Source organism: Spermophilus citellus (genome assembly GCF_964194105.1).
Source record: "Spermophilus citellus genome assembly, chromosome: 17".
Taxonomy (NCBI): Eukaryota; Metazoa; Chordata; class Mammalia; order Rodentia; family Sciuridae; genus Spermophilus; species Spermophilus citellus.
In genome coordinates, this window is record NC_138199.1 from 23,350,168 (window position 1) to 23,487,948 (window position 137,781).

General features: G+C 46.2%; 10 protein-coding genes and 1 long non-coding RNA gene across 26 annotated transcripts in view; 5 read left to right on the forward strand and 6 right to left on the reverse strand.

The window, feature by feature from the left end:
- Positions 1 to 12,172: 12,172 nt before the first annotated feature.
- Positions 12,173 to 16,246, forward strand: GP1BA (glycoprotein Ib platelet subunit alpha). Its single transcript, XM_081270574.1, has one exon. It carries the CDS (start codon positions 12,311 to 12,313, stop codon positions 14,345 to 14,347), a length of 2,037 nt encoding a protein of 678 aa, XP_081126700.1. The 5' UTR covers positions 12,173 to 12,310; the 3' UTR covers positions 14,348 to 16,246.
- On the reverse strand, positions 16,069 to 18,959 carry SLC25A11 (solute carrier family 25 member 11). Its single transcript, XM_081270580.1, has 8 exons — positions 18,721 to 18,959; positions 17,974 to 18,126; positions 17,685 to 17,891; positions 17,420 to 17,510; positions 17,246 to 17,336; positions 17,064 to 17,163; positions 16,813 to 16,864; positions 16,069 to 16,676 (listed from the first exon to the last, which is right to left on the reverse strand). Exons 1-8 carry the CDS (start codon positions 18,813 to 18,815, stop codon positions 16,521 to 16,523), a joined length of 945 nt encoding a protein of 314 aa, XP_081126706.1. The 5' UTR covers positions 18,816 to 18,959; the 3' UTR covers positions 16,069 to 16,520.
- Positions 18,960 to 19,041: 82 nt separating this feature from the next.
- RNF167 (ring finger protein 167) lies at positions 19,042 to 24,439 on the forward strand. 2 transcript variants are annotated; one of them, XM_081270577.1, is made up of 10 exons: positions 19,042 to 19,266; positions 19,404 to 19,901; positions 19,983 to 20,063; positions 20,978 to 21,103; positions 21,212 to 21,299; positions 21,494 to 21,584; positions 21,789 to 21,894; positions 22,107 to 22,200; positions 22,813 to 22,893; positions 22,980 to 24,439. In XM_081270577.1, exons 2-10 carry the CDS (start codon positions 19,818 to 19,820, stop codon positions 23,288 to 23,290), a joined length of 1,062 nt encoding a protein of 353 aa, XP_081126703.1. In that variant the 5' UTR covers positions 19,042 to 19,266; positions 19,404 to 19,817; the 3' UTR covers positions 23,291 to 24,439. The 2 variants fall into 2 exon arrangements, with proteins under 2 accessions (XP_081126703.1, XP_081126704.1); XM_081270578.1 differs by lacking the exon at positions 19,042 to 19,266 and having other exon boundaries at positions 19,739 to 19,901; positions 20,978 to 21,051.
- Positions 24,112 to 27,211, reverse strand: PFN1 (profilin 1). Its single transcript, XM_081270584.1, has 3 exons — positions 26,845 to 27,211; positions 25,256 to 25,448; positions 24,112 to 24,466 (listed from the first exon to the last, which is right to left on the reverse strand). Exons 1-3 carry the CDS (start codon positions 26,974 to 26,976, stop codon positions 24,369 to 24,371), a joined length of 423 nt encoding a protein of 140 aa, XP_081126710.1. The 5' UTR covers positions 26,977 to 27,211; the 3' UTR covers positions 24,112 to 24,368.
- Positions 27,212 to 29,790: 2,579 nt separating this feature from the next.
- On the forward strand, positions 29,791 to 36,050 carry ENO3 (enolase 3). Its single transcript, XM_081270576.1, has 12 exons — positions 29,791 to 29,870; positions 30,489 to 30,575; positions 30,851 to 30,946; positions 31,096 to 31,154; positions 31,320 to 31,389; positions 31,787 to 31,920; positions 33,656 to 33,878; positions 33,992 to 34,189; positions 34,560 to 34,761; positions 35,511 to 35,619; positions 35,757 to 35,815; positions 35,899 to 36,050. The coding sequence occupies exons 2-12, from the start codon at positions 30,491 to 30,493 to the stop codon at positions 35,966 to 35,968; spliced, it is 1,305 nt and encodes a 434-aa protein (XP_081126702.1). The 5' UTR covers positions 29,791 to 29,870; positions 30,489 to 30,490; the 3' UTR covers positions 35,969 to 36,050.
- A 932-nt stretch (positions 36,051 to 36,982) lies between these two features.
- SPAG7 (sperm associated antigen 7) lies at positions 36,983 to 42,690 on the reverse strand. The gene is made up of 7 exons (XM_081270983.1): positions 42,465 to 42,690; positions 38,639 to 38,706; positions 38,220 to 38,308; positions 38,009 to 38,093; positions 37,794 to 37,883; positions 37,506 to 37,662; positions 36,983 to 37,406 (listed from the first exon to the last, which is right to left on the reverse strand). Exons 1-7 carry the CDS (start codon positions 42,547 to 42,549, stop codon positions 37,297 to 37,299), a joined length of 684 nt encoding a protein of 227 aa, XP_081127109.1. The 5' UTR covers positions 42,550 to 42,690; the 3' UTR covers positions 36,983 to 37,296.
- Positions 42,691 to 42,745: 55 nt separating this feature from the next.
- Positions 42,746 to 59,345, reverse strand: CAMTA2 (calmodulin binding transcription activator 2). Of its 6 annotated transcripts, none has more exons than XM_081270980.1 (22): positions 59,245 to 59,345; positions 57,844 to 57,938; positions 57,544 to 57,647; positions 56,425 to 56,492; positions 56,207 to 56,342; positions 55,547 to 55,633; positions 55,148 to 55,301; positions 54,486 to 54,620; positions 52,870 to 53,810; positions 51,943 to 52,069; positions 50,259 to 50,393; positions 48,391 to 48,506; positions 47,516 to 47,700; positions 47,113 to 47,191; positions 46,729 to 46,951; positions 46,220 to 46,524; positions 44,988 to 45,175; positions 44,553 to 44,736; positions 44,301 to 44,372; positions 43,848 to 44,017; positions 43,623 to 43,697; positions 42,746 to 43,535 (listed from the first exon to the last, which is right to left on the reverse strand). In XM_081270980.1, the coding sequence occupies exons 2-22, from the start codon at positions 57,872 to 57,874 to the stop codon at positions 43,472 to 43,474; spliced, it is 3,579 nt and encodes a 1,192-aa protein (XP_081127106.1). In that variant the 5' UTR covers positions 57,875 to 57,938; positions 59,245 to 59,345; the 3' UTR covers positions 42,746 to 43,471. The 6 variants fall into 6 exon arrangements, with proteins under 6 accessions (XP_081127106.1, XP_081127104.1, XP_081127103.1 ...); XM_081270978.1 differs by having other exon boundaries at positions 55,547 to 55,618; positions 57,844 to 57,933; positions 59,245 to 59,306; XM_081270977.1 differs by having other exon boundaries at positions 57,844 to 57,933; positions 59,245 to 59,306.
- A 412-nt stretch (positions 59,346 to 59,757) lies between these two features.
- INCA1 (inhibitor of CDK, cyclin A1 interacting protein 1) lies at positions 59,758 to 70,081 on the reverse strand. Of its 7 annotated transcripts, none has more exons than XM_081271216.1 (8): positions 69,891 to 70,035; positions 68,175 to 68,257; positions 66,696 to 66,763; positions 61,856 to 61,969; positions 61,596 to 61,635; positions 61,146 to 61,339; positions 60,524 to 60,689; positions 59,758 to 60,190 (listed from the first exon to the last, which is right to left on the reverse strand). In XM_081271216.1, exons 3-8 carry the CDS (start codon positions 66,737 to 66,739, stop codon positions 60,047 to 60,049), a joined length of 702 nt encoding a protein of 233 aa, XP_081127342.1. In that variant the 5' UTR covers positions 66,740 to 66,763; positions 68,175 to 68,257; positions 69,891 to 70,035; the 3' UTR covers positions 59,758 to 60,046. The 7 variants fall into 7 exon arrangements, with proteins under 7 accessions (XP_081127342.1, XP_081127343.1, XP_081127341.1 ...); XM_081271217.1 differs by having other exon boundaries at positions 69,906 to 70,034; XM_081271215.1 differs by lacking the exon at positions 69,891 to 70,035 and adding an exon at positions 69,094 to 69,230.
- Positions 69,308 to 94,725, forward strand: KIF1C (kinesin family member 1C). Its single transcript, XM_081271213.1, has 23 exons — positions 69,308 to 69,514; positions 71,220 to 71,339; positions 71,574 to 71,706; positions 72,126 to 72,202; positions 72,574 to 72,753; positions 73,390 to 73,455; positions 73,818 to 73,996; positions 74,085 to 74,196; positions 74,605 to 74,682; positions 74,840 to 74,905; positions 74,992 to 75,067; positions 75,526 to 75,604; positions 75,804 to 75,949; positions 77,446 to 77,615; positions 77,767 to 77,846; positions 77,972 to 78,047; positions 84,253 to 84,332; positions 85,718 to 85,812; positions 88,857 to 88,940; positions 89,347 to 89,533; positions 89,661 to 89,733; positions 90,896 to 91,510; positions 93,506 to 94,725. Exons 3-23 carry the CDS (start codon positions 71,601 to 71,603, stop codon positions 94,190 to 94,192), a joined length of 3,312 nt encoding a protein of 1,103 aa, XP_081127339.1. The 5' UTR covers positions 69,308 to 69,514; positions 71,220 to 71,339; positions 71,574 to 71,600; the 3' UTR covers positions 94,193 to 94,725.
- Positions 94,726 to 104,549: 9,824 nt separating this feature from the next.
- ZFP3 (ZFP3 zinc finger protein) overlaps positions 104,550 to 137,781 on the forward strand; it is a 35,234-nt gene continuing 2,002 nt past the window's right edge. Inside the window, exons 1-3 of one of the 4 annotated variants that reach the window (XM_081272880.1) lie at positions 129,004 to 129,131; positions 132,094 to 132,199; positions 137,244 to 137,781. The exon at positions 137,244 to 137,781 is cut by the window's right edge and continues 2,002 nt beyond it. In XM_081272880.1, coding sequence (XP_081129006.1) covers positions 137,252 to 137,781 — 530 coding nt within the window. In that variant the 5' untranslated portion in view covers positions 129,004 to 129,131; positions 132,094 to 132,199; positions 137,244 to 137,251. Of the gene's footprint in view, positions 104,721 to 128,740; positions 128,871 to 128,993; positions 129,132 to 132,093; positions 132,200 to 137,243 lie in introns of those variants that run through there. The other 3 variants (XM_081272881.1, XM_081272878.1, XM_081272879.1) reach the window with 3 other exon arrangements.
- LOC308636977 lies at positions 106,427 to 115,598 on the reverse strand. Its single transcript, XR_014019529.1, has 3 exons — positions 115,458 to 115,598; positions 107,988 to 108,108; positions 106,427 to 106,669 (listed from the first exon to the last, which is right to left on the reverse strand). It is a non-coding gene; the product is annotated as an uncharacterized lncRNA (long non-coding RNA).

Below are 137,781 nucleotides of genomic sequence, written 5' to 3' on the forward strand. Positions count from 1 at the left end.
GGTTGAAAGTAAGAGGATTGAAAAAAGACATAGCTGAGCACAGTGGCACACACCTGTAATCCTAAAGGCTCGAGAGGCTGAGGCAAGTAAATCGTGAGTTCAAAGCCAGCCTCAGCAACTGAGCAAGGCCCTGAGCAACTCAGCAAGACCCTGTCTCTAGATAAAATACTTTTTAAAAGGGTTGGGGATGTGGCTCAGTGGTTAGGGGCTCCTGGGTTCAATCCCTGATGAAAGGAAGGAAGGAAGGAAGGAAGGAAGGAAGGAAGGAACGAAGGAACGAAGGAACGAAGGCAGGCAGGCATCTGGGTTGGTTCCATAATTTAGCTATTGTGAATTGTGCTGCTATAAACATTGATGTGGTTGTGTCCCTGTAGTATGCTGTTTTTAAGTCCTTTGGGTATAAACCGAGGAGTGGGATAGCTGGGTCAACCACCCTCATACTGATGGTTCCATTCCCAGTTTTCCAAGGAATCTCCTTACTGCTTTGCATATTGGCTGCACCAATTTGCAGTCCCACCAGCAATGTATGAGTGTACCTTTTCCCCCACATCCTCGCCAACACTTATTGTTATTTGTCTTCATAATAGCTGCCATTCTGACTGGAGTGAGATGAAATCTTAGAGTAGTTTTTTTTTTTTTTTTAATAATAATGTTCCATTTCTTTAATTTACAAAGTTGTAAACCTAGTTCTTGCACAGTTTTTAAGAACAGTTTGCAACATATCATTTCTATCTAGCAGCCTGGCAATCTGACAATGTTAAGTGTCTGACAATCACTTTCACAGGCCTTCGTTTGGTGCTGGCTGTGTTCTCAAGCAGCTGACAAGCTCACGGTAGAGGGGGATCTATCTGTTGGAAGCCCCGGGACCAAAGAGGCACTTGGGAAGACCAAGTCCAGCGTAGGTGAAATTGACTCTGACTCCATTTCTCAGCTCCATTTAAACTGGAGTCACAAGTCTGCACTCCTACAAGCCAAATCCTCCGCAGCATTCAAATATGCCAAATGGTTTTTGTTCCTGTTGTTGTTTGTTAGTTTTTATGCTAGAGGCTGAGCCCAGGGGTGCTTCTACCACTGAGCTGCACCCACAGTCCTTTTATTTTATTTAGAGACAGGGCCCCACTAAGTCAGCCTTAAACTTGTGATCCTCCTGCCTCAGCCTGAGTCCTGGGTACAGGAGTGTGCCACTACATCTACATACAGAGCCTTTTAAAAGACTCCATTCACAACTGAAATCTTAGAGTAGTTTTGATTTGCATTTCTCTGATTACTAGAAATGTTGAACATTTTTTCATATGTTTATTGATTGATTATATATATCCTCTTCTGATAAGTGTCTGTTCAGGTCCTTGGCCCATTTGTTGATTGGGTTATTTGGGTTTTTTTGGTGTTATGACTTTTGAGTGCTTTATATATCCTAGAGATTAGTGCTCTATCTGATGTGCTTGTGAAAAAGATTTGCTCCCATTCTATAGTCTCTCTATTCACCTCACTGATTGTTTCTTTTACTGAGAAGAAGCTTTTTAGTTTGAATCCATTCATTTATTGATTCTTGGTTTTAATTCTTGCGCTATAGCAGTCTTATTAAGGAAGTTGGGGCCTAATCCAACATGATGGAGATTTGGGCCTACTTTTTTTTCCATTAGGCACAAGGTCTCTGGTTTAATTCCTAGGTCATTGATCCACTTTGAGTTAAGTTTTGTGCATGATGAGAGAGACACACAATGGAACATTACTCAGCATTAAAAGAAAATAAAATCATGGCATTTGCAGGTAAATGGATGGAGTTGGAGAATTTACTTAATGCTAAGTAAAGTAAGCTAATCCCAAAAAACCAAAGGCCGAATGTTTTCTTTGATATGAGGATGCTGACTCATAATGGTGATGGGTGGGGGAGCATGGGAGGAATGGAGGAACTTTAGATAGGGAAAGAGGAGGGAGGGTAAGGAAGAGGGCAAGGGGGTAGGAATGATGGTGGAATGAGTGAGACATCATTACCCTAAGTACATGTATGAAAACACGAATGGTGTGAAAATACTTTGTGAACAATCAGTGACTTGAAAATTGTGCTCTATATATGTAATATGAAATGAGTTGCATTCTGCCATCATGTATAAAAATTAGAATAAATAAGTAATTTAAGAAAAATTTAAAAAGAAATAAAGACATAATAAGGGGCTAAGGGTGTGGCTTGGTGCTAGAGCACTTGCTTAGCATGTGCAAGGCCCTGGGTTTGAACCACAGCACCAAAAATAAAAGTAAGATATAGCCAGCAACTATTAATCAAAGGGAAGGAAAAGGAGCTAGGCTAATATCACATTAAGTGAACTTCAAAGAAAATTACCAAATTATCAGAGAGAGACATTATATAATAAAAGGGTCAATCTGCTAAGAAGATAATAATCCTAAATATGTAAGCACCAGACAGAGATGTAAACATGCAAAGGTCAAATTCATAGATCTGAAACACACAAGTATAGTTGGAAACTTCAACACCATTCCATCAAAAATTGGTAGAAAAATTAGAAGAAAGTCAAGAAGGATATATAAGAACTCAATAATATCATCAACATCAACCAACAGGACCTAAGTGACATATATAGAACACTGCACTCTACAACAGCAGAATGCTCTTTTCATGTGCCTACAGAAAAACAAGAATATAGTGGAACTTGCTCAACTTGATAAAGAATATCTACAAAACTCCTACAAGCTAATATACTTAATGATGAAAGACAGAATGCTTTCCCCATAAGATCAGGAACCAGGCATGAGTGTCTGCTCTCACCATTCTTATGCAGCTTAAAAGTCTTAGCCTGCACAAGAAGCAAGAAAAGTATATGTACATTGGAAAGGAAAAAAGTAAAACAGTTCTTATTTGCAAATTAATAATTATCTACATAATATACCCCAAGGAATCTACAAGAAACTCCTAGAACTAATAAGTGAGTTCAGCAAGGATGCAAGTACAAGGTAAACATATAAAAATCAATTATATTTTTTGTATACCAGCAATGAATATATGGACACCAAAATTTAAAAAATGTAATATCATTTACAATAGTTAAAAAGACAGAAGGAAAGAGGGGCTAAGGGTGTACCTCTTCTAGGATGCTTGCCAAGCAGGCACAAGGCCTTGGATCCGATCCCCAATACAAAAAAAAAGAAAGAGGGGCAGGGGAGGGAGAGAGGAAAAGGAAGGAAGGAAGGAGAGAAGGAGGGAAGGAAGGAAGGAAGAAAGGAAGAAGGAGAAGAAAAAGAAAAATAGGCTTAGGTATAAATTTAAAAATACATGTATAAGGCCTATATGCTGAAAATTATACAATATTAATGAAAGAAATCAAAGAAGACTTTGATGGATAAAACAAACCATGTTCATAAATCATAAAACTCAATAGAAGCTAAGTGCAGTGGCACTTATCTGTAATTACAGCAACTTAGGAGACTGAGACAAAAGGATTGCAAATTTGAGGCCAACTTCTTGCTAAAAATTGGCAAGAGCTTGACTCAAAATAAAAAATAAAAATGGCTTGGGATGTAGCTCAATAGTAAAGTGTCCCTGGGTTCAATCTCCAGTTAAAAAACCAACAAACAAACAATAAAAAACCAATTCTCTTCAAGTTGACATACTAAGATTTAACACAATTTCTATCAAAATTCTAATAAAATTTTTTTGGTAGTGTGGATTGAAACTGAGCTACTTGCCTCTCCCTTTTTAAAGTTTTATTTTGAGACAAGATCTCACTAAATTGAAAAGGCCTCAACTTGGCCTCAGATTGCAATCTTCCTGCCTTAACTTCCTGAATTGCTAAGATTACAGGAGTGCACCACAGCATTAAGCCCTAAGACTTTTATAGATTCAGACAAGATTATTTTAATTTTGATATGAAAAAAGCAGACACTAGAATAACTAGAACATTTTTTTTTTTGGTTTTTTGGGGGTACTGGGGATTGAACACAGGGGCACTCGACCACTGTGCCACATCCCCAGCCCTATTTTTTAATATTTTATTTAGAGAAAAGGGTCTACTCTATGAGTTGTCGCTTTTTGCTGAGGCTGGCTTTGAACTCACAATCTTCCTGTCTCAGCCTCCTGAGTTGCTAGAATTACAGGCATGAGCCACAGAACCTGGTACTAGAACAGTTTTTTGTTGTTGTTGTTTTGTTTTTTTAAGTTGTATATGTACTCAATGCCTTTATTTGTTTTTATGTGGTGCTAGGATCGAACTCAGTGCCTCACACTTGTGAAGAAAAAGAAGAAAATGGTAGAAATCAGTTGACCCAATTTTAAAACTTTTAATACAGCTAGAGTAATCAAGACTGTGTAGAATTAGAGGAATAGATCAATAGATCATAGATCAATAGAACTAGATGGAAACCCAGAAATAGACCCAACTGACTTTTTTTTTTTTCTCCAAATACTGGGGAGTGAATCCAGTAGCATTCTACTACTGACCCACATCTCCAGCTCTTTTTATTTTTTATTTTGACATAGGGTCTAAATTGCCAAGGCTGGCTTTGAACTTGTGATCCATCTGCCTCAACCTCCCAAATAGCTGAAATTATACCTGTACACCACACCTATTTCTTTTCTTTCTTTCTTTTGGTTTTTTTTTTTTTTTTTAGACTGAGTCTCACTATGTCGCCCAGAGCTCGAATGATCCTCTTGCCTCAGCCTCCAGGTGCCTGGGATATGTGTGCCACAAGAGCCTGGAATCAACTGACATTATTTTCAGGGAGGTACTAGGGATTGAACCCATATGCACTCTACCACTGAGCTACATCCCCAGTCCTTTTTAAATTTTGAGATAGGTGTTAGGTCGGTGGTGGTGACTTGGTGGCAACTTAGAACAAAGCAGCCCGCTCAGGAAAGGAACATCAATCAGGTGCTGGCGGAAACGCCTGTCAATCAGCGAGATCTCCTGACCAATGCCTGTCAATCAGCAGGACCCCCTGGCCAATCCTGGAGTTCGGCCAATGATAGACCCAACATGATCTTTCTTAAAATTGGGAGCCATCTCACCACAAAGCCATGAAAAGATAATTTCGGCTTTACTATAAATTACTGCAAATTCTGAACCTGCTTGGAAGGCTTGCCCATGCCTTGAACTCACCCATGCCTGGCTCTCTGACCAGATAGCAGCCCTCTCTGAAACTTTAGTGACACCTCATAAATATTGGCCTTCCCTGGCCAGACAATGACCCTCTCTGAGGCTCTAATGGTCCTCATAAATTCTGATGTTGGGGACAGCAAAAAATGTAAACTACCAATGGTGTGATGCTTGTCAGAGTTCTGTTATCTGTAACCCCCCTTTGTGTAACTTTCTGGGCAATAAAGCTGGGCTGCAGGAAAGCTGGGGCTGCTCTCTTGTTCCCGCGGTTTTGAGAGGGAGAGGCAGCCCGGCCAGTCGAAATAATAAGCTTGCTTTAATTTGATTTTAATTGGAGTCAGTGGTCTTTTCTTGCATCCTGGTCTAACACCAACTCCCCTGACCAACTCCAACGGGACAAGGGACCCTAAAAAAACCTTTTTCTTTCCCAAGCCCTTCCTTTCCTGCTGTAAGCCCCATAAAAGTCCAGTCCGGTCAAGTTTCTCCTCAGATCCTTCTCCTGTCTACTCTGTCCGTCTGATCAAGTTCCACCTGGGAGTGACATCTCAATAAAGCTTCGTTTGGCAGCATTTTAAAATCTGCCTCCTTTGATCGCTGCCTGCCTCGCCTGATCTGACAATAGGGTTTTATTAAATTGCTTATTCTGGCCCCAAACTTAAGATCCTCCTGTCTCAGTCTCCTGAGTCACTGGGATTATAGGAATGCACCACTGTGCCCAGCATTTTTTGTTTGTTTTCACAGTTCTGATGATTGAACTCAGGGCCTACCACATTCTAGGCAGATGCTGTACCCCTGAGCTAAATCCCCAACCCTTTTAATTTTATTTTGGGAAAGGAACTTGCTAAATTGCTCTGACTGGCCTCAAATTTGTGATCCTCCTGCCTTACCCTCCCAAGTAGCTGGTATTCCAAGTTGTGTAACACCAGGCCAAGCTCAAGTCAACTGTTTATTGATGAAAGTACAGAAGCAATTCAACGGGGAAAAGGTAGTCTTTGTAACAAGTGGTATACCAATTGAACAAAATTTTAAAAAGCAAAATTAAAAAATAAATTGGGGAGTACCAGGGATTGAACTCAATGCTGCTTAACCATTGAGCCACATTCCTACCCCCACCTTTTTAAACATTTTTTTACTCGTTAATGGACACAATACCTTTATTTATTTGTTTTTATTTTTATGTGGTGCTGGAGATCGAACCCAGTGCCTCATGTACATTAGGCAAGCGCTCAACCACTGAGTCACAACCCTGGTCCCCCACCCCTCTTTTTTATGTTTTATTTTGAGACAGGATCTCACTAGGTTGCTTAGGGCCCTGCTAAGTTTCTGAGACTGGCCTTGAACTTGCAATCTTGCTGCCTCAGCCTCCTGAGCCACTGGGATTATAGGTATATGCCATCACACCCAGCAAAAATTTTTTTTAAAAAACTTGATTTTAAAAGTAATATATAAAATGATAAAATTAAGAGCTGGGCTCACTAGCGCATGCTATAATCCAAGCAGCTTGGGAGGCTGAGACAGGAGGATTGAAGTTTGAGGCCAGCCTCAGCAACTCAGCAAGGCCTAAGCAAATCAGTGAGACCCTGTCTCAAAAAAATAAATAAATAAATAAAATGGCTGGAGATGTGGCTCAGTGGTAAAGCCACTGTTAAATCAGGGGCACTTTACTACTGAGTCACATCTGCAGCCCTTTTTATTTTATTTTATTTTATTTTATTTTATTTTATTTATAGACAGGATCTAACTGAGTTATTTAGGATCTTGCTGAGTTGCTGAAGCTGGTTTTGAACTTGCGCGCGCGTGCGCGCGCACACACACACACACACACACACACACACCCCTAAAGAAAAACAGTGAAGAAAATTTAGGTAGAGTTCTTAGAGTTTACACCAAAAACAAACCCAATACATAAAAGAAAAATTGATAAATTTGATTCAGTCAAAATGTAAGACTTTTGCTCTACAAAATAATGGTAAGAAGATGAAAAGATAAATTACAGGACTGGGAGAAAATAATTCACAAAACCACACACCCAGTAAAGAAATAGTATCTAGAGTATATAAAGAATACCCAGGATGTGAGGACCACCTGGCTGCAACATCTGTCACTCCATTGATAGCCAGGGTTGATTCAACTGATCTGCCTGGCAAGGTGAGTGTCACCTCCTTCACCACTCAACGTATGTCCCTCCTGACATTTCATCCTTCCTCAAAGAGGACAACCTTCCCCAATAGAGGAGGACAATTTGGTCAAGAGTATATAAGTAGCTGCACTCCCCTGCTAGAACCTCCAAACAAGCTTTCAAGAATGTCCAAAATGCTGGGCACAGTGGTGCATGCATGTAATCCCAGTAACTCAGGAGGCTGAGGCAGAAGGATTACAAGTTCAAAACCAGCCTCAGCAACTTACCAAGGCCCTAAGAAACTTAGTGAGGCTCTATCTCTATAAATAAAATATTTTAAAAAGGGTTGGGGATGTGGTTCAGTGGTTAGGCACCCCTAGGTTCAATCTCCAGTACAAAAAAAAAAAAATGTTCAAAGTAACAGTAAAAATAACAAGCCAACCAGAATATGGGCAAAAGACATGAAGACACAGTGTACTGATGAAAATATACAGAGAACAATATGTAGGTGAAAAATATTCAACATCATTATCCATTATCCGGCAAGGATACAGAGAAACTGGATCACCCATATGTTGCTATGAGATTGTAAAATGTTACATCCACTCTGGGAAACAGTTGGCCAGTTTCTTAAAGTGAACATGCAATGAAAATGACCCAGCAATTGTGGCCAGCCAGGTAGAAGTGAGCTGTGATAACTGGAATCTGACAGTGCTGCCGGCAGTCCTGCCAGCAGACGTGGTCTACCCTTGCCTGACAAGAAAAGATGAAAATTTTGAAAACGTGTAACATAATTTAAGACATTGACATCTGAAGAAAGTAAAACATAGGATCAGTGTAGTAGGTGCCAAAGCACTTGAATCTCCCTTTGATGTTTGAAAAATTCTTCAACTTTAGAATCTTTGGAAAGCAGAGCATGTTTCCTATTTCAGAAACTAAAAATGCCAGATATCTGCCTTCCCAGACTCCCTTGCAACATGGAGTCTGCAAAGTCACATGGAGTGCAACATGGAGTTAACAGGCACATGACCAATCAAATTCACACCCAGACTTGAATTAGAAGCTATTGTCACAAAGAAATAGGGATTGTGTGAGACTCTCTCTCTGCAGCAGGGAAGGTAGTGATGACTGAGTTTCTGGCTCAGCAGCTGGGGCAACACAAGCTTCAGTGGCCTGGTCTTGCAGCAGAAGCAGAGTTATGCTCACCAGACTGGTTCTGCAGCCTGGTTCTGGGCACTATTCTTGGCGGCATAGCTTCATGTCTGGTCTCCAGCTCAGAAGTCTGTGAATGTTTTTTGTTGTTGATTATTTTTGTTTTTGAGACAGGGTCTCACTATATTGCCCAAGCTAACCTAGAACTCCTTGGCTCAAGCAATTCTGCAGCCTCAGTCACCCAAGTAGCTGGGATTATAGGTGTGTGCCACCACATCTGGATTAACCAATGTATTTTTTGTTCTTATTTACCTGTCTGTTTGTTTGTTTACTTATTTCCTATTTTAGAAGCTAAAAATGCCAGATATTTGCCTTCCCAGACTCCCTTGCAACATGGAGTCTTCAAAGTCACAAGGAGTGCAACATGGAGTTAACAGGCACATGACTGTGTGTATGCTTTACTACCAGGAGTGTTTTATCACCAAGCCACATACCCAGCCCTTTTTCATTTTGAAATAGAGTCTTGCTAAGTTACTTAGGACCTCACTGAATTGCTCAGGCTGACTTCTAACTTATGATCCTTCTGCCTCAGCCTCCTGAGTCACTGGGATTACAGGCATGTGCCTCAGTGCTCCAGTTCTAATGTGTGTGTGTGGGTTTTTTTTTTTTTTTTTTTTTTGTGGTGCTAGGGATTGAATCCAGGGCCTTGTGCATGCAAGGCAAGCACTCTACCAACTGAGCTATATCCCCAGCCTCCAATGTGTTTTTAACTCCAATTCATTTTCAGTCTAAATTAGCTAGAATGTTTTCTGTTGCTTACAATGGAAAATTCTGATACCAACGCAGTAAAAATCACCAGCCTCAGGGTTCTTAGTCAAGTTTCTTTCTATATGATCTTCCACTTCACTTCCTGATACTAATCTGATATTAACTGCATCATTTTCTCCACATTTCCAAACCTTTCTTGGCAGGGTACCAGGGACTAAACCCACGGGCACTTAACCACTGAGCTATATTCTTAGCACTTTTTATATTTTGAGACAGGGTCTTGCTAAGTTGTTTAGGGCATCACTAAGTTGCTGAGGCTGGCCTCAAACTTGTGATCCTCCTGCTCAGCCTCCCGAGTCACTGTACTACCACACCTAGCTTCCCAATAATTTTTGCAGTTGAAAAACTATATAAATAGTAAATCTATGAATGAATTGAATCTTGCTTAAGTGCCTCCTCCTTGTCCAGTAACCAGTGGTAAGCAAATAGGGGGCAAATTCATGTGGGTTTTGCATGGAATTCCTTCTGGGAATCAGTCAATAAGGTATTTCTTAGAAGTGTCAGTGGCCCAGCAGACTTGGTACTGGCTCTTTGAAACAGACACCTAACCTGGTCTTGGAAATCAGAGAAGACTTTCCAAAGGAAAAAATTCTAAGTTGAAACTTTTGAAAAAGTAAGACTTAGGCAGAAGGGGGTAAAGAGTAAGGGGAAATTCAGGCCCACAGGAAAGAGAATAATCAAGAGAGTGTACAGGGGCCTGGGTTGTGGCTCAGTGGTAGAGTACTTGCCTAGCATGTGTAGAGCACTTCCCAAAATTATTGGGAAGCTGGGCATGGTGGTGCAGCAACTCAGAAGGCTGAGCAAGAGGATCACTCTGGGTTTGATTCTCAGCACCACATATAAATAAATAAATGAAATAAAGGTCCATCAACAACTAAAAAAACAATATTAAAAAAAAGAGAGCGTGTACAGCCAGGTGCAGTGGTACATGCCTGTAATCCCAGCAATTTAGGAGGCTGAGGCAGGAGGATTGCAAGTTTGAGGCCATCTTCAGTAACTTAATAAGGCCCTAAGCAATTTAGCAAGACCCTGTCTCTAAATCACAAATAAAAAGGGTTGGGGATGTGGTACAGTGGTTAAGCACCAGTAGGGTCAATCCCCAGTACAGAGAGAGAGAGAAAGAGAGAGGGGGGGGGAGGTAGTAAAAGATGAGTCCAGACAGGTAGGCAAAGTACAGATCTTGCAGGATTCTGAAGGCCATGTAAGGGGCTTTAGATTTCTCCTAAAAGCAATAAGGAGCCATTGGTGAGTTTAAGCAATGGGAGGAGATGAGCAGACTGCAGTTCAGAAAGACCACTCTGGTGGAGAATGGAGAGAAGGGAAATTAAAAAATTGGGAGACCAAGTAGGAGGCTACTGCAGGGAAGCAATTAGAGAGAAGACAGTGCTTTGGAGTTGAGGGGATAGAGAGTAGATTTGAAAGAGACTAGAGATAGATCAGAAGGAATTGGTGATAGGTTGACATAAGGATTAAGGAAGGGAAGAAGTAGGGATGGGCATCAGGGATTTTGTTTTTCAAAACTGATTGAATGGCTAGGTGAATGAATGGATGTTGGTATGGTTTGCCAGGTTGAACAACATAGAAGAAGCTTTTTGGAAGATATGAGCTCAATTTAGAACATATTATTTTTGTGCTTGTGGTACACCCAAGGAGAGAAGTCCAAAAGGCATTGGGAAACTGGGCACAGTGGCACACACCTGTTATCCCAGCAACTCAGGAAGGTGAGACAGGAGGATTGCAAGTTCAAGTATAGCCTCAGCAATTTAACAAGGCCCTCAGCATCTTAGACCCTGTCTCAAAAATTTAAAAGGGAAGTGGATGTAGCTCAGTGGCAAAGCACCCTGGTATTACATTCCCAGTATATTAATGAAAGCCCCAAAGGCATTAAGATATATATGTTTGGATCTCAGATGAGGGGTCTGGACTAGAGATATAGATTTGAGAGTCACTGAAGGTGGAGGTGGTAGTTGCAGGCAAGGAAATTAGGAAGATGACCCCAGTTACTTATGGAGTGTAAGAAATGAAAAGAGCCTAAGAAAAAATTCTGGGGATAGGTTCACTGTTCAGGAAAGGCAGAAGAAGAGGAATCCACAAAAGAGAACAAAAAGGACCAACCAGGTAGGTAAGAGGAAAACCAAGAAAATTGGTATCACTTGCATGTAGGCCAATGGAGAGTCCTAAGCATGGAGTAGCCATGGGCATATAGGCTACAAAAATCAAATAAGATCATAATGAAGCCAGGAATAGTAGCTCACACCTATAATCCCAGCAATCTGGGAAGTTGAGGCAGGAGGATCACAAGTTTGAGGTCATCCTGGACAACATTGAGATTCTGTCTCAAAAAAATTATACTGGAGAAGTTTCCAATGAATGTAGAGGAAGGAGGGCACTAGTGACCTTGGCAAGAACCAAGTCAATGGAGTAAGTTGGGGGAGAAGTAGTTTGGGGAGAGAGAAGGCAGAGGGAGGCGAGGAAGGAAAGAATTAAAATTAGGCAACTCTAAAAAAAGTCACACAACTCTAATCATGTAGCTGTGAACGGAAGGAAAGAGTGGTATCTGGAGAGGTTTTTAAAAGCTGGACAAGGGTAGTGGTTAGAAGAGTCTACCCCAGATCTTCCCGGTGTGGAATGAAAGAGGGAGAGAGTAGATCCTAAAGAAGGGCTTGGGGAGTTGTGGAGGGAGGCGATAAGGACTTGTGTTCAGAAGGGAGATTGTTCCCTGGGTCACAGGAGACCCTATCAGTCTGGCATTTCCTCCCCATCCTCATCCCTTTCCTGCCCCTGGCCTGACTCTCACTGGAGCTGGAAGACAGAAGGACGGAGTCACACCCTGGAAGAAGCTCTGTGTCTTTGGAGGTGTTTCTGTGTGACTGTAAGTTGGGGTTTGGGGAGAAGGAGGGTCTATCAAATGGGTAAGAGCCAAGGACATGAAGCTAGTAGTTTAGGCTTTAGGGGCAAGATTAGGAGAAGGGAGTGGAAGGTATGGAAACTGGGTTTCAGGAAGGGATTCTGGGAGCTACAAGTGTGAAGGTCCAGGACCTGAGTATATGATGCCAGAGGCTGGTGAGATGTTCCCTCAAACTCCCATTGTCTACAGGTCCCCATGTCTCTCCTCCTCTTGTTGCTCCTGCTGCCAAGCCCCTTATACTCCCATTCCATCTGTGACATCTCCAAACCGGCCAGCCAACTGGAAGTGAACTGTGAAAAACGGAACCTGACAGTGCTGCCTGCAGACTTGCCAGCAGACACAGCCATCCTTCACCTAAGTGAGAACCTCCTGGTTACCTTCTCCACGGCATTCCTGGTGCCTCTCACTCACCTTACTCAGCTGTATCTGGATACAAATCAGCTGAGCAGCCTGCAGACAGATGGAATGTTGCCACTTCTGGAGACACTGGATATATCTCACAATAAATTGAAAAGCCTGCCATTCCTAGGGCAGGCACTGCCTGCACTCACTACCCTGGACGTTTCCTTCAACCAGTTGGCCTCATTGTCTCCTGGTGCACTGAATGGCCTTAGCAAACTTCAGGAACTCTACCTGCAACACAACAAGCTGAAGACTCTGCCCCCTGGGCTCCTGGAAACCACCACCCAGCTACAGAAACTCAATCTTGCCAACAATAAGCTCAGTGAGCTACCCCCTGGGCTCCTGAATGGGTTGGAGGAGCTTGACACCCTCTACCTCCAAGCAAACTGGCTATACAGGATACCAAAGGGCTTCTTTGGGAAACTCCTCCTTTCTTTTGTTTTTCTCCATAGCAATATCTGGTATTGTGACTGTGAGATTCTCTATTTCCGTCACTGGCTGGAGAAAAACCCCAACAACGTCTACGTATGGAAGGAAGGTATGGATGTCAAAGCCATGACCTCCAATGTGACCAGTGTGCAATGTAGCAATTTGAACAAAATACCTATCTATAACTATGCAGGGGAAAATTGCCCCTCTATTGGTGATGTGGATGAGTATGATGACTATTATGAGACTGACATGGTAGAAACCACAAGGACTATGGCCAAATTCTCTACCAACACCAAAGCCCATACAACCCACTGGGACCTACTCTACTCCAAATCTACCGCTTCTCTGACTCAAATGCCCTCTTTGCCTCCAACTGAAGAATTCACCAAGAGACAGACCATATTCCTACACAGACAGATCCCAGATTCCTCCACATTCCCAACAGCCATAGAATCTACCACATTATCCAAAAGTCTAAAACCTACTAGTGAACCCATCACAACCCTGACCACACCAAAGTCAATCAAGCCAGAACCCCCAACTACCCCAGAGCCTACCACAACCCAGACCTCCCTGGAGGTCACCACAATCCTGACCTCCACAGAGCCCACCACAGCGCTGACCTCCCCAGAGCCTACTACAGCCTTGACCTCCCCGGAGACCACCACAACCCTAATTATGTCAATACCCCCAATCTCAATCACCCCAGAGCCTATCATAGCCCTGACCTCCCTAGAGGCCACCACAAACCTGACTTCCCCAGTGGCCACTACAGCCCTGACCTCTCCAGAGCCTACCACAGCCTTGACTTCCCCAGAGGCTACCATAACCCTAACCATGTCAGTACCCCCAACCTCAATCACTGCAGAGCCCACCACAATCTTGACCACCACAGAATACACCTCATTCCCTACTAATTCAGGCTCCCTCACAATCTCTCCTGAATCTGAAATGGTCTTAGCAGCTCAAGGGAATTTTGATAGCGCCAGAAATTACCCTTTTCTCAACCCTGACATTTGCTGCTTTCTCCCCTTGGGCTTCTACATCTTGGGTCTCCTCTGGCTCCTGATTGCCTCTGTGGTCCTTATCCTACTGCTGACCTGGGTCTGGCATATGAAACCACATGCCCTGGACTCTGACCAGTCTGCTGCCCTGGCCACAGCCATAGAAACCACATATCTGGAGGTGCAGAGGGGAAGGCAAGTGACTGTGCCTCGGGCCTGGCTGCTCTTCCTTCAAGGATCACTCCCCACTTTCCGTTCTAGCCTCTTTCTGTGGGTACGGGCTAATGGTCGAATAGGGCCTCTGATAGGACGGCGGCCCTCAGCCTTGAGTCAGGGTCGTGGTCAGGACTTGCTGGGAACAGTGAGCATTAGGTATGCGGGCCACAGCCTCTGAAGGTGGGTGGTTCGGGGGACCTTGAGTGTCTGATGGTCTCTCCTATTGGAATTTGGCTGAGGGTGAGGCCCACAGCATCACAGGGAGGACTTAATTACTGTTCCTTTATTTGAAGCCTCCTCTTCATATCCAGACACTCAACTCCAGACTGTACAAATCAAGAGGGGTAGTGAGATGATGGGGTAGTGAGATGATGGAGTTGTGAGGGTCACAGAACCAAGCTCCCTGGGCTAATGGGGTGTTGTCAGGCCACATGGTTAGCTTGGGGAAATTTAAGGAAAAGCAGATAAACAGAATACTGCATGGCTCCTACAGGCATCCTTACATAGAAGAAAATTTGTGAAGTGATTTATCAAGATGAGAGCACTGATTATCTCTGAGTATCATAAATATGGATCCCCCCCTCTGCTTAGTGTTTTATACTTCTCAACCATCATTGTACGTTATTTGTAGAATAAAAAAATAAAATAAAAAAAGAAAATGTAGTTTCTTTTGGAACCAAAGTGGTTGAGGGGCTTGTTAAAATAATTCCCAAGGTCTCAACTTCCCCCACCCTGGTCCCAACTACTTATCCAACAAACCTTCAGTCACAGCTGGCACTTTCTCTACTGCAGGAGTGGCCACCCAGCAGCCACCTCAAGCAGAAACTCCAGAACAGAATAGTCAAGTCGCCCTGGAATTGAGGGACACTGCTGAAGCCTAGCCACTGGTAGCCTGCAACCCTCAGGGCAAAAGGGGTTATCTGCTTACTACTGCAACCTCAGAAATAGTTGGTAGGGAGGGTGCTTAACCATTGGGCCACATCCCCCACATCCCCAGCTTTATTTATATATTTATTTATTTATTGAGACAGGACCTCGCTAAGTTGCAAACTTGGCAATCCTTCATCAGCCCCTGGAACTGCTGGGGTAACAGATGCAGCAGCACACTACTGTACCCGGTTCCTGTCATTTCCTTGCTGGACTTGAAGTGCCTCAAGGACAAGATCCAGTCTTTAAGTGTCTCAAAGCAGCCACAATGCTCCAGGACACGGTGTGCATGGTGGGTAAGAAGGGAGGCAGCAGCTAAGGTGTCAGGATGCTGAGCTTCATTTCTTGTTCCATTGGCAAGGCTCTGCAAAGGGGACAGCTCCCACCTGCTGTCTGCCCATCCCAAGGCCTGGCACACAGCCTAGCACTCCTCCCAGTATGACCTTCCCATGCCCCTTTATGTTCCAAGAGATTTGTAGGCTCCTTGAAAGCAAGGCCTAGCAACCACAATTCTCAATAAGTGGATGAGGCAGTCACTCTCCTCAGCCAGAGCTGGTCTCTGGCCAAAATCCTTTTTAAACTTTGGATCAGCTCTATTGTCCAACCCCACAATCCCTGCCCCCCAGCCCTCACCCCAATTCACAAAAATATGATTTTTTAGCCCCTCCCTCTTAAGGCTACAAAAGCAGTCACCAGATCCCAGAGGCTTTTCCTAGGGATTAATGTGAGATGATTTGTGCATCTGCTGCATTCCTGAGCAAGCAGCTGGGAAGCAACATACAAGGCCTGGAGTTTGGGTTTCTGCCCTATGTTACCATACCATAACTGACCTACACAGCATTTGCATAAAACCAGCAGATGCCTTGTCTTTAATAATTTTTCTTAAAAACTCCAGTTCCTGTTCTCCAGGGTATCAACTTCTTTGTCCAGACTCCTCCCCTGTTCATCCCCACAACTCTCCAGATTTGGGGGTGGTGTCATCAATCCAATTTATTAATTAAGTCCTCAGTGAGGGGAGGAAGGGCCACAGCCTCCCACTGCAGACCTTTCCACCATCTTGATAGCTTCTGGTTTCTTCTGTCTCCTCTGCTCTGCCTTGGTTTCCCTACAGAAGGGGGATTTTCTGCTGTCCTCTGTGTCCTAAAACTAATACCTAAGGGAAATCTAGAAATCCTCGAGTTTCCCAGCTCCCCCAAGGAACAGCCACTGATAGAGTGGTCATAAGAATTAGGCCAAGCAGGGCAAACTGGAGCAGAGGGTAGAACAGATCAAAGTCCTTTAACACAAGGAGGAAACCAAACTGTGGAGGGGAAATAAATAGAGGGGCCCAGAGCAGCAGAGTCCAGGCTCCCTGGGGTGCAGTGACTGTAAGAGCAATGGATGACTGGGAGCCCCAGCACATTGGCTCCAGGTATCCTGCCCCCTCAGCCACTGAGGAAGAGACGTTTGTAGGCCTTGTTCATCTGCTCCAAGAAGATGAAGGTGAGGACAGTGTGGGGACCCAGGCGGGCATAGTATGGTGTGAAGCCCTTCCATAGGCTGAAGAATCCCTCATAGCGAACAACCTTTATCAGCACATCCTAGACAGACAGACAGACACGCAGGGTAACAGAGCTAGGACGTGGACTTTGGGACCCTGTCCCCTACCCAGCTACTGTCATAACCCTCCCAGGGCATCTGACACTATGACTCAAGCCCCCAGCCCTCCTTTCTCACCAGCCCATTCTTGTATTCTGGCTTCCCATCAATCATTCTCATGTTCTGGATCCTGAAAGAAAGGAAGCAGAGATGGGGGATGTAACTCGGTGGTAGAGCACTTGTCTAGCATGCACGAGGCCCTGGGTTAAAACCCCAGTACTGTGGGGGTGGGGAGAGAGAGAGAGAGAGAGACAGAGGAGAGAAGCAAGGGCATAAGAGACAGAAAGGGGGGTCTCCAACATCTATCCAAGCCAGGCCTGCACACTTACCGGGTCTTGACAATGTCCACGGGCATAGAGGCGGCAGTGGTAACAAGGCCACTGATCATACTGGCACAAAAGTGGCATAGGATATTGTCAGAGAAGTAGCCTGGAGAGTAAAGCAGGAGGTGACAGTCAGTTTGGAGCAATCTGGCCAGGCTGGGAGTTAAGGGCCCAGTTCTGGGTCTTACCTGAGTCCAGTAAGAACTGCTTAGATTGTGAATAGGAGGCAAGCTGGGCAGCATTGACAACAACAGCCCGAGCCATGGTAGGAATACAGCCCTGAAAGTGGGAGAGTGAAGGAAGAGTCAGAAATACTAGGGACCAGAACCTACAAGCCCTAAGTCTCCAGAGACTTTCCTCACCCGCCACAGTGTGGGGACTCCCTCTTCCCGGGCAATTCGAATCAGGGCATTAAACACGTTTTTATAGCCACGACGTTGATCAGCCGGAAGTCTGGAGAGAGAGTAGGGAGAGCCCAAGATCAGGACAGTCCACACTGCCCACAGGAGCAAAAAATGGGAGCAAGAGTAAGTAGACATTCTGCTCTAGGTCTGGGTTTAAAAAACTGGTACTTTCATTCCAGATTCCAAGAATGGGACTTGAGTTGGGTTCAGTCCTGTAACTCACCGACCATCAGCAGTCATACGGATAAGAGCCACCTCAGCTGGTGTTCCCACAAAGGCACCAGTTGCACCTGCAGTCATGCCAATCAGGGCCTTCAGCAGAAAACCAGGGGGTGTACCATCGGCCCCAGTCAGGCGCTCAAAAAGCACGGTATAAATGCCAAGGCGAGTAGTGGTGTAGGTGGCCTGTCGCAGGAGACCAGCTGACAGACTGAGGAGCAAAGGGGTCAGCGCATCAGGAAAAGATCTAGACCTGCCAACCCATACCCTTCTCCCCAATCTGAGGCCAGTACCCAGTGTAAATGCCCTTCAACCCTTCTGCCTTCAGGATGCTGGTGAGAGCATGGAAGCTGGTTTTGTACTCTCTTGTTTTGGCCCCTTCTCCGCTCAGTTGCATCCGGTTCTTCACTAGGTCCAGGGGTTGAACAAAAACTGTAGCTCCCATCCTGGGGGAAGGCAGGAGTGTAATTAAGGGTCAGGAGTTCCAGATCTACTAATGCCTACTGGAGCCTGGTGGCAAGAAGTTACAAAGGTCAGGGCCTGTCATGTGAGTAAGGACTCAGGAGGCTGTTGGACATGTTGGGCATGTAAGAGCAATGTGTCTGGAAATTATAGGTGTCCAGCAGGAGCCATGCAATGAAAGTGGTCCAGGCAGCTCCATGGGAGTCAAGCAATGAGGGGACGAAATGCAGTTCGACCCAGGAAAGGGAGGAGGGGGACATCCATGATCTGGGACTCCAACCAGTCCTTCAGGGAATCACTTAATGACCTGGAACCCCATTCAGCTAGGCAGAGTCAAGCAGTAAGCTAGGAAACTCAGGTGGCTTGGCAAAGATCATGCAATGACCCCGCATGCAGTCCATTAGGGGTCCTGCAATGGGTGAAAAGATCTTGGCAGCCCATAAAAGACCTCAAACCACTGGTGAGCACACTGACCCCGTGCTGGCTCAGTTCACTGTAAAAGACCCTGAGAGAAACCGGGCCCAGTCCTTGCGCCCGTCCCTTCCTCCTCCTTTCCCATCCGTGGGGCCTGAGCTTACCCGGCCAGGCCCCCAAACAGGAACTTGACGGACTTAGGGGAGGTACGGGGCTTCCCGTCCATCCCGCCGGCCCCGGGGCTCGCCGTCGCCGCCATCGCCACTGAATGGCCCTCAGCTCCGGGTCCCGTGCGCGCGCGCGGCCCCGCTCGCGCCCAAGGTGACACCGAGCGCGCAACAGGGCGAGGGCGCGCGCACGCCCCTCTGGCTCTCAGGTCCAGCACCAGCACCAGCTGGAAGCCGGCGCTGGCGCAGACGTTCAGCGCAAAGGCGGCCGGGAGTAAGGCGGAGATGAAGGGGGAGCTTGAGGGATGCGTGCGGGAAGGGGTGTGGCTGTTTTAGGAAACCAGATTATAGGCGCAGTTTTTACCGAATTAGAATCGCGGGAAACTGGAGAGGAATTTGTTTGGAAGTCTCGCGAGAGCGAGTCAGGCTAGCCAGAGTACGGAGGTCTCTCGCGATAGAGAAAGATTTCAGTGGCGGGGCGGAGGTGGGTGGTCACTCTCGCGAGACTTGCAGGTACGTCGGCGGCTGTCCGAGGGATGAGAGGTTTGTAAACAGGGCAACACAAGGGGGGATCACGGGCACTAAAAGGAACCGATTAGATCGTCTTCTAGGATTTGGTGTTCCCTGTATCTACTCAGGCATTCTTTCCATCCCTAACTTTTCCTTTAACTGGCCTTTAGGACCGGAAGTCCTTCATCTTGAGCATCCAGTGTTGGAAGCGGCCTGACTTTCTTTACCGGAAGCCCTTTTCCGAGGGACAGGAAGAAGGCCCACCTGGCCGGAAGTTTCACCTCCTTGAGCTCCCCCGCCCTTCTAGAAGTGTTTCTGTCACCTGTGCTTATCTCTGGTCCCTTTATCCGTTTTATCTCTATACCAAAAAAGGATACATTTTGTGTCTTCCTTAACTCCACTAAACGAGTTGGATAGCTCACTCCCCGAGTCGGGGTTCTTTCCCCGGCGCCCCCATGTAGCTGAGAAGTGGGACCTGGGGGTGGTTGGACCCCTGGGATCCTGAAGGGGTCAGGAGGGCGCAGAAATACGCTCTGCCCCTTCTACAAGGACGCGACTTCCTCAACCTTTCTTCGCCCGCTGTCATGCACTCTGTGGCCTTCCCGCTTCCTGTGGTTGTGGCTACTGTGTTGTGGGGAGCGACCCCCATTCGGGGGCTCATTCGAGCGGTGAGTCCGAGGGTCGGGTAGGGGAAGGGCGCTGAGGGGACAGATTGCAGGCTGAGGAACATGGGCTTTTTTTGTCCACAGACTTCGGAGCACAATGCCAGCATGGACTTTGCAGACCTCCCAGCTCTGTTTGGGGCCACTCTGAGTCAAGAGGGACTCCAGGTGACTTTCTTTCCATTTTTCTATATTCCCATATCTTGTCCTGGGTGGGGGTTGAGGAACCATGCCCTGGGTGAAGCTGGAGGTAGGAAGAGTCAGGAACTAATTTCATGTATACATCTGGTGTGGAATCCAGAATCTGGAGGTTGAAGGCTGAGTGCCCATCCATGGAACTCCAAGCTTATGAGGGAGACTGAAAGTGAACTAAGATGAAAAACAGGAGGAAGTGGCACTTATCAATAGGATCTCTGGAGCCAGCTATTGGTTGTATAGACATGGACAAGCTAATCATCTGAGATTTAATTTATTTTAAGGTAAAATAGGATAATAGAAGTTAGAAATAGAAAGCAGTTCTGTGGTACTTCATGGCAAGACTGCAACACTGCAAAAACTTAGGCAATAGATATCAGTAGAGTTGTGTGAAATGCATAATTGGAAATTTGTAGGCAGGCAAATGTGTTATGTGTACATAAAGTTTAATTAGTGGGGAACTGGAAGGCCGAATTTAATTAGGTTGCAGAATGGGGTACAGGCTAGCCCATCTAAGAAAGGAAGAGGGAAAATAAGGTCTAGAGGGGCTGGGGATGTGGCTCAAGCGGTAGCGCGCTTGCCTGGCATGCGTGCGGCCCGGGTTCGATCCTCAGCACCACATACCAACAAAGATATTGTGTCCGCCGAGAACTAAAAAATAAATATTAAAAAAAAAATAAGGTCTAGAAAAGAGATGTGGTTTGTTTTAATTGCATCTTTTGAAGGATAAAAAGATGTAGGCTTCTGGCTTGGGTGGGATGCTCAGACCCCAGGGATGAGAAGGAAGTGAGAGAGAACATGTAGCATGCCAGGGCCAATCTACTTGGGGGCTCTGTGGGAAGCAGAACCTAGGGAGAAGTCCAACTGTTTTTGCTTCTGTGTCCCAGGGGTTCCTTGTGGAGGCTCACCCAGAAAATGCCTGCAGCCCCATAGCCCCACCACCCTCAGCCCCGGTCAACGGGTCAGTCTTTATTGCACTGCTTCGAAGATTCGACTGCAACTTTGACCTCAAGGTTGCTGAATGTGGAGTGGGAGCTGGGAAGCTGAGGGTAAAAAACAAGAGAGCCAGGAACAATGGCAAGGTCCGTGATGCTTTCTTATCTTCTGCCTTGTCTTCGTAGGTCCTAAATGCTCAGAAGGCTGGGTATGGTGCAGCTGTGGTACACAATGTGAATTCCAATGAACTTTTGAACATGGTGTGGAATAGTGGTAAGTTTGGAGAATGTGGAGAACTAAATTTTCAATAGAACGCAGACTGAAGAGATAATGGGAAGGCTGAAGGCTTAGGAAAAAGAAGCCAATCCTTTGGGTGGGATGGGGCAAAGGTACCAAATGCCAAGGCTCCCAAAGTATTTATTAGAGTGGAAGGTCGAATTCCCAGTGTAACACCCTGATCCCTGCAGAGGAAATCCAGCAGCAGATATGGATCCCATCTGTGTTTATTGGGGAGAGGAGCGCCAAGTACCTGCGTGCCCTCTTTGTCTACGAGAAAGGGTAGGACATGTGCCTCCTTCCTTCAGCAGTTCCATGTCAACCTGGAGCCCAGTCCAGGTCTCACTCCCCCAACCACTCACCCTTAGGTCCTTTCTCCCCTGCCCATTCCTTTCCCCAATTTGGGTATAGTTCAGAACCAGTTACCCAGTCTATCCTTTGTTCATTTGCTTTTCTTGCTTCTGAGACTGATCTTCCTTTCCTCAGGGCTCAGGTGCTTCTTGTTCCAGATAATAGCTTCCCCTTGGGCTATTACCTTATTCCTTTCACTGGGATTGTAGGACTGCTGGTTTTGGCCATGGGAGCACTAATGGTGAGTACCTCAGAACCTGATAGGAATAGCTGTGTTTTTTTTGTTTGTATAGTTGTAGGTGAACATAATACCTACCTATTTTTATGTGGTGCTGAGGATCAAACCCAGTGCCTCCCACATGCTAGCAAGCTCTCTACCACTGAGCTACAACCCCAGCCCCCACTGTTCAGTTTGTGCCATAAGCCTGATCCATCCACTCCCCTTTCCCCCAGATAGTTCGTTGTATCCAGCACCGGAAAAGGCTCCAGCGGAATCGACTTACCAAAGAGCAACTGAAACAGATTCCTACCCATGACTATCAGAAGGGTGAGGATATAGGGGAGGGAAGGGCCTTGCCCATAGCTTACTTGGTTTCTGAAGGAGTTAGATACTACTAGATAAGGGGTACAAAGATGGCAGTAAGGAGTCAACCTGAGATATTATCCTCTTTACTCCCAAATATGATGAAGACAGGAGAGGGAAGTAAGAGCATGAAATGGAAACCATAGAGGACTAAAGTGGAATAGGTGGAAACATGGAATGACACACCTTAACAAGTAAGAGGAAGTGAGGGCAGAAAATGTAAAGTGGTGAGGATTCAGTCAGAAGAAACTGGTAGGGTTGAGTATTAAGGCCTTAGAGCCCTCAGTGCCCATATAAGGCTATAGCAGAAGTCCTGCCCGTTTCTACTCCTCCCACTCCATCTCTCCACCCTCACATCACCTCCCCCTAAACCCACTTCCCTTCTCTGTGCTTGTCCCCTCCACCCCAAAATCTTTCATGTTTTACCTGGCCTTTATTCTGCTTAGCTCTTCCACTGTCTGTAGAATTAGGAAACACTTTTTTGAAGGGCTTAGATCTACCACAGGCCTTCTAGAGTTCTTGTGAGCCCAGTTCAGAATGGCTTAGTTAAGGACTAGATTCCTTTTTCTACTTCAGGAGACCAGTATGATGTCTGTGCCATTTGCCTGGATGAATATGAAGATGGGGACAAGCTTCGGGTACTCCCCTGTGCCCATGGTAAGGCCCTCAATGCCTGTGTGCAAAGCCCCCACCACTACCACCAAGGCACCAGGTAGGGTACCTCAACTCATTCCTCTCCATAGCCTATCACAGCCGCTGTGTGGACCCCTGGCTCACTCAGACCCGCAAGACCTGCCCCATCTGCAAGCAGCCTGTTCATCGGGGTCCTGGGGACGAGGATGAGGAAGAGACTCGGCGGCATGAAGAAGGCGATGAGGAGGGGGAGCCAAGGGACCACCCTGCCTCAGAACGGACCCCACTTCTGGGTTCTAGCCCCACTCTTCCTACTTCTTTTGGCTCCCTAGCTCCAGCCCCCCTTGTTTTTCCTGGACCCTCAACAGATCCCCCACCTTCTCCTTCCTCCTCCTCCTCTTCCTCCGCCATACTTGTCTAATACTCCCCCAACACTTGGCATTTCTGGTGACCTATTTGCACAGGCCCTCTTCCTCCAGTCTTCTAAATTCTGATAAGGGAGAAACCTAGGCTGGAAATGGCCCCATCCTTCGGAGGGGTTGTATATTGGGGAGGGTCAAAGGGGATTTGGGTCTTCACACGGGTTAATAAAATTGTTTTTGTGGACTAAGAAATGGGAGGGTCATTTTCACTCAGGTTAATCTTTTTTTTCCACCCTGAGGTGCTAGGGATTGAATCCAGGGCTTTGTGCTTGCTAGGTAAGCACTCTATCACTGATCTACACCCACAGCCCCCACACAGGTTAATTTCTTATGCTTTTTGTCTGCTATAAAGGGACAGGGGAACATTGGAACAGACTAACCTGTAGTCATGGGGACAGCCCCAACAAGCATTTGCTGTGACTCAGAGAGGGGGAGCCCCACCTACAAAAGAGGATGACTCAACTAACTGGCCTTGCCTTGCCCCGCAGGCTTGGACCCTTTCTCTGGTCTGAATGGCTTTATTCCATTATCTACTAATTCAACTAGCATGCACTTGAGGACCTAGGCCTGGAAATACCACTGTGAAGAAGGCAGGCCACCTGGACAGGTATACCTGAGGCAGGTAGATAGGCCTGGACATGGGGGTATAAAGAGCAGAAAGCTCAAATACCTGGACTTAGTAGTGCCTCAATCCTGTTCCCAACCCTGAGCAAGGTTCAAGTAGGCAGGTCACATTGCTTGTCCCCTCTTCTGATACCTAAGCTCAAATCATACAGCATCTTGTTAGTAGAATCTTTTTTATTCAGAAAAAAAAAAAAAACAAAACCAAAAAAAAAAAAATCCAAAACACAAAAAAAAAAAATGAGAAAAAAATTTCCAACCACACACAGGAGGAGTATGGGTAAGGGGGAGGTATCTTTCCATCCAGCCCCGGCCCCAGCCCCAGCCCCAGCCCGTGGTTTTGGCAGCAATAAGGGATATGGGGTAATGGCCCAAAAAATAAAAAAATGGTGTCTGTGTATGGGAAGGAGGGGGTGCAAAAGCTGTGGGGAGTGGTAAGGGAAGGGACAGAAGAGGTCAGTACTGGGCACGCCGCAGGTGGGAAGCCATTTCATAACATTTCTTGTTGATCAAACCACCGTGGACACCTTCTTTGCCCATCAGCAGGACTAGCGCTGGAGGAAAGAGAAAGGAGGCTAGGACCCAGGTGTCACAATTCCACCCCCTCTGCCAGCTGTTCAGCAGCTGTCCAGCCCTGGGGGCTGTAACCCAACCTCATCCCTCCCAACCCCCCCCACACAGGCAGGCTGTCAGTCAACCTGAAACAATAGGGCTTTTCAAAGGAGAAAAATCAAGCTTAAAGGCTAGAGAGGAACAAACTAAAATTTAGGGGTCAAAGCTCAGACTCTAGACTCCTGTGTTCAGGCCAGAAGTGATTAAGGAAGAGCTGAAAAGATCAGAACTAAATGCTGGCTTAGGATCCAAACAATCTACCTACTCTAATAAAACGAGTTTCTACTTTAAAAAAGCTCAAGGCAAGAAAGAACTAAAAAGGTAATATAGGGGTCAGTGGCAGTGGCATATGCCTGTGATCCCAGCAATTTGGGAGGCTGAGGCAGGAGGATTGCAAGTTTGAGGCCAGCCTGGGCAACTCAGCAACACTGTCTCAAAGTCAAGAGAACTTGGGATGCAACTGAGTGGTAAAGCACCCCAGGGTCCAATCCTCAGTACTGAAAGAAAAAAAAAAAAAGGCAATGCAGTTCAACTTCTTCATAAGATGAGGAACTGAGACAGAACTGGAACTAGAGGGACTATCCAGGCTTCTAGCAGACAGGGAGTATAACACTGGTTGGACCCTCTTCAAAACAAAACAAAGTCACACAGAAAAAGTCCCCAAGATGAATGGAAAGAGGTACATTAGGTATATCTCAGATGTAGAGGAAGGATAAAATAGAGAAACTCACTCTTGGCAGTCATGGTGACAGTGACATTGAAGGTGGGGGCTCCACCGGTGCTCTTGGTACGAAGATCCATGGTAAATTCCCCATCCTGCAGCAGTGAGTCCCGGATCACAGAACATTTCTGGCCCCCAAGTGTCAGCCCATTCACGAAAAAACTTGACCGGTCTTTGCCAACCAGGACACCAACCTCAGCTGGCTAGAAGAGGAATCAAGCACCCATGAAGATAATGCACCAAGTTCTTCACTTTGTTCTCTAGAAGCCTACCTCCTCCTACTGCTTTGGGAGCTATATCTTGGTCAATGAAATCAGAAATTCAGTACTGTGGAAAGTTGTTTCAGAAAAAGAGCATGATCCTCAAACCCTCTAAATGGGACCAGGGATGAAGGGATAACATATTTCTCTGGAGAAGCAGATCTCAGTGTTTTCATATGGAAAGTAAATTCAGGAAATATAAGGGGGCCAAAAGCCAGTAAGGAAAGTGGGGAACCTTTGGATGCTCAGAACTCTCCTTCAGGAAAAGCAGAAGCGGAGAGGGGAAGGGAAGGGGCGGGCAAAGCAAGAGAAAGCAACTTTGCCCTTATTTGGTCAAAGGTTCTGCAGATGTTAGGAACCCGGACGCCTGGGTCTCCAAATAACCTAAGAGTTTAGATCCAGGTATCTATGTCTCAAGATGAGGAAACAGACCCTGGGGGCTTTCCAGGAAGTAGGAAAAGTTTTGAAGGGGGTGGTTAAACAGAACTGGCAAGCTCAACTCTCGGGTCTAGATACCCCAAGGAACCTTTCTCCTCCTCCCCCTTAAACCCCAAACCCCTATATCCGGTCCCCTCCCGCCCGGAAATCCCCTTCCCCCCCTTTCCGCTACCCCTCCCCACTTCCGGGCAGTGTGGCCAAGAGGTAGTGATGGTGGATACAGCAGTAGTCATCCCTTATTCCTTGACTTATACCATCTCAGAACTTCTCATAAAGTTCCCCTGCCATAGGCCCCGCCGGATGGCGGGAAGGGAGGGCGAGGGGACTTCCGGGATTGGCCTCATAGGAAGGTTGAGGCCAACATGCCGAATTGGGGGTGTGTGTGGCGGCCTCGCCCTCTCTAACGGGATTGGGAGGGGCAAGGAACCCAAGGAGGACAAGCATGGGCCCAAGGCCATGCGCCGGGTCTCCCACCCGCATAATGGGAAACAATAGTAAAGGAGACAGGAGTTCACAGCCTCAAAAAGTCAGGGGGGCTCCAAGTCCCGTCTCAATCACAATCCCCGGTTAAAATTGCAGCGCGTGCCCGCCCCGCCCTATAAGAGGCGGAAGTGGGCCGCCGCACCGGGCGGCGCGCCCCTCCCCGCCCTGTGTGCCCCGGATGTAACGCCCCGTCGCATAAAACGGGGCGCCGAACGGGATGGGCGCCGCCGCCAGGGGCGTAGGACTGGGGGGCACTGAGGGACCTGCTCACGTGCAGCCGCCATTCGCGCCGCTTCCAGGGAAGGCACCCGGTCACGGCCTTTCGCTGCTCTTCCTAGACCGCGCCCGCCCCCACCCAAGTCCCTTCCTCAGGATCCAAGGCCAGTCAGTGCCCAGAACCGCGCAAGCCTCGCAGTACCGTAATGTTGACGAAGGTTTTCCCGGGGACGGCGGCCCAGACGGAGGGCGAGTCCTTGTAGCCCACGATGGCCGCGTCCTGACAGGTCCCGTCCGCCATGAGGTTGTCGATGTAGGCGTTCCACCCGGCCATGGCGCTGCTGCTGGGACTGCTCTCGGCGATGCTGCTGGGGCCGCGGGCTGGGCTCGGGCTGCCTCGGACTGGCGGGCGGGGGAAGGCGGAGAGCTCGGGGCACGCGCTACCGTCCGGACCGCGGCTCTGCTAGCTGTGCAGCAGCCCTCGCACCGCCACTTCCTGCTCCTCCCCCCCCCTCTGGATTTTTATTTGCAAAGGGCGGTAGGGGCGGGGCCTGCTCCCCATTCTCTCCCTCCCCCCGTCTGCCCAGATACCGAACTTTGCAAATGCAATTTTAAAAATCCCTCCCCCTATTGCAAAATTTGCAGAGTTCGATGGAAAGCTATGAAAATGGCTGGGGGTCGGTGGTGGCGGGGGAAAGGATAAGATTAGGTCTTGCCCCAGTCGGCATTGAATACAAACCAGACTTTGGTATAGGGGAAAGGGGTGAGCCAGAGAACGTAAAAGAGAAAGGAGGAAGAATTAGCAAAATGCAAATTGAGCAAATTAAAGAGAGTTCGGGGAACCCAGGGTTAAACAGAACGACTCCTCCTTCCCCCACCTCCGCCGGAGGGAAGGAACGGCGGGCGGCGGCGGCGGCGCGTGCGCCCGCGCCTGCGCCGGGGCTGGGAGGAATGGCGCGTGGGGCGGTTGGGGCTGGCGGCCGGCTGCGCGGGCGCGCGCCGGGCCAGACGGATAGGGACCTTCTTGGGAAGGAAGGCGGGCTGGCGGGGTACGTGTCTCCCGCCAGGCGGAAGGGGCGGGAGCGCAGGCGTACGCGCTGCCACCTCTCCACTCTTAATTAAATTACTTATTTAAGCAATATGCGAGCTAGAAGGAATTTGACAAAATACCAGGCCGTTTTCAGAAGGGCTAAAGGTGGCCACCTGGGGCACTTGTCCCCAGCACAGGTTGGTCTCATTCGAGAGCATCCCACTCCAGGGGATTATCCCTTCCCTGGATCGGCTCAGCCCAGGGCCTCGCCCCAAGTCCCAGCCCTGCCCGTCCCTGAGCCAGCGGTTCAGGTCACTGGCCGTGCCCCTTGGTCCGTCTCTGTCTAGGTCACTGAGTGCGGGTGCCCGCGGGACCAGACGGTGGGGACTAATTTTTCAAAGCGGAAGAATACTAAAGTTCCAAGGTTGGCAACTTTTTTCAATAAGATGAAAATCCCTTCTACTTGGTGCTTATTGGGTTATTCTTTTACAATAAAACTTATGCCAAAAAGTACTTGTGTGCGATCAGTTGCTCGCCGCCAAACGTGAAGGAGATGCTGATGGCTTCGGCGACTTAGCCCATCCAAACCCTCGCTGCTGAGGGGCTTGGCCCTTTCGGCGACTTAGTCCATCCAAAACCCTCGCTGCTGAGGGGCTTGGCCGCTTCCGGTCCCTTGGGGAGGGGCGCCGAGGACACTCGGCGCGCCTCCGAAGCGGGACAAGGGCCCGTTTCTCTCTGGTCTTTCAGGGCGGACTGCGGTCCCCTAGCATCCATCTCGAATCTCTGGATTCTGACGACCCCCGAACTTGTGTTCCTCGACAGCCGCGTGGCTGAGTCACTGACGGGCTCGGGCGGGGCCGCGCTCCGGCACGTGGCGGCCCTCCCCGCCCGCCATCTCCTGAACTCTGACCCGCGCACCTTCCACCCCAGGGTGGAAAAATCCCGGAGGGAGTGGCCCGAGATAAGCGGGGAGGGACAAGATGGGAGATGGGGGGTAGGTAAGGTTCCTGGGGTGGGGGCGGGGAGGCTGACCCCCGCGGGGCAGGCAGGGCAGGGAGGAGAGCTCTGGAGAGGGCTGCCGAGGTGAGTCACCCGGCCCCAGCCGATCGGGCGCCGGCGGGTGTGGCCTCTCAGTTGGAGCGAGGCGCCCAGTGATTCGCGCACGCCGACCAGCCCGGGCTGCTGGAAAACTTGGGGCAGACCCCACATTCCCCCGATACCCGGCAAGGCGGAGTTACCAAGTGCAGAGACTAACTTCCTGCAGTGCTGCAAGCAGTCAGTAGGACCGGCCCCAGGCGTCCAGATGCTTACAAAGAGCCACCCCCTTTTCCCGTTCATTCATTTCTTTCACTCCTGATTTAACACCATTCATTGATGGGAAGGGGCCGCGCGTTGAAGCACGCATAGTCTATATGAAAAGGGGTTCCTGACCGACAAGATCCGCACTGGACAACAAATGCTGTCCCAGCACTATCAGTCGGGCGTCGGGCCAGCTCTCAGGGCCAGTCTAAATTCGTCTACCGGCCTCCTTCCTTACCCCCCCGCCCCCCACCCCCCCGCCTTCGCTGGCCAGGAGAGAGTTAGGATGGGGTGGCGCCTTATGAGGACCCTAAAAGGTGAGGCGTTCTCGCCTTGTGGGTGAGTGGGGGGTTTCCACTTAAGACCTTGCCCACCATCTCCAGTCCCTTCCCCTGCTGTGGGCGGAGTCCCGCTGATTGAGCTGAGCTCCTGTGAATGTCAATCCTGCAGCCCCTCATCCAGGCCCCCTCCCCAGCCCTGCAGGGTTCAGGTTACCCCTGGCCTTTCGTAAAGGGCACTAGTTCCTCTTTAACCTTTGCAAAAGGGGAATATAATCCTGGGGATGAGAGAGACCCCCCAGTCTGAACCCCCTCCTTTGCACCCCTCAAGGGGTGGAATTAAAAATAGGAACTTTATTGGGGGACACAGAGAACGGGAAGGGTAGTCATTAATCTTTGGGAAGGGGGCAGGTCCCGAGGGCCAAAGGCTGCTTTAGGCAGTAGTGGGCACTTGGCTGCCAGCCCAGTGTGGAGGAGGGAGGATGGAGTGAGAGAGGCGGGGCTGGCTGGGGGACAGGGTGGCAGGGGATAAATGCCCAGCCTGAGAGGGGGTGAGCTGACACTGTCCCAGCTGCCATCTAACTTGGAGCTCCATCCAAAGCCCCAAGGAAGACATCCCAGGTCTGGTGAAACTTACAGCTCCAGGGTGTGGAGATGCGGGTGGTTCCCCTTTAGAGAAAGTGGGGGAAATTTCATCTCTTTTTCTCTTGGGACTGGGGAGAGGTTGAAAGAGAGTGGTGGGGCAGTATGGCACAAACACTGGAGTATCCAAGGATATGGAGAAAGGAAGCTGTGAAGAGAGTAGGGATGAATAGAGAAGTGTGTTTAAGAGTTGGAGCCAGGTAGAGAATTTGGGGCCTGCCAGGATTTGGGAGCAGAAAAATAAGAATAATAGAGGAAAACTCCAGTTTCACTAGGAAGTCATGGAGAACAGATTACTTTAGAAGAAGAAGGAAGGAGAGGCGCAAGTGCAGCTTTGGGGGGAGGTGAGGGCTCAGGGAGTGGTGCAATCTGAGGAGTTACAAGGCACAGGCCCCTGAATTCTTAGGATGGGAAGGTGCAATAGGAGCTGTTCTGAGTGGGGGAGGGGGCTGTGCCTGTCTCTCTGGTCTGTGACCTTTTTATGGGGTATTTTTAGCTCCAGCACCTGCCTTCTTGGGGTGGGGAAGACTCTTAAAGGGCAAGGGATTTCTGGTTCCCCAAGGGATCAACTGCCCACACTCACCTCTTGTTGCACAGCCATGGCCATGCAGAAAATCTTTGCCCGGGAAATCCTGGACTCCAGGGGAAACCCCACGGTGGAGGTGGACCTGTACACTGCCAAGGGTAACACAGGCCCATCGAATTGATTTGCTTCTGAAGATTCCAACCTCATGTGCCCTTTGTCCCCCAGCTCCATACTACAACCTGTTCTTTCTCTGGGGTCCCCTTCCCCAGACTTTTCCCCAGGCCCTCTTTTTCCAACTTGGCCCTGGAGCTGGGAGAAGAGGGAGTCTCTCGCAATGTCTCCTCTCCCTGGACTCAGGGAGGAGAACTCAGCCCTTAGTGGTGGGTGAGAGGGTGGGTGGAACTCTGTGATCTTCCAATCCCTCTTGCCTCAGGTCGATTCCGAGCAGCTGTGCCCAGCGGAGCTTCCACAGGTATCTATGAAGCTCTGGAACTGAGAGATGGAGACAAATCACGATATCTAGGGAAAGGTAAGCTAAGGCCTACGCAAGAACCTGTGTGGGTATTTTCAGGACATGGGCACACAGGGATAGAGGACTGAAACCCAGAATCCTTAAGAAGATGGGGTACATGGGAAGCGCTCTGATTGACTTAGAAATCTGAACCTTCCGCCCTTTAGGAGTACTAAAGGCTGTGGAGCACATCAATAAGACTCTGGGCCCTGCTCTGCTGGAAAAGGCAAGTTTTGAAGCCAGCTTCCCCTTCCCTCCTGTTTGTGCTCCTGAGCCTCACCCAGGCAGCTCCTCTCCCCCAAATATTTTCATTTGTCTTTCCTTCTGCACATACACTAACTCCTGAAAAAATCTGACCTCTGTCCTCTCCTCCTCAAACCTGTCTTTCCAGAAATTAAGTGTTGTGGATCAAGAAAAAGTTGACAAATTTATGATTGAGCTGGATGGGACTGAGAATAAGTGTGAGTGAAAGGCCAGAGGTGGGGAAGGAATGGGGTGTGAGAGGGGTAGACAGACCCCAGAGGCTGAGGTCTGGCTGGGGCTATTTCTGCATCCCATAATCTGGGGTACACCAGAGCTGGATGGCTTTTTTATTCATTCCACAGGCATTTCCTGAGGTCTGTCCTCTGCCAAGCCTGGGCTGGCTGTGGACAGATGCGAAGCTGACACATCCCCCTGGGGTGGGGACTCTCAGAGCTCCTTCAGGCCACTGGGGAGAGATCTGTTAACAAACTTTAAATGCTCAGTGGTTTGGAGCTTTAGATTCTCTCTGGGGTGACCAAAGGGGATGTTCAAGGAAATAATGCCAAACCCTGCAGGGAAAACTCTCATCCTTCTTTCCCACTTTCTTCCTTTCAGCCAAATTTGGGGCCAATGCCATCCTGGGCGTGTCCTTAGCCGTGTGTAAGGCTGGAGCAGCCGAGAAGGGCGTCCCGCTTTACCGACACATCGCAGATCTCGCAGGGAACCCTGACCTCGTACTCCCAGTGCCTGTGAGTGTGGAAGCTACTGCCAAATCCCAGGTTGTCAGAACTGCCCCCACCCAAGGAAGGGTACTTAAGCAGCCTTTGGAAAATCTACCTTTCGGATCCTGCTCCAAATAAGTGGTTTCCTGAAATCCAAACTCCTCATCTGCGCTAGCGCTCTAGCCCCTCCTTTCCCACAATCCAAACATTCTCTAAGCCCCTCTGCTTCCTTTCCTGGCTGTGTGACCTGGTTCCTTCACATTCCAATCCCAGGCTCCATAACTCTGACCTCATTTTACCCTTGCTCCTCCAGCCCCCATTAGATAGAGAGCTTCTTCATGGCAAGGGACTTGGCATTTTCTTTGTATCTCTCAAGTCCTTATTAAACCAATGCCCTCTTAATGGAAACCCTTTGAATTTAATCTCAATAATAATGTTACCATTTACTGTTACTTATTAGGAAGATTGTATAAGTGTATGGACTCCAGAGAGGAACCTGGCTTTGCATGTTTATTAGTTGTATGATTTTAGGCAAATTATTTAACCTCTATGCCTCAGTTTCCTCACCTATAAAGTGGAAAGTAATAGTAGTCCCCAGCTAATAGAGGTGTTTTGAGAATTCATGTAAATTAGGTTTTGAGTTAATTTATGTAAAGCTCTTAGAACAGTGCCATGAAAGTTTCAGCTATTTAGCCAACTACTCAGGAGACTGAGGTAGGAGGATCAAAAGTTTGGGGCCAGTTTGGTCAACATAGTGAGACCCTGTCTCAAAAATAAAAATAGCTGGGGATGTAGCTCAGTGATAGAGCATTTGCTTAGCATGTGCAAGGCCCCAGTTTCAGTCCCAAGAGGGGTGAAATAAAGAGTGTTCACTCTTATATACCAGAAACACATTAAGAATTTTAGGGGCTGGGGATGTGGCTCAAGCGGTAGCGTGCTCGCCTGGCATGCGTGCGGCCCAGGTTCGATCCTCAGCACCACATACCAACAAAGATGTTGTGTCCGCCGAGAACTAAAAAATAAATATTAAAAATTCTCTCTCCTCTCTCACTCTCTCTCTCTCTCTCTCTCTCTCTCTCTCTCTTCTCTCACTCTCTCTTTAAAAAAAAAAAAAGAATTTTATATTCAATTTCTCTAATTTTTAGGAAAAGATCCTACAGGGCCAGGCATGGTGGCATACACCTATAATCCCTGCTACACGGGTGGCTGAGGCAGGAGGATCATCAGGGCCTGGTCAATTTAGTAAGACATCGTCTCTGAAATAAAAAGGGCTGGGGATGTGGCTCATTGGTGGAGCACTTGCCTAATATGCACTAGTTTGAACCCAAGCGTTCAATCCCCAATAATACCAAAAAAGAAAGAAAAAAAAATCCTATAGGGAAATTAGTGTTATCCCCATTTTTTAGAAAGGAGGGGGAACAGCTCTGATGCCGGGCATGGTGGCACAGGCCTATAATCCCAAGGGCTTGGGAGACTGAGGCAGGAGGATCAGGATTTCAAAGCCAGCTTTAGCTAAAGCAAGGTGCTAAGCAACTCTGTCTCTAAATAAAATACAGCATGCGGCTGGGGTTGTGGCTCAGTGGTCGAGTGCCCCTGAGTTCAATCCCTGGTACCAAAAAAAGAAAAAAAAAGGCTCTGAGGAGGAAAATTACTCATTCTAGACCATTCAGCTAGTAAGTAGGGAAGCCAGTGTTCAATCTTGAGTACCCAGCCCAGCTTGATCCCTCATGCCCCAGGTCTGAGTACCCTCTCCACATCTCAGGCCTTCAATGTGATCAATGGGGGCTCCCATGCTGGAAACAAGCTGGCCATGCAGGAGTTCATGATTCTGCCTGTGGGAGCCAGTTCCTTCAAGGAAGCCATGCGCATTGGTGCCGAGGTCTACCACCACCTCAAGGGGGTCATCAAGTCCAAGTACGGGAAAGATGCCACCAATGTGGGGGACGAGGGCGGCTTCGCACCCAACATCCTGGAGAACAATGAGGGTAGGTGCTGAGCACCCTGGGGTACAAAACCCCTGGATTCCTGGGGAAGGGAAGGAAAGGGTTCAGAGACAAAGGGCACTGGAATCTCAGGTCTTCTCTTGCTCCCCTCCCAGCCCTGGAGCTGCTGAAGACAGCCATTCAGGCAGCTGGTTATCCAGACAAGGTGGTGATTGGCATGGATGTGGCGGCATCTGAATTCTATCGCAATGGGAAGTATGACCTTGACTTCAAGTCACCTGATGACCCTGCCCGGCACATCACAGGGGAGAAGCTTGGAGAACTTTACAAGAGCTTCATCAAAAACTATCCTGGTGAGCCAGGCGCCGTGTGCACCCCTATAATCCTGGCTACTTGGGAGGTTGAGGCAAGAGGATTGAATGTTTAAGGCTAGGGCAACCCCTGTTGGGTCAACAAGTTCAAGGGCAATTTAGCAAGACCCTGTCCCAAAATTTTAAAAACTATAAAAGACTGGGGATGTATCTCAGTGGAATTCGAGGTGTTCCCATGGTCTGCCCAAGTCCCCTGCAGTTGTCTAATGCACTGATATTAGTGCCCTGCTTTGCCATGACTCAGGTCCTTCCAACCCTTATCCCCAGGTCAGTCCCAATCTAGATTCTGTCACCTGTCATCTCCCCATGAGGTGAATTCTGACTAACTCTGACTGCCTTCTACCCTCACTAGTGGTCTCCATTGAGGACCCCTTTGACCAGGATGACTGGGCCACGTGGACCTCATTCCTCGCTGGGGTGAACATCCAGATCGTAGGGGATGACCTCACGGTCACCAACCCCAAGAGGATTGCCCAGGCCGTTGAGAAGAAGGCCTGCAACTGCCTGCTGCTGAAGGTCAACCAGATCGGCTCAGTGACTGAATCCATCCAGGCGTAAGTGCCTCCTGACTCTGGGGCTCATCATAGCCACCCTCTGCCCTAGCTCGGCCCACTCTATCAAGTCCTGACCATTAATCCAAGTCTTCCTTTCCCTAGCATCTGACCCACCCACACCATTTTCTTTTTCTTTTATTTTTGTGGTACTGGTGATGGAACCCAGGGCCTTGCACATGCTAGGCAAGTGCTCCACCACTGAGCTACATCCTCACCTCACCCATACCTTCTTTTTAATTTTATTCTCGGGATTGAACCCAGGAGTGCTTAACCATTGAGTGACAAATCCAGCCCTTTTAATTTTTTATTTTGAGGCCGGGTCAAAGTTGCATAGAGACTCACCAAGTTACTGAGACTGGCCTTGAACTTGTGATCCTCCTGCCTCAACCTCCTGGGCCACTAGAATTATAGGCGTGTGCCATTACCCACCCAGCTTCACCCATACCTTCTTGTCTTCAAGGCTTTAACTAACAGTTGGCTTGACCCCACTTTACTACTCTGGCCCTGCCTTGTTCCTCATCCCCAGCCTATCCATTCTTGTCTCCAAAGTTCTGTTCTCTCTAGGAGCATCTCAGGAACCCCAAGTCAAGATCAGAAATCTCTTCTCTCCTACTTCCCAAAGAATTTAGTTGCTGTCTTCTCTGCAACATGCCCACTACCAAAAGCAGAAGGGAAAAGCCCTACATAGCTCCTAGCTTTCCCACTGAGGAGGTCACATAAGACCTCACTAAATATCCTCCTCTATTCAGCTGCAAACTGGCTCAGTCTAACGGCTGGGGGGTAATGGTGAGCCACCGCTCTGGGGAGACTGAAGACACATTCATTGCTGATCTCGTGGTGGGCCTCTGCACAGGACAGGTATTCAGGATTTGACCAAGTGTTCTTGGGGTTCTCTGCCTGCCCCTGAATTGCATGCTACCAAAGGCTGTTCCCTTGGGGCCAAGCTTAACCTCTCCAACCTCACCCAACCTTCCAAATCCTACTTGCTATCCCAGATCAAGACTGGTGCCCCTTGCCGCTCAGAACGTCTGGCCAAATACAACCAACTCATGAGGTACAGCTGGGACAGTGGCCTGGACATTGGGGAGCTGGGGGCTACTAGGTGGGAAGGTGGCAGCTCTGACTTTTGTGTTATAGGATTGAGGAGGCTCTTGGGGACAAAGCTGTCTTTGCTGGACGAAAGTTCCGTAATCCAAAGGCCAAGTGAGAAGCTGGAGGCCCAAGGAACCCACTGGACAGATCCAGGCCTCCAAACCCTTTCCCATGAAATAAACACTGGTGCCAAAGTAGATCATAGTGTGTGTGTTTGTGGGAGGGAAAAAGGAAATGCTTTGAGCTGGGAAAGACAGGAGGTGGACAGGTTGGGGGAGGGAAGGGAGGCAGAGAATAGATGTGTAACCTGCTAAGACAGGAGGAAGTGAGGCCCTCCAGAGGAAGCTGGGTGGATCTAGAACAGAGAAGTTCACACTTTGGAAGGAAGCTGGGGAAAGCCAGTCCCTTATGTGAAATGCAGCTCAAGAGGTGCTGATGTAGCAAGGAATCAGCTCTAGGAGAAGGGGTTAGGAGTGGACAGAGCAGCACTGAAGGTCTTGCCACCACTGTGAGGGGGCAGCTGGGGTAGGCCTGTCACTGAGCTGCATTAAATGGCCTGAGATTATACTGTGGAGAAAAGACCACAACCATACTGCTTTGTGAGGATGAGTGGTAATGAGAGGAGCTGCCACTTCAGGGCTTACAAGGCTATGGAAGCACATGCTTGTAATCTCAGCTTCTTGGGAGGCTGAGGCAGGAGGATTGTAAGTTCAAGATTAGCCTTGGCAGCTTAGCAAGACCCTGTCTTAAAATACAATAAAAAAGGCTGGAGGAGTCACTTAGTGATAGAGCACCCCTGAGTTCAATCCCCAGTATGAAAAAATAAAATTCTGGAAGTATTCTCGGTAATTACGTAATCCTGCCAGACAGTTATCATATTATCCCATTTTTATGGGTGAAGAAAATGAGGCACATAAAGTTAAAAAAAAAAATCCCTTACCCAAAATTGCAGAGTTAGCAGTTGGCAGGCCATTTGGCTCCAGCAATTGTGCTCTCAACAATAGTGCCAATAGTTGGCCACCTTTGCCTTTCACCAACAGAAACTGTATCTTGTGTACTGAAATTGTTTCTCCTCTTCTTTGCAGTAGTTCTAGAATCCACTTTTTTTATGTATAAACAAACCAGGACATTGGGTCAAAAAGTGTTTATTGAATGTAAAGTAACCCCAGCCCCATGGGGAAGGAAGTTCCAAGAAGAACAAAGAATAATACAGATTAAATACCCACCTACACATTCACACTCTTCTTTCACACAAACACACACACCACATACATATCCAAGCTCCAACAGTGACACATCGAACACCTGCTTCCCCCCAGCCTGAGTGACAGCTGGCAGGAGGTGGTTAGGAGGTGGGGCTCCAGGATGGGTCCTAATAGCAGCAGCCTTGTCCCTCCCTGCCTCCTGTCCTGCCCAGAGGTCAAAGGGTGCTGGGTGGGGAGCCTAGGAGGTAGTTGGCAACTCTTCCCCACTCTGCCGCAGACGCTTCTTGGCTCGGATCTCATTCATGGCCTCTTCAATGGAGCGTGTGTCCCTCTTGTTGGCCACAGGCACTGGGGGAGGACGGGAAGGTGGACAGAACATCAGCCTCCACTCCCCCTCCCATCCTGTGCTCTGCTCCCCAGGTTTCCCCTAGCCCCACGATGGCTCACCACAGCCATAGGCCTTGTTGGCTTGTAGCATGTGGGCCGCGTCCTTGGCTGCTCCTTTGCCAATGAGGTGGCTGTACTTGTCCTTGTAGTCACTGGCAGGGCTCACCACTGCAGGTCCCTGTTGGGCTGCCTCTTCCTCCTGCTGCTGAGCCAGCTCCTAGGGGCACAAAGGTGGGGCACCAGTGCTGGGTGCTCAGGAGGCTGACCCTGACCCTGACCCCTTCCAGGTGAGGCTAATGGGCTGCAGGGCTTCAGGCTAATGGACTACAGCTGCCAGGCACAGCTCACCTTCAGCTTCCGTTTCTCCTCTGCCTTCTGGGGGTCCCACTCCTCTCCATGACGGTAGGAGTCCAGCTCTTCATCTGAGGGTGCAAACTCCTAGGGAAGAAGAGAATAATGAAATCAGGAGTCCATACAATGTTTAATCTCATGCCTCTCCCCCAGGTATTGGGGGAACAGGCTGAAAAGGGAAGAGATGAGAGTGAGAAGCTCAGGCCTTTTACCTTTTTGAAGATCATGACATAGCGACAGTCATTGTCTTCCCCAAAGGAGAAGGATGTCAGGCCAGCCACTTCCACTACATCATGTCTGGGAAGGGATGGCACAAGACAAAGACTGTTGAGTCATAAGGGAGCCTAGTGTTCTCCTCTGGAGGGATCCCCCTTGACCCTTATGCTCCCCGTTTCCTGCCTCCCACAAACCAGTCACACTCACAGGATGCTCCTCTCTATCTTGTTCATAGGCTCAAACTTTTTCTTGATCTGCCCACTGTCTTGGATGAAATCTGACACCTCTTTCTCCATCTTGGGAGAAGGAAAGGGAAGAAGATATATGAGAGATGGTTCCACCCAAATATCCCTTTCCCCAGTTGGGCCAGTGGCCTTTCATTGCCTCCCCACACCTTCCCCAGCCTTCATGCCACTGGCTTTTAGGCTTGAGACTTTTTTTTTTTTTAAATGGTGCTGGGGATTGAACCCCTGACCTTGTACATGCGAGGAAAGCACTCTACCAACTGAGCTATATCCCCAACCCATCTTGAGACATTTTCAATGTAACTGAGCCCTCAACTTTTTAACTCTAACTTATTCGAAATCCTTCTAGAGGCTGCCTTTGATCTCTCCAGTTGTTCTCACCCTTTTACGAAACTCCACTTTCTGTTGTTTCTCTTGCTCTTGTAGTTTCTTCAGGCGGGCAGCCTGCTCTGGGGGTGAGAAATGGCAGCATGAGGCCAAGGCTAGAAGCATGAGTGGGGAGTGTGTCAGGCTTCAAAGAAAGTCTAGCGTCCAGTGGGAGGTGGATTATTGTTTATTCACCAAGCATTTACTGATGTTTATTATATACCTGGCACTGTGCAAAGGCCCTGGGGTACCAAGACGATTCAAACACAATTTGCCCTTTAAGAGCTCACAGTTTAGTAGATCTGACAGGGACCAGAATCATGTTTAATCTCATTTACCAACCTTACTGGAAAACCAATGAACGTTTGTTTAATGCCCACAGCGTAAGGCACCTGGGGAGGCAAGGTGACTAAGCCCCTGGCCTCTGATTTTATTATCTCATTGTCTCACGGGAAAGGGGAAATGATTTAACTTTCTATATTTTGTAAGTACTCTCCACTTCCCACTTCTACAGACAGGACAAGGCTGAAATGGCTCATCTAACACTCTTCTCCTTTGGGGATATAGGTGTTCAAGGTATAACTGGAACAGAACTTCCACCCTGGAGTCTTATTAAACTCTCCTCCCTTTCCTCAGATCCTGCCTTTACATGAGATCCCCTGTGCCCCGGAGGAGTGGGGACTTGCCTGTGTACACAGTGCTGGGGATCAAACCTAGGGTCTTTAGCACACTAAACATAAACTCTACCACTAAGTGACATCCCCAGCCCCAAGGGGGTTACCTTCCTAACCTGGGCCCTTATTCTTCTCTTCCCCCATGATGTGATTTTATTGCCTGAGATTTGAACACATATCCCTTCTTCCTCCTGCTCTTCAGCCTGAAATATCATACCCTCACCTCTCTCTTGCCATTTCAAATCCTTAAGGTCCATTTCTTCCACAGGATATGAATTCCCACCTCCAGCTGCAACAAACCTTTTTTCATTCTTCTAATCATTCTGTGCCTTTGCACCTGTTGTTCCGTATGCTTGGAATACTTTTCCTCCTCTTGCAAACATTGATATCCACCATGAGTCACAGGTACTTCTTCTACCAAGCGTATTTGATTCAGATACTCACTAAACTGAAAACTAACATACTATAACTTATTATTTGCTTGCCTTTCCTCCCAGACTATGAGCTCCTGGAGGGCAGGGACCCTGTTAATCTTCTGTCTAGTTATCTTCCAGGCCCCACACCTAACAGCCTCGAAGCTCTCATCCCTCTGACCTTATTGGTCATCAGTAACCATCCTATCTTGGTTACTGCTTTTTTTCTATCTGGTTTTCCAGTCTTCTCTGCATCTGGGGAAGTGGTATAAGATTATAGTTAAGAACATAGGTTTAATCTCTGCAAAAACGTAAGGATGCACACTAAAGAGAAGCCTCATGAATATAAAGAGTATGGAAAGCCTTAGGTGGCCCTCATCTTTTCAAAGCCACGTAAGAATGCACACTGGATAAATGCCCTATGAACGTATATAATATTCAAAAGCTTTTAGTTATCAGTTTTTGTAGAACCTGTAAGAGCACACGCCAGAAATTCAATAACTATATAAAAAATAAGGGGGAAACCCCTCGCTAATTATTTTTTTGGTACTTAGGATTGAACCCAGAATGCTTAACCATTGAGCCACATCCCAGCCCTTTTAAAAAAAGATTTTTAAATACACACACACACACACACACACACACACATACATAATGTTATATATAAATATATTATAGATAATATATATATTTTAGTTGTAGATGGACAAAGTATCTTTTATTTATTATTTTATGTGGTAACTGAGGATCAAACTGGTGCCTCACATGTGTGAGCAAGTGCTCCACCACTGAGCCACAACCCCAGCACCCCCAGCTCTTTTTAAAAATGTTTTCTTTAGAGACAGGGTCTCCCTGAGTTGCTAAGAGACCCTGAGTGCCTCACTAATCTGCTGAGGCGGCCTTTGAACTAGAGATCCTCCTGCCTCAGCCTCCTGAATTGTTGTGACTCAGGCAAGCAATCCTGCGCAGGGCCTTGTTGATTCTTTTTTTTTTTTGTGCTGGGGATTGAACTCAGGGGGCACTCAACCATTGAGCCATATCCCTAGCCCTATTTCTATTTTATTGAGAGACAGAGTCTCTCTGAGTTGCTTAGCTCCTTGCTTTTGCTGAGGCTGGCTTTGAACTCCCGATCCTTCTGTATCAGCCTCCTGAGCCGCTGGGATTACAGACTGTTAATTGATTTTTAATGCTCCAGAAAATTCACTACACGGAAGAATACCACACATTATATAAAATACAACAGTCATATAGAATAGTCTTTTGTCAATATCTCAGGCTTAAAAGGGATCCATAGATAATGCATATAAAATTTTTAAATAATAAAAGACCAGAGGTTAAAAGTCATACCTGGGCTTGAAACTCTGTAACTTACTAATCATGTGATCTCAGGCAAGTGACTAAACTGATTTTTCCTAGTGTATCAACTGCAGTTAGTGATCATCCAGTCATCCTAAGCATTAAATAATTCCAATTCCTCCTTCCCTATGTGCTCCTTGCCTTTGAGAGCTTTCAAATACACTTATTCTCTGTTAACACTCTTACCTCGTTTAATATTTATTTTTCAGTTTTTCGGCGGACACAACATCTTTGTTGGTATGTGGTGCTGAGGATCCAACCCGGGCCGCACGCATGCCAGGCGAGCGCGCTACCGCTTGAGCCACATCCCCAGCCCCTTCAATGCATTATTAAAGTTCTTTGTGACCATTTCAATTAAATGAGCGTCTCAGACGGAACTGCGCGCTCCTTGAGGAACATCCCTAGCAGGCGTTCAGTAAATAAGGGGCAATATTTAGATACAGGGGACCCTGGAGCACTTTGGAGGCGTTCTGCTCGCCCTGCGTCCTTGGGGCAGACGGGGATCTGGTGGCTAGGACCGAGCTCGTTCAGTCAGGGCCCCCAGGGTTGGAGCTGGTGTCCTCTCCAAGGCGGGCTTTCCGCTAGGCTACTTAACAAGCTGCAGCACAAGCAACCCTGGGGAGGCCTCTACTAACCCACAGGGCCGCGCCCTAGGCTGGCTGCAGAACTCGAGGCCGCCTGCTGGGAAGCTACTCCGAAAGCACAGGCGGGGAGACTATGGCCAATCGGACCCACCGGGGCATTCTCATTCCTCCAATCAACATCACGATCCCCCTGGGCAGCTCGGGAATTTAACGCTGCAGTTGGGAAAAGGATTATTGGACAGACAGAAGGTACTGGGTTAAAATAAGAAGGAGGAGCATCGGGACGCAAAGGACCTAGCAGCCAATGGGAGGTGCTGAGGATGGGGTGGGTCAAGAAGATCCAACAACATTCAGGAGGTAGAGCTTTAAGTTGAGATAGCTAATAGCAGTGAAAGGATTGTAGATGAACATGTCCTGAATCCAATCAGAATGGACTTGGAGGTGGGTGGGGTCGGGAAACGCAGCACGCCATCCCCCAATCGAAAAAGGAACGAATGAGGAAGGATTGGAAGCGTTCTGCCAATCAGAACTCGCCAGCAGCGGACAGGCGGGCGTATTGGCCAATTGGAAACAAGGACTGAGGAAGGCCAGGGCAAAGAAAAAGAGGCAGGAGGCTGGAGCCAGGTTTTAGGTAGCCAATCATCATCCGCTAAGGACAGCGGGCGGGCCGGCAGCCCTTTTAGGGACTCTGAGGGTCTCAGAAGGGGCCTGTGAGGGGTCTTGCGGGGTTCAGGAGGCGGCATCGTCCAAATAAGGAAGACTGCAGTCCCGAGAACCGAGCGAAGAAAGGCAATTGTGAATTTGGGATCCTCACCTCGGGCCTTGCGCCGAGTCTCCTGGTCACCGAGGCTGGGTGGCTTCTCCATGGAGCTCAGGATGGAGCCCAGTAGGTCCGCCATCTTGGGAGTGACTGAGAGGGGGCGGTGCGTCTTAAAGGGAAGGGCGAAATGCCTTTAAGGCCGGAAACACGTCGGAGGCGAAAAAAGTTCGCGCCCGCTCCGCTGGGGCGCTGATCCGAGGCCTGCCACACGCGTGGCACCTCCCCCTCCGTTGGCGAGACCCCTTCCCGGATCCCCGCAGATAGAGGCCAGAGACTGGCTGGTGCAGCGATGTTTAATGGCAATTTGTATAAACCAAGCCCATGCACAAGTAGAAAGTGCTCGTGGAGTCGGCGGGAGGCCCCTGCCGCACAGACCTTCCCGCGCCTTAAATAGATTTTTAACTATACTCTGTATGTTACAGTATGTACAAGCCCCCTCCCCTCGGGGGCGGGGGCGGGACTCCGCAATGCGTTCCTATGTACATCCCCTCCCCTTTGGCCCGGAGGTGGGTGGCCAGAGTTGGGGTGACTGGGTAAGACGGGGCCAGGAAGGGAGAAAACGGACGCAAACATGCGGAGTCGGGATGGGGCTTCGACTAGCCCCGAAACACTAGGGCGCGCGCAGCGAAGGCAAAGGTGGGGACCCAGGCTTATACATTCAGAGACGCGTCGAACAAATAAATAAGGCAAGTCAGGAAGAGGGGAGTCGGGTGCAGGCAGGGAGAGAGCTGTGGAAAAGGGGCAGGCAGGGCTCCGCAAGTCACAGCTGAAGATGCAGGTACGTGGGGCGAGGTTTTTCTGGAGTCAGGGACCAAAAGAGGAGAGAGGAAGGGCGAGGAGTAGGAATTTGGGCTGGGAAGAGGAGGGGAGAGGCCCACGAAAGGTTCGGACGAAGATGAAAGGGAAAGCTGCCGACAGGGGATTCCCCCTGCCCCAGAAGGCCCTCCCCAAGTTAAGACTGCCGGAAGCGTCCCCAGGGTGGTGAGGCGGCTGTGGAGAGGTCAGGTGGCCAGTCCTGGCTGGGGAAGCCCTTCCAGCTCCTGGTTCTGCTTCAGTTCCCTCATCCTGCAGAGAGATGAGGAAGGAGTCAGAGGAGCCTGGTGAGTCAGAGGAGGTGGAAGGGTACAATCCAGTGAGGGAAAGAATCAATACCTGTGTCGGCAACGCCGGAGGAATCTCATAATTTTACGGGCTGCCTGGTCCTGCTTCTTTGTGAGAAAGGAGCTTCTGGTAGAATTAAGAGGAGGAGAGTTCATGGAATACCCAAGCATCCCATATCCTCTGCCCCTTAGGAACCCCAGCAGGGAAGGGCAGATGAGGAATAGGAGTGAGCATAGACAAAGCTGGTAGCAGAGGGTTTCAGGGCCAGGGCCATACTTGTTACGCGCTGGCATGGGGCCTGAGGGCCGGCGACGGTAGGAGCGGTAGTGCTGCTGGATGAGTACAGCAGCTCTGCGGCTCTGCTGAAATCGCTTCTGTTCATAGTAGCTTCGGAACTTGCTCTGGATCAGGATGGCTGCCTGGGTCATCTTCTTATAGAGTGCAAACTACAAGGGTGGGGAGGAGGGATGGGCTGAAATGAAAAGTCAAAGACCTAAATCCCTAAAGGTCACCCCAAAGTTAGGTTGATGCAGGTCTCTCTCTAACCCCACATCACAAAAAAGACTGAATCACAAACAACTCTCACCCAGATCTCATGCCTAATACCTTAAGAGCAATCCAAGTCAGCTTGTGGAGAGAGAAGGGGAGTTAGGGCCCTGGCAGCATTCTGGGTGCTCTGGGCTGGAATGGGTGTGGGCTGGTAGTGTGCTTTCAAGAAAAAGGTCTCACCTGCTTGTACTTCCTATAACAGCGCTGGATCACAGCTGCTGCTACCTCCTGCTGCTCCTTCAGCCGCCGGCCCTGAGGGGAGAGGGTCTTAATATCTCACTACCTGCTTAACAGACACTGGGCCTATTCTCCACTCTTCCAGGGTCCTCTGACTCTTCATCCTATCTGAGGGCTGTCTGGATCACTGCTCTTTCTCCAAAAGCCTTCGGAGCCCAGTCTCAATATTGTGTAATTTATCCCGAGACCCCTGACCTTGTACTTTCGGAATGCCGTCTGGATGACTCGGGCTGCCTCATACAGTTCCCGCTGCTCATGATCTGATAGTGTCAGCAGGGCAAAATCACTTTCCATCTTGCCACTGGTAGATGCAGAGAGAAACTCTGCCCAGGAAGGTGCTGGAGGGATAGCCAGGCGGCCTCGCTCAAAGGACAGTTCACTGTGGGAGATAAGAAGGAATGTCAAGGAGCATCTGAAATCCCTGTTGTCCCACTGAGAGGTGGCTGTGAAGGAAGATCCCCAGCAACAGGAGAGAGTGGCTTCCAAGCACATCATTCAATTCAGTTTCCTTTCCAAATGGCCTAGGGCCTCAACCAGAATGGAGCTTTGGCTGTAGGGAAGCTGTGCTTTTTTCCCTTCCTCCCATCTTTCTTTGAAGAAGAATCTGGAGATTTTGTCCTAGCTGATCACCTGGGAGGGGCTGAGCTGGGGAAATGGTCCACATTCTCCAGGTAGCTGGCCAGCCAGGACATGGTCTCACTGAGTCCCACGGCCCCTGTCCGCTCCCTGCCAGCCTCGGGTAGCCCCACAAAGTCCTCTCGTTTAATCCGTTCTGGTGTGGCTTCAATTATCTGCTTGGCTAGTGAGATCATGTCCACCTAAATAAAGGGAGAAGCTGCATGAGCCATGAGAGGCCCCAACTTCCAGATGTCCTTACCCTGTCAAAGCTGTCACCTCAGTCTGCTCCTTGTCTGGTTCCTTCTCAACATCAGATACTGAGTCCTCAGGGACTGCTCTCCTGCTCTTTTCTTCATTAGCCACTGTTCTAGATTCATTAATTCTTGCTGGCTTCCCCTTGAGGGTTCAGCCTTTTGTGCTGAGATGTGGAGAACATAGAATAAGAGGACATACTCCAAATGGGGATTCAGGAGTTGAGCAAATGCTATCCTTCTAACTGTCCCACCTGGACCTGCCTAGTGCCAGCCAATAGCATATCCTCCCCATAGGTTTGGCTATGCTTGCACCCCAATCCCTTCAGCTCTCTGAGAACCACTCAGTTCTTGCTGACCACATGACACTTTAGTGAATGGCTCCAGCCTGGCCTTTGCTCCAGCCCTAAAGCCAGTAGCACTTCCTGTTGACCAGATTCCATGTAGCCCACACTGTGGAGTTCTCAAGTTTTTTTTGTACTTAAAGACTGCTACCTAATTATTCAGCCTCTCTAAAGCAAGTATGTCCACATATTCTAGTAGAGGAATATGTGGTTACATTTGAAGATTCATTTTTTTTCTTATTCATTCCACCAGACTGTCTTAGCTTTTACCATGTGCAAGTCTTCTTCCCATTTTAGACCACACTGTCAAGTACCTACATCTTGTCTGTTTATACAGTTTCCCAGCTGCCTACCATCTCTGTGGTACTTCAAGAATCCTGTCCTTTTATGATCAACAGGTAACTCTACAACACAGCTCTAAGATATTCCCCAGATTTCTTAACCTCTGCTGCCTATTGACTGCTGAGTTACAGGATCTGAAAGGAGTGGAGCAAAGGGGTTACTTTGCCTGTCCCCAAATGAGAATAAATGGCCTTTCTTCCCAAACTGAAGTCAGACACTGATTCTGCTTCATCCATCCATTGCTTTACTCCATCTCTGCACCCCACTCCACTTTTAACCCTCCTAATTCCATCAGCATAAACAGTACCGGGATCACATCCACAGCAGGTGAGCTGTCGGTGTCCTCTGGAGCAGCCCCATCATCTGGGGCTGGTGGGAGGACAGGAGGGGAGGGTGGGGACCCTTTGGAGTTGGTAGCTTCAAAGTCCATGAGGAGTAGGGGTGCCTCTGGGGCATCAGAGGAGAGTTGGCTTGGGACCATCTCCTCCATAGTAATCTCAGAGGCTGACATAGGAGCAGGGGGAGGACTGCCATCCGGGGCACTAGAGTAGGCGGATGTGATGGAGAAAGTGCCATCTGATAGCTCCGAGGGTGAGGAGACGCTGCTCAGACCTGTGAGGTGAGGGAAGAGGGCGAGGGCAGCAGGAGCTACAGGCCATCCCTCAAGTCTCCTACCCTCCCTTCCCTGGCTGTTCTTGCTCCTGTTATCTCCCCATCCCTGCCTCTTTCTCTCCCAGTTTATTTCCTGCCCTTTGGCTTTTCCCTGGCCTAGCCTAACCATACCCCTCACTCAAAAAGATCAGGGGCAGCCCTCACCAGTGTCTGAGCTGGAGGAAGGCGGTGACAGGGCAAGTGAGGGTTCAATTGAAGCTTCCTGTCTCTGCAGTTCTTCAAGGCAGCGGGCAAGGCGTACGTGACCCCGGGAGTGAGCCACAGTCAGGGGTAGACGGCCCAGAGAATCAGGAATGCTCAGTGCCTGACGGTTCCAACGGAAAAGAAGCACAGCAGCTTCCAGGTGTCCCAGGGCACAAGCCCACATCTGAGGAGAGGGAGGTGGAGGTGAAGCCTGGGTTCTTCCCCAGGAGGTTAGGTCCTCACACTCTGGCCTGCCCTTTCTCTGCATTGCCCAAATAATTTTCCCTTTGAAGCACCATTCCATTGCATATTGCTCTGAAGGCTTGCAGGAGCCAGCATCCTTACCAGAGGGGTGCAAGAGAAATGATCCACGTTGAGCGGGTCAACCTCTTGTTCTAAGTCCAAGCTTCCAGTCTCCACGCTCCTGGACAGTTTGAGAGAAGGACAGCAGAGCCCAGTCAGAGAAAAGAGGGAAAAGTCCAGAACATCAGAAATAAAGGGATAGGAAAGTGAGCTCTAGAAGCACTAAAGCCAGTGAGATGAGGCAGAAAGAGACTAGTAAATTTAAGGAAGCCAAAGGTTCATAAGTCAAATGTTATCAAAAGTATCCCAAATGCCAGTCCTCTTCCAGCCCTGTTCTTTCCCATAGAGACCCCTGCTTCCCTTTTGCAGGGGTGTTCCAGATGCTCATCCCCTGGCACCTTCTGACCCAATGACTGTCCAGCCCCCTCCCTGCTGCCCTGCTCACCGCCACTGGCTCAGGGTCTCGATGAGGCGCGCATAGCCCTGAGCAGCAGCCAGGTGCAGAAGACTCATGCCCCGGAAGGGGCTTCCATGGGTCAGACGTTCAGGACCTCTCCAGGTAGAGCGTGGGATCATGTTTTCTACCAAGATGACCACCCGTGCCTCAAATCCAGGCCCTTGGCCTTCATCCTGTAGTACACATACCCATATGCAAATATTTTTGCATCTGGTCTCCTGGCTTATTCCCCTAGCTTCTAACCCTGCTCCTTCCCCACACTTCCTATTCTAGGTAGCCATCACCCAGATCTGTGATATGTGATAGCCCATGGTTCTTTACAGTTTGAATTCCTATGTGGCCTCAGTATCCTCCATTTCCACAGCCCATTTGCTCTAACAACTCTGAAAGCCAGGCTTTACACACTCTTGCCCATATTGTACCTTTACAACAGCTCAGATTTGTGCCATCCCCACATGGCTTCTCCCCTTAGGAGCCAGAGTCTTCTCAGCCTTTCCCTAGCCCTCTTCCTTTAGAGATTTGGGACCCTCAGAGCTCTGAGCCCCAATTCTTCTGACCCCCTCCCCCACCTGCTCCTTTACCTCCACCCTTCTTCAGACCAGAAATAGTCTGAAGCCTGTCATGCCAAGAGGGTGCCCAGAATAGCCACTCTTGCCATGGGATGGGGGTGGGAGTAGGGTGATGTCAGAGAGAGGGAGGAAGACTGGCTGAGGAAGCTGGGGACAGGCAAGTGAGGACAGGCATCTGCTACAGCCATTTTCTTTAGTGGACCCTCCTCCCTTTCCCCACTGTAGACCCACCATCTGGGGATGGTGGGAGGACAGGAGGGGAGGGTGGGGACCCTCCTGTCCTCATGGAAGTACCTGAATTGGAGGAGCCTCAGGACCCTGACAAGGTGCTTGCCTGGCTGCTGCAATCTCTGCCATACGCTTCTCCATCTGCTCTAGCCGCTCCAGGATGGACATCCGGAACTGGTTGTCTGTGGAATGGGGATGGGAGGCTAACTGGGTAGGGTCTAGGTGTTGCCCAGAATACCATATTTGGACCTGCTCCTAAGTTTAGGGGTGAAGATACAGAATCCTGTTCTTTCCCTCCAAACAATAACCCCTTTACTCAGTCTTCTAAATAAAGCCCACCAGGACTCAGTCCTTAAACCAGGGCTCTTAATCCCACCCATGTACTAGAGCCAGATTCCAAGATTTGAATTAAGGTTGGTTCCTTTTAGACAATGGTGATAGGAATTCCCCAACAGCCATCCAACCCCCAACTGTCCTAAATCACACATGGCATGCCCTCTACTAGCCTTTTCCTAAGCAGAATATTCCCCCAGTTCTTGCCCCAGACACTACCTTTGTCTCCCATGCTGGAGCTGAAAGACTCAAGGATCCCAACTCTCTGTTAACCACTCCCCAAAAGAACTCAGGAACTGTGATTTGAAAAGCACCACCCTCTCCTCCCAGCCCCCCACAGCTGTCCACAAAGAGGTGGGGAGTGGAGTGACAGAGAGGGATAGCCATGTCCATTTCTCCTCCCCCTCCAACCCCTACACATATGCACACACATAAACACATACACAATCTAAGCTTTATCTGAACCCCTCCCGAGATCAAATAAAGACTGAGAAAGGATCTGAATCAAGGGAAAGCAGGCACAGAAACAAGGTGAAGGCTGGGCATGTTCTAAGATGCTGGCATAGAAGAGAATGAATATACAGAGGTGACGGTAAGAGGAAAGTAGAGAATGATGAGCAAAAACCCAAGTAGGATAGAGAAAAGAGCAGGAAAGCTAAACAAGGTGAAAGTAAAGAGAGAAAGGACAAAGGAGCAGGGGAAGCATTAGCCAAGCAATAAGGAAGGAAGACAGAGGCAAGGTCAGATGCTGGTTTCAGAAGAAATGGCTAGATCCCAAGGTAGGCAAACTTGAGTCACATACAGGCAACTCAGCACATACAAACTTGGGTTTTATGACAAGACTGGCTGCAAGAGAGACAAGGCTCAGGATATGACTTAGTGGTACAGCACTTGCCTAGCATACTCAAGGCCCTGAGTATAATCCCCAGCACTATACCCTCCCTCGGGGGAAAAAAAAAAAAAAAGGCTGAGGACCAAAGCCTCAGAAGTAGTGATGTCAGCAAGAACTGAAAGAAACCAACAGGTAACAACAGAAACAACAGGAAGAGACAAAAAAAGCAAACCTCACGGGAGCAGCCAGGGCAGTCAGAAAGTTCTCAAAACATCCAAAGAACGAACCAATAAAAGCAAAAACGGTTCCAGACTTCATTACACCTACATACACTATATAGGAGTGCATTTGTGCTTCTGTGTGTTTATATAAGAAACCACATCACAATGTTAGTAGTGGATATCACTAAGCAGTAATATTTTTTTTCCACTTTGTGCTTTTCTGTAATTTCCTATAATGAATGTGTATCTTTAAAATCAGAGGGGAAAAATAGAAATTTAAGTCTATATATACTCATGTACAATGCCTATATGTTGCTCTAGACCCTGTCCCCAGCCCCTTGTCCTTCCTTCCATCTTTAGGGATGGCAAGTACTGGGTAAGAAATTGGATAAAGAAGATTCTGTGACTTATAGGGAAGAGGAGGTGAGGGCACTTTGCTGCCACATTCAGAAATGATTGAAGAAACATGGCCCCCTCAGGGGTCTAAAACATGTCACGCTCAACGGTTGTGGGAACTGACACTTGGGGTCAGAGGATTTAGTACTCACCATCCAGTGACAACCAGTCAAGCTGTGTACTAGGCAGAGACAGGAATCTGCGGGTTCGATATTCAAAGAGCACAGAAGCAGAAAGGGGGCCCTCCCGCCCTGCCACCTGCAAAGATACCAGCCCCACCTCGTGGGCTGGGGAGTACAGGGTCAGCGAAAAGGCCTCCTTCCCTGGCTCCTCAGACCATGTTGGAGCCACTGCCATCATCCCATATCTATCTTCCCCACTCCCCCACTATGAGCCAAGAGGCCTCTGGCTTCAATGAGTAGCCTTGTCACTGAGAGGGGAGAACTTAATACCTACTATGGACCAGAGAACTGTGGGATTCTAGGCCCTGGAGTTAAGGACATTTGTTACTCAGCAACAAAGTCTGGAAGCTGAGAGTCAAAGAGATCTATAGGGCTGGAGGTATAGCTCAATGGTAGAGCACTTGCCTAGCATGTACAAGGCCCTGGGTTCCATCCCCAGAAAACACACACACAAAAAGACATCTATACTTGTGAACAACCTGATGGGGGTTAAACCCCTTAGTCCCCAACACCAGAGCCCAGAAGTTATGAGTCTGTTACTGAGATAGGTGAAGCTGGCTATTTAGCAACAGTGTTCAATGAGAGCTGTGTCCCAGGATCTCAACCTATGGCCCTAAGGATGAAGCCACCAGGTCTTATTCCCAAGACCAGGGGCAGAGACTTTTTCTTCAAGTTCCTACCTTCACTGGTCTCATCTCCTTTCCTTCTATGCATAGTTTAGTGGGGCTGTTAATTGGGAGGAGAGGTGGTAGAGAGAGGGGGGGAGTGCTGGGGAGTGATATTGGCCAAATTATATTGTTATAGTATGTGCACGTATGAATATGTAACAAAATATGCCAACATTATGTATAGCTATAATGTATCAGTAAAAAATATAGGGGGAAAAAGATTGGGTAAGAGTACCTTCACAGATAATAAAGCTTGATCAACCTTTCACCCTGGTGGTCCTTGGGGTCCCACAAGAAGACCAACTGTTAAATTAGGGTCAGGGCAAGAGTGGTGGCAAAAGGGCAGAGAAGTCAGTCTAGACCCATGCTATCGAGTAGAACTTTATGCAGTGAAAAAAAATATTCTGTATCTGCTCTATCCCATAGGATAGCACCAACTATATATGGCTGTTGAACACCTGAAATATGGTCAGTGCAATTGGGGAAATGAAGTTAAATCTGATTTTAATTAAATGGACACATGAGGCTAATGACTACCATACTAGACAATCAAGGTCTAGAAACCAATGTCCTTTACTCTTAGGACTGGTCGGAGGAGACCACTATCTCTCCTTTCTTATTCTCCCTGGATTAAGGTTGGAGACTGTGATTCCAACAAATTCAGAGAGGCTGGACAGACATTAGTGATCCCTTTGGTCAAATGCCTGACCTTACAAGAGGGGAGGTCAAGAATCCAATAAAGGAGTAGAATTATCTAAGGTCACTGGTTAGCTGAAGACTAAATTTCTTGGACCGGACCTAGATTTTCCAATACCCAAGCCATGCTCTTTACTTGCTGAGGGAGCTTGGTGCCCAGCCTCAGGACTGGATAGGTCTTTGTCTTCTCAAAACAATCTAGTTGTTTCCAGTACTTCTTAGAAGCCTGGAAGTCCTAATCTGTCCTAACTATCCATATGTCTGTTCCCTACTATTCCCAGTCCCCATACCAGGACAGTAGCAGCGTAAGACACCAGGCTGGACAAGTGAGGCTGGCACTGCGATGTGATCAAAGACACAGGAGTAATGCTCGGCGGCCTCCGTCCAAGGACCTGTGATGAGCACCTTGACCCCACCCTGCAGACAGAAGGCAGACAGCCATGTGACTGAAGTTGGGTGTTCACTTATTCATTAATTTATTTAAATCCTTAGGGAATATATACTATCTGGAAGGGCCTATGCTTGCTAGAGACTGACAGGACATAGTGAAGCAAGATCAAACAGTCTGTCCCTCATCTCACCCTTACTGCTAAGTGGTTACATGGTCTCTACCAGAATTTTCTGAATCTGCCAGAATCAGGGGAACTCAGGGCCTCCGCAAGGCTACCAGATAACTATTATCATGAAGAAGTTCTGTTCTTAGGCTAATTCATCCCATCGTAGTTCCTCCTTTCCCTCACAGAAACAGCATAAAGCAGAACTGCTGAAGATGATCTTTCAGCTGCCCAGTCTGCAGTCAAATCTCCACTTATATTTTCTCCTCTGTGATGAACAGCTCCAGTTTCCTCCCCCTGACTGTAGTCACCAAGGGAATGAAGGTCCCTGGGGGATTCTCAAAACCATGTTAACATATGGAAGGGGAGGAAGGGGGACACAGTGGATGAGAACTATAGAAATAGAAGAGAAGCTACACTCTGTAAACATGGAGGTCAGAAAGAAAACCAAGAAGCCATAAAGGCATCTGGGGTGTAGCTCAGTGGTAAAGCTTGCTTAGCATTCATGAGGCCCTGATTTTAATCCCCAGCAACATTTGGGGGGAAAAAGAAGCCATGAAAGCCAAGGGAAGCTAGATTATAGATTGTAGGGTAAGGGTTAATACAATTTGTTCAGGGAAATTGGAAAACAAATGGAGAAGGGAAAATAAGCCTGAGACTCACCTCTGGGTATGACCATTCTGGGGAGAAGTCTGTGATGGTGCTAAGAACAGGAGAGAGCTGTGGAGTTGGGGCAGGGATGCTTGGAGCTTCATCGCTGATGAGTTCTCCCATAAGGTCTGGGAATGATGAAAGACTGAAGGGCTCCAATTCACTGGCCCCACCAGGTCCTCCAAATAAGGCCTCCCCTCTTGCTACCCTGCCCGATGGCTCTGAGGGGGCAGGTGAGGATGGGGATGAAGGAGGGGGTGAAGGTACAGGTGGGGCAGCCCCCTGGCTCTTGAGCTCCTCTCCACTATCATCATCTTGGATGAAGAAGCAGTTTCCTCTTCTCCCACTTGTTCCAGACTGTGGAGGGGGTGCCCGAGCAGCTGCCTGGGGCTCCAGGGCAGCAGCAGGCTCTAGGGCAGGACAAGGGGTACGGGCAGCCTCTGCTTCAGGGAAGTCTGGGTTCACCCCTTGTCCCCCTCCATATGTCTGGCCCCTTTGAGGGCTGTTGAGAAAACGATCAGGGTCAAAGGCAGGGCTGGGAGGAGCTGGTAGGGCAGCGGGCTCAGAGCCTACAACCACAGCCAAGCTCACAGATGGCCTACGCTCAGTCTGGTGAGCCAAGTGCCTGGTGGGTGTCAAGCCCCCTGCACGCTGTTCCAGTCCCGTCAGGAGGAGGATGGCAGTACCTCCTCTTGATGAACTCCCTCTAGAGGTGGGAGGGCTAGGTCTGATTTCTAGGGGTTCTGCAAAGCCTGATGAGGAAGAGGAGGAGGAAGAAGAAGATGGGGAGGCATGTGCCTTGGGGAGCTCTGAGGGAAGTGGGGCTATCAGTGGAGGAGGCTCAGGGGGTTGGGACTGGGGGATAGAGGTCAGGGTTAAAGGTCGGGGCTCCACTTTGGGAGAGATGATGCGATGTTTCGTACTGCTGCATTTGTGGGTAAGGCTCCCAGAACCTGGAAGGGAGAGGGGTGGGGAAGAGAGAAGGAATAAGATCCTTCTGCAGTCTTCCCTTTCTGGAAGCCCTTAGAACATATTTCTTGGGGGCTGGGGCTGTAGCCCAGTGGCAGAGCACTTGCCTAGCATATGTGAGGCACTGGTTTTGTTCCTGAGCACCACATAAAAATAAATAAATAAAACAAAGGCATTCTGTCCATATATAACTTTTTTTAAAAAAGTATTTATTGGGACATCCTTATATACTAGATGTGCAATACTGATTTCAGCCACTAGGAGGCATCAGAAATGAACACCCCTACCCCCCCTCCTTTCCCTTCAAAATAAAACCAACCAGAGGAACACTGCAAGGGAAGACACAGGGCTTGGAGAAATAGCCCAGAGCAGATGATAAAGGCATAGAAAAGGACAAAAAAACATAACTAAGAAGGGTCAATTAGGAACAAAGGTAAGGTCAGGTGTAACTGATAGTATTGGGTGAGGTTGAGGTAACAAGCTGACAGGACTATAAACTACAAGGACTAGGGCTAGTGTTGCCCAGATGGGAAGGCATCTGCTCATCTGCCCCATCTTTCTGAAGATGCACAAGACTTGCAAATCAGCATGCAAATCTGATCAAGACAAATATACAGTAGTGGAGCTAGGTGGAGAACTACAGGGTCAGGGTAGCTTACCAAGGCCACCACTGCAGAGACAGGCATGGGTTCGGGGTGCGGGCTTGTTTGGGTGTGTGTCCAAGATTTGCTGCACCAGCTGTTCCACAGAGAACTCTTCTGTCCCATTCCCGCAGCTCCACTTGATGCCATGAACTACAGGAGAGTTGGTGGAAGAATGTAGAACCCCCAAAGTACCTTTTATTTTGGTACCAGGGATTGAACCCAGGGGCACTTAATCATAGAGTCACATCTCTAGCCTTCTTTATTTTTTCATTTGAGACAGGGTCTTGCTAAGTTGCTTAGGGCCTGGCTAAGTTGCTGAGACTGGCTTTGAACTTGTGATCCTCCTTCCTCAGCCTCCCCTAGCTCTTGGGATCACAGACATGTGCCACCACACCTGGCTTTCAAACTACCTTGATTGTTCCTTCAAGCACCTGACATGCTAAACGGAGGCCAGAAACCTCAAGACTGCTCAGACATATAGTCACAGCTGACCTTCATTTCTTTCTCCGTATTCCACGCTTCACACTGCACAGGAATTCTAGCATCCCCACAGGAAAACACCTTCCTAGCCTGGAGGGAAATGGTCACCCACAGGCTTCTGGGTACAGAATCACAGCACCTTTGGGAGGACTCATCTCCACTTCCCCTTGGAGTTCTATCCTTGCCCTACTCCTTACACATGGGCTTCAGCTGTCCCAAAAGCTCCTCCCGGGACCACTTCAGCCACTCTCGCCGGTCGCTGCTGATGGAACAAAAGATGGGGCTGCAGCCCTTTCCACAATCCTCAAGGGCTGGGACGTTCAGGTAGTGCACAAGGACGATGTCAGGGTTCTGAGAGCAAAAGGGCACACACAGAGAGTCATGGAGTCTTGACGTTCAGGGGCTCAGCTTCCTAATTCTTGCTTTCTTCCTGGGTACCCTCCTAACTCACCCCCAACTTCTGGCTCTCTCCATCCCCAATCCCCATCTCTTCTTTCTACACTGAACCTACTCATCCTCCCACTTCATCCTTTTAGATCTCTCCATCCCTCAAAGAGCTAAGCAGAGTCTAGCTCCCCAAGCTCTTTCATTCTTACCTGGAGCAGCCAATAGCAGCGCCGATGGAATGTGGGGACGATGGAAGAGTGAACGTAGCAGCCATAGAGACACTGCCAGGAGACAGGCTGGGGTGGGGGGAGGGCTAGTCTGCTCCCCAACTCTTCCTCTGTTCAGTCCCTTTGCAGGAATCCCAATCTTTCCACCAGTTCCTCTTTAACCCTCTCCCCACTCCCATCTATCTCCCACCCCTTTCAAATCCCAGGAGCCCCAAGTCACAGATGAGGGATGAAGAGAAGGTAACAGTGGGGCTGGGGCCTTACAATGAGGGCCAGATTTGAGATATGGGACTATCCAGAAATCCAAGGGCAAAGCAAGAATGCATCTGAGAGGAGGAGCAATGATTTGGGAAGAGAAACCTGTGCTTAGAGCATCACTGCTTGGATCCCTGTGGGAAATGCAAGAGAAGCCAGGAGACTGGTATCAGTGTACTAAGGCCTGGAGAGTTGGGTCATGGAGGGACATGGGAAGCAGAGAGTAGGCTAAGCGATCAGCCAGCTGATCCAAAGTGAGCAAGAAGGGAAGAGTGACTAGAAGGGGCAGAGGTGGACAATGTCCCCCAAGCCCTGGTAGGGCTGGAGCCCAGCTAAGAGTGGAGGACGGTGGGAAAAGACAAATGATTAGATGCCTAATGCTCTTACCTCCATGCCCTGGACTTTCAGCTTCATGTGGTCCTCTCGGGTGGTTTTCCCATCCTTTCGCTTCTTCCAGAGGTAACCATCCTTCCGGTATTTCACCTTCTTGCGGTTGTAGAGGATGATGGAGCCATTTTGAGGTCTGGGAAGAGAAGGGTTCATCTCAAGTTCTGTGAGCAGAAATCAGGATTCCTGCCATATCTCACCTTTGAGAACTTTCTCACCTTGTCTTTGGGGCACAGGATAGCCACTCATCATGCTTCTCAAAGGTGATCAGGTAGGATGCAATCTCCTGTGATAGAGGAGGTACTCAGGTGGATGTTTGCTACATGGAAAGATCTCTTGGTCATTACCTCAGGGTCTCAGTCTCTGCTGAGCTGTGGCAGCTGGACCTCTAAGTATCTGGACCCAGGAAGGTTCCTCTGCCCTCCTAAGAATCCTGGGTTCCATCTCAGAGAAAATCTAACATTGTCTCCTCTACCTCCCAAGTAGAGCCTATATCTTGGGGCCAGGTTCAAGTTCATCATCATTCTTCATACTGTATATTATTTTACTTTCTCAAAATCCCATTTTTGTGCACCCTTCCCTAAGAAAAAATTTCAATTAGTTTGACACTATCAAGAATTCCAGATTCTTTAACTTGACTTCAAGGTTTTCCCAACAAGGATCCAAACCATCATTGTCACTATTTACCCATTTTCCACCTACCATTCCTGCCAGATGAGTCCCTTGATTTCTCCCTGATAATACCTTTAATAGTCACCTCCTGGAAGTTAGTACCCTATGACCTTGGAGTACTATGTGTTCAGTCTCCATGTCTCGAAATTCCAGTCATCCTATAAGCTTCCCAGATGCTCCATGAAGCCCTGCTGACCCCTAAAGGTTCTATGTATTACACATAGAGCCTTCATATATATCCTTTTACTGACAGTTCTAACATCAAGCTGTTGTTACTACTGACCATCAACTGCATATGAGGCACTAAGTATGTAGGATACAGAAAATGTGTAACACAAGGATTATGTCTTCCAAAAAAGAAACTCCAAGCAGTATTATCAGTTTCCTCATCAGTAACATGGGAGTAAAAATATGAAAAACCACAGGCCAAGTGTTTAGCATGGTGCCCAGTGTGTAAGAAATAATAGGTGGTAGCTGTTGCTTTTACCCAGACGGATATGCCAAGGAGTAGTGGGCTCCTTCAAGATCTATGTCTATACCTCTCCTATGATTCTAAAACAGTGCTCTGTACTAAGAAGTGTGCACAGACCCCGAAAGACCCCACTCACCCTCCTCTAGCCTGCTAGGCCTTGCTAGGCCCTAATCCCCCAGGTTCCCCAGAAAACCTCATTTGTATTCCACCGCAGCCGCTCTGGAGGCAGCAGCGGGCAGCGAGGAAGACACTCCAGCAGCTTCTTGGGGAGGAAGATCTTCAAGTGGTGGCTGTTCTCTAGAGGGAACCAGAAGGAAGGGTTTGGTGTGCTGCTCTAGCATTCCTGTGAGAGGCACCCCAGGGGTAAAGGGTCAAAGGCAACCCAGAGTATCAGGAAAAACTGCAACCAGGACAAGAAAGAAGGGAATCTAGGAAGCACATCTAGGAAGAACATAAGGGTGGGCCAAACTGGGAACCTGGTTTGTGAACTCACCAGCAATCTCGGTGGTATCCTTGGTATTCATGGTGAGGGCTCCAGGGGGCAAGGTCACCCCCGGCCTGAGGGGCCGGGGGGAGGGGGAGTCTGTGCTGGGAAAGGAGAAACAAGATTATGATGAAGCCCCCACATTAATCCAGGATGAGAAGCATGAGGTGGGGGAGGTAACAGAGAACTGGGTCATGATGTCTGGGAAAGATGAAAAAGAGAGGAAGGCACTGGACTATATGGTATGACAGTACAGCCAGAAAATGGAAGTAAAGGGGAACCCATACATGGGGCCAGGAACCAATATGAGTGGGGAAACAACAATGTTCCAGAAGAAACAGGGTTGGGGTGGGTAGGGTAGAAGGCTAGCCAGGCTAGGGCCTCAGAGGCCCTACAGCTTGGGCTCTTGCAGCCACTAGGACTACTGGGGGGTTAGGTTCTGGGGGCAGGGACTCAGGGCATCTGGTCCTTGGAGGATGGGTAGGCAAGATAGTTCAGATGAGGGCAGGAGATCTAAGTCAGGGTGGAGAAATAGGCCTTAGAGGACACACCCTTAGTTTCTTCTCTATTTGATTTTCCCAAGAAGGGCAGATAACTGACCTACTCTCTCTCCTCCAGGTTGAGCAGGGCTTGATAGAATCTGAACCTGGTAGATGCTGGATCCCGCTTCCCACCCTGGGGACAACCGCCCTGAGGCTGACAGCCCTCTCCATTCTCCTGCACCCCTCTTCCCAAATGCCTCGGCCTCCCCTTGGCTTCCAGGCCTACCCTAGCCCTTCTACAGCTCTGGCTCCAGTCTGAGCCCCCGCCCGCCTAGGGGAACAGATGGAAGCTGAAGGAGGCTCTCAGCACCGGCTCTGCCAGGTGTCCAGGGATGGAGAGGGGGAGGAGGCCTATCGAAGCCCGGCTATGTGCAGTGAAGCTGGAGTAGGGACTCCGCCCCAGGGCACAGGTGTGCAGTCCAGGTTAGGCAGCCTGCCAGGTGCAGAGCGGGATTTGGGCTGCGGGCCCCGGGGCGGTCCTGGAATCTGACGCCCGGCGCTCAGGGCTGCCCCTATGGAGGTACAGGGGGTCCCAGGAGAATGTCTAAGGTGGGAGGGTCCCGCCTGCACACCGGGATGTTCTGGAGAAGCCGCGGAGCACAGTCTGCGAGCGCGCGGGGGGCGAAGGGCAGTGCAGGTGCCCGGTGCGGGGTTCTCCGGAACTGTCCCCAGCACACGCAGGTCCGCGGAGGGGCCCTGCGCGGAGCTGCGCCCCCTGGCGCGGGGGAGGAGGACGGAAGCAGGGAAGTGGGGGCGAACAGGGAGGGGTAGGACGGTGGTCCCGACGCGGTGCTCCACGTCGGGACCCGGTAGAGCTGCGCCCCCTGTCGCGGGGGTGGAGAGGCGGGCGAGAGGCCCTGGCTCTTACCTCCCGGGGTCCCGCGGGTGACGGCGGCAGCGGCCATTCTACCCCACACCAACCCCCCCCCAAGCGCCGGCTGACAGCAGCGTCCGACGTCACTGCGCACGGGGCGGGGCTTCCCAATTAAGGGAATGGGGTCGGGAAGGGAACCTAGGGTCAACGCACGTGGGTTTCTGGGTGGGGCGCTGGGCGGAGGGACTCGGCTTCCACGGCCTTAGAGCCGGCCGAGAGACAGTCTGCTAGTCTGTAACTAGCAAGTGCCTAAAGGGGCAGTGGTGCCAAAGGACTGGAAAATTGGTTCCCGAGGCGGAAGCGACTCTTGGTTTGGGAGGATCCGGTGGAAGCTGGAACCCTAGGGGCTGTTGAGAAATTCTGGACGGGACAGGACTATTTTAGCCCCAGGAAGACTTCTTTATTTTGGGGACACGGACCGACTTCATTTTTGAGAAGCTGAAATGAACCCCCCTTCCTCATTAATCTCTCCTTCACTGCCTTGCAGAGAGAAAGACAACTCCAAGCTCCACTCACTTGCTCTTTAATAACCGAACAGAGAAGAACACAAAGCCAGGGGAAGGCCTAGGGGAAAACCTGGCTTGGGAGTTCCCAAAAGAGGGGTAGTTGAGATGGAAACCCATTGAGATGGAAGCCCAAGGGGGCTGTGAATGCCTATTCTGGAGGATGGGACCAACAGCTGGAGAGGTTAAGGAAAGAGAAATGGCTCCATGCCAGCAACGGCGTGATTCTAGTGATGGAACTGTTCTTGAGTTCCTGAAGTAGCACCAGCATCTTGGGCACAGATGGTTTCTCTTTACTCCTCAGACTCCAACTCCATGCCCCAGGAATTGTACACGGGGTTCCTTCTGGCTGTGACAGTGCTGTAGGATGTAGAGCTCAGCCTTCTGGAGGCACAACCGCCTTCCTGGCTCCAGGGACTCCAGGGAGACCAAAGCAGCTGGAGATGAGAAGTTGAAAAACAGAATGAAAGAACCGCACATCGGATCTCTTTCCAAATTTCCTAGGCCCCAAACCCAGACACCCCCAAGTCACCTACTTTATTTTTTATTTTTAATATATTTATTTATTTATTTTTGTATGTGGTGCTGAGGATTGAACCCAGTGCCTCACATGCGAGGCAAGTGCTCAACCACTGAGCTACAACCCCAGCCCCCTACTTTATTTTTGTACTTCTCAAATATAGCTATCCAACTTGGCTTTTGCTATTTCTTCATGCAAGACCAAGGAACCACATCACTCTTCATGTCATCAAGCTCCTCTCTACCCATACCTGGTCCCTTCCAGGAGTGACAAAATGGTTCTCTTCCTGTGGATAGGTTGCCTTCTCCTCTTCCAGATCAGGATATTCAGTAGTGCTGGGGAATCCACAGCCTTCTTCGTCAAGCACAAGAGGCTCAGATGCTTCCCCAGAGTTGCCCCACTGGGCCTTCTTCAGTCTGTGGAAATTTTAGGCTTAGGAGAGAGGTGCCTAGAGGCCAGGCTTCCAGCTCTCCACCCTTCACCTTTCTGTTCTGAAGTACTTCCTACTGGGACTCCAGGATGTTGCCATTTGACCTCCAACTTACCATTGTCAGTTTTCTACTCCCCACAAATTGCAGTATTTTCAGTCTAGGAACCCAGAGCTACTCTTAGCTCCCCCTAGTTCTATGGCATACTCTCTTGTCTTCAGTGATCCAGTTTCTACTCCTTCCAATTCAGGTGGCTAGTCCTCCATGCCTCATTTCTCTCCTACTTTCTATACTATAGAAATTCTGTTTCAATTGTTCCAATCCCACAGCTCTTTTCCAAACAAGGTCCAATTCCCTGAAAGCACTCAACTTCTTTCTTAGCTCAAACTATCTTGCCCCCAAACCTTACTCAGCTCCCAGAGCCCACATTTCAGGCCTCCTTACTCATCCATGGTTCTCTGGCGCTTCCTCAGGTCCTCCAGGTGATAAGAGACAGCCCTTACCCGGGCTGGGATGCTCCCAGGTCCCTGCTTCATTCCCTCCAAATGTGATCTTCTTCTCTTTCTTCTGCAAAGCATCTCAGGGGGTGGGAGTCCCTCAAGAGGGTACAGGCCAGGCTGAGAGTAGCCACTATTTCTCTGTGCCAGAGAATGAAAAAAGGAGCTAGAAGGCAGAACTAGGTCTCAGTGGGAACTTGGACTGAACTAGGGAATCAGGGGTCTTGGGAAGCGCAGTTCTTAGAAAACATGGTGTTTGTTTCACAGAAAGGAAGGTCTGCACAGGGAACTGTTCAGTTGGGAAACACTGAGGGGATGGGTAAAAGAATAGCTGGGGACAGGAAGGCAATGAGTATAATTTTAACAGAGAATTGTGGAAGGTCAGAGTTTGTCATACCAGCATGGGTGGAATATACTGTTCCTCTGTCCAGGTGGGGCTGCAAAACACAAAAAAGGGGTTAAGGTCAGAAGGGACACCTCCATCCCCACTGCTTCTCTGATGACCTCTCCCAACTAACTCTCTGGCATTAGGAGCTACAATGTCCATCAGCCAATGAAGAATTAATCTTTAGACCCGGGCTTTAAGGATTTATGGTAGTTAAAATTGTACAGCCTCACCTTCCCACTTCTAGTTGGTCTCCGTTTTCTCTTACTCACCTGGGCCTTTGGCAGAGATTCTCCCAGAAGACATTTCCATAACGCTGGGATGTTGATGTGAGGCTCTGGGAAGAGAGGCTCGGGGGTGGAGATCGGCTGACCACTCTGGAACACCTGAGGTAAGGACATGGTAAACTCACATCTGGCTCTTACCTTATAGCATCTACTCACTATAGGATTCAGGGGCACATTTTTCCATGGGACCATACAGTTGCCCAGGTTCCCTCAGGTCATGTCCTCTTTCTACTTAGCTGAGGAAGATGGGTGAGGACTTTAATTTGAGTGGAGATTAGAGCTGGGGTGAAGGAGGAGATGAGCTATTTTTGGAAACTCATATCACTAAATCTCAAGCTTCTATAATTCATAGCCAAAGAATGTAATATTTAGCAAGCAGGGTTGTTAAAGGTTGTTAAAGAGGAAGATCATGGTTACTCAGGTGACTTAATAGGCAGGTTTCCTTTAAGTCAATGCAAGCCTCCAGGAGAGAGAACCTCTGTTTATCCCTACTTTCACCTATCTCCAAAGGAATAATATCCTTGCAGATAGGGAGGGGTGTACAGAGCTGTTTAAGAATAGTGCTCTCAATCCACAGAGAGAAAAATGAAGCAGGAGGCATCATAAGACCTTAAATTATACTTCAGAGCTATAGTAACAAAAATAGCATATATTGGTGAACAAAACAGACATGTTGACCAACAGTATAGAATAAAAGACACAAAGACAAACCCACATAATTATCTCATACTAGACAAAGGTGCCATAAACATACATTGGAGAAAAGATAACTTTTTCAATAAATGATGCTGAGAAAACTGGAAATCCATATGTAACAAAATGAAATTAGAGACTAGGGTAAAGTGGTAAGTGCTTACCTAGCATGTGTGAGGCACTGGGTTTGATCCTCAGCACCACATAAAAATAAAGGTGTCACAGGCCAGCCATAGACTGTGTATGTAAGTGTGAGCATTTGAGCACACGAGCAGACTGGACTGCTCTGTCTGGGCTGTGCATGTTTGTGTCCTTTTCACTCGCTCTGCCTTTTGATCCCACACAGCACCTGAGATGATCACGAAGGTAGACTCAACCCCCTGAAACCTTACCCCTTGTCTCACTGGGGTGGAACTTTCTTGGAGTGTCTTCTCCTCAATAAAAGGGCTTCAGACATGCTTCTCCCTCTTTCTTTCCTGCCTTGTCCCCCTTGTAGGAGCTGTGGTTGAGGAGCTGTCACTGAACCCAAAGAAAAAGGTACTTTCTGTGACTGTTATCTTTTATTTAGTTAGCCCAAATTCACCTGGAGTGACCCTGACTGATTTAGTAGCATGATGTGGCATAAGGGTAGTTAAAAAAACAAAAAACAAGAAACTGATAAGGGCTGGGGTTGTAGCTCAGTGGAAGAGCACTTGCCCAGCACATGGAGGCACTGGGTTTGATCCTCAGCACCACATAAAAAGAAATAAATAAAATAAAGGTTAAATTCTTTAAATAAAATGATATTAGACCCTATCTCTCATACTTTACAAAACTCACTCAAGGACCTAGGCATTAGACCAGAGATCCTGTGCCTACCAGAAGACAAAGTAGGCCCAAATCTCCATCATGTTAGCTTAGGAACCACATTCCTCAACAAGACTCCTAAAGCACACGAAGTAAAATCAAGAATTAATAAATGGGATGGTATCAAACTAAAAAGCTTCTTCACACCAAAGGAAACACCCAAGAACATGAGCCTACAGAATGGGGGAAAATCTTTGCCTCCTACACCTCAGATACAGCATTAATCTCCAGGATATATAAAGAACTCAAAAACTTAATACCAAAACAAAACAAAAACACACAAATGGGCAAAGGAACTGAACAGACACTTCATATGAGAACAAATACATGTAGCCAACAAATATACGAAAAAATGTTCAATATCATTACTAATTAGAGAAATGCAAATTAAAACTCCACTGGGATTTCATTTCATTCCAGTCAGAATGGTAATTATCAGAATGGTAATTATCAAGAGTATAAGTAACAACAACAACTAAAAAAAGAATACAAGTAACAATAAATATTGGTGAGGATGTGGGGGAAAAGGAACACTCATACACTGCTGGTGGGACTGCAAATTGGTGTAAACACTCTGGAAAGCAGTATGGAGATTCCTCAGAAAACTTGGAATGGAACCGCCATTTGACCCAGTTATCGCTCTCCTTAGCATATACACAAAGGACTTAAAGTCAGCTCAATTCACAACAGCTAAGCTACGAAACTAACCTAGATGCTCTTCAACAGATAAATGGATAAAGAAAATTTGATATGTACACAATACAATATTACTCAGCTATAAAGAAAAATGAAATTATGGGCATATGCTGGTAATGGATGGAACTGGAGACTATCATGTTAAATGAAATAAACCAATCCCCCAAAAACAAAGGCCAAATGTTCTCTCTGATATGTGAATGCTGACTCACAATAGGTGTTGGGGGCGGGGAGTAGGGGTTCGCCAGATTGAACAGGGAGGAGTGGGAGGAAGGGAGGGGAGATGAGAATGGGAAAGACTATGGAGTGAATCGGACATAACTTTCCCATGTTCATATATGACTACACAATCAGTTTAACTCTACATCATGTACAACCACAAAAATGGGAAGTTATACTCCATGTATGGATGATATGTCAAAATACATTCTACTGTCATACATAACTAAAAAGAATACATAAAAAATGTAAAAAAAAAAAAAAAAAAGGAATAGTGCTTTCTGCTTCCAAAACCTCCAGATTGAATGATGCTAGCCCTTCTGATCTTTATTAAATGTCCTGCTAGGCATGGTGGTACATGCTTGTAATCTCAACAGCTCAGGAGGCAGGAGGATTGAAAGTTCAAAGCCAGTCTCAACAATTTAGCAGAGGCCCTGAGCAACTTAGCAAGATTCTATCTCAAAATAAAAAACAATAAAAAGGACCGGGGATGTGACTCAGTGGTTAAGTACCCCTGAGTCCAATCCCTGGTACCCAAAAAAAAGGTAATATAATGATATAATGTCTTGGAGGTTAGGCCCTTTAGGTGTCTTTTATATTTGCATCTCCATTTCTCCTTAGGTGATCGCACCCAGTCTCATGACTAAATACCATCAATGTGCTGATGATTCCCAAATCTATTTTTCCAACCCTGGTTCATCCCTGGGTTCTACTCAACATCACCCAATAGCCCCCAGCCTTATCCACCTTGCTAAAAGGCACTCCAAATGTCCTGTTACTAGGGCCAAAAACCTAGTATGTTTTCCCTTACCTTACAATCCTTTGGCAAGTTCTATGAGTTCTATATCTGAAATATGCCTGAATTTGACCACTCTCCACCATATCCATTCCACTGCTGTATTCCAGATCATCTTCTCCTGAACTATTGCAATGGTTTTCTCCTTTTTTATTTATCTATTTTGCACAGAGCAATGAGAGTAATCTTTTAAAATATGACCATGTGAAGTAATACAAGGTTTAAGATATATTTAAAATAAACTGGGAAGGAGGGGGTAAATGGGTATGAAAAGATTATCTTTATAATGATAATTATTGAAAATAACTGAAAAGGGCACATCAGTTCATGATACTATTTTCTTTTTTTTTTTAAAGAGAGAGTGAGAGAGGGGGGAGAGAGAGAGAGAGAGAGAGGGAGGGAGGGAGGGAGAATTTTTAATATTTATTTTTTAGTTCTCGGCGGACACAACATCTTTGTTTGTATGTGGTGCTGAGGATCGAACCCGGGCCGCACGCATGCCAGGCGAGCGCGCTACCGCTTGAGCCACATCCCCAGCCCCCATGATACTATTTTCTATGGTTCTATATTTGAAACTTTCCATAATAAAAAGCTGAAGAAAAAAAACTCTGCTTAGACATACTTTTTGCCTACCTCAATTTTTTTTTTTTTTTTTTGGTGTGTGTGTGTGTGTGTGATGCTGGGGATTAAACTCTACAACTGAGCCACATCTTCAGCCTTTGATTACTATTGGCTTTAGAATAAAATTCAAACTCTTTTCTATAGTGTACAACATTCCAAATTATCTGGCCTCTGACTGGTGATTCTGACCTTACTCTACTCTTCCCTTGATTATTAAGTTCAGTTACATTGGCCTGCTTCCTGTTCCTAGAACACACAAAGCTTTTTTCCTTCTTGGGGGCTTTTCTTAACCTACTACCCCCCGGCCCCAATTCTTCTCTAGACTAGCTCCCTGTTACTTTTCAGGTCTCAATTCTAGTTCAACTCCCTACAATCACACTTTCTAACCTTGTATCCCCCAAGACCTGCTATTTTCCCTTATATTCCACTTATGTTTTATTTTTTTTTTTCATGGTACTCAACATTAGCTGAAATTATATTTGTTTATATATTATGTCTTCCCTACCCTAGAATGTAAGCTCTCTGAGTGAAGTACCTATAGGTAATTGTTGAATCCCCAGTGCCTAATACAGAATATTGTAAAGTTTAAAAGCCTTCTGTTGAGCTGGGTTTGGTGGTGCATGCCTGAAATCCCTGTGACTCAGGTGGCTGAGGTAGGAAGATCACAAGTTCAAAACCAGATTTGACACCCCTGTGTCAAAAAGTAAAAAGGACTGGAAGTAAAGTTCAGTGATAGAGCACCCCTGGGTTCAATCCCCAGTAACACCAAATAAATAAATAAATAAATAAAATTAAATCTATCCATTGAATAAATCAATAACCATCAATTCCCAAGCCCAGACACAAAGCTGAGCTTCCTGTTCCTTATTTCCCTATCGTTGCAGAGAAGAATCTAGGCATGCAATCTTCCCTCCATCCCACTTTCATCCCCCACACCCAGCAGGGAAGACTCACTTGGCAAAGGGGATGAGATTGTCTCCATCTGCCTGTACCTGCATGACTGGACTGTTTCCTTCTTGGTGCTAGGAGGATAATGGAAAATGAAACATTTTCTCAGGGCTGTAGGGATGAGACCAGCAGCAGATTTAGAGATTTATAAGAGAATGTGTGGACCCTGAAAACAGACAGCTTAAAAGGTATTTTTAGGGTTAGGGATGGAGCTCAGTAATAAGTGCTTGCTTAGCATGCACTAAGTCCTGAGTTCAATCTCCAGGACTGGGGGTGCAGTGGAGAAAAGATATTCCTAAGTCTGGACTATTAATTAAACATACAGGTTGAAGATGGTAAGTACAGGAAGGATAGATGTGGTAAAAGGGAAAAGAAATTTCTTAAGCTAAATATATTAAGTAAGTAAAATTTACAGATGGCAGTTAAGGGCCTTGCCAGGTAATATGGGATAATTCAATGAAAAAGGATGATAAGTGGAGATTGGATGGGCAGAGGCATTGGGGGTAGTAGGCACAGAACTGGTGGTTAAGGATAGTTAGAGAAATAACAGAATTTGAAGGCTGGTAAATGAATCAGGTATGAGTGTGGTAAGTGGAAGTGTGGACAGAGTGATACATTGGGGACAGAAATGGAGGGGCAGTTAGGAATGTCTTTGTGCAAATAGGTGAACAGGGAGGTCAGTTGCACAGAGCCATATTTAGGGGCAGTCAAAGATGACCTGAGAGCCAGTTGGGGTGGGTAGAAAAGGTAGTTAAGAATACTAAATGAGGGAGTTGGAGATGTGGCTCAGAGGTGGAGCACTCGCCTAGTAAGCATGAGGCATTGGGTTCAATCCTCAGAACCACATAAATGTAAAATATTGTGTCTTCCTATAGCTAAAAAAATTTAAAAAAAAGAATACTAAATGAGGGTTGGGATTGTGGGTCAGTAGTAGAGTGCTTGCTTAGCACCTGTGAGGCACTGGATTGAACCTCAGAACCACATAAAAATAAACAAAACATCTACAACTAAAAACAAACAAACAAAAAAACCCGAAAAAATTAAATGAGCACTAGGAATATAGCTTAATGGTTAAACTCTTGCCTAGCATGCCAGAGGCCCTGGGATCCATCCCCAGAACTGGGAGGATGGAGGTGAGGTAGAGATGGGAAAGAAACCTAGATGAGAGAGGAAAATGCATATAGATTGCACACGAAACCAGAAAAAGCCAATTGGAAACTGTTGGAGCTGAACAAGTATTTATCCAAGAATAACTAGGTATGGGTCAAGAAAAAGTTACTTGAGGTTAAAAAAAAATGAGGTGGCTGATAGGATAGAGTGGGGCTGAAAGAGCAGGTGGGATTTAAATGGAATATCCTGGGACAGACCTAGTGGCAGCTGGGAGCTGAGAGCATTCTGAGGGGGATTTAAACCTTATGTGGGGTCGCCTATCAGGGACAGGACGGGGCTTAATAAAGTCAGATAGAGCAGGTCAGTGGTACACACCTGTAATTCCAGCTAGTTAGAAGGCTGAAACAGGAAGATGGCAAGTTCAAGGCCAGCCTGGGCAACTTAGCCAGACCCTGTCTCTAAACAAAAAATACAAAGGGCTGGGGATGTAGCTTTGTGGAAGAGCACCCCTGGGTTCAATCATCAGTACTGGGTGAGGAGTGGGAGTGAGGGTGGGAGTGGGCAAAAAGGATCCCTCAACCGTTGACCCAGGGATAGGCAAGGCCTTGGAGGGCAAGCCAAGACTGAGAGGGTGGATGAGGACCTGAGGAGTCAGGAGCCAGTCTAGTAGTAGAGTAGCCACTACCTCCCTGAAGGGAAAGACTGAGGCCTGAGGAGCCACCGAGACCCCAGGTAGGTGCACTGGGTCTTGGCTGGACCTTTGGGCTCAGCTAGGCCGGAAGGCATAATTGGGGGGTCCTAAAGAATCCCTCTGGCCCTGAGGTGGTGGGCCCCTGCTTGAGGGGCAGTCTGGGCCTGAAGTAGCCAGGCTGAGTCAGCAGAGGTTGTTTGTCTGGGCGGGCAGCTGCAGCTCCAGAAGGCACCACGACCTGAAGGGGCTGCTTGGGCCTGAGGCGGGGGACCCGGGACGGCGAACTTGGGGACCAGGAGAAAACACTGGGTGGCTGTGCCGCCGAGGGCGTCCGCACTTGGCCACAGCACCTGAGGAAGATAAGCTGAGAATTCTAGAACTACAGGCCGAACGCGGAGGACGGCGGACTCCGGGATCCAGGCCTAGGGAGGTGTCCGCGCGCAAGGCGCGTTTGGGGGCGGGGCATAGACTGAACCGCCTCCCGGGGAGGAGCCTGTCATGTGGCTCCGCCCCCCAGGCGCGCCCCCGCCCCTCCGGGAGCGCCTCCGACGCGGCGACGTGCGCGGGTCCGGGGCCTGGGTCCCCTGTAGGGTCCGCCCCCACCTTTCCCGGCTCCTCAGGAGCCGGTAATTTCTAAAGTTCGAAGTCCGGCTAGCCCTTCTGTGTCCGTAATTCGGTTCTCAGGTCCCCGCCCGGGGGGGCTCACAGTCCGGGAGCATTGCCCCTTTAACAAGGGTAGCCGGGTGGCTCCTGGCCTCTTCTCGGGACAGCGTGCGCGCGCCCGCCCGTCCCCCGCCCCTGGCTCCCGCCCCAGCTCGCGCTGCCCGGGCGGGCGCCGGCCGCTGGCGCCGCTACTGCTGCCGCCCCCGGGGCGCAAGTCAGCCGCCCGCCGCCCGGGGACCCGGCGAGGGGCGGGGGCAGCCCCGAGTCGGTCCCGAATCTTCCCTGCTCCCATCTCACGCTTCCCGGAAAGTTTGTCCCTTTGCACTCCGCTTGATTGCTCCCGGAGCCCCGCCGAGACGAGGTGAGAGGTGGGGGTGGGGGGAAGGGAAGGGACGCCCGCGGAGGAATGTGCCGGGCTGGGGGGCGGGGAGCCGGGGTCCCGTTTGCACCGCCCGGCGGGCGCCGGCACAGCGCGAGAGCTGGGATCATGTGCTATTTGTCCTGTTGAGGCGCAGAGAGGTGCCAGGCCCCGGGCAGCCGTAGGTTAGCTGGACAGCAGGACAGGGTCTGCATGATTGCTCAGAGAGGCCCGGCGGGGGCCTGTAGGTGAACTGCGGAGTAGGCAAGGTGCAGGTGGCCCGAAGCCCCCTTTCGGGTCAGTCGGCCCCACCCCAGCCGCCGGCTCCTCCCTGTATCCCCTGTGCCCTTAAAGCGACACCCGCAGACCCTGTACCTACTCCCTATTCTTTTACCCCGCTGTCGTCTAGCCGTGACATCCCATTCTCTGCTCTTTTAGCGGCAACAGCGTCACCCTTGCATGTCTTCAGCAGTGTCCTTCCCTCCCTTGGTCAGGGTCTAGGGGGTCAGGGCTGTTCTTCCTGAGCCAGCCTCTGTGATTTAGGCTACTCCCTTCCTGTCCTGGGACAGACCAACCCCTCACCCTTCCCATGCTCTACCCAGAAAGGCTAGTGAGGTAAGGCCCGGCATGACAGAGGTTTGAGGTCCTTTGGGGCCACAAATTGGGGCCCAGCAAAGATCCCTTTCCATAATCCTCACCCTTCTGTCCGTGGGCGTGGGCTACTCAGCCTCTCCTCCCAGGGCGTGGGCACCCGATCACCCACATTCCTGGGCTCCAGCCTGGCACCTTCCCCAGTGGATGCCATAGCACTAGCTCCAGGTTGGGGTTAGAATCAGCCTGCTTCTTCACATTCTCCCTCCTTCAAGGAGGTTCCCAGTGTCCTCTCCTTCAAAGACACAGGTATTCTAGGTCCTCCAGCGATGGAGCCTTGGGGGTTGGTATGATGGATACAGGATGACTCCACCCTCCCCTGCCCATTGTCCTGGATCCTGAGGAGGAAGTGCTGGGGGCTGGGCAAGGGGTTTGGGGCTCACAAGGCAGGTCCTGTGGAGCCTGAGTCCCAGGCTGTACCTCCAGCCCTTGGACTTTGCCCCTCAGCAATAGTCTTTACCTCATATTTAGAAGTGGTGGGCTCTAGGTGGCAACTGATTTCTACTTCTTCCTTGGTGACCCTGAAGGGGAATTATTGGTTAGATTTTCTGTTCTCTCATCTTTCCTGTAGTTTGTTCCTTGAGCCCACTCCCTGCTATTCACCGTCTCTGGGTTTGATATTCCTGTATCTCTTCCTTTCCTCCTCCCATTCTTTCCTCCATAGTATGACCTCAGTCTTGCCTTTTGTTTTATTTTTCTGGTTTTCTTGGTGTCTGTGACTTTATGTTCCTCTTCTCCCCCTTCCCGCTGTCCTCAGTGTCTCTGCCCATGTGTCCCTCTCTGAATTGCCCTCTGTCCAGCTCCTCCCTCTCTCTCTTTCCCTCCCTCCCTCCCTCCCTCTCTCTCTTTCCTTCCTCTATCTGAGCATTCAGTATACTTGTGAGTGACTGAGGAATAAAAATATCACGGTCCCTGCCCTTGGATTCACATTGCATTCAGCTACTCCAGAGGGGCAGTTTCCTTACCTTTCCTAACACCCCTTGCCCTCTAAATGAAGAACCCCATACAGACCTCTGGAGCCATAGGTGCCTCCTAACCACTCTTCTCCCACAACCAGGGTTTTCCCACAGTTCCTGCTGGTGTGGCCAGGCCCAGAGTATAGGATGGGGCTCTCCTTACGAGGGCCCGTGGCAGCCAGAACTGATACAGCACCCCTGGTCTGGGGCCACGACGCCAGGTAACTGGGGTTATGGCCCAAGTCTCTGCAAGCTGGGATAAGGCTGGGCAGAGAAGCAGGAATACCTTTGGGAGCTCCTCAAGGCCTTGACATTTGGGAGAAAGATCAGGGAACAGGAAGTGGATCCTTAAGGGGCTGAGGAGCTGGGGAAGGGAGTGGAGAAATGGTTTTGAAGCTGGGAAGCAATATCTCAATCTTCCTGGTGGTTCTGATCACCCTTTCTCTGTCCTCCAGCTGAGGAGGGCAAGAGTGTCTGGAGCTATGGCTGGTGCCTCGGTGAAAGTGGCAGTGAGGGTTCGACCCTTCAATGCCCGTGAGACCAGCCAGGATGCCAAGTGTGTGGTCAGCATGCAGGGTAACACCACCTGTGAGTGAGTCCCAGGGGCCTGGCTGGGCACAAGTGGGGAAGGCCAGGCCCATCATGTAGGCCAGTCCTGCTGGGCCCAACCAGAAGGAGGGCTGTGCTGGGCACAGAGCAGGTGCGAGTTAGTTGTAAGGGCGGGGGTTGGGGCAGCTAGCCTTTCCATGTTCCTGTCCCTGGGAGGGGGAATGTTGGCTGGGAGCCCTCCATTGCCCAATCCAGAGAGGCAGCTCAGTGGGGGCGGGTCCTAGGAAGCCAAAATTAGCTTTGGTGACTGAAGGGGGTGGGGAGTGTTAAAGGGGAGAGATGAGCTAGGGCAGAGGTGGGGTGGGATGCTTGGATCCCAGGGATTTGCATGGGAGTATGCAGAGTTTGAGAGGACCTGATTTTGATTTTCCTTCCTTTGCCCTCCCTTGCCCCCTCAGCCATCATCAATCCCAAACAGAACAAGGATGCCCCCAAAAGCTTCACCTTTGACTACTCTTACTGGTCACACACTTCGGTGAGATTGCTAAGCCAAGGGAAGAGCTCAACCATCCGGTTGACAGGGGCTTAGGTTCTGGGAGGGGCCATTGTTGGGAAACAGGGATACCGGGAGATTGGTTGGGACTGGATTGGGAAGGGGAGGACCCCTGGGTGGGGGCGGGTAAGACCCTTAGGTTTTGATTAGGACCAGGAGCGGGGAGTAGAATCTCTTGGGATAATTAGGACCCATAGGGGCTTGATAGGATCTTTAGGATTGATGATGGAGCAGGGGTGCCCAGGACCTTTGGGAAGTTATTAGTGATAAAGGGCAAGACTCTCAGGCTATAGGCACAAAGGACAAAGTTATTCAGTGCTTCTGCTGTCTTTCTCTGGTCCCCTTTCACCTAGGCTGAGGACCCCCAGTTTGCATCTCAGCAGCAGGTGTATCGGGACATTGGGGAAGAGATGCTACTCCATGCCTTTGAAGGCTACAACGTGTGCATCTTTGCCTATGGACAGACTGGGGCTGGGAAGTCCTATACCATGATGGGGCGTCAGGAGCCAGGGCAGCAGGGCATTGTGCCTCAGGTATGTGCTTGGGACCTGGCTGGGCATTCAGGGCAGGAGCATCTTTAGCTGCCCCATAGGGGAGGAAGGATTATGCAGCAGAGATCTGGTTCTCCAAGGTCGTTAGTGGTAGGGCATGTAATAGAGCAACTTGGGCACTTTGGGGAAGGGGTCTTTTTCTCCTTCCAGAAACATTGAGGCTCTATGATAAGAGCCAAGGCCCTAGTGTCAGAGCCTTGGGTTTCGACTTTACCACTTGGCTGTTGTTTTACTTTGTTTCATAATTATCTGTGAACACAGTTCCCCTCTGGGCTTCTGTACTATAGACAAGGTATTTACTATAGAAAGATCTAGATTTGGGTATTTGAGAGTTGGCCATAATTCTCCCTGGCCATGTAGCACAGTGGCCTTGTACCCAGAGTCAGCAGCAGGACTGCTGGGTTTGGGTACTGGATCACTGAATATTAGCCTGTGACCCTGGGCAAGTGTGAACCTCTCACAGGTTGTTTTCCCATCTGTAAAATGGGAATGACCCTGCCTTCAGGACTTTGGAAAGAGTTGAAAGGGGTTAGCTGGAACAGGGCCTGGCCTGGGGCTGGGCACTGTAGGTGTGCCATGAACAGGAACCTCTCTATGCTTCTTTGTGTCCCACTCCAGCTCTGTGAGGACCTCTTCTCTCGTGTTAATGAGAACCAGAGCACTCAGCTCGCCTATTCTGTGGAGGTAAGCCCAAGTCTTGGTGGGAGGTAGGGAAGGGGCTTGCTGCTTCGGGCAAGAAGACAGGAAAACAGCATTTAATATGGAGGCCATCTGTGGGGTCAGCCTGGGATATAATTCTGGCTCTGCTGGTTATTAACTGTGCCTTTGAGGAATGATTTCAGCCTTTAGCTCCTTAGTGTGTATTTGTGTGAAATGCTAATGATTGGGACTCACCTAGGTTTGGTGGGTGGTCCAATGAGCTAGCATATGCAGAATCTTATCCCTGTGTGGTATACATGAGGTATGGTTACCTATGTCCTGTGCTGTGTTAGGTTTCACTGGCAGTGTTTCTGCTGGCTTCCTCCTTATTTGTGTCTCCTACTCAGGTGAGCTATATGGAGATTTATTGCGAGCGGGTACGTGACCTTTTGAATCCCAAGAGTCGGGGCTCTCTGAGAGTCCGGGAGCACCCCATCCTGGGCCCCTACGTGCAGGACCTGTCTAAACTGGCTGTGACCTCCTATGCAGATATTGCTGACCTCATGGACTGTGGAAATAAGGCGCGGTAAGGCAGGCTGACAGAGTGGAGGGGAAGGGAGCCAGGTTTGGAAAGAAGAGGGGCAGGACTTGTGACTACTCTTCTTATTCCCTAGGACTGTGGCTGCCACCAACATGAATGAGACCAGCAGCCGTTCCCATGCTGTCTTCACCATTGTCTTCACACAGCGCAGCCATGACCAACTTACTGGGCTAGACTCAGAGAAGGTGGGGACTTCCCCACAATGGTGACAGGGATATAATGGAAAGGGCCTGGGCTTTCCCTCCTCACACATGCTGGATTATGCCTCTTGGGATTTCCATAGCCCTCTGTACCATCCCACCAGAATCAGATCAGTGCATCTTGTTTGCTTGTTTTTCCTTGTTAGACTCCTCAGGGCAGGGCTGTGATCCCACTGTGTCCCTTGTCCTGGTATACAGTGGGCAAGTGAATAAGTAAACAAATGAATGAGTAACCAGCTCCTCATTGTTGTCTTCCTGTATTCTGTTTTCTCCAATCCTTTTCCTTTGCCCCCCTCCTGGCTTTCTCCAGCCCTTGCTAATTACCCAGACTCCCTTGATTTGCTTTTCTCACCCCCATCCGCCTTACCTCCTGCCTCTTTCCTCTGACCCCAGGTCAGTAAGATCAGTTTGGTGGACCTTGCTGGGAGCGAGCGAGCTGACTCCTCAGGGGCCCGGGGCATGCGCCTGAAGGTAAGGCTCTTCAGAAGGATGGATGGGGGCAGTTTGGAGGGCCATGTTGGGAGATTGTTGATCATAACCTAGGACCCTCACTAGGGAGTGGGAGAAAGGGAAATAGATCCCATTGGGAGAGGAAGATTTCATCTCTACATTCCTCATCCTTTTCCAGGAAGGTGCCAACATCAATAAGTCTTTGACTACTCTAGGGAAGGTGATCTCAGCCCTTGCAGATATGGTGAGACATGGGGTTGGAAGAGAAGGGGATGGGAAGGGGCATAGGGAGTGACCCACTCTGACTGCCTTCTCCTTCCCATCCCCCAGCAATCAAAGAAGCGGAAGTCAGATTTTATACCTTACCGGGATTCTGTGCTTACCTGGCTACTCAAGGAGAATTTGGGTGAGGGGCTCCTCTCTCGCAACTCTGCTACTATTCCCACGAACTTCTTTGATATAGCTAACAGATTCTCTTGCCACCCCTAGAATCCACATCTAGTCAGCATAGTTTTACTCCCCCACCCCCCACCTAGGGAATATCCTTTGAAGGCTTAACCCTTCCTACCAAGTCAAGGACCTACTGACCTGCCTACAGATGATCCCTCTCTGACCCCATACCCACTGCTGCCTTCAGTTCCCTCCCATGGACCTATGACTGTCTCATAGACATCTGATGTTTCCCTGACCTCACCCCTTCTCACAGCTACCAGGTTTCATGATTGGCTGCACAGCTCTTAGTTTCACTTTATCTCAGACAATGACTCCATCAGACCCCTGCCTGAGCACTGAGGATCCCTCACCCAACCTGATTTTCCTAAGGACCCGGCTCAGTTAAAGCTTTTCTGTCCTCTCCATTCATAGGTGGGAATTCACGCACAGCAATGATTGCAGCCCTGAGTCCCGCTGACATCAATTACGAGGAGACTCTCAGCACCCTCAGGTGGGGCTTCTGGCTCTGTCAGGGATGGGTCAGTGTATAGAAAGCACCAGAACTTAAGGGACTGGTCACTCAGGACCCTTCCCATTAGGCAGGATGAGCCCTCAGTCTTCCCACAGGCCTGGGAGAGCGGAATACAGGCTGCCAGCAGGGGTTTCCTGTACCTGCCTTCACCAGTCTCCATCTTCCCTCCTTACCCCAGGTATGCTGACCGTACCAAGCAAATCCGCTGCAATGCTGTCATTAACGAGGACCCTAATGCCCGACTGATCCGAGAGCTGCAAGAGGAGGTGGCCCGGCTTCGGGAACTGCTGATGGCACAGGGGCTGTCAGCCTCTGCTCTGGGAGGTAGGGGCTCCAGGCAAGGAGCAGCTCAGAGACACTTTCTGGCCCACCCATTCTCTCCACCCACCATGAAGCCCTTTGCATATTCAGAGAGGCACATGTTTCTTCCAGTGTTACAGAGCTGAAGGGGACTGATTCTCCAGAGGAGTCAGGATTTGGAAAGTCTTTGGCAGGCTTCTGGATAATGACAGTTCGGGAATAAACGGCCAGTTCTGAATTTATGGCTCATACAGTGAATTGTTAAGAAGTGTTCTGAGTCCTTGCCTTGATAGAAGTTCTTGTTAAATATCATGGTTTTAGTTGACCATAAGCTTAACAGTCAACAATAGAATGGATTCTGAAATGCACTGATCTTTCTCACTGATAAGAAATAGTATCCGGGGCTGGGGATGTGGCTCAAGCGGTAGCGCGCTCGCCTGGCATGCGTGCGGCCCGGGTTCGATCCTCAGCACCACATACAAACAGGGATGTTGTGTCCGCCGAAAACTGAAAAATAAATATTAAAAAAAAAAAAAAAAGAAAGAAATAGTATCTGTGTTGGGTGTGGTGGCATAGGCCTGTAATGCCAGCTACTAGGGAGGCAAAGGCAGGAGGATCACAAGTTCAAGGCCAGCCTGGGCAACTTAGTGAGACCTTGTCTCAAAAATAAAAAGTACTGAGGATATAGATCTGTGAAAAGAGTGCCCCTAGGTTTAATCCCAGTATCAGAAAAAGAAAAGAAAGGAAAAGCATCTGTGTTATAGGATGCTAATCCATGTTAGCTGGATCAAGTATGGATACTCTGCATTCAGTCTTAGGGTCCATCCCACTGAGGATATCAGGGTGCTGAGAGCCATAGTTGGGGGGTTAAGGATGTTCTTGGGAAAAGAAGAATAAGGTAGATCGATGTTCATCTTCAGCATTTGATCGGTTATCTCCCAGAAGAAAAAGCAGCATACTCTCTTATTCTAGAGGGCAGAGCTAGAAACAGTGAGTACACATGACATGCTGAGAACTTTCTGATCATGAAAGTCATCAATAATATAAAGGAGGCTGGAGTTGTGGCTCAGTGGTAGAGCGCTTGCCTAGCATGCGTGAGTCACTGGGTTCAATCCTCAGCAGCGCATAAAAATAAATAAATAAAGGGATTGTATCCACCTACAACTAAAAAATATATTTAAAAAAATGGAAAGAAATGGCTGTTTTGTTCGGTAATGGGCTCTCCATCCATGGGTTAGAAACAGAGGTTGGATGCTCATTTGTCAAGGCTTCTTAGGAGAACTGCCTGCCTGGTGGGAAGTTTCCCAGATAACTTCTTAAGTCCTTTCTGAAGCTTATGGCCTTTTATAGTCTCTAATCAATTCCATCTTTATTTAATCACCTTTTTTTTTTTTTTTTTTTTTTTTTTGAGACAGTGTTTCACTGTGTTGCCCAGGCTGGTCTCAAACTCCTGGCCTCTGCCTCCCAAGTAGCTGGGGCTATAGAGCTTAGCCTTGTTCTTTTACCTTTCTCCCTTCCAGGCCTAAAAGTGGAAGAGGGGAGTCCCGGAGGTGCTCTGCCAGCCGTATCATCTCCCCCTGCCCCAGCTTCACCCTCCTCTCCTCCTGCACATAACGGGGAGCTGGAGCCCTCATTTTCTCCCAGTGCTGAGCCCCAGATTGGGCCCGAGGAGGCCATGGAGAGGCTGCAGGTGAGAAGCTTGAGCTGGCAAGGGATGGGAGTCTGGGAGCTGCTGGAAATTAACTTCCTGAAGAAGAAGAAGGAATCCCAGGAATACCATGTTCCCTAGGGTGGATATTTGTCCCCACTGTCTTTATCCCTGCTCACCCTTGTTCTCTTAGGAGACAGAGAAGATTATTGCTGAGCTGAATGAGACATGGGAGGAAAAGCTTCGTAAGACAGAAGCCTTGAGGATGGAGAGGTGTGAGGGGCTGAGGCTGGCGGTGGCAGCAGCAACAGTCGTGGGAGGGGGAGGAGGTCAGGCCCTATAGGGAAGGTCCAAGCTAGTGAGGATAAGAATGGCATTTGCCTCTCCTTTGCCCACAGAGAAGCATTGCTGGCTGAGATGGGCGTGGCCGTCCGGGAGGATGGGGGAACTGTGGGTGTCTTCTCTCCAAAGAAGGTATGTAAGAGATCCGGTGAGGAGGCCTATGCAGCTCCCTAGATGCTAGAAAAAAGGGTTGGGGTAGAAGGATGGGAATTCTATGATCTGTTCCTCTGAAATTTCTGACTTGTCCCTTCCTCATCTGTGTCTCCTCTCCTTCTACCACCTGTCTGTGTTGTCCCACCATCTGTGCCTTCTCCTTCATCCATTGGACAGTCAGCTAGAGTTTAGTGTTTAGTAAGTGCCTGTCACCAAGGAGTCAGGCCCACAGAAGGATGACTGGGTTCCTGTTGTCAAGGGATTGCAAGAGCAGCTTAGAATCTAGGTCTTCACGTGTGTTTTTGTGAGTTCATGCACAGAAGTTATCTTGGAGTCATGAGAAACTGCTCATAGTAGTTACCTTGGGAGAAAGGGAGAACCTGGAGGTTGCTTTGGATAGGGACTTCAAAGCTTTAAATGTTTTTTTATCATTTGAATTTTGTACCCTGTGCATGTGCTTCCAACTCAGAAAAATTTACTAAAATTATGTTTTTGAAAGGATAACTTGGGAAAGCAAGACTAAGGCAGGGAGAGGAAGAGTGAGCACTATTCTGTGGAACAGTGATTGTCCATGTATCAGGCTTGGTCATAGGTGGAGGCATCAGAGTGGCCTGGAAATATAGCAGCTAGATCCCTGGAGAAGCTGGTTTGGAAAGTGGAGCCTGAAAGGTGGACAGGACTTGGGGGGATAGGGAGGAATAGAGACAATGTGAGGCTAAGCAAACTTGGGGTACATGTGGGATTGGGTGGGTGGGACCTGCAGGTACCTGACATGTGCCTGCCAAGTTGTAGGTACTTTGCTGAGAGGAAGGAAGAATAGTTGGACTTCATTGGGAGCAGAAATGATATTCAAAATACTTAACCAGCTAACACTGGGACTCACTAGTCAGAATGGATGCTGGCGTGGCACAGCCCTACTGGTACATACCAATAAAGGGGTGATGCAAAGGCCGATTTGAGCAGAGCAGGAACTTCCAGTCCCACCAGGGAACTAGCCAAGCCTGTCTGGTCCATGGTGCAAAGCAGACTGATTAGGTTGTAAGTCCAAACATTGCTACGGACCAGACAGGGTCACTGGGTTCTTCTGTCAGGAAGAGGTGGTGGGTTACTGGAAAGATTGCTCACTTTATTTTGTAAGGTCAGATCCATCTGGAAAACTGAGCAAGCAGGGATCATTGAACCGTTGTTCTGAAAAAAGAAGAGGACTTTGCTTTGTCTGGCCCAATTTGCAGCGAAGGAATGAGAGAACTGTGTGTGTATAATTAAGAGTGGCAGGCCAGGCTGAGAGGCCTGGTCCATGGCTGGGTACCCAGGGCTTTGGAGTCCTTCTGAGGGAGCAGACCCTGGGGGCCCAGTGATATCTTGGGCATGGTGGCTGCAGATGGTTCTCAGTGTGGCTTCCAGTCATCTTTGGATGCTTATATATGGGGCACTTCCATCCAGTTGTAGTGATGGAGAATTAGCAAAGGAGTGGGGAAACTGAAGAGGAGTACATTTCCTCCCCTGGGTGGAAATAAGTGGGGTGGGGCGTGCTCAAAATCGCTTAGGGATGCCTCTGAGATCAAAACTGGAGTTCTTGTTTGTTGGTATGGGGATTTAACCACTTTACCACTGAGCTACGTTCCCAGCCCTTTCTTATTTTTTATTTTGAGACCGGGGATCTCATTAAGTTGCTTAGGGCTTCACTAAGTTTCTGAGGCTGGTCTGGAACTCCCAATCCTCCTGCCTCAGCCTCTGACTCACTGGAATGACAGGCATGCGCTGTTTCGCCTGGCTGCTTGTTTGTTTTTAATTGTTTTGGTAAAGAGAGAACATTCAAAGTACTAAGAGGTGTATGTAGTGAAAAGTAAGTCCTTTCCACCCTCAAGTTCCCCTCCCAGAAGCAACCTCCATTATCGGTTTCTAACATACTTTTCTAGAGGTAGTTATGCATGTACAGTCATGTGTTATATATAATTATATTCATGTGTACACACACAGCCTCTCTTTATAATGGTAGTGGTTGCATACCTTATTATTTTTATTTTAAAGGTTACTTTGCTTTTTTCATGGTGTCAGATTATTCCATCCTGTAGATGAAATATGATTTAGCCACCTTCCTCCTTATGGACATTTCGTTGTTTCCCCTGTTCTTTGTTTCTACGAACAATGCTACAATGAGTGATTTTTTTTTTTTTTTAAGAGAGAGAGAGAGAGAATTTTTTTAATATTTATTTTTTAGTTCTCGGTGGACACAACATCTTTGTTTGTATGTGGTGCTGAGGATTGAACCCTGGCCGCACGCATGCCAGGCGAGCGCGCTACCACTTGAGCCATATCCCCAGCCCCCAGTGAGTGATTTTTGGAGGTGGGCACTGGAGATTGAACTCAGGGGCACTTGACCACTGAGCCACATCCCCAGCTCTGTTTTGTATTTTATTTAGAGATAGGGTCTCACTGAGTCCTTAGTGCCTCGCTTTTGTTGAGGCTTTGAACTCAGAATCCTCCTGTCTTAGCCTCCTAAGCAACTGGGATTACAGGCATGCACCACTACACCAAGCTTACAATGAATGATTTTATAAAGAGGTGTTGTCTGCCTAAACAGATTCTTATAAGTGAAGATTTGGTGTTTTCCCGGCATGTCTGAGGTCCTGGGTTCAAACCCTACTACCAAAAAAAAAAAAAAGAAGAAGAAGAAGAAGAAAAGTGATTTATATTGCTAAAGTGCCCTCTAAAAATTAGAACCATGATAATTTATACTCGTGAGAACAACAGAGGCCCGTTTTTTCCCTCTCTACTACATTTTTTTTTTCTTGGTACTAGGGATTGAGCCCAGGGGCAATATCCCCAGCCCTTTTTATTTTTGAGATAGGGTCTCTGTAAATTGCCCAGACTGGCCTTGGACTTGGAGTACTCCTACTTCAGCCTCCTGAATAGCTGAGCTTATACATGTGCACCCCCTGCCTGGCTTCCTTAGCCTTTTTAACATCTAAGATTTATCAAACTTTTTTTTTTTTTAACTGGAATTTAATCCAGGAGTGCATTATCACAGAGCCACATCCCCAGCCCTTTTTATTTTTGATTTTGAGACAGGGTCTATTGAATTGCTTAGAGTCCTGCTAAGTTGCTGAGTCTGGCTTTGAACTTGTGATCCTTCCGCCTCTGCCTTCTGAATTACTGAGATTACAGGCAGGTGCCACCATCATCAGACTTTTTGATCTTTGTCAGTGTGATTGGTGAAAAGGTGTCTTGGGGTAGTTCACATTTGCATTTTTTCTCAGAATAGTGAAGGATGAATGTATTCTCATTTGTTACTGTGGTGCCAGAGGTCAAATGCAGGGCCTCATACATGCTAGGCAAGTGCTTCATTACTGACTTATATCCCCAGCCCAACTCATGTTTATTTTATTTTTTTTTTTTAATTTTTTTTTTAAGAGAGAGTGAGAGAGGAGAGAGGGGGAGAGAGAGAGAGAGAGAGAGAGAGAGAGAGAGAGAGAGAGAGAGAGAGAGAGAATTTTTTAATATTTATTTTTTAGTTTTCAGCGGACACAACATCTTTGTTGGTATGTGGTGCTGAGGATCGAACCCGGGCCGCACGCATGCCAGGCGAGCGCGCTACCGCTTGAGCCACATCCCCAGCCCCCAACTCATGTTTAAAAGGCACATGTGTTTCAGAGGGAGAGATGTTAGACTCACCGGGGAAATAGGTTTGGTGGGAGTATATCCAATCTTGTGAAGGAAGGGTGGAGAATTGAGTCCTGGGGAAAAGCAACAGTTTGTCTTGGAGAGGACCAGGATGCTTAGGGAAAACCTGCTCTTGCTGGGACCCCTACTGTCAGGCCTAACTTCTTTTTTAATCAGTGATTTTTAAACCTGGCTTAGTGCTTCCTTCACAGGGGCCATAGCTAGAGGGGAGGGGAGAGGACCAAACTCAGTTCTTCATCCCAGCCTGGGCCTGATTGGCTCTGTGCTTATCTGTGCTTGACATTCTAGGCTCCCAGTTAAGGTTTCATTTAAACAAAGAGTTCCAGGGCTGAACAGAAATTGAAAGCATTGCCCCAAATCATGTCACCTCTCTCCAGGGATAGATCCTTTCTGCTTCCAGATCCAATGAGTGTTTGCCAGTCCCAGAACAGGCCTGACATTGCAATATAGGGATGCAATATAGGCAAGGTATGGCATACCTTGCAATATAGGCAAGGTATGGCAGCAGCAATCCTGGGGTCCCTTGGGAGGGGCAGACATGGATACCCATCATATCAACCATGGACACATCCCTGAGTACCCCCTAGGGGGCAGGGTGAGTTCCAAAGAAATCTGGGCCTCCACTCCTGGTTGTTTTGCCTCAATACACTGTGCTTTTCTGCTTCTACAGAATGCCTTTTTTGTTGTTGTTGCTTATTTTTAGGTGGTGCTGAGGATTTAACCCAATGCCTCACACGTGCTAGGCAAGTGCCCTGCCACTGAGCTACAACCCCCAGCCCTGCTTCTGTGTTTTTGTTAGAATGTTTTTCCATGGAACATTCTCCCCTCTGCATGTCTGGGCCCACCTGTGAGTCAGACTAGATCCCATGTTGCCTTTGCCATGAAGTGCTCTGATCCCCCTGAACCCCTATAGTTCTGTACTTCATTCCTCTCTGTATGGAAGTCCCTTCCAGAATATGGGGGCACTTCCTTCCCTGGGAAGGAAGGAAAGTAAGAATAAATGAACAAACTATGCAAGGTCATGATGTCAGAAACTCTTCTATAAGGCATCCATTTTCTCCCCTTGTAATGAGTGGTGTTTCCGTGCTACACCTTATCTCCCAAAGTTGACTGATTTCCTTACTGACAGAACAGCAGAGTGTGTGTTTGATTCATTTGTGTCCCCATTCTGTACCTCACCATGGTGAGGTAGAAATCCTACCGTGAATCCTTGTAGGTTGGAGGCAAGGGATCTTGTATTGGGTCAGAAGACCTAGGAAAGCTTCATGGAGAAGTGGCATTTGCAACAGACTAAGTGGCATTTGCAACACAATAGAAGTAAATGATTTTGACAGATGAGGTAAGGGTAGGTGGGGAGGAGGGAGATTGTTCCCGTTGGGAACTCAAGCAGGGCTCTAGTCAGGAGGGCATGGGGCACCAGCTGGAGAGGTTTTAGTAGAAAATTAATGATGTGGCCTCATTGTGGTGCAGGCAGGAAGCTGGGAGACCCACTAAGAGGGCACAAAATCAGACATACCTGAAGCAGGATTGTGCCAGAGAGTGGACAGTTGTGGGCCGAGGCTGCAGCCATAGAGAGCAGGACTTCTGGCTTGCAACCAGTGACAGAGTGGGTGTGGAGGGAACAAGACCTGTGTGCTCCCCAGAATTTCATGCCTGGTGAGGGTGGGGTGTCATAAACAAATCAGGAAAAGGTGCTTTGCAGGAAAGGAATGGGTTGGGTTTTCAGCATAATGATCAGCTAGGTAATTGGGATGAGTTTAGTCACAGAGGCGTTAGGCAGGAACAGTATCAAGCAGTTACTGTGGTGAGTGACCCTGGCCTGAGGTGAGTAGGTCCAGAGAGGGCTGGTGGCTGGGGAAGCTGGGGACTCTGCCATGAGAAATGGAAAGTGTTTTATTGATTGATTGGTACTGGGGATGCAGTCCAGGATCTTAACACATACTAGGCAAGTGTTCTACCACTGAGCTATACCCCAGCCTAACATTTTATTTTTAAATTATAAAAGTAATCTATGCTCACAAGACATTTGATATGAAATGAAAGGTGGAATGTACCAATTTCCTCACCCAATTTCTTCTCTTATTCTTCAGAAGTTGCAAGATAGATTTTAAGGAAAGAAATTAAGGGGGTGGCAGAATATAGGGCAGAGAGGACAGTGCAGGTTGGCTCCAAGCCTTCCTGTTGGGGAGCCTGGTGGGCTGGGGCACCTCCTAAGAGATAGGACCTTGGGAGAGGTTACTGACATGAGAAGGGTGGGTGGTGGGGTTGGTTTTTGTATGTGAGGAGAGGGTGGTTATTATAAGAAGTGGAAACCATAGAATCAAAAATGCTCCTCAGGGCAGAAAGGAGGGTGGGAGCACTCTTCAAGAGAGAGAGCAGCATGAGCAGCAGGCAATGTGAGAACCTGGAGTTATGTCTACTCATGCGAGCTCCTCTCTTTATGACCATCCTGGCTGGTTCTCATGAGTCTTCTCCTGATCATTCACTTCTACATCCTTAGACTCCCCACCTGGTGAATCTGAATGAAGACCCTCTGATGTCTGAATGTCTGCTCTATCACATCAAAGATGGCATCACCAGGTAGCATGTACCCAGCAGCCTGTGGGGTGGCTTCTCTTTTTTGGGTGTGGTTATAAAGTATGACTGGCTGACTGGCTAGCTTGCTTTCTTCAGTATTGGGGATTAAATTTAGGGATGTGCTACCACTGAGCTATGCCCCCAGCCCTATTATTATTATTATTATTATTATTATTATTATTATTATTTTGGGACTGGGGTGCTTAACCACTAAGCTACATCCTGAGTACTTTTGTTTTTTATTTTGAGACAAGGTCTTGCTAAGTTGGTTAGGGCCTCGATAAGTTTTGAGGCTGCTTTTGAAATCTTGATCCTTTTGCCTCAGACTTCCAAGTTACTTGGATTCCAGACTTGAGCCACCATGCTCAGCCTTTTTTATTTTTTATTTTGGGACAGGTTCTCACTAAATTAACCATGCTGACCTCAAACTTGCAATTTTCCTGTCTCAGCCTCCCAGTTGTACATCATATCTGGCACGATTTCCTTTCTTAGTGGTCACTGGAATCAGTCAGTGTCTGTAGTCAAATGCTGTACTCCTGAGCTATACCCACAACCCCAGATCTATGGACATGTGCCTCCACAGTCCTGGTTGCTCTCCCAATGTCACCTCCCTTCTCTCTTCCTCTTTCTTTTTGGTTTGTTTGTTTTCTTTTCTTTTTTTGTGGTACTAGGGATTAAATCCACGGCTTCACACACTAGGCAAGCATTCTACCACTGAGCTACACTCCCAGCCCTCTCTCAGCTTCTTGACAAGTTGCTGAGAGCACCTGTTCGGTGGCCATCCTCTATCCCCCAATTTGGTGAGGGCAAGATGTTTCTTTTTTTTTCTTTTTAATATTTATTTTTTAGTTTTCGGCGGACACAGCATCTTTGTTTGTATGTGGTGCTGAGGATCGAACCCGGGCCGCACGCATGCCAGGCGAGCGCGCTACCACTTGAGCCACATCCCCAGCCCCTAGCAAGATGTTTCTTGAAACCAAACTGATCCAGCACTTCTGGGGATGGCTTCTGACGGCTCATGGTCAGGGGGTGGTACCCACATGGCAAACTCAGAGGTTGAGGGCTGGTAGCTTCACTGGCTAATGCTAATGAAACCCTGGGGCTTAGTGCCTCCTGTGGTTAAAGAGAGTGAGCGTTCAGTTCCCCTGTCCCTCCCAGTGAAGGTATTTGTGGCTATCCTGGGTGAGCCTTGTGGGTAGAGAGTTTGGGGTAAATAGCCCTAAATGTGGGTAGGAGGTTTATGGCTGAGGGTGTTTATCCAGTCCAGCCTTGCTTCCTTGTCTGTAAAATGGGAATAATTATGCTTGGCTTATCGAGTTGGAGGAATTGGTGTTTGGGAGGCAGATGTCTGGAACATGCTCAGAAAATGTTGGCCCTTGCTTCCCCAGGGTCGGCCAGGTAGATGTGGACATCAAACTGACAGGACAGTTCATTCGGGAACAACACTGTCTGTTCCGGAGCATCCCTCAGCAGGATGGAGAAGGTAATGATTGGTGTGAGGGGTTGAAAATAGAGTGACCAGAAGAATAGAGACAGATTCTATCTTCCATCCCACACAGAGGCCTGGGTCTGGCACTGGGGAGTGCAGCCATGTAGAGGGGGAAATATATTCTTATACTCTGAGCTCTGAGCTCATAGGTAAGTAGTGAGGGTACCAAGCCTTTGGCTCTGTGTATGGTCAGGGAGCACCAAGGATTCGAGTAGAAATAGAATACTGCAGTGTGCCAGAGAGTGGGATATGCTCCTATCCTTAATTTTTTAGCCTCAAATAGCACCCTGGTCATTATATATAAACACCCATCTTCATCTTAATGGAATATCTGAATTTATCTCTGTGAGAAATCCAAATTTTTCAAGCTATGATGATGAAGTTTTCTGAGGTTAAGGGGTTCATGTGCCTCTGTGGTTCCAAAACTTTTGGAGACTTTAGCTCTTAATGTGGCCATAAAGCTTTCAGGAACACAGGTTCCAAGGGTGAATGAAGGTAGAAGCCAGTCTGACGTCAATAAAAGAATTCTCATGCAATTTAAGGTATATTTTTTTAATGGGAATCAAATGCAAGGTCTCATGCATGCTGAGCAAGCATCTACAACTAATCCCCAGCCCCATCACACATTTTAGAAAGAAGTGGCTGGGTGTGGTGGCACACACCTGAGGTCCTGGCTGCTCAGGAGGCTGAAGCAGAAGGATTGCTTCAGCTCAGGAGTTTGGGGTCAGCCTGGACAACAATGAGACTTCATCTCAAAAGAGTAGAAAAGACACTTATAACATAGGTGTGTCTCTGTTCAGGGTTACAGTTTAGTTCAGGGTCTGGTTAGCTTAGTCATTGTGGTCTGATTCAAGCCCCCCATTGGCAGCAGATGCTTCTAGCATTTTGGTTGAAAATCTTGAATCAGTTAAGTTCAGTGAGTTATTGCTGAGTTCCTGTTCTGCAGTTCCCTCCAGCCTTGTGCCAGGAAAGATTTTAAAGCCTTACGAAGCTCTCAGGGCCAGCCCACTATCCAGGAGCTCTCAGGGTGTTTGGGAGAAGACAGACATGGGCAACAGTGTTAAATAAATCACAGTAAAAGCAGTCAATGTGTATGTGCCCCAAAGGGGGGAACTATAAAGATTGAGTCTGTCTTGCAATTCTGTCTCTGCCTCCCAAGTAACTGGGATTACAGTTGTACATCATATCTGGTTCTTAAAACTTGAAACTTGACGTGAAACTGGTCGTAGTGGCACACGCCTATAATCCCAACAACTGGAGAGGCTGAGGTAGGACTATTGGAAGTTCAAGGTCAGCCTGGGCAATTTAGCAAGATACCGTCTCAAAATAAAACATAAAAAGGGCTGGAGTATGTAGCTCACTGGGAGAATTCTCCTGGATTCAAACTCCAATACTGCAAAAGGGGGGAAAAAAAAAAACCAGACTTGACTGGAGACAGGCAGAGAATATGGGCAGCATAGACATATAATTATTGCTCACTGACCATCTACTTGTGCCTGTGCATTTTCTCACATAGTTCAATGGTGCCTAAACAGGGGTTCTCAGGTTAGATAATTTGCCCAAGACCACACAACTAGAAAATGGCAGAACTCCAACTGTAGGATGGCAGGCTCCAGGAACTATGCTGTGGGCTGTGCTTGGGGCTGCCAGATTGTTGTGGGTACAAGGACAGGGAGGAGGCTGCCCTGACCCACTGGCCCTGTGTTCTATCCACAATACCTACCCTGTCCTTTAGAGGGGACTTCAGATTATCTATTTTTAAAAATTATTAGAATTAATAATTAATTAAATTATTTTAAGTTTTCTTGTTTATTGTTTATATCTTACGAGTCAAAGGTAAGCTCTGTGATGGGAGGGCTTTTTGCTTTTTACCTCTTTATTAGGTTCTAGGATCTAATAAAATAGTGCTTGAGTAGGGGTGCAATATATGTGTAAAATCAGTGAATGTATTTTGGGGCATGATAGGAAATAAGGAATAAAGGTGGGATAAACTGTCACCCCTTATAGCTGCTGGCATCCTGTTCTCTCATGGCTGTTCCCAGATGCATAGTGCTGCCCTCAGCTGTCTCTCTCCCAGTCCTCCTCCTCTCTGTTATTTCTGCCCATTGAGATTTTAGTTCCCCTCTGAGCATTGATTGACTCAGAAGTCGCCACTTTCACATAATCCTTTCCAGGCCTCTTTCCCTAACCCAAGTTTCTTCTCTGCTCTGTTTGCCCTCTCTGAATCAAAGTCCCCAAAATCTGCTTGATGTTATAATTCATTACATGTTTGTGTAAATAATAATAAAAAGTCATGTTTATGTATTATTTTATGGTTTATTTGAGTCACTCTATAAATAAAGACTTAATTATCCCACTTTATAGATGATCCCAGAAATTACATGACTTTCTCAGGTCCCTGGCTAAGGAGTCACAGAGCTTTAGTCTTTGGGATATGGGGATCCCTTGGTAATGGTCACTGTAGCTTCTTGAGGACAGACCTGCCACATGCATTTTTGTGTCTCCAGCAAGCATCAGGCTTAGTGATTTGTACCATGGATCACCTTGATATGACTTTTATCTTGTCATATGTCAGCTGTGGCTTGAGAAGATTAGTCAGGTGGCAGTTTGCAGGATGCATCAGACAGATGGGTTCGAGCCTACTGGAAGAATTCAGGCCTGGCCAGGGATAAGTGTCAATGGGAAAGGTAGGAATAGACATCTGAAAGGCAGAAGTGAAGGGGCCTTTGCCCAGTTGCGCATGAGAAATGAAGCCTTTTGAGAATTATGGGTTTTCTATGCTGCTGCTGGGAGGACGGTTGTGGGTGAGTAGGGAGCCACTGCAGAGATTTCTGGGAATCATAGTTGGGGCTCTAACCCTCCTTCTGCTCTTCCTTTCCCGTGCTGCCTGCCACCAGAGGGGCCATGGCACCCCCCACAGGTACTGGGGGTGGGACTGGTGGTGCATGTGTTTTGGGGGATAAAGCAAAGTGGGAATCTGTGACCATAACCCACTCTTGCCTGGGTCTAATCTTTACCCTTCCTCTCTGCCCACTCAGTGGTGGTCACACTGGAGCCTTGTGAAGGAGCTGAGACATACGTCAATGGGAAGCTTGTGACAGAACCACTGGTGCTGAAATCAGGTAGAAAATGTGTCCCAGAGTGAGGGTCTGGGACGTGGCCATATGTACGAAGTCCCAGGGCAGGGCGTTCTGAGTACATCATAGGGTGTAAGACCCTGAAATAAATCAAAAACAATGTAGGTGTATGAAGAAGGAGTTAGAAAGCAAAGAATCAAGGAGTCAAGTCTTGATTTCTTGCTGTCCCAGCTCCCCCTGTCCCTGTTCCTTTTGGCTGATCCCTATCCCTATGGGGGAGTTCCTGGGACCAACCAGGAGAATGCCAGCTTAGATTTCCCTCTCAGCCTGGGGGTGATGAAACAGAGGGTATCATGGCCCTTGGGAAATGACAGCAAGGAGCTCTATGCTGTGAACATGGGGATGGGTTTGCTGCTGTAGAGGAGTCACTTTCCCCTCTTCTCATCTCTAGGAAATAGGATTGTGATGGGCAAGAACCATGTCTTCCGCTTCAATCACCCGGAGCAGGCCCGGCTAGAACGCGAACGAGGGGTCCCCCCACCCCCAGGACCACCCTCTGAGCCTGTTGACTGGAACTTTGCCCAGAAGGAACTGCTAGAGCAACAAGGCATTGATATCAAACTGGAGATGGAAAAGAGGTACGTGGGGGTCTTCCATGTGTCCTTCCAGGCCCCAGGCTCCCAGCATCCTCCTGTTGTCGGGCATCCCACTGAAGTAGCTCCAGAGCCCCCCACAACTCTGCCTTCCCACTCTGCTCAATCCCAGGCTTCAGGATCTGGAGAACCAGTATAGAAAAGAAAAGGAAGAGGCTGACCTTCTGCTGGAACAGCAGCGACTGGTAAGAACAGAGTAGAGGCACACAGAGCCTGGGGAGGGCTGGCAAGCAGATGAGCAGGGAGGCCACTGTCACCTCAGTTGACTTCACTTTGAATATCCTCTGAACCAGAGTGGGAAGTGGGGTGGGGTGAGAGGTAGAAGTGGTTTGTTTAGGAGGAAAGTTAGCAGAGATGTGATCAGGGAGGAAAATGTTGTATGCAGGGAATTAAAGTTCCTCCCAGTTGACTCAGGGTTTTATCACATCTAAGTTACTGTCATTTACATAAGATTTATCTTCTCTCTCTCTCTTTTTTTTTTTTTTTTTTTTTTTTTTTTGTGGTGCTGGAGATCAAACCCAGGGCCTCACACATGCTAGGCAAACACTTGGCCATAATATTTTTCTTTTTTTTAGGTACTAGGATTGAACCCAGGGGTGCTTTACCACTGAGCCACATCCCCAGCCCTTTTTATATTTTATTTAGCGACAGGGTCTCACTGAGTTGCTTAGAGCCTTGCTAAGTTGCTGAGGCTGGCTTTGAACCCACAATCATCCTGCCTCAGCCTCCTGAGCTGCTGGGATCACAGGCACGTGCCACCACACCCAGCCATATTTTCTTTTAAATGACTTTTAAGCCTTATCCCAAGCAGTCATTTGCTGCATAATGTTTTTCATTGATAGACCACATATAAGAGGATAGTTTCATAAAACTATTTCACGAATTTGTAGTGCCTTCATTTGTGTCATTACACTCTATGATGTGCTTATAATGACAAAATCACCTACTGGTGCATTTCTCAGAATGTGTTCCTGTGGTTAAGCTGTGCCTAACTATAAATACACAAAATTCCAGACTCAATTAACTACCGCTAATACTTAGCCAGTTGCTGTTCTAAATGTTTAATCCTTAAAACATACTTGTAAGGTAGACACCGTCATCATCTCTGCTGTCTAGACCAGCAACAACTAGTTAAGCAGTTCATAAGAGAGATGGAGAAGAGGTATATGGGGGTCTTCCATGTGTCCTTCCAGGCCCCAGGCTCCCAGCATCCTCCTGTCCTCCATAAAAGGCAGAGTAGGACTTGAGTACATGCATGCTGAGGAGGTGTGTCCTGTGTCTTTGGGACCAGGGTGGCCTCTGGGATATCCTTAGCTCTCTCCCTGTCTTTTCTCTCTCTGGCCCCAGTATGCAGACTCTGACAGTGGGGACGACTCTGACAAGCGCTCCTGTGAAGAGAGCTGGCGGCTGATCTCCTCCTTGCGGGAGCAGCTGCCCCCCACCACAGTACAGACCATCGTCAAGCGCTGTGGCCTGCCCAGCAGTGGCAAACGCAGGGCCCCTCGTAGGGTTTATCAGATCCCCCAGCGGCGGAGGCTGCAAGGCAAAGACCCCCGCTGGGCCACCATGGCTGACCTGAAGATGCAAGCAGTCAAAGAGATCTGCTATGAGGTGGCCTTGGCCGACTTCCGCCATGGGCGGGCTGAGATTGAGGCCCTGGCCGCCCTCAAGATGAGGGAACTGTGTCGCACCTATGGAAAGCCAGAGGGGCCTGGAGATGCCTGGAGGGCTGTGGCCCGGGATGTCTGGGACACAGTAGGGGAGGAGGAATCTGGAGGAAATGGCAGTGGCGGTGGGGAAGAGGGAGCCCGCGGGGCGGAGGTGGAGGACCTCCGGGCTCACATAGACAAGCTGACCGGGATTCTGCAGGAGGTGAAGCTGCAGAACAGCAGCAAGGACCGCGAGCTACAGGCCCTGCGGGACCGCATGCTCCGCATGGAGAGGGTCATCCCCCTGACCCAGGTAGGGAGGCTCTGCTGAGCTTTCTTCCTTCTCCCTTCATTTAGCTCTTCCCTTTAGGAACCTGTATCTCCCACCTCAGATCCCAACCTCCTTCCTCTCTGTGTTTGAAAAAAAAAGCTTATTGAAATTTAACAGTCTTTCTCAGTGGAATTTAGGAATCCTATGCCTCAAAATCACCAGGCTGCTCACAAAAAATGCAGATTTCTGGGTTCCACCAGGCCTACTGAATCTACATATTTGGGGATGAACCTGTATTTGTAATAGCTCCCCAAGTGTTTCTAAAGTGCAATTAAAGTTTGAGAATCACCAATGCAAAGTACACAGTTGTTAAGTTGCAGCTTGAAGACTTGGTGTGCTTACATTCTCATAACCTCCCTCTCCCTCCTGGTTGGCCGTTTACTCTGGTGTGTCTGTGCTCCATGCATTTTGTGTGTCATCAGGCTTACTCCTCACAATTGCCCTGAGTGGTAGTGTTATCCCCTGTCCCTGCTTTGCATGTGTATACTCAACCCTGCTGTCTGCCAGGTCTTGTGCCAGTCACTGGGGTTACTTAAACCACACTCCCCCACACCCCCAGTACTGGGGATTGAACCCAGGAACTCTCTACCACTGAGATATACATCCCCAGTCTTTTTTATTATTATTATTATTTATTTATTTTAGTCATTTTAGTTGTTGATGGACCTTTATTTATTTATTTTTTTAAGAGAGGAGGGAGAGAGAGAGAGAATTTTTTATTATTTATTTTTTAGTTTTCTGCGGACACAACATCTTTGTATGTGGTGCTGAGGATCGAACCCGGGCCGGCCGCACACATGCCAGGCCAGCGCGCTACCGCTTGAGCCACATCCCCAGCCCTTTATTTTTTATTTATTTGTGGTGCTGAGAATCGAACCCAGCACCTCACACATTCGAAGCAAGTGCTCTACCACTGAGCCACAATCCCAGCTCACACCCCCAGTCTTTTTTAATTATTTGCTTTTTGAGACAGTCTCACTAAGTTACTTAGGCTGCCCTCTAACTGTGATCATTCTGCATTAGCCTCCCAAGTAGCTGGGGTTACAGGTATGAGCCACTGTGCCCAGCTGACATGTAAACTTCTGCTCTGTTCTAGCTTCCTGTCCAAGGAGAGACCAGTCAGTCAGTTGTAGTCAGGGCTCAAGGTTTACGAAGGCTTCCTTCTCTAGCAGTTTCTGCTCCTCTCCTCTTGTTCCACTTGATCCCTATCAGCTTCCACAGTTTATTTTTTAACTGTTTGATACACTCCAGCCTCAAGGCCTTCACACCTGCTCTTCCTTATACCAAGGTGTTTCCCCAAAGACAACCATAGCTTGCTTCTCACTTTTTCAGAGTTTCACTGAAATGATGACATCCATTTATTACTGTAGCCACATCTGCTTGACTTCCTATCCTCCTCCTCTGCTCTATTTTGTGTGGGGTGTGTGTGTGTGTGTGTACACCAGGGATTGAACTCAGGGGCACTTGAGCCACATCCCTAGCCCTATTTTGTATTTTATTTAGAGACAGGGTCTCAAATTTTTAGTGCTTCGCTTTTGGTGAGGCTGACTTTGAACTCATGATCCTCCTGCCTCAGCCTCCTGAGCCGCTAGGATTACAGGTGTGCGCCACTGTGCCTAGCTGCTCTATACTTCATCTGTAATATAACTGACAATTATTTTAACATCCCTAGGTATGTTATTACTGGTGTCATTGTACAGATGACTGAGTCTCAAAAAACTGAGGCAGAGATTACAAAGCAAAGATCTGACCACACAGCAAGGAAGTGGCAGACCCAGAATTGAGCTCAGACAATCTGGCTGTTGGGCCTGTACTCATAAACCACAACCTTCTAGCTTTTCTTATCTTCAGGCTCTTCTCTGGATCTTCAATATCTGGTCACTCCAGTTCTTTCTAATTTACTGTCTTAAACCCACACATCCTCGGGATTCAGCTCTTCTCACATCCCTTCTCCTTTCTCACCCCCACTCACTCCAGGATCATGAGGATGAGAATGAAGAAGCCAGTGAGGTCTCCTGGGCCCCACCTGAAGGATCAAATGCAGTAGAGGAGGCAGTGCCCAGTGACCGCTCACCTTCCGGCCGTCCCCCTTCGCCACCCTTGTCCAGCTGGGAGCGGGTGTCACGGCTGATGGAGGAGGATCCTGCCTTCCGTCGTGGCCGCCTTCGCTGGCTCAAGCAGGAGCAGCTGCGCCTGCAGGGACTTCAGGGCTCTGGGGGCCGGGGTGGGGGGCTGCGCAGACCCCCAGCCCGCTTTGTGCCCCCTCACGACTGCAAGCTGCGTTTCCCCTTCAAGAGCAACCCCCAGCACCGGGAATCCTGGCCAGGGATGGGAAGTGGGGAGGCCCCAGCTCCACCCCAACCCCCTGAGGAGGTCACTCCCCCACCCCCAGCCACCCCTGCCCGCAGACCTCCAAGTCCCCGCAGGTCCCACCGTCCCCGCAGGAACTCCCTGGATGGAGGGGGCCGATCCCGGGGAGGGGGTTCCACACAGCAAGAACCCCAGCACTTCCAGCCCAAAAAGCACAATTATTATCCCCAGCAGCCCCAACCTTACCCAGCCCAGCGGCCCCCAGGGCCCCGTTACCCACCATACACTACTCCCCCGCGAATGAGACGGCAGCGTTCAGCCCCTGACCTCAAGGAGAGTGGGGCAGCCGTGTGAGTCCCACACACTGGGCAGAGAGGGTCTGGCCAGGCCTTTGCTGGGAGAAGGAAAGATGCAGGAATCGCTGCTTCCCCAGAAGCCCTCGGGCAGGGAGGCCCAGAGAGGACAGAGAAGGTCCGAGTAGGTGTTATAGGATGTGGGGTGACTGAGCTGGAGGCTGAGAGAAGGAAGAGGGCACGGAGTTGCCAGGAGCAAACCAAAGTGAAGGAAGAGCAATAGGAAGCTGCCTTGGGGCCACCCCTTGGAGGGGGAGTCCCACAAACGCTGCTATGGGGGGGTGGGGGTGGGGCTGCATAGCCAGTGTTTGACTTTCTTTTTGAGTGGGTGCAAAGTGGGGAGAGGCACGTTCTCTTCCTCAGTCCTTGTCTGTCTGTCTGTCTGTGGTGGGTTTCTGTTTCCAGGAGGGTGTGGTGGGATCATAAGTCATTCCCCTCCCCTTCCAGGCCTCCTGCTATATTTGGGGGACCTGTTTGGTTTGGCTGGAGTCCCATGAGGATGTGGGACCCCTTAATAAAGGATAGCAAACAGAGGGTGCTGTGGCTCATTATTTGGCTTTGGGGTTATGGTAGAGGTACAGGTTGTATTAGTAAAACTCATAGCTTTTAAGTGTCTTGGTAAATTTTTTTGTATTTATGTTTCCATGCTCTCACCGCCCTAATCAAATATGTAAGAATGTTTCCAGGGCTTGGGGTATAGCTCAGTGGTAGAGTGCTTGCCAAATGTGTGAGGCCTTGAGTTTGATGCCCCAGCACCAAAAAAAGAAAAAAGTTTTCATCTTGTTTTCATGTACTGACAACCTCATGTCTCCTGTCTTCAGGTGTTCTCTCCTACCAGCTGAGCTATATCCCCCAGTCTCCTCTCTCCAGAAAGTGCATTACCATTCTTTCCCTTATTTCATTTTTGCTTACCCAGTGTCTTCATCTCTACTCCCAGCACCGCTATGAATGTCCTGTATAAAGTAAAGAGGGAGAATCGTGAGGGGAGGTAGAGGGACTGTAGCCTGTTGGTCCCCAACTGGCTATTGCTGATGGATTCAGAAGGATTTGTGTCGGGTGGGGAGGTCTGTGTCTTAAGTCACCTCACTTATTTGAAAGTTCTCCCAAGGAACCCATTTCTGTGGGTAGTGTGTTGCTCAAACTTATTGCACCTACCTGTTTATTTTCATTCCAGTCTTGTTACCTGTCTCTGGCAGGATGTATTCAGCATTCCAAATAGTATTTATTTGTCTTAAGAACTGTTTTCAAGAAGAATGCCTTCTTGTTTTAAAGCTCTGGTTTGGAGAGCAAGCCATGATAATGCTATCCTGTAAAGGTTTTGCAGTTTAGATTGTATCACTGCTCTGCCCTCTGCTTCCCACACTCTGGAGTCCATGTTTTCTCAGGAAAACACTTTTCTATTCACTTGAAAATTTGAGCTGCTTCTGCACAGCTTCCTGAGGTTGGTTTTGTTGTGCGCACAACCAAACCATAGATAATTCCAACTGTGGCCAAACCTGGCCTCTGGGGGAAGGGTGGTATTAGCTTTGTGGTTGGTCTTTGCACCCTGCTGATGACTACCCTTAATTTTGATAACTTTGACTGTCAGGTCTTTGGGGATCTGTGACCACCACCCAAGATCTGGAATATAATGGATAGTTTGGCAGCAGTGTTTACTTGAGCATTTTATGATACAGTTAGAATAAATATTAGGAAGTGATGGTGTACAAAGTTCTCTGCAGTTCACTGTGAACTGAGTAATACAGAGAGACCTTGGGAATCAAGATGGGAAAGACAGTGGGCTAGTCAAAAACACAATTGGATTCTTGTTCCCTAAAAACTCTCGCCTTATGTAAATATGCATTATCTCCCTTTTTAAAAAAAATCCTCTTCTCCAACCTTCCAAGTCAATCTTTAAGAATGTGGATGAACTTTATTTAGATTTTATTCAGGGAAGTGCCCACTAAGATCATGTGTGCTACATGTGCCAGCATTCCGTATGCATTTCATGTAGTCAACCCTATCAACCCTATAAAGTAGATCATCTATCTCCCTTTTCACATAGGAAGACTGACTGTTTGATTACATTATTATTGTCCAAGTATGGATGTGATTTTTTTTTAAAAACAGGATTAAACTCAGGGATGCTTAACCACTGAGCCACATCCCCATCCTTTTTTACTTTAAGACAGGGTCTCATTGAGTTGCTTAGGGCTTTGCTAAATTGCTGAGTCTGGCCTTGAACCTGAAATAATCCTGCCTCAGCCTCCAGAGTTGCTGAGATTACAGGTGTGTGCTACTGTGCCTGGCCTGAACCCAGCTGTGTGTATGGTTCTTAAGTGGCAAAATTAGGATTCCAATCCAAGTCAATCTAACAATCCTAGACTCCATCTCACCCCCTCCCCCCCATAGGCATCAGTTAATACCCTTCCTTCTAGAAATCATGTAGTCTTCTCACATTAGTTCCTCTTAGGTATGTCACAAGCCTGCCTCTAGTTTCTGGTCTCTCCCCAGTTAGCCTGCAAAGAAGTGAAAACCACTATTTTGTGAGCCTCCTCAGGAATCATGAGAAAATCATCAAAACAATCTGCCTGTTTTCTGGCTCACTTGATTTTGGCATTTCTGCAATTTCGCCCTTGGTTTCCTTGGAAATTCAGTTTGCTTTTCTTCATTTCTCTTTGGGGAGTTCTTTCCTTTGGCTAGTCATTCATTTAGACTTTTTGTTCTGTCACCTGAGGTTTTTGTATTTTGAATACATTTGGGGCCCTCAATATGTTTTTTCCCCAACAACTTTTTAAAATATACTTTTCTATATTCACAGCTTCTAATTTTGGTTTGACTTGAAATTGTTCTTTTCCCTTTTCAAGATTTAGTGTCTGCAGCTACCTGATGCCATTTTGCTTCAGTTGAATCATGGATGGATTTTCAGCATTCCCAAGGGTCCACCAATCCTGACAAATCACAGCTTCTGCTTGTGTCATCATTCTATCCCTTCACATGGAGTCTTTGGAACTTTGGGTATCACAGGGGACCTGCTTCCTTTGACAGTATAATTGTAGCCTCTCCCTATATCCCTGGCACCCTGTGCTGCCTAATTAACATCTCTGGCTACTTGATTAAGGGTATCTTAGTGTTCACATTCCAGGCCAAAGACCGGCAGCCTCTGCCTTAATATACACATTCTCGCCAGGCACAGGGGGCACATGCCTGTAATCCCAATGGCTCAGGAGGCTGAGGCAGGAGGATCATGAGTTCAAAGCCAGCCTCAGCAAAAGCAAGGCTCTAAGCAACTTCATGAGACCCTATCTCTAAATAAAATACAAAATAGGACTGGTGAAATGGCACAGTTGTTCAGTGCCCTGAGTTCGATCATCAGTACCAAAAGAAAAAGAAAATACACATTATCACTCCTACGACCCACTACTGTCTCAAACAAATGTCAAGAGGAGACTATGGCATCATCTGGATGGGATGGCTCAACTAAAGATCTGGTCACCAGATATGAGTTGTAGAAACTGCTTCTCTCATCCCTTAACAATTGCATAGTTGTCTGAACTCACATTAACATGCAGTATCCCTCACCAATGAGGATTTCCACCCCAACTTGAGTTCCTTCCCTCTCTTGCCCTCCCTCATCCTTTAATCCCTGGAGAAGGAATATGTTTTCAGATACCTGGAAAAGTCTTGCCTTGAACACCTATAGCTTCTAGACTAGTTGGTTTCTTGCCTGATAAGTCAAACATGGGGACTGGTCTGAAGAATTCTAATGCCAACAAGCTGTAATGTTAGGGAGTGATGCTTGCTGGGTCACAGTGAGCCTCCTCTACAATCTATTAAGTTTTTCTACAAATGACTGTAGTAAACTTCAGAGTTCTTTTTTTTTTTTTTTAAGAGAGAGTGAGAGAGACAGGGGGACAGAGAGAGAGAGAGAGAGAGAGAGAGAATTTTAATATTTATTTATTTTTTCTTAGTTCTCGGCAGACACAACATCTTCGTTTGTATGTGGTGCTGAGGATCGAACCCGGGCCGCACGCATGCCAGGCGAGCGCACTACCGCTTGAGCCACATCCCCAGCCCAACTTCAGAGTTCTTGTAGAGCTTTCTCATCTGGACAGAAGTGGCTCTCTTTTCTCTAGGTCCAGGATCCCAACCCTAACAGGTTAGGCTGTAATCAGAACTTCTGGAGTACAAGACCTGTCTCCTCACTAATTACCTGTGCTACTCTGGGTAAATCATCTATTCTGAACCTGTTTCTCTATCAAATAGGTCTAATAACTCAAAGGAACTCTTGGGAAGATGTGATAATATGTGTGGAGGGTCTAGCACACATTAGGAGCTCAAAGTTGGTGTCCTTCCCCTTTTCTTGCTCTGTTCTTGGAAAATTAGAGAGGTGCTGTAAAACGAGGTCAGGTCCTAAAGGATGTCAAAACTCCTCTTCAAAGACCAGTATCCCATCATCCCATTCAGAACGTCTCCCAAAGTCCTATTGTTCCATTGTAGTCCGCTAGGGGGAGAAAAGACACAGGTTCCCTCGAAGGCCGCCTTCGCTTGTGCGTGCACAGAGCCTTGAGAGGTTCTGACCGCGCGGCCTGACGTGCCCAGGAGTTTTCCAGGGGCGGGGCGGGAGTGAGGGCGCGTGCGCACAAGGCCTGGCGTGAGGTGACGCCTGGCTGGGGTTGTGTTTTGCGCCTGGCTGGAGCTGGGAATGAGGCTGGGGAGTTTGATGTGGAGAGGGACAAAGGCGTCTAGCCGGGATTTTTTCCTTCCGGACTATCTTTCATCTTCACTTAAAAGGGACGAGCTGACTCCCTTCAGAATTAGTATTTCTTCTCTTTTGTGGATGCTTTTGGGCACCAAAGAAGAAGAGAAGGAACGTTCATTGTGCAGCTTATGCCACGCTTAGGAAGGGGAGTGGATCGATCTTAGGGAAACGGTGTCCCCTTACTAGGGGAGGTTTTGGTTTGGGGTTTGCTTTGTTTGAAATCTAACAAATACACTGTGTTGTAGTGGCGCAATTAGGTAATACCAGGGACTCAGGAGACTGAGGCAGGAGGAGGGTCACAAGTTCGAGGCCAGCCTCTGCAATTTAGTGAGGCCCAAAGCAACTTAACGAAACCCTGTCTCAAAAATAAAAAATAAAAATAAAAAGGGCTGGTAAGTGCCCCTGGGTGTTCAATCCCCAGCCCCCCCCCAAAAAAAAAATTCAGAAGAGTAGAAGAAAATTGAAGTAATCTGTATGTCCACCCCTCCCCCCAAGTATCCATTGCTATGTTCTGAAAATGGATTCTAAAATGTTAGTTCAACAAGTATTATTGAACCCAATTTATACCAAACACTGTTCAGTTGGGAGGACTCTACAGAGGGGAAAAATGATGATCAGGAAACAGAATTTTTAGAACACCCACAGAAAAGAGAAGATGTGTATGTAAAAAGGCATTACAATCTGTATTCAAATAGAATTGCACCTTAGAGACTATGTGTAATGAAAAAAATTAGTCTGATTTTTCTTAATTCATATTTTTTTTCTTATAAGGTTTTCATTTTTTTTTTAATGCTGGGGATAGAACTTGGGGGCCTTGAGTGTGCTAGACAAGTGCTGTCACTCAGCTGTATACACAACCCCCTTCATTAGATTCTAAAATCACAAAATAACGCCTGTTAGATACATGCAAGGTTGTAAACACTACCAGAATTTTAATACTCATGAGAAAAATGATGCCCAGAAAAGTGACTTGCCTAGTTCCCAGTAGGGTAGGACGGGAATCTGGTCCCTGATCTCAGGTTTCCAAGCTGGTTACTCTTTCTGTTGTATCACAACAGCTAATGTGGCTCAGGTTTAAGTGATGTTTTATTCTTGTTCATCTGCTTATTGTCCACTTCAAGGATTGCTCTGGCCCACTACCTGTTTTTGTATGGCCTATGAGCTAAGAATGGTTTTTACATTTTTGAATGGTTGGGGCAAAGCAAAATCATAACAATATTTTGCAACAACTGAAAATGTTATGAAATTCAAATTTCAGAGACCATAAATAGAGTTGCATTGGAACACAGTGATGCCTGTTGATATACATGTTGCATGTGTATTATGACTGCTTTCTTGCTGCAAGGGCAAAACTGAATGGTTATGCCCTTAACCTCATGGCCCTTGAATTAAAAAAATATTTACTATCTGCCATTTACTGAAAAACTGCTGATCCCTGGTCTACCTCCCTCACTAGGATGTGGGCTTGCTGAGAGGAGATACGTTGTCTATTTTGCTACCTACCCTATTCTCTTTGATCATTCAACCACACAGTAGGTGCTCAAATAGTTCAAAAAAAGAACCAATACAACCCTAAAATATGTACTTATTTTTAAAAAATACAAAGGGCTCGGGTTGTAGCTCAGTGGTAGAATAGTTTCCTAACGTGTGAAGCCTGGATTCAATTCTCAGCACCATATATAAAATAAAGGTACATTGACAACTAAAAAAATATTTAAAAAAGCACAAAGGGGGGCTGGGGATGTGGCTCAAGCGGTAGTGCGCTCGCCTGGCATGCGTGCGGCCCGGGTTGGATCCTCAGCACCACATACCAACAAAGATGTTGTGTCCGCCGAGAACTAAAAAAATAAATATTAAAAATTCTCTCTCTCTCCTCTCTCACTCTCTCTTTAAAAAAAAAAAAAAACCACAAAGGGCTGGGATTGTAGGTGATGTTGATGTACAACCAGTCTGGCCCTACTGCTGAGGGGAAAAGTTAAACCAGAAAGGGCTGTGGTCACATTTAGGTCCTTACAATAATACCAGGCAATGGTGTTCTAATACTTTGAGAGGATTAGAACGAAAAAAGAGTATCCAACACGTTTTTATGTTTATGTGCCAGGCACTCTCCTAAGTATTTTTAAAAATGGTAACAAACTTAATCCTCTTAACAATCAATGGAATGGCTACTATTATTATTGTTCCATTTATGCAAGAGGAAACAGAGGCATATAAGGATTAAGTGACTTGCTTAAACTTCTTCAGGAAGTAAGTAGAGCCTTGGATTGAGTCTTGGCAATGACCTGACTCCAGGGTCCATGACCTTAATGTAGGATATTCCTCATCCATATGCCAGAAGCTCCTGCCCTACTTCCAATTCCTGATCAGTTATGGACAATTTAGGGACACAGTTTCCTATGTCTTAGGGGCTTTGCAAAAACTAGTCAAGTGCAGGTGCTTCTCTTGGAGAGAGTTTGAGACAAGAGACCACTGTATCTTTGGCAATGGAGCTCTGTCACTGAAGAAGGCTAGGAAAGCTACAGCAAGCGAGGAGAGACCCAGGGGAAGGGAGTCACGGAGTACGCTGTGAATGGTTATTGTTAGAAGTGCATTCAGAGCGGTTGTGATTCGTAAGGATTATAAAAGCTCCTTATGTGTGGAGCCCACTGAGGGATGGATACTTGAAGGAGAAAGTGGAAGAATGTTACTTAATGATGAAGAAAGAATATTATGGGGCATTGCTATGTTCCAAGATTAAATTCGTTCATATGTGTGGGGTAAGAGGGTTGGAAATGGGATAACAGGTCACAGTAGGTTTCAATGGGAAATGCCTCAAACCTTGGGCTTCACCTTGAATTTTCATAAAAGAGCAGGGGGTAAGGATGGGGATGGGAGATGGAAGCTAGAAATAGAGTGGAAGGTGGGAGAAAGGGAATAACCAAGTAGCTAATTTGCCAAGGTGCAGGATCCCTATGTTTCTTGGTGGATGGGTTCTCTGGGTTCCTATGCAGGGGCTAAACAGCCCTAAGACTGTCATTTGCAGTTCAACCCACCCTAACCCTGGAGCACCGAGTACTCCAGGAAATAGGTGTCCTGAGGGAAACAGCACTTCTTAAATAGGAAGTGAGGAAGTTTGGGGCCCTAAGCTTGTCCTCAATCAGCAGGTAAGAGAGGACGGCTTCTCATGGTCCTGCATAATATCCAGGGCAGGTGGGTGGGAAGGATTTTCCAAGTACCAACTCAAGATTTTCCACTTACTTTGATTCCCTTGCCTATTAGTTAGAAAGTATTACAATCCTAGACAATTGCTGGGGGTTTCTATTTTGAAGTTCTGGAAGCAGCTTTTAATATCCTGGTATTGAAGGGAGGGAAGGAGGGTGGGCATAACTTCTCACAACCTTGTGAAGAATTGGAGTAGCCACTTGAAGGTTCTTCACTCATGAAGTGTTGAGCAGGAGGACGTCTTGAACCTAGGAGTCTAGGACCAGCCTGTGCCACATAGCATGACCCCATTTCTTTATATATATTTCTTAGTTGTAGTTGGACACAATACTTTAATTTTGTTTATTTATTTTTATGTGGTGCCGAGGATCGAACTCAGGGCCTCACACGTGCTAGGAGAGCACTCTACCACTGAGCCACAGCCCCAGCCTGCTTGACCCCATTTCTTAGAGAAAGAACAGAAAAGAAAAAGAAACCTGGCTGTCACTGGAAGATGGACACAAAACCTTTGTTTTATTTGTTTAATTGTTATGTGGTGCCAGGGATCGAACCCAGTGCCTCGTGCATGCTAGGCAAGGGCTCTACCACTGAGCCACAACCCCAGTCCCTGATCCATTATTTCATCACACTTGTTTTTTAAAACTATGGAGAGCCTGCTGCATAGAAAGTATTTAGCTATGTGTTTCCAAAGACACAAAATCATATTTATAAATAACACTTCAGAGCCCGGACCTCTCCTGCTCTCCTGCCTCTTTTCTGATACTCTCTCCCTCTCACCAAATTGTTTATGGTTCTTTGTGGACGCCACGCTCTTCTGTGCCTTTGTGGCTTCCTGGAAGGTTCTCTGCACCTCAGCTCCTTGGCTGGCTAGTTCCTACTCCCTCGTGAGTCTCAGCTTAGCTGCTGTACTCACGGGAGACCTTGATTCCCTCAGTCTGGGTTAAGCACCTTTTTCTTTTCATGCTTACTTAGGCACATCTCTATCACTACACATACCATGTGATAATGCAGTGATAAAGTTTGTGTTTGACATCTCCTCTTGATTTTGGACTCCTTAAGGTCAGAGAATGAACCTTCTTCACCCTTTGAATCAGACCCAGATCTTCCTCTAATGGACATTGCCGTCTAGTCAAAGACAGAAGTCATCATGAGGCTTGTGAAATGACCATATCATAGTGGTGTGATATATACCAGAAGAGTGGTATAAATGGGAAGACCAACATGGTGATTGGCCTAAAGTTACTCAGCTTCTTGGCAGCTGGCTAGGGCCAGAAGCTCACCACCAGCTGAAGGAAGTAGCCTGGGAAGGAATCTGAAAGCAAGCCAGGCTGTAGGCTCAGACCTCAAAGCTCGAGAACATTAGGGAGGTTGTGACAAAGGTGAAGAGCCATGAAGTCATAAGCAGGCAACTGTTGTTTAGTTGGAGGCAGTTGAAGGATAGTGGAAGGAGCCTGAGACTGGCATCAGAAGAACTGGGTTCCTACTTAGTTCCACCTGAGCTCTTAGCAATTGCTTCATAATAAGAACCCAGTGACCAACTAAGCTTCTCCCTCCTGTTATCTTTCTGTGAGCCTAGAATGACTTCTGTCCTTCCCTACCTACCTTCTGGCCAATATACTGCCCTTCTTTAAGATCTGGTTCAGACCTCACTCAGTGGTGAATACCTGTAATCCCAATGACTGGGGAGGCTGAGACAGGAGGATCTCACAAGTTCAGCTCCAGCCTGGGCAATATGAAAACCTGTCTTAAAAAGAAAGAGAAAGAAAGAAAGAGGAGAAGGGAGGAAGGAAGAGGAGAGAGAGAGAGAGAGAAAGAGAGAGACAAAGGAAGAAAGGGGAGAGAAAAACTAGAGATGTAGCATATAGTTAGGCGATAGAGCACCCCAGGATCAATCCTCAGTACAGAAAAAAAAAAAAGATTCAGTTCTGATCCCACCCCTTTCTTTATTTCCCTCACCAGATGAGGGATGAGGGTTTCTCTTCCTCTTCCTGAATTCCCATAGAAATAATTTATTTACCTCTCTTAGGAATTTTTTTCAGCTTCTTATTTCTGTTGGTACCTATTAATTACACAGAATAGTGGGTTTTATTGTGATCTCTTAGGAAATTGAATCATATTCTGCTTTACTATTTACATATGTGCTTATCTCATTGTCCCTACCAAATTGCCTTCAATGAAGTTTCCCCCACCTAGAGAGCAAAGATCGTATTTATCTGTGTAGCTCCCTTATTAACCTAACTTGTGCTCAAATATTTATTGACTGAATGACTGACTCCCTTTTATCAGGGAAGTGCGGTGGCCAAGGGCATGGACTCTGGGCCTCCTGTTGGCGATGCGGCGGGCGGTGATCAAGTTACTTGAGCTTTCTGTGCCAAAGTTTCCACAACAGTAAAAGGAGATCATCAGACCTGCCTCAAGGAGGTGAGTAATTACTTAACCCTGTGCCTGGGTCTCATCGGCTCTTCCTGAAGGATGTGTCAAGAAAAGGAACTGCTCCCTTCAGTATTGAGACACTGCCACATCCTGAGACCTTTTCCCTTCCTGACTTAAAGACTTCATTCCTCAAGTTTGCTCTGATTGAACCATGGTGAGTTGTGAAATCCTCCCAGAGAGCTTTGATTGAGCTGGCTTCTCCCCCACCCCCACCCCAGTACTGGGCGTTGAACCCAGGGCCTCAAGCTTGCAATCACTTTACCACTGAGCTACATCCACGGTTCTTTTTAAAATTTACCTTGAGACAGACTCTTATTTGGTTGTCGAAGCTGGCCTGGAGCTTGTGATCCTCCTTTCTCAGCCTCCCTAGTAACTGGAATTATAGAGTGTGTTACCAAGCCCAGTATTGATTTATTTGTTTCTAATACAATCTTCTGTATCATATAGATGTTCAAATTCATAATGACCAGATTGATCATGTATACTTTATCACTTTATCTTGATATGTTTGGGATTGACTCAGCCTGTGTGTCTGCAGTCTAAAGATGAGTTTAGATGTACTTAATGTACATATGGGTGTGGGGACGCTGTTTTTCAAGAAGGAATGCCTTCAGATAGGTTCCTGATTTTCTGGGAACCACAGATATTTTCATATTGGTCGAGTTGATCAGAGCTGAAGAGTGAAGTCATTGAGAGTTCATAATGGTCACGTGAATAAGGCAAATCAACATCTTTTAGTGAACAAAGATCATTTGCTACAACAAACTCTCAGATCATCGTAGATTCCTGTAACAAACATTCACAGGCTCAGGTTACAAGGTACCAATTCTTAGATTTATGAAAACTCCTCTAAAAAAAACATGAAAAGATCTCTGCTTATATAAAACCAAAAGAAACAGAATGCAGTTTTAGCAGGACACAATACAGAATAAACAATGATGTAACTTAAATTTTACGGCCTCTGGTATGTAAATATTTTCCAACCATATTTCTCACCCTGCTGGAAAACAAAGGCTGATGAGTAATCCAGGGCTTAGCATTCTGTAAGCATTTCAAACTTGGATAGGTGTTTGATTCATAGTTTTTGTTTGTTCATAGGTTTTTTTAAAAATACCACTGGGTGAGATGGATTTGCTTCAGATAAAAGAGATTGAGAGGCTGATGTGAGAAGAGTTTCACCGTGGGGTGAAAGGGGGAGGGAAAAGAAACAGGTAATTCTGATTCTGATTGCTGCATTCATGCTGAACTGTGAAGCTAATGCAGAGAGTCCCTCTGCCTGTTTTTCTATCTCACCACCAATAAATTCTGTTTTAGAAACTTTTTCTATTTTAAGGTTCTGGGCTATGGCTACATTGATTTTCATAATTCCTACATGTGGCACCAGACGGAGGCATGCAGGGAAGGGGAGTCTTCCCAAGCCCTGCTTTCTCTCCAAGAGGGAAGAAACTACAGACACCCATCTTGGGTCATTTCCCAGGCACTGGCCGCAAAGTTTATCCTCTGTTTCCGAATGGGTCAGGGTGGAACAAGGAGGAGGCTGCCAGGCAGGCATCATCTTCTCAGGCTGTTGCTTATCTCCTTTTAAGGACATTTATTTTGTTTCTGTTCTGACAAATAAATAATAGGATTTTCCATGGAGAACTGGATCATCATAGAACCTTAAGATGGGGGGCATATTCCAGTTTTTTGTATAGCTTTGCAAGAAGTAAGAGAAGGGAGAAGATGGGCTTGGAAAGCTTACCTGTGCATCCTTGAGCTGGTTTTGTATTTCACTTAAATAAATATTATACTTTATCCTGGTCACAGATGGCAGCTACCTAGGCTGAAAGTGGGTTCAGAATAATAACCACGGGGACTGGATTAAGATTATGTTTTACTATTCAAAGCAGCATTTCTGTGTGGGACTATTGAATCCAGAAATATAAGGAGGTTCAGAGGTTAGATATTTTTGAACTTGTGGCATTGGTCTACATCACTGAAAAAGACATCCCAAAAAGCGATTCTGGCTGGGCATGGTGGCACATGGCTGTAGTCCCAGCTATTCAGGAAGCACAGGCAGGAGGATCACTTGAGCTCAGGATTTCAAACCCCTGCCCCCAGTCCCTGCAAAAAAAAAAAAAAAAAAAAAAGAAAAAGCAATTCTGATACATTGTATGTCTCATTAATCCCATTAATATAAAATATCTAGAAGAGGCAAAGCTCTACAGATAGAAAGTAGAGATGCCCCCCCCCCCCCACCCCAGGGATAGAAAGTGACTGACTACTAATGTGAACAATGTTTCTTTTTGGAATGATAAAAGTGTTCTAAAATTAAATATGGTAAGAATTACACCTTCAAAAGGCTATTAAATAAAAGGTCCTCCTCCTCCTGAAAAAAAAGCAATTCCAACTCTAAATAGAGTCAAGGGGGAAAATATCCAAACCCAAGGTGAGTTTATAGACAAAGGCTGGGTAGTGATGGTGTTATTTTTTGTACTGAGGATTGAACCCAAGGGCGCTTAACCACTGAGCTACATCCCCAGCCCCCTTTTTTTTTTTTTTTTTGAGACATGGTCTCACTAAGTTGCATAGGGCCTCACTAAATTGCTGAGACTGGCCTTGAACATGTGGTCCTCCTGCCTCAGCCCCTCGCCCCCAGTTGCTGGGATTATAGGCATGCACTTCCACACATGGCCCGACAGTGAATTTTGGGTTGTGAATGTAGATGATGATTACTTAGATATTCATTGTACTAGTCTCTGTATTTTGGTATGTTTGAAATTTTCCATAATAACAAGTGAATTTGAAAGAAACAAAACCACCTAAAAATACTGTAAAAAGTGAAAAGACAGAAAGGCAATGAAGAAGGTACAAGCCAACGATATCAGGCTACAAGTGTCCCTGTTTAGGTGGTGAAGGTCCTTGTGAACCCCAAGGAAGTTAAGCCCAAGATCCCAGAGGGTGTCAGCTGTCTATTACCCAGGGACTCAGGCCAGAGCCAAAGCTCCAACAAGGCCCAGCCTCCTCAGTTCCAGCTCTGTCTCTGGCTTCATAGTAAAGGCCTCTTCCTCCTTCCTCTCCCTCTTTTTTCTTCCTTCCTTCCCTTCTCCTCTCTCTCTCTCTCTCTCTCTCTCTCTCTCTCTCTCTCTCTCTCTCTTTCTCCTCTCTCTCTCTCTCCCTTTCCTTCACTCCCTTCCCATCCCTCCCTCCCTTTTTCTGTTTTCTTCCTTTCTTTCATGTTAACAAGAGTTTTCTCTTCTCAATGTTTATATTGAAAAAAAATTAGAAGACAACACATACTTGTATTGGAAAAATTAAGAAATTCAACCTTGGACTCCAATATTTGGATTTTATGTGTCATAAAACTAAGAACAAAAAAGTTGGGAACCTGAACATTGTCACTCAGTGGGCCCCTTCCCCAACAATGTCTGTGCACAGTTACCCTTCACCGGATGAGCTACCCTTTCCGTTTCTGTGTTGAAATTCTCACGGGTCCAGGCTCAGAATGCCCCTCCAGCAAGCACAGACGAGAGGAGAAGAGACACAGCTTAGAGAGACATGGCCTGGAGGTGTGAGCACAATAAAGGCCACATTACAACATGGTGAGGGGGGGGGGATGTGGGGAAGGATTATTTAACAAATAAATGTTCAAGGAAATACGAGGGCCCAAAAAACATATGGAAAAAGTGTTCTCCCTGACTATATCATCAAAGAAAAGCAAATGGAACACTAGTGGGATACCATTTGTTAACTGTGAAAAGAGAAAAAAGATTACAAATATTTGGTATATTACAATGAAGTGAAAGAGTCTCCAACCCTGCTGGGATAAATGTGTAGATGAGAGGGGGGGAAAGAAGAGGAAGTGGGCTACTGGGGAGGTAAAAAATAACAAGGGCCCATTACAAAGGAGTTCTGATTTTGCCCTTGTTTCTGTTCTGGATTAATTCCCCCAAATAGAATTATTGGGTGAAAGGGTAATGACATGGTTAACCCTCTTGAGACAGAATGCCAAAATGTTTTCCCAAACACTAATCCTGCTCAGTGGCAGTGTAGGAGGGAGCCTGTGGAAATTAAAAATAGAAAAAACAACCTGTGATCCAACTGCACAAAGTAAAACAGGACTGTGGGTATTTTAAGCAGACTCTGCAGGGCAGAGCAGAATCAGAGAAAGTCAGGGGACTAGTCCTGATTGTGGGTTCAGATCCTGGTTTGGACACTTAACTGAACCATAAGGAAAGCTCCAACTTTCTTTCTTTCATTGAGTACAAAGTAGAGGCTTGGATTAGCTGCTTTTTTTCTTCATATGTATTTTCTTCAGTTGTAGGTGGACACAATACCTTTATTTTTTTTAAATGTGGTGCTGAAGATCAAACCCAGTGCCTCATGCGTGCCAGGTGAGTGCTGTACCACTGAGCCACAACCCCAGCCCTGGATTAGCAACTTTTTTTAAAAAAATATTTTTTATTTAATATTTTTTTTAGTTGTAGTTGGACACAATACCTTTATTTAACTTATTTATTTTTATGTGGTGCTGAGGATTGAACCCAGGGTCTTGCTCATGTGAGGTGAGCGCTCTACTGCTGAGCTACAATCCCAACCCCTAGCAATTTTTTAATGTCTCTTTGGGTATTCATTTTTATTTCTTTGTACAGGAACTTTATACATGCTAAGTACTACCACTGAGCTACACCCCCAGCCTGTGAATCACTATTTTATAACTCCATAATAATAGCTTCTTCATAGCTTTAAAAGGACTGGAGTATTTAACAAGGGAATCATTGTTGATATTTATTCATTACCAGGAGCCAGGACAAGTTGGTCCCTCATGGCAGGAGTCCTAAGCAGAAGAAGTGCAGCAAACTCCATGATAACTAGACTGGTTCAATGGTACATGTAAGACATCCTTTGGGAACTCTCACAAATACTTAGGGTGTGTTAGTCAGCTTTTCATCACTGTGACAAGATGCTGGAGAAAATCAACTTGGAGAGGAAAGATATATTTGGCCTTATGGTTTCAAAGCTTTCAGTCCAAAGTTGGCTGGCTCCATCACTTTGGACCCAAGGCAAAGCAGAATATCATAGTGGCAGGGTATGGTGGAGAAAACCTGCTCACTTCATGTTACATAGGAAGAAGAGATAGAGAGAGGGAGAGAGAGAGAGAGAGAGAGGAAGAGGCTGGGGACAAGATTTAGTCCCCAAGCCTGGTATGGTGGAGCATGCCTGTAATCCCAGCAGCTTGAGAGTCTGAAGCAGGAGAATGGTGAGTTCTAAGTAAAATATAAAAAAGGGCTTGAGTTAAACAGCCCTGGATTCAATCCCTGGTACAAAAAAAAACAAAAACAAAAACAAAAAAAAACATTCAGTCCCCAGGGGCATGCCCCTAAGGATTCACTCACTTCAATTAGGTCCCACCTGCAAAGTTTCCACCACCTCCGAATAAGGTCATCAAATATGAATTCATCAATGGATTAATCCACTGATAAAGTTAGAGGCTTCATTATTCATTATTTTCCCCAAATCCCCATTTTATATTGGGGTGTTATAGTTAAAGCTTTGTCCCAGGGTTTCATAAACTGACTTCCAGACCACTCACGTATAATTGAATCAAGCCTTTATTGAAGCACACCGGTGGCGGCTGACCAGAACATAAAGCTGTTCCCCTGATCAGCCCTGAACAATTGCAAGGGCGCTCCTTATAAGCCTGAAAACCGCAAAAGGGATGTTCAGGGGGTCTAGCCAATGCAAGCAAGCCAGGTTACAGAAGTGGGACAGTGCAGTCAAGTGGCGGGAAGCCTAACCAATCACAGTTAGCCCAGTCACCCCAGTTACAGAAACAGAACCCCGTTACCCTAGTTACAGAAACAATGCCCCATTAGGTAGTTCCGTGTTCTTAAAGGTTTCTGTAGCAAAAGGAAAAGAACATCTTGCTCCAGTCATGACTCTTCTACTTGGCACGGTTGTTTTACAGGATGAAGTCATGAAACAAAATGGAGTCACATTTGCTCCTACTATCACAGGGGACCAAGCAAGTTTTTAACACATGAACTTTTGGGGAAATTCCAGATCCAAACCATAATACTTGGCAACTACATTGCCTGGATTTTTTGGGTTGACATGCTGGCCAGTGGGACAAGAGCCAAGGACACATGAGTTATGTCAACATGCCCCAAATCTAACTCACCTTGCCCAGCCCACCTTTTGCACCTGCCAGTGGTACCACTGTCCTTCCAGTCACCCTGGCTCCAACCTCAGTGACATTTTGACTCCTTGCCTCCTTTGTCTGGTTATAACAACAGCCAGCCAGCGCTAACAGCTGTTCATTCATTGGGTGCTCGGGAGCTCCTGCTTGCTCAGTCCACACTGATTTCTTTTCCCTTTTGTCAATCACTGTGGGTAGGCTCAGCCCAGCACTTGATTGCACTGTTCATTCAAGGTGGGAGCTCCCAAGTGTCTTGACTTACCTAGCGTGTAACACCTCCCAGGCAAGGGCACGATCTCACACCTCTCTATGTCTTTCTCAGTACCTACTTCACAGCCCTGTGGGTCGCCATAGGGCCTCGTTCTCTATACTGTATCTATGTATCTAGGTTAGTATGGGTCTGGATTTGTCTTCATCTTACATTTCAGGGGAGGGAAACAAAACAGTAATTGAGATAAACAAATAAAATATACTGTATGTTAGATGATGATAGTTGTTAAGAAAAAAAATTGGAAAGGGATTTAAAGTTTGTGACTAGAGAGAGAGAGAGGATGTTGAAATATTAAATGGGATGTTTACACTTTTGAGTAGAACATAAAGGAGGTTAAAGGGTTAGCCATCAGGCTTTGGAGGAAGAGAAAACAGGCCACAAATGTCCTCAGGCAGGAGCATGTCTCGTGCCATTTAGGAACAGGAAGAGAAGATGACCAAGATGGCTGTAAGTGCTGTACCTTCTTCCTGCATTAAAAAGAATAAGAAGGAGAAGGAGAAGAATTATTGAGTTTAAGACCTCAAGGATGGCCAGGTATGGTGGCACACACCTGTAATCCCAGCAACTCAGGAGGCTAAGGCAGGAAGATTGAAGATTCAAAGTCAGCCTCAGCAATTTATCAAGACTCTATCTCAAAATAAAAAATAAGAAGGTCTATGAATGTTGCTCAGTTGGCAAAGCACCCCTGGGTTCAGTCACCAGTAAAAAAGAAAAAAAAAAAAACTCTCAAGGATGACTTACTGTGACATAGGTTTATCTTGGGCAGCCACTGGTCCTTCACATATAGCCTCAGTCTCTCACAGTGCCTCCAATTTACCATCAAGTGGAAACTTAAAAAGGATCTGTCTCTCCACAAGGGAATGCTGAGGGGTGGTGAACACCTATAGCCCCAGTTCCTGGTGAAGGTGAAGCAGGAAGATTGATTGAGCTCATGAGCTCCAGACCAATCTGGGTAACACAAAGAGACCTCATCATAAAAAAAAAAAAAAGAAAGAAAAAAGAAAAGAAAGAAAGAAAGAAAAGAAAAAAGAAAGGAAAGCACAATTCTACTTCACAGATGCTCCAAGTTATACCTCAAAAAAACCCTTGAAAAATGGATTTAAAAAATGTGGCATTTCTACACAATAGAATATTACTCAGCACTAAAAAATAACAAGATCATGGCATTTGCAGGGAAATGGATGGCATTAGAGCAGATTATGCTAAGTGAAGTTAGCCAATCCCCAAAAAAACAATGCCGAATGTCTTCTCTGATATAAGAGGGGTGACTCAAAATGGGGTAGGGAGGAAGAGCATGGGAAGAAGATTACTTCTAAATAGGGAAGAGAGGTGGGAGGGAAAGGGAGGGAGAAGGGGAATTGCATGGAAGATGGAAGGAGACCCTCATCCTTATACAAAAACATGTATGAAGATGTGAGAAAAAAAAATAGCGTCACCTTAGATTGGGTAGAGAGAAGTGATGGGAGGGGAGGGGAGGGGATGGGGGAAAAAGAAGGATAGTGGAATTAAATAGACATTATTATTGCTGTGTGTATATGTGTGACTGCATGACCACTGTGATTTCACAACCTGTACACTCAGAAAAATGAGAAATTATATCCCATCTGATTCAAATGTATGATATGTCAAGGTCATTGTACTGTCATGTGTAACTAATTAAAACAAATAAAAAATTAAAAAAAATATACTCAACAACATTATTCATAATAGCCAAAATGTGGAAACAGTTCAAGTGTCTGTCAGTGAATTAATGAATAAACAGTACGGTATATCCATAGTGTGGGATAATATTTAGCTATAAAAATGAAGTTGTGATACACACTACAACATGGAGAAACCTCAGAAACATAGTACATGTGGAAGAAGCCACATGTTATACAATTTACATGATGTTTCTAGAATAGGCAAATCCATAAATACAGAAAGTAGATGTGTTGCCAAGAGATTGGAAGAAAGGAAACTTGGGAGAGGCTGGTATCAGGTATAAGGTTTCTGTTTGGGGTGATGGAAATATCCTTTAATTAGTGGTGATGGTTGATTAACATGGTGAATGAACTAAAAACCACTGAAGTATATACTTTCAAATGGTGAATTTTATGTTATGTGAATTATGTCCCAATAAAAAATGCAATTTAAAAAAGAAAAAAATAACCCTTGAAAATAAACTGTAAAAAAAAAGTAGCAAATGCAAATATTTACTAGTAACAAACTAGAATCAGATAATAAATAGAAAAATCATTTGCATTCATGATAGCAACAAAAAAGGACTACAAAATAGCAAAGAATATATATATTTTTTCTTTTCTGTAGTGCTGGGATTGAACTCAGGGCTTACACAAGCACTCTATCTCTGGTCTACATCCCCAGCCTTTCCTGTTTTTTGGTGCTTTTTTTTTTTTTTTTTTTTTTTTTTTTTTTGAGACAGGATCTTGCTCATTACTCAAGCTAGACTGGAATTTGTGATCTTCTTGCTTCATCCTCTGGAGCAGCTGGAATTACAAGCATGTGCCAATGTGCCTGGCCCATCAAATAATTTAAATAAGAGGACATATACAGTTGGCTGTCCATCCTTGTGCGTTTTGAATCCTCAGGTTCCACCAATTGTGGGTCAAAAATATTTTGGGAAAAATTGCCTCTGTCTGCAATTTGGACAGATTTTTTTTTTTTAGTTGTCAATAGACCTTTATTTTATATATATGTGGTGCTGAGAATTGATCCCAGGGTCTCACACATGGTAGGCAAGTGCTCTACCACTGAGCCACAACCCCAGCCCCAGGAACTCCATTTTTAATAGAGTTCACCATAAGACAAGTGCTGCTGACATTGTAGCCAAAGAGCCGATGGTTAAAGACGGGGTGATTGAAAACAGGTGAAAAGCTAAGATCTGCTGCTGAAGAGAGGGAACAAGCATATTTATTAAGTACATGCTTCAGTCAACAAATATTTATGGAGCGCTTGTTCCATGCCAGACACTGTTCTAAGCTCTAAAAAGATAGCAGTGAGAGAGGAAAACGCCACCGCAGATAAACGTTCTTGCCCTTGGTGAACATTCTAATGGGGGGGGGGCAATGAATGAAACATGTAAGTAAAACATAATATGACAGATGGTAATATATGGAGAAAAATAAAGCAAGAAAAGAGTATGGGGGGGGGCTGGGGATGTGGCTCAAGCGGTAGCGTGCTCGCCTGGCATGCGTGCGGCCGGGATTCGATCCTCAGCACCACATACCAACAAAGATGTTGTGTCCGCCAATAACTAAAAAATAAATATTAAAAAAAAAAGAGTATAGGGGAAACAGTGGGGAGATTATGATTTTAAAAAATGAGTCCTCTGAGTTTCCTTGCTCTGTTGTAGCCATCTGTCTATCTAAATTCATGTGTTCATCTATCTCCTTCCCAGATTTCAGGAATTAAAAAAAAATAACTGGTACATTTTTATAGCACAGAATTCAGAACAAAGGGTATCAGCACCCGATCTTCCCCACTAGAGGAAGGATCCTGAATTCTTCCAGAGACAATCTGTGCATCTTCAAGCAAATATGTGGGATTTCTCTGTCTTTTCCCCCCTCTTTATTTTAGCACAGTACTGTTCTGAAAACACTATTCTGAACCTTGCACTTTTTTAAAAAAGACAGTTCCATATTGGTATTTAAAAACAATTTTTTTGTACCAGGTATTGAACCCAGGGGTGCTCGACCACTAAATCACATTTCTGCACCACCACCACCACCCCGCCTTTTGAAATAGAGTCTTGTTAAATTGCTTAGGGTCTTGCTAAGTTGCTAATGCTGGCTTTGAACTTGAAATCCTCCTGCCTCAGCCTCCCCAGCCACTGGGATTACAAGTATGCGCCATTGTGTCTGGCTCCATATTGGTATATAAAGAGCTTCCTCACTCTGTTTTTTGCGGGGAACTGGGGAGGATGCTGGGGATTGATTAAACCCAGGGCCTATTGATGCTAAACATCTACTGTACCACTAAACTACTTCCCCAGCCCCAGCCTCCTCATTCTAAATCATTCTTTATCCATTTTATGGATATATGATAATTTATTAAACTACTTCCTCATGGATACATTTAGACTGTTTTGAAGTATTTGGTATTATGATCAAGTTTTTACTAAAAGACTTTGTACATATGTAATTTTACACACAATAAAATCTATCTGTAGAACACATTGTTAGAAGTGAAATTGCTCAATCAAAGGGTGCATGCATTTATCATTTGGAAAGATTTTCTCTCCTGGGATTTGTACCAATTTGAATTCCTCCAGCAATGAAAAAGTGCTCATTTCCCTACTTCCCTCAACAACAAAGTTTTACCAATTCTTTACCAGTGAGCTAGATGAAAATGTGACACATGTACCCCTGACATCACAATTTATATTAAATGCATTCATCTGCTTAGGTAGTCACAACAAAATACCATAGACATTCTCTCACAGTTTTTGGAGGCTGGAAAGTCCAACATCAAGGTTCCAGTCAACATCAAGATTCCAGTCAATTTGGTTTCTGCTCAGGGCTCTCTTCCTGGCTTACAGTGGCTGCCTTCTCTCTGTGACCTCAAATGGACTTTCCTCAGTGTTTGAGGAGAGAGAAATAGATATCTGCTGACTCTTCCAGTTCTCTAGTATGTCTTCTTATAATCCTAATCATATTGCATCAGGGCCCTACTCTTATGACCTTGTTTAACCTTAGTTCTAGTTAATTACTCCAAATTCAGCTACAATGGACGTTAGGCCTTCAACATATAAATTTTGGGGAGACACATTCATTTGGTAACACCATACTCTATATTAGAGATTTTATTCTGGAGAAGACTCATATAAATGTAATAAATGTGAGAGCATTTTCAAAGGGAATTTAGAGCCATTAGCCATTGTTGAAATTATAATGGAGAGAAATCTTGCAAATGTAAGGAATGTGAAAACACTTTTTTTTTTTTTAACCAAGGATTGAACCAGGATTGGTTAACCACTGAGCCACACCCAAAGCCTTTTTATTTTTTTATCCTGAGGCAGAATCTCACTTAAGTTTCTAAGGGCCTCACTAAATTGCTGAGGCTGGCCTTGAATTTACAATCCTCCTGCCTTAGCATCCCCAGCCACTGGGATTACAGGTGTCCTCAGCCAGGAACACCTCACAGGTGTTGATCTCAACACCGACATCAGAGAATTCACAGCAGAGAAAATTTATGGGAAGAATGATTGTATAAAAACTTTCTGGGGGAGCTCATGCATTATTCAGTATCAGAGGATCTATTTGGGAGAAGACTCTATGAGTGCATCAGGAGTCCTTAGCTACAGCTTGGGTCTTATTGAGCAACAGAGAATCCTGGGGGAAAAACATTATGGATGTAAGGAGTATGGGGAACCATTTAGACATATTTCAGCCTTTCCAGCCTGGAGACTTCATGCTGGGAGAGACACCTTTGACTATGATTACAGGAAATCCTTTCATCAGAGTTTGCATCTTATTCCACATCACTGAATCCACTCAGGAGAGAAACCCTGTAATTTATTGAATGTGGCAAAACCTTTAATCAGAGCTTGACTCTTATTCCACATCAAATAATTAATCCGGTGATAAACCCTGCGAATGTCATAGATGTTGGAAGTCCTTCAATTATAGCTCATACTTTTTTTGATCCCAGAGAATTCATGTTGGTGAGAAAGTGTGTGAATGTTATAAATAAGGAAATGCTGTCTGGCCTAGGTCAATCTCTATGACAATATCAAAGAATTCATTTCATAGAAGAATCCTACGGCTGTCAGTAATGACAGTGGAGATACCTCTAGCTCCTACTTGAGAATCTACCTTGCAAAAAAAGAGATGATGTAAATTTGAGCAACTCAAATGTATTTGTTATTTATTTTGTGATGTAAAGCCATTGGCTCAGCTGTGTATGCACCTCCTGCATTCATACATGTGCATTTTTTATTGTGGTAAAATACACATAATATAAAATTTATTATCTCAAATTTTTTTTTCTCTTTTGAAGCACTGGGAATTGAACATAGAGCTCTACCACTGAGCTACACCCCAAGCCCTTTTTGCTTTTTATTTTAAAACAGGGGTCTCACTAAATTGCCCAGGCTGGCCTTGAACTTGCCATCCTCCTGCCTCAGCTTCCCAAGTATCTAGGATTATAGATGTGCCTGTCATCCATCTACCCTGCCTGTCTTCCATTCTTTCTTCTTTTTCTTTTTTTAATGTTTATTTTTCAGTTGTAGTTGGACACAATACCTTTATTTTATTTATTTATTTTTATGTGGTACTGAAGATCGAACTCATGTGCTAGGTGAGCGCTGTGCCACTGAGCTACAACCCCAGCCCCCATTCTTTCTTCTTAAAACTTGAACACACATACACTTCTTCTAGGAATAATTGTTCAAATGATAAACTTGGAGGGAAGGTTATCTTCTTTCCTTTCTTGTATATCATCAGAAGTGCACACAAGTGCCACGCCTTATGGAAAAGAAGTTGTACAGTTCCTGGAAATTAGTGGAATTTTTCATGCATCTTTGTTCTGAAACAATCCAGTTCTAGTAGGTGAGAACTTGCCCCAAAGTGGCTATGAGACTGAAGAAATAGAAGCAGATGCTTTGCACATAGTCCAATTTATTTTGGAGATTTACTGATAGAAGCATAGCCCTGGGTGGCAGCAAGACCAGTTGGACTCCCACAATTTAGGCCAGAAAGAGGGGCATATTTATTTATGGATTAGGACAAAAAGTGACTTCATCCTGGCTGGAATGTACTTGATTCATTTTAAAATGATACCAATGAGTCACTGACAGGCATATTGATACAGATCTATAATCCCAGTGACTCACAAGACTGAGGCAGGAGGATTGCAAGTTCCAGGCTAGCCTGGGCAATTTAGCAAGACTCTGTTTCAAAATCAAAAACAAAAGGCTGGGAATGTTGCTCAGTAGAAGAGCACCCTGTCTTCAATCCCCAGTACACGAAAGAAGGGAAGGAAGGAAGGAAGTAAAGAAAAGAAAAAAGGGAGAAAGAGGAAAAAAATCAAAGTCAGGCATATTCCCAGAGAGCTCGAGTCTGGTTGTAAAGCTCCATATACCTCTCTAATGGTTTTGTCTATTGTAGTTTGCTGAGAAACTATGTAGGAAAAACAGACTAGAGTAATCATGGTGGTTATGACTCAAGATGGTTGCAATCATGTTAATCTGAATCCATACATTCTCACACAACATAAGCAGTTCTATGGTCTATAAGGACCTGAGCTCCTAGTATCTCTTAAAGTCATTTCCTGTCCAGAATCAGGGAAGTGGAAGGTAACTTTGAAATCATTCAAACTCCATAGAACTTACTGGTAAGTTTTCTGCTACCAAGATGCAGAAAGATGTTAATGGAAAGAATAATTCAGAGATATTAGGGCTGGGGATACAGCTCAGTTGGTAGAGTGCTTGCCTCACATGCACAAGGCCCTGGGTTCAATCCCCAGAACAAAAAAAAAAAAAAAAAAAAAAAAAAAAAAAAAAGAATTCAGAGATGCTGCAGGGAAAAAATCCTCATGCCTCTGAAGTGTGGAAGGGTTACTGGTACAAATGTGGGAGATGAATGCTTACTATTGGAGCTTATTTTAGTTATTTTCTGGTATTTAAAGTGAATTGAACTACCTTTAGGATGGTGCACTGTAAAGAGAAGTTTGTGAAGACATATTATTTTGCTTGAGTTAAGGCTCAATCATGTCCTAGGACAAGACTCCCATGCTACTTCTCGTACCTTCCCATTCCTTCTCAATACACACAAAATCAAAGGATCTGGGTTCCCATCCAGAAACTCTTTCAAGACAGGAGAATCACAAGTTCAAGGCCAGCCTCAGCAATTTAGCGAGGCCCTGAGCAACTTAGTGAGACCCTGTCTCAAAACAAAAAATAAGGGCTGAGGATATAGTTCAGTTCTTAGAGTGCTTGCCTCACAGGCACAGGGCCCTGGGTTCAATCCCCAGCACAAAAAAAAAAAAAAAAAAAAAAAAAGAGAGAGAGACTGGGGATGTGGCTTAGTGGTTAAGTGCCCTGTCCTATCCCTGGTACCAAAACCAAACAAACAAAAACCAAAAACAAAAGACAGACTATAGGACCAGCACTGGAGTGAGGTAAGGCCTCCCTAGGGCACAAAATTGTTTTCCACATTTTTTAATTGGTGCATTGAAGTTGTGCTTAGTGTTGGGATTTGTTATTATATATTCATATATGCACACAATATAGCGATATAATTTGGCCAATGTCACTCCCCAGCATTTACCCCCTTCCTTCCCTCCTCCCACCCCTTAGTCCATTTCCTCTATTGATCTCTCTTAGTTTTTCATGAGATTGTGGACACCTTTCTTTTTCTTTTTTCCCACCAGTTGCTGAATACAACCCTTGAGAGAAAACATAAAACCCTTGACCTTCTGAGTTCAACTTATTTTGCTTAACATGATGGTCTCTAGCTCTAGTTCCATCCATTTTCCTGCAAAAGACATAATTTCATTTTTATTTTTGGCTCAATAAAACTCCATTGTATGTATACACCATATTTTCTTAATCCATTGACCCACTGATGGACATTTAGGTTGGTTCCATAGTTTGACTATTGTGAATTGTGTTGCTAATTGTGCTAACATGGGCATGCCTGTATCTCAGATGCAAAATTTAAGGAGGCACTCCTTTTTGCATATCCCTGAGAGTGAGGACCACCTTAAAGATTGTGAGTCTGTGCCCTAATTGACCTATCCTAATCTTGGTTTTGGACAGAAGCTCTGAAGCCTGGATTACTTGCTGAAGAAAATGGAAATGGTCTCTGGCCCTTGCAGATCTTGGAATTGCTGGATCAGGGAGAAAGGGATGGAAGGAGGACACGAGGGAAATGCTTAGGAGGAAGTTGGTCAAGGGAAGACTCAATCACAGAGGTACAGCTGGAAACTGTTCAGCTCTAAGACACTGATCTCCCATCTTCAGGATACCAGTAATGGGCTTTCCTGTATTAATCCATTCATTCATTGAATACCCATGATATTAGACACACTTCTAGCTGTTAAAAATGTTTTAGTCAGACTCTTTTCATGGAAGGAGTGAGGTCTTTAGAAGCTACTCAGGTAATGGAGTTTTATTATAAAAGTACTTTGCAGTAAAGAGTTAACTCAGTAGCCCTAGACTGCCTAAACACTGACTCTTCCAAAGATCTTCAGGACTAGCCCTTGGTTGGTTCCTGGGAGATATCTCTTAAGCCTTTGGACTATCCCTCCTGATAAGGGTGCCTCTCTATGCCTAGTTTATGATAACAATAGAATGTGTCATAAGTACCTGTTTTAGTATAACTAGGAGTTCTGGCCAGGCTGTATTATTTAACTTTTGGAAGGGTCTGAAGACTGAATAGCTAATATCTGTCTTGTGGGTACTCCATACTTACGTGACTAACCTCTGATAAAAATCCTGAACTCTAAGGCTTGGGTGAGCTTTTCCTGGTTGGCCATAATTTGTATGTGCTGCCACACATTGTTACAGGAGAATAAAATGTGGTCTGTGTGGTTTCTCTGAGAGATGACAACCAGTGTTTAGTTCCTCCTGGACTCCATTCTATGGGGCTTTTTCCTATGTGAATTAATCTGTATTCCTTTCATTGTAATAAACTGCAATCCAGAGTATGACCATAAGTATTCTGAATTCATTGAGTTCTTCTGATGAGCCAATTAACTTGAGGGTGGTCTTGGGGACCCCAGCATAGGCAATCATGCAAAAGAACCTGGGAAAAGTTGATCAGGCAGACTTTGGGACATTTTGTAGCTACAGCAGCTCAAAGGACTTCAATTGCAGGAATTTGCAAGTCTTCACCTTAGTCCTCCACTTGACTTCCCCATCTTTCAGACAGCACTGAAAGAAGACTCAAATTCATGGTATGTTTATCTTTATCAACATTGTCCCCTTCTTATTCTACGTGAGATGCTACTGGGTCTTTAAAGACTCAGGAGTTGTCTTTGTATCTGTCACCATCTTCTCTATGTGATTTTTAAAATTCTTTCCATCTATATTTCTTTTTCTACAAAGGTATTTTTAAAAAACCCAGATTCTTAAAATGCTGTATTAGACTGTGTTTGGCAATGAGTAGCAGAGATCCAAAATAACAGTGGCTTACACACGATTTCATTTTATTTTTCCTCTCCCAAAGAAGACCAGAGGCAGAGAATTCAGAGTTTCTAGGGAGCCCTAATAGTCACCTTGGATCTAGGCTGCATCTAACTTGCACTCTAACATCCTTAGACTGCAGCCTTTATCTTCAGGTTCAAGCTGGAGCTCCTGTCTTCATAACCATGATCCAGGCAGGAAATGGAAGAAGGTCCCTGCCATCCGGCTCTCCAGGAATTCCCTATAAGCTGCCATTCTCATTCATATTCCACAGGTCAAGGCTTAGCCATATGGTCACCCTCAGCTCAAGGAAGGGCAGGAATTGTACTCTTTTTTTAAAAAATCTTTTTTGGAAATGGACAAAATACCTTTATTTTTTGTTTATTTTTATGTGGTGCTATGGATTGAACCCAAATTGCCATATTCCCAATGAAACCTCCAGGATTCAAAGAGGGGTAGGCCATTGCCAGTCTCTGCCACAGTTGTGTTCATATTTTCTTTCCTGTTTCCATCACAACCATGCTTCACTGTCTCCTTTACAAACAAAAATGGTCTATCTGATTTGGGATATCAATTATGATGTTACTTATTATAGAACATATACTTAAATACTGTTACACTGCATACATGTTTTAACATGTCCCTCGATATAGAAATAATTAGAAAAAAATCTAGAGGGCTAGGGGTATGGCTCAGTGGCAGAGTGCTTGCCTAGTATGAGTGAGGCACTGAATTTGATCTCCAGCATTGCAAACAAACAAACAAAACACTAGAGGAGGCAAACTAATCCGCATATTGAATTTATTATTCTTATTTATTTTTTGAGATGGGGTCTGGCTATGTTACTGAGGTTGCTCTCCATCTCCTAGCTCAAGTGATCCTTCTGCTTCAGCTGCCCAAGCAGCTGGCACAAACATACCATCCTGCTTGGCTTGTATATTGGATTTTATGGATTCTTTAAATTGTAAGCACCTGGTTTAAGACACCTCAACTAGTAACAGATGCATCAGGTGGACAGGTGCCCTGAGACTCAACTTTTTCAGCTTCCTTCTCATCCACTTCTCCAGCCACAGATTCTTATTTGTAGACTCCTGGCGCCCCCTACTGCCCAGAAAGGAAACTCTCTATCACGCCGCACGGACAGGATATTTAAACCTACAAAGATATCTTTAGCTTTCGAGATTAAGTTTACTTAATTCCTCTTCAGATACTCTTTTGCACACAAACAGCCTTTCTTTCTGCAATTTCCTTCTAACTCCTGCCTGCCTGCCACTTTTGGGAAATCTCTTTGTCCCCTCAGTTATAGCAGCGGTAGCTGCAATGGCAACTGCCAGTGAACACAGGCTACCGCCTGGTTCGTGCTAGGTGCTTGTCATGGAGCATCTCATTTAATTCTCACAAAAGCTCTATATACTAATAGTATTCCCATTTTTCAGGAGAAGAAACTGAGACTCAAAACTCAGGTTACCTTCCCAGGTACACAGAGCAAATAGGTGATAGAAACCCAAGCACAATTCAGGGCTGTCCTCAAAACCCTTTACAGGGACTTCTTAACCTTGTAAAGCTCCTCCCCCTCTCTTTTTAGAGATGGAGCCTTGATATATGTTGCCCACATTGGCCTCTGTCTCTTGGACTCAAGTTATCCTCTTGCCTCAACTTCCCAAGTATATGGGACTACAGACACACAGCACCATGTACCACCATGCCCAGTTTGGAAAGCTTTTTTTTTTTTTTTTTTTTTTTTTTTTTTTTGAGGTGTTGGAGTTGAACCCTGGGCCTCCCCCATGCTGGGTAAATGCTCTATCACTGAACTATACCCTTAGCCTGGAAAACTCTTTTTAAAAGTACCAATACTTGTCCCCAATTTTTAATGTAATGGACCTGGGGTAAAGCACCTAGCATGAGAATCAGGGCTAATCTAAGCTGTACTGCTAACTTTAGTGGTGAGCCAGAACCCTGGCTCAAAAAATATATGTTGAAGCCCTAATCCTCAGTATGACTGTAACTGGAGATAGAACCTTTAAAAAGGTGACTAGTGTTAAATGAGGTTATAAGGCTGAGGCCCCAATCCAATATGACAGGTGTCCCTATAAGAAGTGCAAGAGACACCAGGAGGGTGCACACATGGAGAAAAGGCTGTGTGAGACCACAGTGAGAATGTAGCCAGTTGCATGCGAAGGAGAGGGGCCTCAGGAGTAACCAAATCTTCTGACAACTTGGTCTTGGACCTCCATCCTCCAGAACTGTGAGGAAATTAATTTTCTGTTGTTTAAATCACTCAACCATGGGGTTGGGGTTGGGGTTCAGTGGTAGAGTGCTCACCTGGCATGTGTGAGGCACTGAGTTTGATCCTCAGCACCACAAAAAAGAAATAAAATAAAGATATTGTGCCCAACTACAACTAAAAAAATAAATATTAAAAAAATTAAATAAAATAAAGGTATTATGTCCATCTACAATTTAAAAAAATTTAAAGAAATTACTCAACCTGTGGTACTTTTCTATGGTACTTTGCATGGACACCTTTTTTTAAAAGCTTTCCAGGTAATTCTTACGTGCACTTAGCCTGAGAATCAGGGCAAATCTAAGATGCTCTGCTAATTTTGGTGGTGAGCCAAAGAGAACCCTAAGAGAAAAGGCAACCTAGGAATCTGGGGTGAAAAAGGACGAATAACCTTCAGATATTTTGAAAGAATGCACAAGGTCCTCTCAATAACTCCATCTGCCCCCTCATTTCCTTTTATCCTCCATTCTATTTATTCAACCTCAGCACTTGAGATAAATCAAATATTTTTTATGCATCCCCCACTTTTTTGTTTTATGGTTAATATTGCCAGACCATTGTTTTATATTGTTCATTGCAAGGACATGCTATTTTATTTGCTACTGGTTGAATACATTTTTGTAAGTTGTTGGGAGAACTTACTCAACATTCACAACAATATTCTAAGGGTAAATAACTAAGGTTTCAAACAACCAAAATTTCTTTTAGGTTCAAACAGCCAAATTTCACTTCATTTCATTTATCTCTCTCCTACCTCCTTTCCTTCCTTCCTGGAGATTGAACCCAGGGGTGCTCAACTACTGAGGTACATCCCTACTCTTTTTATTTTTGATCTTGAGACAGGGTTTCACTAAGTTGCCCAGTCTGGTCTTGAACTTGGGATCCTCCTGCCTCAGCCTCCCAAATTTCTGATAGGGATGTGCCACCATGTTCAGCTCCAAATGACCAATTTGAAAGTGGGATTTGTGAGTACATCCTGTATGTATGTAGGGTTAAGGATATCTGTATACTATGTGTCTCGGCACATGTTCACTGAAATAGTCATCATTAATTCTCTTTAGTGTGGATTTCATCATTTTGGGCTTGTTAATTGGATATTAAATTGAATTCAAATGTATAGGTTTGTGTCTATAAATTTAGATTTAGTGATTTCCAAAATGCATCAGAATCATGGGGGATCAAAATATATATAACTCTGCCCGCATCCTGGACCTTCTATATCAGTCTCCTGAGGTTCTAGAATCTGTAGCCTGCTCACTGGTGGCCTGGCTTAATCTGTGTGGTATTACTGAAAGCATTTTATGCGATGTTCAGTAATTTTAAAGCATATGATATATAACATTTTATACACAAATGTGAAATAAAGCCAGTCCCCTAAATTAAAACAAGTTTCCTCCCTCACCACCTTATGTTGGAGAGAGTACCTGCTGGGCAAGTACTCTGTTGCACAGCTACACCCTCAGCCCCAGACAAAATATAAGAGTCACATCTGAAAGCATGTGAGAAAATTGTAAATGATTCACAGTATTCACTATAAAATCAATAAATAAATGCCACCTGCTTTGTGAGTTTCATGAGAATGTGGTAGTTGTTTTCATCTACTTCTGAATCACCTATGGTGAGATGGATTTGTTGTCATTTTAAAATGTTCTATTATGTCAAGGAAAATCCAAGGAAAAGCCTAAAGAGACAAAAGTGTAATGTAGTATTCTGAATGGGATCCTGGAACAGAAAAAAGACATTAGGTAAAAACTAAGGAAATCTGAGAGGTGTAGACTTTAGTTAATATCAAATATCAATATTGGCTCATTAACAAATATACTCTTTTTAAAAATATTTATTTACTTTTTAGTTGTAGTTTCACTTAATTCCTTTATTTATATGTGGTGCTGAGGACTGAACCCAGGGCTTTGCACATGCTAGGCAAGCATTCTACCGCTGAGCCACAACCCCAGCCCTCAAATACACTAATTTAAAATGTTGCCAGGATTTGAATATAGTTTGCTGCCCCCAAATTCATGTTGAAATTTAATCCCCATTATGAGACTTTAAGAGGTAGAACAAGGAATGACCCTTAAGAAGGATGTAACTCAATAGCTGACTGCAAGGTCCTGGGTTCAATACCTAGCAACACACATATATATTTATGTGTGTGCTGGTGCCTTACATTAGATCATCCTCAGTCCTGCATTATGCGCCTGTGGGAGAAGGGATTTTGAAAGACTCCAAGGTTCATAAGGTAGGTGCAAACCTTTTGGTCATTTCTTCCAGAATCTTAACAGTGACTTACACTTATAATACTGTTAAATCCAATAGGACTGATTGCTGATACCAATAGTTTAGAATATGGAATATTCTTGGAATATGGGCCATAGGTGACTGAAAATATAATTATGAACAGCACTAGGCCTAAATCAGAGTAGCAAACTAATTTGGGAAATGATGTGGTTATAGCATAAGGAAGGAGTACTGTCAGTTCTTCTAGCTCTCCTTCCCACACCTTCCACAGACAGAGGGAACAGAATGCAAAAGAACAGTATGTGTTTTATCTGTCATGTACCTGTCTATTAATTTAGAAGGGTAGTCAAATTTCCTACCTACACTTTTTTTTTCAGAAAGAACAAAACTGCTAATACTTTAAACTATAAACTAAATCCATGGAAGTCCTGATCCTGTTAATAAACAAATATCAGCCCCCACCCACTCCTACTTATCTTCATACACACTGAAAATGGGCACAGCATTTGTAGACCATATGCCCTGGTCTCTTTCCCTCAGTAGAATCCTATTGCTACAGATGGCTCCTAAATTGGCTAGCATAATACAGCAGATGGTGGGCAGGGGAGTACTCAGAAGGAGACAACATATCCTTTTCCTTTCTAACCAACATACAAAGACTGATCAAGTGAAGCAAGTCAATGTCTGGGTTAATGATTCACCTGAAAACCCTGAAGGGCTTGTTATACAGACTGTTGGGCTCTAACCCAAGAGTGCCTGATTCAGAACTATGGGCAGAGCCCAAGAATCTACATTTCTAAGAAGTTCCCAGGTGATACTAATGCTGCTGGTTCAGAAATCACACTTTGAGTACTAATTTATGCCATTGATTTTCAGTGCTGGTTGTATGTTATAGTTGTCTGCAAAGTCCAAAACAAAACAAACCCATGCTCAGATCATATTTTGGGTCAACTTTAACAAAATCTACCCGGGAGGCACCAAACCTTGGTATTTTTAAAGATTCTCAGGTGATTCCATTATGCTGCCACCATTTTTTTTTTTTTTAGTTATAGGTGAACAGAATGTCTTTATTTTTTTAATTGATTTTTATGTGGTGCTAAGGATGGAACCCAGTGCCTCATACATCATGCTAGGCAAGCACTCTGCCACTGAGCTACAGCCCAGCCCTGATTTAGACTCCTAAAGCAGATGCTCAGTAACGCAGGTGTGCTAGAAAAAAAGCCAATAGAACCAATTATCTTGGTTCTGTGGCAGAATGTTTTTGTAGTCTGGGCATTTTTCCTTTGGAATAACATAGCTGGCAATGATCATGATGATAACTGATTTCTCTTAGATCATGACTTAGAGTAAGGTTTGAGCAGAGTGAAGAAGATTAAAACAGCAACTGGGGAAAATGGTAGACAAAGTGGTAGGGAAACAAAAAATTATTTTTAGGTGTAAGTCAAAGACCTCTGGAAAGCAGATATCATAAAACTATCTTAGGGCTCTTTAATGTAATCTTCCCACTCATTGTTAGCAGCCTGGGCAAGGAAGATAGACATTTTGACTGAATCGAGGTCAACAAACTTCCCAGGCAGTTGAAGATAGTAAGGAAAGGTAGTTAAGGATATTGGTGCAAGAGTGGCTAAAGTGAGGGACCCTGGAATCTAGTGCTTAAGTCCAAGGATGAACTCAAGAGAAAGTTTTCCTTTCTGTTTTTGTTTGTTTGTTTGTTTTATTTTGAGACAGGGCCTTGCTAAGTTGCTGAGACTGGCTTTGAACTTGCAATCTTCCTGCCTCAGCCTCCTGAGCCCGTGGGATTACAGGCTTGTACCACCGTATATAACCTCCTTTCTGCTATTTCATGTGCTGAATATATAACATAATATTCCTTTCCGATGGTAGAAACTCCTTTTCCTATTTCACATATTTGTGATGGGGCAAACACAGAAGTCCGTCTTCACCGGTGGAACAGATAGGAGTCCTAGGCTTGGCTAATTCCATTATCCTTTTCCCCTGATTTGTCTAGGGGAGAGCATCAGATCCAAACAGGACCAATCATATGCTTCCCGCAGGGCTGGTGTTGTTTGAGGCAACATTCATGGGGATGAAAGGCTCCTTCAATGTAGTGAGCTTTGAACTGAAATCTGAAAAACAAGAAGCTTGTTGTACAAAGTTACAGAGAAAGAGCAGAGGAAGTGAGAAACATAAGAGGCAAGAAGGGGCCAAGCTTGTTCAAGGTAGATATGAAGGCCAAAGTAGGATGCAATTCTCACTGCTTAACAGCTCTCTCCCCTCCTTTTTTTTTTTTTTTTTTTTTTAGCAGGGTAAAGGGGATTGAACTCAGGGGCACTTGACCACTGAGCCACATCCCCAGCCCTTTTTTGTATTTTAGTTAGAGACAAGGTCTCACTGAGTTGCCTCGCTAAACTGCTGAGGCTGGCTTTGAACTCGCGATCCTACTTGTCTCAACTTCCCGAACCGCTGGGATTACAGGCGTGCGCCACCGCGCCCGGTTCCCCTACTCGTAAAACCTAGGTAACTCACACTCAGCTTCCAGATTTATGTCCAAATGTCACTCCCTCAAGCCCTCTCAGACCTAGGAGGTCTCCCCTACGCTCCCAGCAGAAATCCGGCCCATTCCTAGGACCTAGAGGCCTGTGTTTACCAGACTCCCGGAACTCGGGATAGAGAGTGATGAGAGAGGCCTGTGGGTTGGAGGAGCTAAACTGGCCGCGCAAACTGTCCCAACAAGGAGGTGAAGCGGATTCCCAACTCTACCAGCTCACAGAAGCACTTTAGGGAGCTACAGCAGGGCGCAGAGCGGCCGCTCACTAAGCGGAAGTTGATCCCTGGAGCCGTTCTAGGAAACCCGGAGGACCCAGCTCGTCAGTGATCGTGGGATTGAAAGTGGGCATCGCCTTTGCCTGGTGCACAGGGACGTTCCAAGGAGACAACTCAGGAGGCGGCTGCGGAGTGGGGCTTGGGTTAGGGTGAGGACCCGCAGAAGGCAAAGCTGGAAAAGGCAAGGAGGCGTTGGCAGGCTGACCACCTGTTCCTCCGGCGAGTGCCCAGCGCTGCGATAGGCTGGAGTGTCGCCCGGGTACCGGAAGTGGCCGATGCCCGTCGCCAGTGACACCAAGACAACAGCTGCAGGTTCTGCGCTAGCTGCCGAGCGGCACCGGGAGCCGGAGCGGAGTGAACGTGGGGCGGTAGCGGTCAGCGGTGAGATCTCATTCCGTCACGGCTGGGAGGAGGACCACGCTGGGCTCCCTCCCCACTCCCCAGCCCGCGAGCCGAGCGGGAGCCCGGTGTTTAGGCCCGTTCCTGACTCGGGTTTGCTGTGACCTTGGACTTAATGGCTCTCCCGGGGCCTCCATTTCCCCACTTGCACACCGAGAGGGTGGGGCCTGGGCACTGCCTGGAACTGTTCCAGTTCTGGTTCGATGCCTGTCGAACGCGGGAACGGGAGAAGCCGGGTCAGAGGTGGGGACCCGTGGGAACTGTGCTTTTCCCAGACATTCCTTCGCCAAGTAAACCGCTGGGATGAAATGGCGGGCAAAAATTAAGGCCCCTTTGGTAGACGGTGACCTGTGCTGGCTGACAGGGTATTGGTTAGTTATGTAAAGGAGATGGCATTGAGCACAGAGTTAATCGAGCCCTCTTGATTGTGAATACCAGAGGGAGTACAGAGAGCTAGGACAACAGTGCCTTATGTTAAATATCCAGACTGGGAGAAGGAACTTATTTTTACAAATGTAACCATTGAGACCAGCTATGTGTCAGACACTGTCCTAGGCTCTTTAAGCATGAAGAGAATGAAATCTCCAGTTAGCCCCCAAGAGTGTCAAAAGATTCACTGTGTAGATAAAACACTTAAACAAATTAATTTACTAGGTATCTGAAATGTGCTAAGCATTGGGAACACCCACGAATAGAATGTTATCCTTGCTCATGGTCTAGAAAACAGACATGAAAGTAATAATACAGTGGGGGTAACTGCTACAAGATGAAGGAGTATCTGTTTGTTTTAAAATCTGGGGTCAGGAAGACAACGGAAGGAACTGTGTGTGCTTCAGCTAAATCTCGAAGATGTTTGTTAAGTGAACAAGGTGGGCAATAGTATTACAGGAAATGGGAATAATTTGTTCTCACAGGCAAAGAAACTTTAAAGATTGGGGAAATGTTAGAACTGCAAGTCACTGAGCATAGCTGCAGCTTCCAGCTGTTTTCAGAGAATGAGGAATAGGAGAGGGGGAAGGGAAACAGGCCTGATCACAGGGGCATTATGAGCTATTAGAAGAAATTTTTATTCTGGAGGCCTTGGGAGGAATAAACAGGAGGTGACATGGAAATTATAGTGAACAAAGAGTTAAGAAAAGGGCCAGTGAAATGCTGGTTCAGAGGACCAAGAGAGAGCCTCCTTCCTGCAGATGCTAGTGAAGATTGGGGAGGAGATAGTCCTTGTACTAGATATTGAGTATTGGTGAACTTGCCTTTCTGAAGTTAAAGGAAAACATTTGTATCAGTTAAGGTTATTATTTTGTTTGTAAGTAACAAAATACAACTCAAGCTGATTTAAAAATATGCAAGTATAGCCAGGCATGGTGGCACCCACCTGTAATCCCAGCAGCTCTGGAGGCTGAGGCAGGAGGATTGAAAGTTCAAAGCCAGCCTCAGCAATTTATTGAGGCCCTAAGCAATTTAAGAGACCCTGTCTCAAAATAAAAAGGGCGGATGTGTGGCTCAGTGGTCAAGTGTCCTTGGGTTCCATCTCTAGTACCAAAAAATAAAAATATGCAAGTATATAAACTCTCATGAACTGGAGGTCAAGAAGTATGGCAGTTTCAGGCCCAACTTAACCCAGTGGCCTTCCTCTTAGTTCAACATGCCTTCATCTATAAGCTGATAGTGCGATGGCAACGACGGGTCCAGGCCACAATATATAGCAGTCTCTTCCTGTGGTTCTGTCAGGATGGCAGAAACAATTTCCAGAAGCTCCCAGCAAACTTCCTCAAAATATCATTGATCCAGATGAAGGCATATGTCTATTCCTGAACCAGGAATTCCTGAATCCTGCTGTTTTGGAACCAATTATTTCAAGGCGGTTGGTACCTATCTGGGTAAATTCATTTGGGGTGCACTCCTGGAGGTCTTGGTGAGGTAAAATCTCCTGAAAAGAGAATAAGGCCACTCGAAACTTTCTTGCTCTATTATCCCACAAAGTAATTTTGATAAGATTGTATCCTCTTATACATTTGTATGTTGATATCCAAAATGTTTCCATTTATTATCATAAATTTTAATCGTTGCAAAGGATATTATTTTTGGTGGATTATACATTTTGATATTTAAAAATAAAACCTTATGTCAGCTTCCAAGATAACATTCCCTTGTTTTCATGTGCATCTAACAATATTCATTTTTTCTGTAACCGTTTATCATTCCACTCCTCTCTCTACCACACCCATTCCCTTCATTTGCCTTCCTATCTCACATAGTTATCTCAACTATGTCCTGGCTAAGATTCCCAAGTTCCTCACTCTCTCAGTCTTCCACTACACATATCTTCCCAGATTCCTAGTATGTTCCCAAGATGCCAAAAGTTCTGCTGGGAAAATTCAAGAGAGCAAGCCAATTGGCTCCTCTTATACTGATGCTCCAGGAGATTGTGAGGGTTAAACAAAATGATGTCTGTAAGTTGCTCAGCACACAGCACATAGTAAGTATTCTTCACTCTCCACATCAAATTGTCAGTGCATTCTTGCTTATCTCTTTTTACCTTGCACATGCTATATTGAAGTAAAAATGTTCTTTCTTATTCTGCCCATTCTTCCTGATCTCTGAAGCTTTGCTTGCCCATTTTCTTCTCAGAATGCTACAGTTGCAATACATTTCAAACTGAGGTACACAAACACTTTTTATAATATCTGTGGGCCTGTGGATTGTGACTGGAAACCAATTTCTAGATTGTTGACTTCAGTTTGTATCCTCGCCTAAAACCAACCTTCTTGAGAACTAACCTATGGCCTGCAGACTTCTTTCTCAACTCATCTTTTACAATTGCTCTTTTCCTCCTTTATAAAAGGAAGACACACCTCTCACCCATCTCCTCTTAAAAATCTCTGGTGTGCCATACAAAGGTATAATTTGTTGAGAGATGATTCTTAGACCTTTTATAGGGCAAGCTCCAATCCTTGCTTTCAACAAAAATTTAAAAAGACCTACTCAGGTTCTCAGTTGATAAATTACTTAATAATGTTTTACTACAAATCACAATGTGGTTTTTGATACATAAGTTCAAAGAATTAACTGATATTGCTATCAAAGAGATTGTTGTAAACTGATTTAGGTAATTTGGGCAATATCAGGTCTGGGCACAATAGGGTAAAGCTGATAAACAATAGAAATGTGGTTTTTCAAATTTCTTTCTTTCTTTCTTTCCTAGAAATGTACTTTTAACTCAGAAAAGACTATTTAGAGCTGGGCATGGTAGTGCACGCTTGTAATCCCAGCGACCTGGGAGGCTGAGGCAGGAGGATCGCAAGTTCAAGGTCAGTCTTAGCAACTTAGGGAGGCCCTCAGCGATTTATTGAGACCCTGTCTTAAAAAATAAAAATAAAAAAGGGCTGAAGATATGGCTTAGTGGTTAAGCAGCCCTGGGTTCAATCCCTGACACACACATACACAAAGAGAGAGAAGAGTATCTAGTCAATTGTATTTTATCTGTCCTTTCTGCTCTCAGGAATTTAAGGTAGGGGAAGGACAATCAAGAGGAAGGCAGGACCTCAGCAACTTAGTGAGACCCTGTCTCAAAATAAAAAGTAAATGGTAAAGTGACACTGGGTTAATTTCCCAGTACAAAAAATAAACAAATAAAATGAAATAAAGAGGAAGGTAGGGAACTGGCAGTAATGATGATAATCGTGATACTTCCCATAGACCAAACATTGGGTAGAGATAAATGAACCTTATTAAGAGTGGGACAACTTTAGTCATTAAGACTAGAACTAGCTGGGGATCAGAATCCCCTGGGCATAATTGTTAAAAGTACTTTGGTTCCCGTAGAGATTCTTATTGAGAGATCAAGGGGAAGGATCTGGAAGTCAGTATTTTTAACAAGTTTTCCAGTTGATTCTTCCATAGCTAGTCTATTTCCAAGCCAAGAAGAAGCTTTATTTAAGAAGCATTTATCTAACCAGATCTTCCTACCATGATTGCAGGCCTACTAAACAATTTCCTGTGTGTGTGTGTGTGTGTGTGTGTGTGTGTGTGTGTATCTCCTCATACAGATTTTCATCTAGGCAGAAAGGTGCTTTTGAACTTTTATTTCTCACTGTTAGGCATCTGGTGCATGTATTTTGTGCATGAAGTTTTCTGAGACTGTTGTCCTAGGGTTCAGGAAAAAACAAATTTAGATCTGCAGAGTTAAGGACCCTTTTCTAAACTCTGGTAACACAGTGAAGGTCTGCCTGTCATCCCTCAAATTGAGGACCAAGGGTAATCAACCTCCATTCCTCAGGTGGTATCTGAATCTTCAGAAGCAGTAATTTCAGATTTAGAAAAGTAATCAGTAACAGAAAAACTGGAAATTCTATTTGGGAATATGAATTTACCTATGAGAAATGGAGTATTTCCATATGAAGATGAGGTCTTTGCTTCTGGGAAAATCAATCAAAAAAAGACTAGCTTTGATTTGTATATAAGATACCTACAAAACATTAACAAATGACACTAGTATTGTGTTGCTGTCAGAATTCAAAGTAAAAGAATGGTCAGATGCTCAGATTTAGTTGTGTAAGACTTTAGAATTTGAATTTTGAATTTGGTTTTGAAGTTGGGGTAGATATGTATCTAACTTCTATTATATCTAGTTTTACTACAAATAAGTGATTTTCTATATGGTATGGTGCAGATATAGGTTCTACAAATGCTGACTTTGTAAAGAACTTTGTAAAGATGAGAGCTGGGCATGGTGGCACACACCTGTAATCCTAGTGGCTCTGGAGGTCGAAGCAGGAGGATTGCAAGTTCAAAGATAGCCTCCACAACTTAGTGAGAGCCTGTCTCAAAATACAAAATAAAAAGGACTGGGGATGTGATTCAGTGATTTAGCTCCCCTTGGTTCAATCCCTGGTGGATGAGGACTAGAATATGGAAAATAAGCCATCATAGGAGATATAAAGGTAAGAAGGAAAGGCCAGAGAGGTGTTGGAAGTAGATAGGGACTGAAATACTAGCTTGTGGAATTTGTTCTTCATGGCTGTTAGAAATTTATTTAAGACAATATTTCCCAACTCAGATGTTACCATGGATGAATAAGATAGCTGAATTGTCTATAATGGATCTTTGTAATTTTACAGATGCATATTTATAATTTTTAAAGATTTCAACAAAAAGGATTCCTAATCTTGGTGTCATTGCCATCTGTTTAATTACTATCCCTCAAATTAAGGGAGGTCTGGGTTCAATCTTATATTCTTTTCTTTTTCTTATACTTGTATCTAATTAAACACCAAATCTTCCAGAATTTGACCTCTTAAATATTTCTTCAGTCTTTTCTATGACTATTGCCCTAGGTAGATCTCATCTCCTCTTGTCTTAATGACTGCAACAGCCTTCAAACTGATTTGCCTATGCCAAGACCTAGAAGCATCACCATCCTTTCTACTTCAGCTACTAAATGACCACTAGTGCACATCTACTTGATATGCTCATTTGACCAGAGACACTTCTTAGAAAAAAAAATTCCATGACTTTGCACTGTCTAAAGTATGAAGTTCTATACCTGCCTTTCTTCCCATAAATATCACCTTCCACAATTAACACTTTTATTGATGGGAAGATTGTACTCCCCAAATTTGCCATGATGCCCAAATACACTGCCCTAGGCAAAGGGCCACTTCAGTATTAGCTCCAGTTTGCTTATCATCTGAGCAAAGTTCAGGCTCATTTATCTATTATTTGCACTCCACTGCTGTGATGGGGACAGCTAAATTCCCAGGATATTTTTATTAGAAATAAGTTTGCGGGCTGGGGATGTGGCTCAAGCGGTAGCGCGCTCGCCTGGCATGCGTGCGGCCCGGGTTCGATCCTCAGCACCACATACCAACAAAGATGTTGTGTCTGCGGAAGACTAAAAAAAAAAAAAAATAACAAAAAAAAAAAAAAGAAATAAGTTTGACTTCCTAAAATAATGTTTTCTATCTGGGTGTGGTGGCACACACCTGTAATCCTAGTGACTTAGTAGTCTGAGACAGAAAGATTGCATATTTGAGGTCAGCCTCAGCAACTTAATGAGAACCTGTCTAAAAATAAAAAATAAAAAGGACTGGGGATATATAGCTCAGTAGTAAAGTGCCTCTGGGTTCAATCCCCAGTATGAAAATAATAATAATAATAATAATAATAATAATAATAATAATAATGTGTTAAAGATTAAAAAATGGCTTAAGCAAGGCAAAAGTTAGTCATTTAGATAAAAAAAAGTTCACAGGCAAGCATTCCAGGATTGATATGGCAGCTGTGAGAGTCATCAGAGATCCAGGTGCCTTCCAGTTCTGATCCCCAATCCTATGTATATCGGTGTACTCATGGTCTAACCTGGCACTCCATCACTCCTAAGGAACAGCAATGGAAGAAGACAGTGAAGAAATGCATCCTATCAACCTTAAGAAGATTTCCCAGTAGCCTCGTGTGCTTTAATTTGCATCTCACTATCATTGGCCAGAATTTGTCATGTGGTCAGAGTCAGCCACAATAAAAGCTGGGAAATGTATTTTTAAAACTATGCTCATTACCTCTGTAAGTAAATTCATTATTCTGTTATGAGGAGATGGAGAAGAATACATATTGGAATAGGCAATTAAATATTTTTGCCATAGATTTTTGGAAATTTAAAAAATCTACTCATGGGGCTGGAGGTGTGGCTCAAGCAGTAGCGTGCTCGCCTGGCATGCGGGTGGCCCGGGTTCGATCCTCAGCACCACATACCAACAAAGATGTTGTGTCTGCCGAGAACTAAAAAATAAATATTAAAAAAAAATAAAAAATCTACTCTTTAATTAATCTATAAAAATATTAAGAAAATTCTGTAAAAGGGCTGATTTTATGATTATTCATTTTGTGGTTACTTAATTTGTCTTTACAATATCTTTGCCATATGTAAAAATAATAACTAATTTCAGAATATAAGAAAAACTCACTAAATGAAAAGACAGAATGGATATAAAATACTCAGGATAAGTTTGGAATTTCTTTTCTTTCTTTCTTTTTTTTTTTTTTTTTTTTGTACTGGGGATTGAACTATGTCCCCTATCCTTTTTTATTTTTTAATTTGAGATAGGGTCTCATTAAATTGCTTAGGGCCTTGCTAAGTTTCTGAGGCTGGTCTCAAACTTGCCATCCTCCGATCTTAGCCTCCCAAGTCACTGGATTATAGGCTTGTGCCACCTGCACCCAAATTTGGAAATTTTACAAAAGTATACTAAAATTTACTTGAAAAAGTATGAGACTAGATAAGAAATATCTGAAAAAGAAGGCTAATGAGAGAGAACTTTCTCTAACATATATAAAAATTTTTTAAATAAAGCTTAATAATTTAAACAGTTTGGTATTGGAGAAGAAATAATTTAGTAAAACTGAACAGAATATAGACATTGATCCAGAGCTGGGCACAGTGGTACACACCTGTAATCCCACCAACCTGGGAGGCTGAGGCAGGAGAATTGCTAATTCTAGGCCAGGCATGGCAATTTAGCAAGACCCTGTCTCACAATAAAAAATTAAAAGGGCTGGGGATGGAGCTCAGTGGTAAAGTGCCCCCTGGATTCAATCCTCAGTACCATAAAAAAAAGCCCCAAATATATATACACACTTATACTATGGTACAAGTGTCATTTTAAATCAGTAGGAAAAAATAATTATTTAGTAAATGGTATTGATATGATTCACTAGCCATCTGGAGAAAATTTAAGCTAGAATCTTACTTCATCCAAATGTAGGGAACTAGGGGTAGTTAGTTACTTATGTGCTAGTTATAGCTAAGTTACATTAACCTTTTGAATAAGTAACCCCAATATACACTATACCCTGCTCCACATAGCTGGTGATAAACACAGAACTGGACTAAGACCAGGTCATCTGACTGCTCATTTTGTGGTTACTTCATCTATAAATCCCAAAGTTATTTCTGTTGACATAGTATCCTTGTCCCTTTTCTTAAATTTTTCCATATACCCCATCTATGAATATGGCTATCATTTTCCCTAAATGTTTTCATTATCAACCTCATATTCTATTCCAGTTCACTGTTAATGTTATAGAATATTTATCAGTATCTTTTTACCATCCATTTCTGATTTCTGTTTTTAAATCTTTGCCTCTGATAAGTTTTCTCTTCAGTCAGCATCTGCTTCTGAGCATGTCTATCATAATTCTAAATCTCTGTTTTCACCAACAGCATCCTGTCATTTCACCAAATGCCAAGAGTGTTTTTGAGTGCTGTCAGCACTACATCAAAGCTCTGTCCTCCTGTGCTCATTAGCTTCATTTAAATATGAAACAGCTACTTCATATATTTATTTTCTTTCATTTCAGATTGTGAGATGGGGACTGAAAACAAAGAGGTGATTAAGGAAGAAATTTTTGAAGAATCTGAGCTGCATGGGCCAATGTTAGAAAAACTTCCAAAAGTGGTTTACCAAGTTCGTGGGTTTGGAGCAGCTTGTGAAGAAGACATATTAGAGGGACATTCGAGAGAGTCCTCAGAAGACATTACACAACAGATGTCTCCCCAGGAGAGAGATTTTGCACCAGGGTTGATAATCTTTAAGAAATCACCCTCAAGTGAGAAAGACCAGGAGGATAGTGAAAGTGAGAGAGGCTGCAGTCCTACTCCTAATCTGGTGACACATCAGGGAGATGCTACAGCAGGGAGTGTCAGTACATTTGCTACCTCTGGCCAGAATTTTATAGAGAATTTAGAACCTAACAGAATTCGGAGGACATCTGTGGGGGAAAAGCCTCATTCATGTAAAGAATGTGGGAAAGCTTTTAATCAGAACTCACATCTCATCCAGCATATGAGAGTTCATAGTGGAGAAAAACCCTTTGAATGCAAAGAATGTGGAAAGAC

Coding starts and splice junctions, on each gene's coding strand:
- GP1BA (XM_081270574.1), top strand. CDS start 12,311: ATGTCTCTCCTCCTCTTGTTGCTCCTGCTGCCAAGCCCCTTATACTCC.
- SLC25A11 (XM_081270580.1), bottom strand. CDS start 18,815: ATGGCGGCGACGGCGAGCCCCGGGGCCGGCGGGATGGACGGGAAGCCC. Junction 17,337..17,419: donor GAGTCCCCACACTGTGGCGG/GTGAGGAAAGTC, acceptor TCCCACTTTCAG/GGCTGTATTCCTACCATGGC. Junction 17,164..17,245: donor GCAGTTCTTACTGGACTCAG/GTAAGACCCAGA, acceptor TTTACTCTCCAG/GCTACTTCTCTGACAATATC.
- RNF167 (XM_081270577.1), top strand. CDS start 19,818: ATGCACTCTGTGGCCTTCCCGCTTCCTGTGGTTGTGGCTACTGTGTTG. Junction 19,902..19,982: donor TTCGGGGGCTCATTCGAGCG/GTGAGTCCGAGG, acceptor TTTTGTCCACAG/ACTTCGGAGCACAATGCCAG. Junction 21,895..22,106: donor TGGCCATGGGAGCACTAATG/GTGAGTACCTCA, acceptor CCTTTCCCCCAG/ATAGTTCGTTGTATCCAGCA.
- PFN1 (XM_081270584.1), bottom strand. CDS start 26,976: ATGGCCGGGTGGAACGCCTACATCGACAACCTCATGGCGGACGGGACC. Junction 25,449..26,844: donor AAACCTTCGTCAACATTACG/GTACTGCGAGGC, acceptor TTCCTCTTCTAG/CCAGCTGAGGTTGGTGTCCT. Junction 24,467..25,255: donor TGTCACCATGACTGCCAAGA/GTGAGTTTCTCT, acceptor TCTTTCCTCCAG/CGCTAGTCCTGCTGATGGGC.
- ENO3 (XM_081270576.1), top strand. CDS start 30,491: ATGGCCATGCAGAAAATCTTTGCCCGGGAAATCCTGGACTCCAGGGGA. Junction 30,947..31,095: donor ATCACGATATCTAGGGAAAG/GTAAGCTAAGGC, acceptor TCCGCCCTTTAG/GAGTACTAAAGGCTGTGGAG. Junction 31,155..31,319: donor GCCCTGCTCTGCTGGAAAAG/GCAAGTTTTGAA, acceptor CTGTCTTTCCAG/AAATTAAGTGTTGTGGATCA.
- SPAG7 (XM_081270983.1), bottom strand. CDS start 42,549: ATGGCGGACCTACTGGGCTCCATCCTGAGCTCCATGGAGAAGCCACCC. Junction 38,707..42,464: donor GACTCGGCGCAAGGCCCGAG/GTGAGGATCCCA, acceptor TCTCACCCCCAG/AGCAGGCTGCCCGCCTGAAG. Junction 38,094..38,219: donor AAGATAGAGAGGAGCATCCT/GTGAGTGTGACT, acceptor ATCCCTTCCCAG/ACATGATGTAGTGGAAGTGG.
- CAMTA2 (XM_081270977.1), bottom strand. CDS start 59,281: ATGGCCGCTGCCGCCGTCACCCGCGGGACCCCGGGAG. Junction 56,343..56,424: donor TCCTGTGCCCCAAAGACAAG/GTGAGAAAGTTC, acceptor TTCTCTTCCCAG/ACCTCAAAATGGCTCCATCA. Junction 48,507..50,258: donor TGACTGGTTGTCACTGGATG/GTGAGTACTAAA, acceptor CCCATTCCACAG/ACAACCAGTTCCGGATGTCC.
- INCA1 (XM_081271214.1), bottom strand. CDS start 69,929: ATGTCACGGCTAGACGACAGCGGG. Junction 66,764..69,905: donor CACGGCTAGACGACAGCGGG/GTAAAAGAATAG, acceptor TTATCCTCCTAG/CACCAAGAAGGAAACAGTCC. Junction 60,690..61,145: donor CGCCAGAGAACCATGGATGA/GTAAGGAGGCCT, acceptor AAATTTCCACAG/ACTGAAGAAGGCCCAGTGGG.
- KIF1C (XM_081271213.1), top strand. CDS start 71,601: ATGGCTGGTGCCTCGGTGAAAGTGGCAGTGAGGGTTCGACCCTTCAAT. Junction 72,203..72,573: donor CTTACTGGTCACACACTTCG/GTGAGATTGCTA, acceptor CCTTTCACCTAG/GCTGAGGACCCCCAGTTTGC. Junction 89,734..90,895: donor TGCTGGAACAGCAGCGACTG/GTAAGAACAGAG, acceptor CTCTGGCCCCAG/TATGCAGACTCTGACAGTGG.